This window comes from Rousettus aegyptiacus, unplaced genomic scaffold, assembly GCF_014176215.1.
Source record: "Rousettus aegyptiacus isolate mRouAeg1 unplaced genomic scaffold, mRouAeg1.p scaffold_m13_p_14, whole genome shotgun sequence".
Taxonomy (NCBI): domain Eukaryota; kingdom Metazoa; phylum Chordata; class Mammalia; order Chiroptera; family Pteropodidae; genus Rousettus; species Rousettus aegyptiacus.
This window is the reverse complement of record NW_023416289.1, coordinates 3370190-3509220: the sequence shown is the minus strand read 5'-3', so window position 1 is coordinate 3509220 and position 139031 is coordinate 3370190. Positions and strand designations below refer to the sequence as shown.

The window sequence follows — 139031 nt, the reverse complement described above, 5'->3', positions numbered from 1 at the left end:
ATCCTCGATAGTCCAGGGCTCCTCAGACTTTCATGTGCTGGGGATCTTTTAAAATACAGATTCCGTCCGCAGGCCGGGGAAGGGCCTGAGAGTGGGTGACCCACGCTGCCCTCTGTGACGCCAGGGTTGCTGGTGCCTGGGTAGCAAGACGAGATGTACGGAGGGTGAAGATAAGCAAACTCTGCCGGCCGCTCTGCTGATGGAGATGGAGAGAGCCCTGAGCCGGGGCCACCTGAGAGGGCTCGTTGGCGGAGGTGGAGGCGAATCTGAGGGGCCGAGAGAGCCCTCTGGAGCCAACTGCCAGCCACACACCTGGCACAGAGTAGGTGCCCAAGACACTCCAGCCACTGTGCCCATGGCTGGGAGGGTCTGGTCTCACAGAGCGGGAAGGGGGCTTGCCCCTAAAGGCAAGGCTGCAGAGAGGCTCTGGAGGCAGGGGGCGGGATGGAGGGGGACCCTGGAGGTGTCCGGCAGGGCCTCCACCTTTCTGAGCCTGTCTCCTCACCCGCAAAATGGGGAGCATTGCATCGCCTGACTCTGTAGATACAGTGAAGGGTCAGGAGATCATTCGCACAAGAGCTGCAGAACCCAGCGCCTGGCTCAGCTCGCAGCGGGCGCTCAATAAAGCGCTCTCTGGGGGCGGGGCGGGGGACGGCAGTCCCAGGGGGCACCCCACCGGCGGCCTGGGACGCGGCTGAGAGCAGGACGCCAGCGCGCCCCACCCCCGCTCCCCACCCCGAGGCCTCCTCTGAGCCTGCGCTGCGCTTTGAAGTCCCAGATGGGCCGGGAGGAAAGAGGATCCCCGCGCCCAGCCCCCAGCCAGCACCTGGATAAACACGCGCCGCCAGCCCCGCCGCCAGCCCCGGACCCGCGGCCTGGCGGCAGGGACGGCCAGGCGGCCGGAGCGCCCGCCGCGGCTCACTTCAAAGCGCCCGCGGCCGCCGGCGGGAGGGGCCCTAATCAGGCCCGGCTGCCGCCGCCCCGCCATCTGCTCCGCGTTAGAGCGCGCCCCAGTGGGGGCTGGGGTGGCGCGGACCGAATGGCACTGTCACAGCCTGGGCGAGCTGCGAGCCTGGCAGTCATCTGCCCCAGCTAATTCCATTACATCACCACTTCATTAATTCAGCCATTAATTCAGCAAGCAGTTACTGAGTGCCTGCTGCGTGCCAAGCACGGTGCCCGGCAAGGGAGACGGTTTTTTCCCCCATTCATCTGCTTAACGAATATTTATTGAACTCCTACTCTACGTGAAAGGCCCCTGGGGCTGCAGTGGTGGCATTCATTCATTCATTCATTTATGCGTTCATCCATCCGTTACACAATGTTCGAGCACCCACAGCAGGGTGCGCTCCGTCCCCAGCTCCGTCCCTCTCCGCCCCGTTCCCGGCCACATCCCGGCCGCTTGCCGCTCACGGCTCCCGCCTGCTCGGACTCTCGCTCGCCTCCTCTCCCACCCCTGTGCTCTGGCACTGGTGCTCTCTGCCCGGAATGCCCTCTCCTGCCCTGGACAGACTCCTCCCCACCCTACAAGAGCCCGACGCGAAAGCCGCCTCCTCTGTGAAGCCCTCCGCACCTCTGGCCGTCCTCGTCCTAAGCCCACGGTCACTTCCCTCCCACTAGAGAACACGCAGCCTTGAATGACAGTGATATATTCCCTTGCCTGGTCTGTGCGACCCCCGCGGACTGACAGCTCCAAGCTGGGCCCTGCCGGCCACCCGCTGTGTGGCTCTGCTACCTCTCTGTGCCTCGATGTTCTCATCCACAATCAACGAAGGACAAGATCCCCCTCTCAGGGTTGTGGAACAAACACAAGGCCAGGTTCATGCCCCTTCCTCCAGGAAGCCCTCCCGGCCTCCTGAGAACAGGCTTCCTCTCCCTCTGCTGAGTTCTTGCCAGTCTGACTCAGCCCATTGGCCACTGGCACCCAGCTGCTCCCGGCTGCTTGGGGTCTGCCAGGGCGGCACCCTGGGCCCCGTGCTCCGGCGAGCAGGAAGCCGGCCCTGTGTCTCTTCTCCCCCCCGCGGCACCTGGCACATTACTCAGCAGGTCCTTGCTCTGCCCAGTGGGGAGCCTCGACCGGGTAGGCCACTCACACACTGGGCTATAACCTCCAAGGGTGCCAGGGGGAAGCTGAGAACAGGAGAGTCACCCGTGGGAGGAGAGGTGTGGGCACAGCTGCCTACCCATGCCACCCTGTGGGCCACCGAGAGCCCAGAACCTGAGGATAACCAGGCCTTTGGCTGTGAGAGCCACCGAGGACGCCTCAGGTCCCCCCAGAGCTGTGAAGGGGCAGCCCCGGGGACCGAGGCTGCGATGACTGTCCAGGAGGCCAGCAGGCCGGAGCGGCCAAGGTTGTCAGAGAATCAAAGGGGCCGGTTACCCGGAGACACTGGCAGACAGACAGACGGACAGACGGAAAAGCCCTGACCTTGGGGGTCGTCGTCCTCCTTGGGCTGTTGGGTCCTCTCAGCCTTCCTGCCAGCTCACAGTCTCTGTCTCCGACATGGCTGCCATGCCTCTCTCAGCCCACTGGTCACCTGTGGGGAAGTGGGAAGGAATTCAGAAGATGAGGTGCTCAGAAATGTCCCAAGCACAGGGCCTGCAGATAGTAAATGGGCGGGGGGTGTTCATGGGGCGTGGGGCATGATACTTGTCTTTAAGCCATAGACTTGTGACAAAAGACCTGGGTTCAGGCCCTGACTCAGCCACTCACTAGCTGGGGGAGGTACAGGGGTCCCCTGGGAAGATCAGTGGGGGGATAGGGAAGGTGCCCCTAAGCTGTCCCACAAAGCAGAGCGCATGGCTTCCCACCACGCGCCCAAGCACACGGTGCGTTCTCGGCCCCCGGGCAAAGCCGCATTCTGGCGAGTCGGTTCCCATGTCAAATGAAGCCGAGCTTCGTGCTGGGCCCTCTCCTGCCATTGGGCTCTCGGCGGGTGCTGCCGTCTCGGGTCAGCATCCCTAAGAGAGGCCCCTGAGGAGGGATCGGCAGCATGTGATGTGCTCCCAGGGGAGACTGGGAGGGGAGGCACGAGGGAGCAGCGGGGAGCAGGGCGAGGCAGGGCAGGACCAAGCAAGGTGTGACCTCGGGCAAAGCCCCCGCAGAGGGCAGCGCCAACTGGACCCCGTGGAGAGCTCTGTGGGGGCAAAGGAGCTTTCACATCCCTGTGCCCTTGGGGGGGGCGTTAACTCCCAGGCAGCTCGGACTCTCTGCAGTGTAGACAAGGAGAGCTGCACTCCCCCTAGGAGTCCCCCAAAGAAGAGTCAGGTGTGGGTCCTCGACGGCACCCATAAGTGAGGCCCAGAAATGACGAGGGACCCAGAGGGTGGCCCGCCAGCCCAAGGGCTCCTCCGGCAGGCGTGAAGCGCTCCCCCGCCCCTCAGTGCAGGCCCGCGACGTCTGACACACGCGAGGCTGGCGGCCAGGGCCCCTGCCTGCCGTCTGCTGACCAGGGGTCCCTGGCACCCGTGGCCTGAGCGGATGGCTCATCAAGGTATGACCTGGCCGAGTTACTGAGAGAGGGTCAGGACCAGCCAGGGCTGGAGAGTCGGAGAGCGCCCCCAAATCCGGCCCTGCCGTGCGCCAGCGGTGCGCCCTGGGGCGAGTTGTTCCACCTCCCTGAGCCTCTAAGAAGGACTGAGCATGCGTGATGACCACGCGCTGAGCCGATGGTGAACCGCTGGGCGTCCTGGGTCCCGCACGCCACCTCCCTCAGGTGGTGGGGCCTGGCCGACCTCACCAAACGGCCTCCCGTCTCGAATTCCGTCCACATCACCAATGGGGGGGTGGGGGGAACCAGAACAAACTACTTCCACGAACCCTCATGCTAATAAGCAAATTCTCGATGTTGATTTTGATCACATTTGAAGGTGCAGACTTCTAATGAGGACCCTTCCTCTGTTTCTTAACCATCCCTGGCGTAGGTTGCACACGGTGCAGTTCTGGGTGGTACCGTGATTAAACCACAGCACGAACGGCACCGTGGCTGCCCCCAAACCTGGCCGTGCTCCGCCGGCTCCCCCGGCTCCCCCGGCTCCCCGGAGCCCTGAGCCCAGCGGTGCGGACGCCCGATTCAGGCGGTTCCGATGCTAACCTCCGCCTCCGGGGCGTGGAGCTCTCTCGTGCACACACATGCATCGCACGATTCATAGCGGAGCGTTTTGAAGGTGATCATACAGGCAACAAAGCAAGCACTTAGCCCCATGCCTGGTGCTCGCCAAACTCGGGGAGCGGGACTGTTATTTTGGTTTGGCCTCCAGCCTTTTTCTGCCCAAGCACCAGCTTTGGAGATCTTATAGGCTAAGGACCCTCCCCGGCCCCCAGCTCCCACCCACCGCGCCTCTGCTCCCATAGAGACTGCCCGCCCCCCAATGCCAGTCTCTTGCCCTGGGGAGAGAAAGAGTTGGATCACGATGTCCCTTCTCTCAGGGTTCAAAGCCACCGCTAGCCCCCACGTGGCCGGCTGGATTTGTTTCTTATCTTTAATTTTTTTTTGATCGAGCAGACGCCCTCTGGTTACTTTCACTACATCTTACAGCATCTTTGGAGCGGGCAACAAAAGCATTCTTTTTGGAGCGGCGGGGGGCCAGGGCAGAGCCACTTCAAAGGGAATGCAAAGCGGCAACAATGTCCCTGTCATTGTCCCCCCCTGTGTATCTGGCCCCCATTGTCCCGAGGCCGCCCTGAAAAGAAAGTCACAAAGGCCACCGTTCAAAGTGGGCACCACATGCTCCCTCAGAAGGCCAGCCTTTGCTCTGCTCTGTTCCTCTCATCCTCACACACACAGGTTTCCAGCCAGGGGAGGGGAGCCGGCCTTGAAGTGGGCTGTTTCTCTCTGTCCTCCTCTCTCTCTCTCTCTCTCTCTCATTTTCTCTCTCTCTCTCTCTCTCTCTCTCTCTCTCTTTTTCTCTCTCTCTCTCTTTTTCTCTCTCTCTCTCTCTCTCTCTCTCTCTCTCTCTCTCTCTCTCTCATTTTCTCTCTCTCTCTCTCTCTCATGTGTGTGTGTATCCTCCTAACCCAAATTCATGATTATATTATCAAGCAGCCCCCTAATTAGCAACCACCCCCCTACTTCCTCTATAGAATGAGGGAGATTCATCTCGGGCTGCACGTGGGTACAGGAGACGTTCTCGTGGGGTGGAAGCCTGGGTAGAACTGTTTTCCCCTCTGAGTGGGTGAGGGAAAGGGGCAAATCCCACTCCTGACACCCAGGAGTCTGAGACCTGCTGCTGAGCTAAACGAAAATTTAGACATCGATTATCCAACCTTGATGTTATAGAAGAAGAAACTGAGACCCAGAGATGGGAAGCGATTTCTCCATGATTACCCTCATCCGAGGCAGAGGGAAACTGTGGCTCAGAGAGGTAAAGTAACCTGCCCAGAGTCACACAGCTGGTTAGTAGCGGAGTCATAGACATACTATGCGCAGAGTCTCAGGGAGGGGGCTGGGATCAGGTCCTTTGGGAGACAACAGAGAGTGGGTGTGGGGGTCAAGTCAGTGGGTCTGGGTTGGAAGACTGAGTGATGTCTTCACACTGAGCTCAGAAGGCCCAGGGGAGGGGAGCGAGCAGGCAGACCTCACCCCCGGACGGCTCAGGGACCACAGGAAAGGTAGGAGACGCTTGTGTGGAAGCAGCCCGGCCATGTGGCAATTGTGGAGTCCCTAGAGTCAGCCAGCTCTTCTGCCTGAGCAGTGCGACCTTGGGCATCCACCTGCAGCTGGGGACCGTGGTGTCCTCCTGGTGGGAAAATGGCCTCAGGCTGTGCCCAGCCCACAGCAGATCCTCAAGAAGTGGCACAGCTGTCGCGGTTTTGTAAAAGCCAAGAAAACGGGGCAGGGCAGTGAGATCTATTTGAGGCCTGAGTATCAGCCCTGGGGGAGCCAGGGGACAGTTAGGGGGCCGCTGGGTGGAGGGCAAGACTCAGAGGCTGGGAGCAGGGGAGCGGGGGGAGGCGGGCAGGAAGTAACGAATGACAGCAAAGCCGGGGCTGGGCAGACCTGGCCTTGAACCTGGCTTTACGGACTATTCCAGCAAGAATCCAGCCCCACAGGAGAGACGGGACATGGTTGAGAGGCCTGCCTCGCGGCCAAGGGCTCCGGGCCGGCCTCCCAGGGCCTGGATGCCGGGCCTAGCTCTGCCCACGGCTTGCCCCTCCCCGAGGCTCAGTTCCCCCTGTGAAATGAAGGGGATGATCTAGCTTTATTTGAGGGGAGCAGTGGGGGCGGGGGGGACTTGCTCCTCTGTTCCAAAGAAGGGCGGACAAGGGTGAGGGAGGGCCTGCCCAGGGAACAGGGCTCCGGGCCCCCGCCCACAGCCACAACTAGCACAGCCCCTCTAAGCTGGGACAGACTGAACCCCACTTAAGGCTATCTCGGAACACAAGTGAGGTGGCTTTTAAAGAACAAGCTTGAAAAACTGTCACGGACTTGACTGAGCATCAGCCAAGTGTCAGACTTTGATGAAGATGAATGCGAGCTAGGCCCTGCCCTCAAGCGGCTTAGAGTCTGGTGGGTGACAAATACAGGAAATGGGGTGACAGAGCCTTATCCGTGGCTGAGAAAAACCGGGGGCAGAGACCCAAACTTCAGGGAGTCTCAGCGTGTACTGAGCTGATATCTGTCTCTCTCTGCCTCACACGCGCGCGCGCACACACACACACACACACACACACAGAGCCTGACGGAATCCCTCAGACGCCATCAGCCGCAGAGCTCACATCCATCCACCTGCTTGTGGTGGGAACCTGCAGAACGGGCTGCTTCCTCGTACAGAAAAGGAAAAGCCCATACTTGGCACGAACCGAGGTCACTTCTCCGGAACGCTGACCAAGTTCTCCAGGCCAAAAATAAAACCAAAAAAAGTATTAAAACCAGTTGATATTTATCGAGCTCGTACAAGAGACTTTCTATTTATCACCATTTTGCCCTCACATCAACCCTGCAAAACCCGGACAGGTGTTAACAGCCACGTTACAGATAAGAACCCAGACACGTTGCAGATAAGGACCCAGATGGAAACCGCCGCCCGGGCCTGGAGGAGCCACAGAGGCCGCAGTACCCCCCGGGCGGCCTTGCTCTCAGGCCGAGCTCCTCACCACCGCACATCATGCCGTCTGGCCAAGGACAGCTTCCTGCAGCCGACAGGACACTGTTTGTTAATTTCTTAAGAGGTACGCAGGAGAAAAACGGGGACCCCCCCATGGGCTTCTCGCACCTTCGCTCCCCGGCAATGCCACCTCTCTGTCAAGGCGCCCGGGCTCTGCCTAATCTCATTCCCCAAGACAAATCAGCCTAATGAAATCTCCTCTTTCCATAAATTAAAGCGTAGAGGAAACAGCTGAGTGTAAACAGAGTCGTAGAGTCGCCTGTTTAGACACCATTGACTTTCAAATCAGCTTGCTCCTGCAGCCTGGCTGGCAGAAAGAGAGTCAAAATGCAAATGTAGCATAAACGACTCTATAATAAATGCTCATTCAACATTTATTCTTTCTCAAATTGTCTCTTAAAGCCCTTTCATGCTAATGTCTAGAAGATGTGACATTAGAAAAATTGCTTTGACATGCTAAGGGGCTCCAAGATTAACAAAAAAAAAGAAAGGACAAGATAAAGCTTTCGGAAGACCTATTTCAGAGGAATTATCCCTGCCTTTGAAAGTGTTCCAAGGTTGCTGCACATTTCGGCTTGTTGGCATACATGTAAATGAAGTGCTACAAAAGTCCTCGGCTCAGTTCCACTTGAATAAAAGCTCCCAGCCGCTGGCACGGTGACAGGAAGAGAGGCCAGACTTCAGGATGAACACCTAGGAGGGGTGGCGGGGGGGGGGGGGGCAGGCTCCAGCCCAAGCCGCGGATAAGAATGTCAGGGTCCAGCACGGTTGCCGTGGCCAGCTCCGGACCACCACGTTCGTTCGAGAGGCAGCATCTGCACCTTTTATCAAACGCGTCCGTTAGCCGACCCGCACACGCCTGACTGCTGGCCAAGACGACCGCCCTTGCCTCTCCCCTGCGCGTGAGCTTGGGCGCGGTGTCTGACTTTCCTGGGCCTTTTACATGGAGATAACAGGAGAGGCCACTTACGGAGGAGTCGGTGGCACAGCTCGAGGAGCGCGCTCAGTGAAGTGTCTGACACTCAGGGCGCGAGAAATTGCCTCTGGTTGATGTCGCTATCAGAACTTGGTCTCTTAAAGCCCTGCCAAGCCACAGTTGGAGGCAGGAGGAAGAAGGAAGGGGGAAAATGGGGACGTCCCCGATGAAGTTGCCAAGACCCAGAGCGTCTCAGCGATGGCTGGCTGGCCCAGGGTCCCCCAGCTGCACAGAGCGACAGGATCAGGACCAAGCCTGCTTCGTGACCCATCTCGCTGCCTCTCTCCACGCCCAGCTTGGGCTCTTACTCCCCGAGCAGCCCTCACACTTGCCACGCTTCATCTCTTAAAGCTGAGTCACACTGTCATCTGTACGGTTCCATCAAAAGGTCAGATTTTGAATTCCAGGACACCACGTTTCACAGCAAACTGGACGTGCGGGACATCCTCCTTAACCAGTAGAGTGTCTTAGAGCTTCCTAGAGAGGAGGGAAGGGACATTTACTGAGCGTCTGCTGCAGGCTGAGTTATGTCGCCAAAATTCATGTGCTGAGGTCTTAACTCCGAGCACTTCAAAACGTGACTGTATTTGGAGATGGGGCTCTTCAAAGAGGTGAGAGAGTAAAACCGAGGTCATCAGGGTGGGCTTGGATCCAGCATAACAATGTCCCTAGAAGAGGAGGAGATGTGAACACAGACGTGCCCCGAGGGCAAGCCCGTGAGGACACGGGGAAAGACGGCTGTCCTACCCGCAAGCCGAGGAGACGCCTCAGGAAGAACCGGCCCTGCCGACGCCTTGACCTCGGACTTCCAGCCTCCAGAACTGCGAGAGAATAAATTTCTATTGTTTCAGCCCATGGTCCTATCAACCCGAGCAAACTAATAATAGCGTCTTCTACATCTTTTTTTTGTTTGTTTTTTACGCCTACAGCACCTGGTCTTCCTAGGTGGTCTCCCATCCAAGTACTAACCAGGCCTGACCCGGCTTAGCTCCTGAGATCCGACGAGATCGGGCGCGTCCAGGGTGGCGCGGCCACAGACAATAATAGTATCTTCTAAACAGGTGGGTGACGGCCCATCGATGTCGATATTGTCTCATTTCAAATATGTCCCCATTAGTCAGGGTGGACAAACGGCTCTAATCATCCTAAAAGTTTAGTGGTTGACCACAGTAGAAGTCGATTTCCTGCTCACGCAGCGGCCCGATGGGAGCGTGGCGGGTGGGCTCCGCAGGGCAGCGCTGGTGGGGACGGGGGCCAGGCGCCTTCCATCTTTGCTGACAGGTGGAGACCACACCTGGGCGGGTTGCGTGGGGGCAGCCTGGAGCTGAGACAAGGATTCCAAACAGAGAGTTCCTTTGGGGGACGACGCCAGGAAGCACCGTGGGGGGCTGGGCGTGGGAGGCAGAGCAGGGAGGAAGCCCACCCTGGGCACCCGTGAGCAGGCGCCACTGTGGGCGCCGGGGCTCCCTCTGCCGCGGACGGCAGAGAGCACGCCTCCAGCACCCTGTCGGTCACCGGCCGGAGTCTGATCCGGGGGGTGGGCCCCCTGCGCGTTCACCACACAAGGCCCCGCAGCTAGAGGAAGCTTCCAGAAAGAGCCGCGGATGTTGCAGTCGGAAGCCACGGGGTCTGCTGGACAGGAGCAGGGTAGAGGGTTTGGAGCATAGCGCTACGCGGTGGAGGGAGGCCCGGGCTTCCGTGCCCCCCACGGGCTCACCCAGCTCTGTGACCGCCGCCAGCACCCCCTAAAACAAAGGCCCAGGAGAACGTCGTGTGTGTGGCAGCTTCGCCACGCTCCTGAGGTCCTCGCAAGGTGGAGGGAGGGGCCCCTTCGCCTTCCCACCCACTCAGCACCAGGACCGAGGCCCAGCCTCGCCCACCTCGGGGTGCTGAAGTGGGCCCTTCTGGAAAAGAAGGAAGAAGGAAGCTCGTGGCCCGCTCTAAGCAACGTGGGCCTCTCGACGGCATGAGAGGGGCCCGCCCCCCGTCAGCAGCCGGAAGGGAAGCCCTGCCTGTCCTACCTAAGGCCCCGGAGGGCGTCCCGTGGCTCGTCTCGGTCCTCTCTGCTTCGCTGACTGGGACTGCGTCAGAAGAGACAGGACCTGCGGCTTCCCGTGACTTCCCACGGCCAGCTTCCAGAACAGGGCAGATCGGGGGGAGGACACCTGCTCTTCTGATCGTGAGTCAGAGGCGGGGGCTCTATGTCAGGGAGGCTACAGAGGACGGATTTTCAGAACCAGACGGCCGGCGCATGCCTTTCAGCCCTGGCTCCCGAGAAAAACGTGACCAGCCGAACCCCGACGTTCCTGACGGGAGGGTGCCGGGGACGGAGGCCACGGCGTGAGGGGAGGGCCGAGGAGAGAGCGGTACGTTCCCAGCCACGCAGGCTGACGCCCGGCCAGGCGCCCTGTCCAGGTGCCCACGGGGAAACCGCACCACACCCTACTCCAAAGTCGCCCCTCCCGGGACTTGCATGTTCCGACCCTTGGCCCACTTTCTACGGGGTCGTCTCCCTTCCTTTCCTGTGGGTGGTGTGGATGGAGATGTCTTTCCGTCACATGCATACAAATATCTCCTCCCAGTTTGGTCCGTGGCGCCCTTTGTCACAGGGGAGGCCGCTCGCCCCGGCCCGGCGAACACCTCTGGTCCCTCGGCTCTCCCGTGGGGCCGTGTGAACTCGCGGGCTCCTCTCCGGGGCTCCCGTCACTGCTCTGGGGGCCCACGGCCAGGCTCCAGGTTCCTCCACGTGCTGCCGGAAACGCGGCTGCCCGGAGAACCAGCCTTCGAAGCGAGTCCTCGCCGCCGACAAACACGCCAGGAGCGTTTTCTACCTCCAAGACGTCTGAGCGTCCACGATGCTCGGACAGGTGTCCTTCTGCGGGATCCGCCCAAACCTGTGACTCAGCAAGGACTCTGTCGACAGGAGGCCAGGAAGGCCTCTTCCAGGGAAATCAATCCATTGCCGGCATCTGCCAAGCACCCAGGGGCCAGGCCTGGGCTCTGTCCCCCGGGGCCTGGGGACACGACCTCACCCTGAAAAGCCTCGGTCTGACTGGGAGAGAGAAGACGACGCAGCGGTTAAGGCCTTGGCCTCCGACTCGGACTTACCACCACGTCACCGGGGACTAATTCCCTCACCTCTGCGAGCCTCGGCCCCCTGTGTAAACTGGGGTCATAATGGCTTTCGCCCCACAGCGTCGTTCTCGGGGTAAACCGAGATAATACCTGTAGCGCAATGCACAGCACACGGAAGTGTCGTGCAAACTTTTTCCTGCTTCTGTTGAGACCTCAGGGCCCCGCAAGAGGCCACCGGAAGTAACAAAAGCGAATTCTGCAGAGTTAGGCTTGGGGAAGGGCGGGTAGGGAGGGGACGAAGCGTGGTAGAAGTGGCCGAGAGGGTGTCAATATTTATCCACTCCTGACCTAGGGGAGAAGCCGAACCCCGTTAGCTGCCCTCAGCCTCCCTCTCCGCCGTTCCTGCAGGCGGCTCAGCTCTGGCCCCGAACGTGCACACGTAGTCATAAAAAAAAAAAAAAAAACCCTGAAGTCGACAGGACTGTCCACCTTCAAAGGCAACTTGGGGACCACGCTCGTGACTCCAGTGTGCGTGCGAGGGGCCTCGCTCCTCACCCCAATGGCTCATCACAGTTTCCTCCAGCCGCGTAGCGCGTACGCCCTGCGGTGAGGCCGAGCAGAGGCAAGGTTCTCCAACTCGCTTCGTTTCCAGCACCTGCCCCGCCTCTTAGCCCTCCTGGGAATCATCTCGTCTTCATGTTTTAGTAGAAGAAACAAAGATTCAGAGAGGTTAAGTGACTGAGCGAAGGCCACGGAGCAGGCTGGAGGCAGGGCCAGGCCTCCTGACTCTCCGCCCGGGTGTCCTGCCACAGAATCCGGCACCTCCCCTGCCACTGGCCCGACACCTCCCGTCGGAGCTTTCGCCCTCCAGGGCCCGGACCCGATTCCGAGGCCGGGGCCTGCGCAGCGGCCGTGAGCGCCCGCCCATCCCACCGCCAACCCCGCTCATGCATAGTTTATGAGGCCGGTCTCCCTTCCTCGCAAACGGCGTCATTAATATGCTCCCCGGCTGTGCGGGATAGCACCCCGCAAGAGCAGGCTGCTTTCTGAATATTTTATCATTCTTCATTCCTTCTCCCCAAACCCAATATATATTTACACAGCCTACCTCCCGCAGAAGAACTATATTGTTTTCTCTCAGTGCCTGAGAACTTAGATTCAGAATTACGCATAAGTAACAAAATATATGCCTCGCCATTGATGTTGAAAGCGAAAACCAATCATTTATCAAGCTGTGAGGGAAGCAAAGAGGAAGATTTGCATATGGTAAAAAAAGAAAAAGAAGAAGAAAAAGAAGAAATCAGACCCCATCCCATGGAGGGACAGAATGAGAGGAGGTCGGACAGACAGATCTCCTCTTTCTCAACAGGGGACCTCAGAGTTCCCCGGCCATCCTTCCCAAACTGGGCAGATCTCAGCAGGGGCCAGAGCCAAGAGCTGTTTTCTCAGCAAGGTCAAAAATTTCCTACTTAGAGATCCAAGCCAGAGAGACCAGAGTTCTTCCAAAGTTTTACAGTGCCATTTTTATTGTGAAATATTTGTTACGAGGAGGATTGGAACATTTGTGTGGCCTTTTTGTTTCCTCGTGCATGGAAAGGCAGAGAGGGTGACCCCGTTTCACAAATGAGGGGAGACAGACCGAGAGAGAGCAACGTACTGGCGAGTAGGTAAAAGGGGAAATCAAGAAAGGAGGGAGGGAGGGAGGAAGAGAGGAAGGAAAGAAGGAAGGAAGGAGGGAGGGAGGGAGGGAGGGAAGGAAAAAAGGAAGGAAGGAAAAAGGATAGAAGGGAGGAAGCTATTTAACAGTTGGTTCCGAAGTCCCTTTACAAGAGAAAATGTCATTTAGAAAACACGTCTTGCTGGAGCACTCTGCGTGTGAGGGTGGGGCCTGGACCCGCATGTCTGGGCGATGATGGACTACATCTCTCTGCGTGGCCACGTGGAGGGGGTGAGGAGGGAGCTGAGGAAGACATGCGGCCTGCGCGGTGGGAGCCCACACAGGAAGGTTCTGGGTGAACAGCCTCCAAGGGGTGCCGGCTAAGGGGCTTTGCCGGGTAAGGACGACGGACGCTGATTTTAACTTGTCAGCTTCTGTGACGTAACCTTCCCCGTTCTACCACCGCTGACCGGCACAGATGTGTATGAACGGCATTCGGGGGGATGTAGGGAAAGAGCCCGGGTCCACCGTGGGGCCCGCATGGGGCCGAGAAAGGACACGGAGGAGAGAGGCGCCTGACAGGGGAGCTCGGGGAGCGGGGAGTCAGAGCCAGACGGGACGCGGAAGCGTCGGCACCTGGATGGACATCCGCAGAAAGCTCAGGGTTGGCCACCGCCCCCACCCCCAAGGTGTGACTACAGGATCTGTTTGGTGAATGTGTGGCAGACGGGGCGCCCTCGCAGTGGCACACGCGTTAACGGAGACAAGCCCGCAGAGTCTCTTCCCGAAGGAACTTTCAGGTTACGCTTTACGAACGGGGGGGCGAGCACAAGGCCCGGTGGCATCGTGTACGTGAGGGGACGTGGCCGAGGACCCAGAGCTGGTGAGTGGAGTGAGAACAGAAACAGCCTCCGCACCCTCGCCTGCCGTCACCCGCTCGGAGGAAGCGAGCCTTCCGCCTCGGCCTCCCCGGCCCCGGCCAGGTGCAGCCTCCGCCCCTCACAGCCTTCTGCGTCTAAAGGGCGAATCCACGGGGACGTGGTCAGGACGCCCGCACTCCAGGGCCGGCTCTGCGGCCAGTCTGCCTCTCAGAGAACCACGAGATTCCCGCCTCTGTCCACCGCGAAGCGACCCTGGCCTCTCCGACCTGCCGACCTCTCCCCCGTGGCCCTTGTCGGTCTGTGGTTTGAGTGACTGTTGTAACGGCTGGCGAGAGCCCCTGGCCAATGTCCCATCTCCCCCAGAGCGCTGAGCGCGCGGATCTCAGTCCTTCCCGTTCTCTCTGCCAGCGCTGGCCGGAGAACACGCCGGGGCCCACCCATTTTCTCTCTGGGGCCCGTGGGGACAGACGGCGGGCGGCCGCAGACCCACCACCAAGTGGATGAGTGGGAAACACTACACGCGGTCGTCCTCATCACTGAAGATCACAAAAATCACCACAGGGCCCTTTATTAAGCACTTAGTTTGTACCAGGCTATAGGCATCCTCATTAGGGCCCCACAGCGAGAATTAAGTTAATGATGGCAGATATCATCGTTTAGCCCTATTTTATGAAGGAAGAAGAGACTCGGAGAGGTTGACCAGTTGCCCAAGGTCACGTAACTGGCCAGAGCTGGGATTTATAGCCCAGATCTCTGAGCTCTTCAACTCATTGAGTTAGAAACACTCCCGGGGTCTTCCCCAGGCAGGGTTGAAATCGACATGCGTTGGGCTCCCTTGGCCTGAAGTTTTGTCCCTTTACAAAAGATAGAGTCTCTGTCACTTCTCCGGGGCAAATGCCACGCAAGAGGGGTCCAGAGGGAAGGGAAGATTTGTGGATAAAGTGGAAGGAGGAGCAGGAGGGAGCAGGTCCCAGGAGTGTGGCGAGGTCGCTGGCTGAGCTGGCTTCCTGGTTTCTGTAGCCTGGGGCCAGCTCAAAGAAGCCAGTACGAGGAGGAGGAGGAGGCGGCAGCGGCTGGCAGCAGCAGCGGTGGAGCGTGCCTGCCACCTCAGATGGCCTGTGAGTCCCAGGACGTGGGGGCCCCCTTTACACATGGCTGAGTTATCCAGGCAAGGAGGTCTATGATGTTGGGGTTTCACGCCCCTTAGGTGGACCAGAAGAGAAAAGGATCTCGTTCTGCCTGCTTATCTCCTAACCTGATAAGCTCGGGATTAGCAGATCAAAGGGGATTTGAGGAAAGACAGTGGCTTCGAAGAACAGTGTGGGCTCCATCCTTCAGGATCAAATGAGCTTAAGTCATTGATAAGTAAATGGCATTTTGAATTCCTCTAATTGGGCACGCAGGTCACACCCCAGCCTGGCTGTCCACCTGGGCAGAGTCATGGAGCTAGAAAGGGCCGTGGCGGGGACCCCAGCAGTGGCCACAAGGAGGGTCCCAGGGAGCACCCCGGACAGGGGAAGGGGTCCCGAGCTGCCCCCTTCAACGCGCCCAAGAGTTAAAGGCATGTGCTCTGGGGCCGGCAGCTCCCGGCACGGTCACCAACAAGCTCAGTGACCAGGTGGTCCCCTGCCCTGCCCGCACCTCCACCTCTTCAGCAGGAAAGATTAAGGACCACCCCGTGTGGAGGGAGGCGCCACTCGGCCCAGAGCCCAGGCGGCGGGGCGCAGAGTGGGCGCGAGGCCGGGGTTCGAGCCGCTCCTCCCTGATCGCGACCCCTCCTTGCTCGGCACCCCAGCTTCTCTCCTTGAGAGGGTCCGCGTGGGGCGAAAGAGCCCCTGGGAGTGGGGCACCTGGTGAGCGCCTGCCCGGTGGCCGCCTTCACAGCCTCGCGCCTCGTCCCTGACGGCGCCCGTCAGTCCCGGACCCGACCCTTGCCCTTCTCCTCGGCTCTGCGCCACGTTTCCTAGACTTTTTGCAACCTGGCGTCTGGGTTGGTTTGGCCAACAGGAGGCACTGCCGAGTCAGGGGAGGGAAAAGCCGCGGATGTCTCCCCGCGCCCCCAGCTCCGTGTTTCCTGCAGAGTCCCCAACGGCAACCGTGCTGGTCTCTGGCCCCGCCCCCTCTGGGCGGCCCCCTCCCAGGCTCTGTGACAGACCCCCTCCTTCCTGCTGTCACTAGGCGCCCTGCTGTCCTGCCTGTCTCCGGTGGCTTCTCAGACCCTCACCTCTCTCTGGCATCAATTCCCTCTACTGCACTCTCTCTTGTCGAAAGACCCGGAGAGAGTTCTGGCAGGCAGAGCCCTCAGTCGCCGGGTAGCCTTTCTCACTCCTCCGGGCGGGCGGTGACAATCCAGGGCTGCTCTCAGCCGGCCGGAGACACTTCCGGCGAAAGCCCTGCCCGGGGCTCAGATTGCTCCCTACGCGAGGGGCTGCAAGCTGGCCGCACCCAGTCTGCCAAATGGGGCAGAGGCCTCGCGCGCTGGCCGCGGGCGGCCAGGCCCATCTGCTCACCCGGCTCCTTCATATCCATGACAACTCGTGGTCCTGTGGACAGAGGGGCCGACAGAGGCCAAGGGAAGGGAGACGACAGAAGGAGCCCTGGAATGCGGCCAGCACACTAGGCAGGGACGGCCCCCGGGGGACCGCGGACCTCGGGAAAGAGCCCTCCTCTCCCTGGGCCTCAGTTTCTCTGACAAATGAACAGCTTGAAAGAAATGACCTCCACGGTTCCTTCCACGTCCACATTCTGTAGCTTCTGCTTATTCCTCAGAAGCAGAGAACAGAGGAAAAATACCTCCGAGCCGTGGACTTGGCTCTTAGCCTAAAGGAGTCACCGGGTCAGCCCTCGAAGTTTGCAGAGTGATCCTGGGGGTCGGATGGGCTGGGGCCAGCATCCCAGCTCTGCCAAAACACCCCATGTGACCTCAAGCTAGCCTCTCTGCTCTCTGAGCCTCGACTATCCCAGGTGAAAAATGAGGCCCATAGCCATACCTACCCACCCCCTCAAAGGGTCGTGTGAATTTTTAAAAAGATGGCATGCAAAAAAAAAACGCCCAGCACGGGGCGGGTGCTCCGTAAACGCCGGCCACACTGCGGCTGGCGCTCAGCCGAGAGCGAGGCAGGGAAGGGCGGAGCGTGGACACTCGACAGGAAAAGATGTTAATCACCTAAAATTTGCTGACAATCTACCCTGCAACGGTCACAGCTTCTCGCGCCAGAGTCTCCAAAACATGCTCGTCCCCAGTCCCTGGGTTCAGCCCGAGCCAACACCTAAATAGGGAGGGAGTGGGCTCCCCCCGCCCCCATCCCGGGAGGCGGCCACGCAGGTGGCGCAGACGGCCAGCTGCTGCTGTTGGCTGCACAACAGACGGCCTGGAGCGACAAGAACCCCCCTCGCCCCCGGCACAGGCTTGGCTCAGGCCAGGGCCCCCAGTGCTGGGCACAGATCATGTTAACATTGCTTATGGCCACCCAGCGAGGGAGGGGCCCTTGGGTGACAGGGTGGCTTCTTTCAAGCCCCCAGCTCGCTCGCAGCTCTGGCTAAAAATAACCCCTCCGAGGGAGCCCCGCGCTGCTGGCATGGCTGGACCATGCATAAAACATGGGCCGGTCGGGTTTCTTGCCCTGAATGGCTTCATTCAGAGCACGAGGGGTGAAAGGGTTAGGGGAGGGATCGCTTGGCTTCTGGGAGGGGCCGAGCAGCCCCGGCTCCGCCTGGGCCCCCAGCCGCCCCCTCCGCTCTGTGCCCGGCACCCCGATCCCCACGGCAGCCCACACACAGGGCGCCCAGGTGCAGCTCCCTGCTCCCAGGGTCCTCCAAGGCCTTCTTCTAGACCCCCCTTCATGGAGAAGGAAGAACTGCCCTGGTGGGACCCAGACGGCCCTGGGTTTGAATCCTGCTTCTCCCCACACTCCAGTTGCGCCCAAGTGTTTGTGGGTGCCTCACCTCACAGGTGATGACATGCACTCAGAGAGGTTGAGTGATTTGCACAGACACACACAGCCAGCTGCCTGACTCTGAGTCATCTATTGCTGCCTCTCGGTCACGGTCCAAGGACAGAGGGGTACGAGGGAATGAGTCGTGGAGGGGAGGCTTCCCTGAGCGCCACGATCCCCAAGAGAGACAGAACCAGGGCCTTCCCTCAAACACGGACCCCACCCTTCTTCCTCCCTCTCCGTTTCTCCCTCTCTCCTTTCTTTACTTTCTTCATTCACTCAACAAACATTTCCTTATATTTTCTTAATAATAAAAACATATGCTCATAAAAAAAAAAACTTGAAGTTTCCAGAAAACTAGAGTTAAAAGAATAAAAAATTCTCATAATCTCCCCGTTCCAGTTAACTATCGATCTATAACAAACCACCCCCAGTTCCTGGCAGAGAACAACCCATTAACCCTGCTCGCAGATTCTGTGAGCCAGAAACTTGGACAAGGCACAGTGGGGTTGGCTTTTCTCTGCTCCATGCTGTCGGAAGCCTCAGCAAGGAAGAGTAGACAGCTGGGGACAGAATCATCTAGAACCTTCTTACCTAGAGGCTCAGGGCTCCAGGAGAGAAGATTCTAGCAAGTGAAGGGAAACTCCACGGCCTTTTATGACCTAGGCTTGGAAGCTACTCTGTATCACTTCCACCACAGGCTGCGGTCAAAGCCATCGCTGGCCCACCCAGATTCCACAGGGAGAAGCCAGACATTCCTCTTCGCACTGAGAGCAAGGTCGAAGGAGTCGCAGCCACCCTCACTCCGAGACACCAAACACTAACGTCCCCACACATTCACGTCCCTCTGGGCAATTCGTTTTACGCTGATGAGTTAACACTACACAAACGATTTCGTAATCTAATTTTTTTTTCAATTGAACATTAGATTCGAAGCGTGTTCCCTTATCATGAAAGATTCTTCATCCTATAATAATGTTCCAGGCTCTCAAACAAATACGTGTTCACGGTCAAACATTTTTTCATCATGAAAAGTCTGAAAAAGAAGAACTGAAAACCACCGCTCTCACACCGACTACGCACACGCTTCCGTCTGAGTCCGTTTGGGCTGCTGGACCCCACCGACCAGGCGGCTTATAAACAATGTACATTTATTTACTGCTCACAGCTCCGGAGGCCGGAAGTCCCAGATGAAGGAGCCGGCGGTCACCGTCTAGCGAAGACCCGCTTCCTGGTTCACCGCCAGTGCCTTGGCACTGGGTCCTCACTTGGCGGAAGGGACAAGGGATCCCTCTGGGGGCCCCGTTTACGAGGGCACTGATTCCATTCATGAGGGCTCCACCCTGGTGACTTAAGCACCTCCAAAGGCCCCGCCTCCTAATGCCGTCCCCTTCGGGGGTTAGGGCGGCAATATATGAGTTTTGCGAGTATATATTCAGACCACAGCAAGTTTTAATCTTGATTTTTTTTTTCCCCACTTGACATAATAAGACAACCAAGTTCCTACATCATCTTCTTCAGCATCAACTTTCATTCCGTGGCAAGAGTGGCTAGAATTGACTTGAGCGATCTCCACTGATGGGTCCTCAACTTCGGACTGCTATCAAGAGCGACGTCGACCTTTCGGCCCTGTGTGACGGGGACATGCAGTCTCCTCACCAGCCCCGTGAGTCCCACTTTACAGCTATTCGTAATAATAAGACGGACGAGGAAACTGAGGTCAGTAACTCACGCCACAGCTAGTAGGAACTGGCAGAACTTGGACCCAAATCTGGGTCTGGCTCCAAAACCAGGTCTAAAACCACTGCACCGATCCACTGAGGACATGGGGACGGGCTTTGCTAGGGAGGGACCAGCCCTGAGTGGGGGGGGGGGAGAGGGTGAGAGCCCCCCAACCCTGCAGGGCTGGGGGAGGGGGGCAGCAGCAGACCCACCTCCTAGGGACGTGCCTTGACCTTGGGCCTCTGGAGAGAGGCCGTGTGGGTTCATGGCGGATCGCGTCCAGACAGAATTTTCTTGGCCTTTGGTGGGTTTTAGATGGGGAAAAAGAGAGTCAGGTGCAGGTGAAGAATCTATCGTAGACCCAGTTCGAACGTCGCGTTCGCTCGTGCCGCGTATCAGCCCACCGCACTGCAAGCCCCACCAGGTCAGGGGCCACACCTGCTCTGCTCCGCGGTGCGAGCCTGGAAGGGCCTGGCAGCTGGCCCTGGAGATGGCTGACTTTCAGGCGACAGCTAAAGCTGAAAGAACACACCCATGCCTACTCCATCCTCTTAGACGGCAGATTTCCGTGTGACGTCGTTTCGTTCATCGTAGTTTTGTCATAACGTCAACGAGGTGTCCTCTAGGTCACCTAGCCGCAGTTGCAAGAAGCTGACCACTACACTACGTGAGGGTTTACTGTTTTAACCCACTTACCCCTCGCTCGTAGAGTAGCCATTATGGTTGTCATCCCCTCGTGGCTCAACAAGGCCGTCACGTGCCCAAAGTTCACGGGTCGCCAAGGTGAGGCACAGCAACAGAATCGGGGAGGCGTGGCTGGCTTTCGAGCTACACGCAGAGCCACCGGACTCAGCGGCCCCCCCCCATGCTGAGCCCGCCCCCAGCAGGCAGACCTCAGCTCAGGGTTCCATGCCCCGTGGGCAGAAACCCCAGGGCCACCCAGTTCCAGCCAGGGACCGAAGTCAGGTGACCGACAGTTTTGACGACACAACTGTGGGGCCAGGGCCGTCGACCCGCCGGGAAAGGCGTCAGCCCACACGTGGGTCGGGCCCTTCTTGTTTGCTTTGTATCTGGTTCCCGCCCAGCGGCCCCTGCCAGGGGCTGCCGGGGCTGCACTTTTTCGATCTAATGGTTAAAGCTCTTAGAAGCATTATTCTCTGCTTTGCTTGGCAGTGCCGCAGAACATACCTCTGATGCGGCAGGTAACCGGAGAGGGTCTCGGTTACAGCAATTTGCTGAACACGGGGTTTTGCGCACAGAAACGCATTACCGCACTTGGGGGTGTCACTCAGGGACATCGCCAGCCGCGGTGATGGGGTGGGGGTGGGGGGCTGCAGAAGGAGGCCTGCGTGGGGGAGGGAGGAGCCCGAAGTCCTCAGCAAGGCGGACCTTGGGACTCACCCCAACGGTCGCACAGCCCGGGCCCTGGCTGTGTGACCTCGTGAAGGACGATGAACCTCTCTGAGCCTCGATTTGCAAAATGAACAAAATCGGAGGATTTGCCTCTGGAGGCTCCTGCGAAACCCGGGCTGGGTTTGGGTCACGGCTGTGTCCTCCAGGGCAGCAGGGGGCAGTGCCCGGCGCACAGTAGGGACTCAGCAGGCATTCGTTGCGTACACTCGACTTGCCCACGGCGGTCGCCCCAGGGCTTCGAACAGTACGTGGCCTGTAGTAGGTGCTAAGAGCGTATTTGTGAATTGGCTTAATTGGCCACAGCCGTGCCCCATGCGGAGCCGCGCACACGGCACGCAGTGCTTTCTCAGAAAGTGTTTTTTTGGATGAGTGAACGGGAAGCATTTGGCACAGGGCGCAGGAGACGGTGCTTGGTTCGCGTTAGCCGCTGCTCTCTGCGCGTCCGGCAGCTAAATGGCCGCGTCTTTCCCTGACACCAGCCCTCTCGTTCCCTGATGCGAGCCGGGTGTGCGACCAATTCGATTAAACGCTGACGCTAACTGCCCAGAGTTAGCCTCCGACGCCACAGATTCAGGGCTCAGTCCCACAAGACCGTCCTCGCTGCAGATCCCAGCCGCAAACGGGGTCCCCAGGTGACCCGCACTTGTGCTCCAGCAACTACAAACTCAGAGAGACCCACAACTCCCTCCTGAGGGTCTGTGAGACCCAGGAAAGGCTTTTTTTTTTTTTTCTTTTTTGCAATTACTGGTTTATTACAAAGGATAGAACCCAGGAACAGCCAGATAGGGCAAGGCGTGGGGGCAGGGGACACAGAGCTTCCCTGCCCTCACGGGGGGGGGGGGGCGCTACCCCCCAGCATCTCAATGTGCTCACCAACCCCAAACCTCTCCGAATGTCTTAGTTCAGGAGTTTTTATAACCGAACCTCCAGCCTTCCTCTGCAGAGATCAGCTGTCAGCTGAAAGTTCCCGCCTCTAATCTCTCTGGTGACCCCCATCCTGAAACTTTCTGAAGTCCCACCCTGAGTCATCCCGTTAGCATAAACTCAGGTGTGGGGAAAAGAGTGAGCTCGTTAGAAACAGCGAAAGACACTCCTATCACTCGAGAATAATATGAGAGTTTGGGGGCTCTATGCCAGCAACCAGGGACAAAGGCCAAATATATAGTCTTTATTATACGGCAATTTGCTACCCGCGTCACCGTCCTGGACCCTGGGGACTTGGCGGTGCACACCCCCTGCTAGGGGCTGTAGCCGACTTCCTCCAGCTCACAGGCCGTCAGCTTTGATCCTCGGTTCCCAGCCTCGCCACAGAGCTACGCATCGCTGGCAAGTCTTTGCCGAGGTCTTACTGCACCCAGCCCAGCGCTGGGGCTGAGAGAGGGACTAGACAGAGATGTGGTCCCTGCCGCCCGTGGGCTGGACCGACACGCAGGAGGAGGAGGACTCAGGAATTGACGGGCGCAGGTGGTGACAGCGCCGGGACTCTCAGAGGCACGGGGCGACCCCGGCCCACACCCGCCCTGCCGCTCAGACCCGGGGCGCTGCAGCCCCGCACGGGCGGAGCCCCAGCGGTGGGGGCCGCTCTCCAGAGAACCCCGGGGCTGTCAGCATCTCGTCACAGCCTGACAAACCCCTGGCAGCCCTGCGGAGAGCCCAGAGCAGACGTGGCCGGCCCAGGTCATCACCAGGCTGCTGGTGGCTGGGACGTATGAAAACACCCGTCTTTAAAAGCCAGACTCACTCAGATACGTGAGCAAGGTACCAGGGGTGGGGCTCAATGGAGGGGACAGCAAACACGGGGCCCCATTTCCTCCTATTATGTCCCAAGGAATTGTATACTCACTGGTCGGGCAAAACCACCTGTCCCAGGTGAGCTATTAGCTATCTCTCTTCCAACCTGCAACACAGAGATGGGAGACAGTGGGCGGTTTGCATGAGTTCAATACCCATATGATGCACATCCACTTAATTTGCCACCCAGTGGGAGAACTTGTCGCTGCAAAACCAGGGAGGAGGAGGAAGCGACTCATAGCTTGTAAGCACCTGCTGGGCACTTTTACATACTCCGCGTCCTTTAAACCTCACCTAACCTTGTTAGAACATAAGATTCGCCCTTCAGTATCAGCTGCTGCTGGCCCATAATCGTGTACTTCTCCGAGAATGCCTTTCGTCTGTGAATAAACAAAATGTAACTCAATGAATTCGAAGATCTAACGGACTTTATTAAACGACCCAGGGACCAGGCAGCATCTCGTGTAACAAGCAGAGAGATACTCCGAGGGGTTACCCAAGATGGAAAGCTTTTATAGAAAGGCAGGTGGGACAAGGAAGTCATCGGCAAGGGGAAAACGAAGGTTCCTTGGAGGAAAGTAAGAGTTCGCGAGCCGGATGGGCTCCTTATGGACTGAGCTGTGGCTTATGGGCTGAGCTGTGGCGTTTTTATTGGCTGGGCTTGTTGCTGGGCAAGAAGAAAATCTTCCTTTCCCCTGCGGGAGTTGTAAAGTACTTGCCCTTCCTGTTTGGGGGTGTGACGTATGTCTCTCCCTGTCTTCCAGATGGGGTCTGTGACTAAACTAACTGACACTGCAGTTGACTTCCGCGTCCCGTTCGGGGTGATTGGCGATGACGAGGGACAGAGCAGGAGAGCGCCTCCTCCAGGCCTTCCCGGCTCCAGTCGTAGTTGAGGTTTCCTTTACTGATTTTTGCAAGTTGAAAGGGGCTGCCTTACCCAAGGTTACACACCCTCCCCACGGGAGACCACGTCCAAGGACAGGTTAGCGCCAAAGCATCAGGCCCAGCAACTTTGCCTCAATTCAACATATTCGGAAGGGCTGTCCCAAGTCCAGCACTCCCCATAGGGTCAGCTGAGGCCTCTGATGCAGCTGCATTGTGCCCCAACTTCCCTACCCAACCCTGCTTTTCACAGTCCCTCACAGGTATCAATCCCGAGAGCAGTCCTCAATGAACCACCGGTGTGCAAATCTCCGCTCAAAGTCTGTTTCTCTGGAAACCAACCTGCAACAGAGGTGGTCCAAGGGCAGACACTCTAAATTGGGATTTGAGAGCCAGCTCACCCCACCGGCCAGCTAGCAACAAGGGCCCCATCGCTGGGGGCTCCTGGCATGTGGAAGCAGAACAATTATAAAAGACTCACAAGGGATGAGCTGAAAGAGGAAAAGGCGGGGGGTCGCGCTGGTTGATACATTATCTCAGGCACTGAGAGAGACTGTGGCTGGCTATTGTTGAGTGCTATAAATGCCCCGGAGAAAGACAATCAAAGGCCGATGGTAAGTAATCGCCAACTCAAGGCGAAGGCCAAGACTCTCGTCTCCTGCAGCAAGAAGGCGTGAGAAGCTCAGGCTTGAGCCCAGACTTATAAAAATAGCAGCGCTCCAAAGAAAGTGGAATTCTCAACCTCGACCAATCTACTTACACCAAAATTAGCATTCTGGTTGGGAGGGAGCGGGACCCTGGCACTTGGGGTGGGGTCGATGGGCTCAAGAACTTCGAAACTCTAGACCCTCTTGAATCCTTTGGCCTTAAGGGAGTGGCCCCTTCTCCCTCTTAAAGGCCACTGCCTCCCCCTGCTTAAAGGTGGTGCGGGGGCCTCTACCTTATAAGGTAGCATGTGCCCCCTGAGGATTCACCCCTACCTATCCCCCTGGCTACCAACCAGTAACAAGGGTCAAGTCACAGCCTGGCCAGGGTGCTGGGGCTGCAGAGGAAGAGAACGGGACTGTGCCCTGAAGGAGCAGGGCGTCTCGTCACCTGCGCTGGCAGGAACTGGGAAACTGTAATGGGACTGGATCCTGGAGGTTCTCCTCTGAGGAGGACAGACTATAACGTTAGGCAAAGGCAAGAGTATCGCTTTGGGAGCACTCTCCCATGACCGGGTTTAATACCCCGGGAAGGACCTTGGAAGATGGTTCCAGACCCAGGGGGCATCCGAGCCAAGCAAATGCTCCAGGACCAAAATGGCAGTGCCCAGGACGGGAGGCATGAGGGAAAACAGTGGCTCACGCGGCTACGCAGCCAGAGCGGATCGGGCCGAGCCCTAAACACACACGTAGGAGTTCAAGGTCCCAGTCAACCCTGGGCCTTCCCAGGAGCTGTCGTCCCTGGTCCGGGGACGTCACGCAGACACACTGGAGACTCTCCACAGAGAAGAGTAAGCTCTAAACTGCGCAAAATGCGGCCCCATCTGGCCCAGGTTGTACATTTTTCTGGACCTGATGTCCTGTAATAAAGCAACGAAATAACATACCCTATCAACATAATGAAGCACTTTTGGCCCTGTAGTCAGGCCAAGCCGGGTTCATATTTAGGCTCCTCCATCAACTATCTAACTGGCTTTGAGCAAGACAATGACCTGTCTGAGCCTCGGTTTCCTCATCAGTAAACTGCGGGGACAACAGGCCTTCCTGTGGGGTGGCTGGGACAGGGAGGTCACCCACGCAGGGGCGTCACCCACGCAGCGTACACAGCGCAGGGCCCTCCATAGATGCTGGCCTCCAAATAACCGGGGAGGAGCCTCCCGGAGCCCCCCGCCAGGTGCCCTTCCCTGGAAAAATTCACCCTGCCTTGAGAATTAGTGAGGAAAGTAGCCCTTTCTAGGAAGTCCCCAAATTCCTCACTCGTCAAACAGGATAAAAGAGTTCCTTAATTGGTACCATAAAGACTTTTCCACGGAGAAGGAAATAGAACTTCTAAATTAAAGGCAGATTTCTCTGCAGGGGGGTGTGGGGGGGGGCAGCTGGTCTGGAGTCCGAGCCCAGCTGCTGAGCCATTTTCCAGGAGGGAGGCCCGGGCGGAGGGAGCGGTGTCTGGGGAGTATGTGCACCCCGCCCAAATGTGCCTGAGTGTCCTCGGTTTGTTATCTGATGAGCACCCCCCGTATCTCCAGCTACAGCTTGGCCTGGCTGGTTCGTTGTGATGCAGCCCCAGGGAGCGAGACTGGACAGTCCACTCCAGCGGGCAGGCAGAGCTCTGCCTCAGAGAGCTGTGACCCCAGCTGAGCGGATCCAGGCCCACCGGGGCATCTGGTGGAGGAGGGCCATCAGCTTTCAAGGTGGGTTCCCCTTGGGAGTGGGAGACTCGTGGGGAGGTCTCCTGGTGCACAGTGTGGCTCCCTGAATGACCTACGGCCTTAGAAAGGACTGGAAGCCAAAGCTAAATGCAGATTCAGGAACCTCAGGAGCCCAGGGCTAATTGAGCATTGTTGTTCACTTACCGTGTGTTCTACATCGTTTGTCAAGAGCATTTAAGAGGGCCACAACCGTGTCCCGGGGCCTGGAGACTCAGCAGTGACATAATCTGGCCCCCTAGAGGTTTCACTGAAGTGACACCTGAAGCCTGACTTGCAGGCAGGCTGCCGCGAAATGGTCTCCTGAACCCCTCCCCTCCCAGGCCACCTCTACCCCTGGGCACGTCAGATGGCCACGGCTGAGGGGAGGTTAGGCCCCCAGCAGCCAAAGCCAGGCAGATCTCCAACCAGACCCCAGCCTCGCAGAGTGGAAAGGCTGGGTCAACAGTCCACCCTCGGCCCCTACTAAAATCACTGACGCAGGCAAGGATTATCAACTGATGTGTTCAAATCGTTACGCGAACAGCGCTCAGTGCATAACTGGACATCTGGATTGTACGAAGACCCCACAGATGTCCTTCTGGTCCAGGAGAAAGAAACAGCACTGGAGGGGTCAGGCCGTCCCCGCCCTGGTCCAAAAATCAGTCTCGCACGACCGACAGTGAGACAAACAGAAATCGTATCTCCTAGGTTACAGTTTGAAGCTCTCAGCATCTCCCACGATATGCTCCAGCCAAAACAGTATCACCTGAGTCCATTAAACTTCGGATTCGACTTCCGGTTCACAGACGGTACAGGGGATAAAGGAGTAGCTAAATGGTGACAAAAGGAAGCAACCACCCTGATCCAGACGGGAGGACCGTCTTCCAGATGACAGGCCCCCTCGCTTCAACCAGCCGCGATCAAGGGCCCTGTGCTAGACGAAAAGTGACTAAGGAGACGTGTGCCCAGAGGCGCTGCAAGGTCCTGCACAGGATTCTGCTTTGGACAAATTGGCTAAAATACATCGCTAAGACGACCGTTCCCCTCACTAAATATGGACTTGGGACATAATTACAAAATAATTATTTATTTTGCTAAGTGGGATAATATCATTTTAGAGTGCTAGGAAATCCTCTTATTGTTTAAAGATATACACTTGGATACCAGAATAACACCAGAATGTTCACAGTTGCTTGCTCTAGGCAGAATTCCAAGACAGCCCCCAAGATTTCCAACCCCCGGTGTGGTGATTAGGTTATATTACTTGGCAAAGGTGCAGCGATTTTGCAGATGCCCCTTCCTAACCAGCTGACTTTAAATTCATCCAAGGGGAGATGACCCTGGGCAATTTATGGTTAAAAGAGGGGCTGGAGGTCAGAGAAGGAGGAAGTCAGAGAGATTTGAAACAGCAGCGGATGTAAACCTGTTGGCCTTGAGGAATCAAACTGCCATGCTGTGAAGAGAGCCACATAGCAGGGGACAGAAAGTGATCTCCGGGAGCTGAGGACTTCAGTCCTGCAACCACAAGGAACTGAACTTCGCCAACAATTCTATAAACGTAGTAGGAGACCCAGGGGTTCAGATGAGACCTCAGCCCTGGACAACGCCTTGATTTCAGCCTGGTGAGACCCTGAGCAGGGCACCCTATATCCTGTACCTGGATACCTGACCCATAGAAACTGCGAGATAATAGATTTATCTTGTTTTGAGCCACTAAATTTAGGGCAAATTATGATTAAAAACTAATATACTTCTTTATTCATAATAGCAAAAAGCCAAAACACCCCAAATATCCACCAAGCAGAGAATGGATAAACCAAAGTGGTACCTTCACAAAATGGAATAACCCTCAGGAATGCGAAGGCATTCCTGGGTGACAGCCTGGGTGAATCTCAGACGTATGATGTTGAGCAAAAGAAGCCAAACCAAAAAATGCTGTGAGTCTGTTTATATTCCATAATTTCATTTATGTAATATTTAAGAGCAGGCAAAAACGGTCTATGGCCATAGAAATCAGACCTGGTCGCCTGCGTGTGGGAGCAGAGAGAATTCACTGGAAAGAAGCATAAACTTTCTAGGATGATGAAAATGTTTCATATCTTCATTGGAGTATAAGTTACATGAATTTTACTCATTTGTGAAAACTCATCAAACGGTATGCTTAAGATCTATACATTTCACTGTACGTTACTTATCCCTCAATTTAAAACTAATAATTCTACCCCAGGTATTTGGAGACTGGCAGATGGTCGTTTCTTCCTGCGTTTGGGAGCACGAGTGCGATGGGCGGAGGGTTACACTCACATCTCAATACACTCACACTCACACATATCCATGCACATGTGTGTGCGCGCACACACACACACACACGCAGATGGCGGCATTCCAGGCCGAGAAAGACTCCCCTTTGGCCTTTTCCTCGTTTAATGTGGAGAAGGCAGCTGCCTCCCAGCTCCCAGGTCACGGCTCTGTGTGTCCGCCTGTCAAGATAAGAAGCCCAAGGCAGATGCTGCTAATTACCTGGCCTTTCAAGTGGTCCCCCAGCCTCGCATCTGGCTCCATCTCCAACATCCAGCTTGAGCCAATAAAAGCCAAATAAAATCACAAAGAGCTAATTTGGTGGTCGAGGCTCTGACAGACTGCGCATGAGGAGGTGTAGGGACAAGACAAAAACGTGGCTGGGAGCACGGGGCAGGAGAGGGGCCCGCTGACCCTCGGCCTCCACGTCGGGCAGAGCAGAAACGGCGAGGAGGCGCCCCTCTCCTCGCAGAAACCTGCGCCTGCTCCGGCCGAGGCTGGAGCCAGGCTCGGATGCACATCTGCAGCTTGGACTTCTTCTACCGAGTGCCCAGGAGAGGGGCGCCACCTTCCACGCCAGCCGGCGGCCGGAGCCATCCTGGGAATTTCATGCTAGACCCGCACGTGTGGAAATAACAACGCAAACCCCGGGGCTCAAGTGGCCCAGTTTCTCGTGGGAACCGGCTTGTGGGAGCACAGGTCCCTAACCCCGGAGTTGCTGGGGCAGGGGTGGGGGAGGTGGAGACCCATCCCAGGAACCGCCTGGCACTAGGTAGAGCTCACAGTCACCTAGCACTTGAGGGACTTTTGCAAAGGCCTCGCCCCACGGCCTTGTCACTTTGTCTGAAGCTCCACCTCCGAAGAGAGGCACGTCTCTGAGCTGCAAAGCTCTCGGGTCTGCCTTATGGAACGGTACACTTAAGATCTATGTGAGCGGGGGCGTGGGGGCTGTCACAGCTCAAGTCCCACGTCTTAGAGGGTGACATTCTTAAGCCTTGCATCTCGGAGGAGAGAGGCGGTAGGTGGAGACCGATCTACGAGATCGCTAGGTGTTGGGCCTCGGTTTCCCCACCTGTAAAATGAAACCATTGAACTGGATGGCCTCTCAGGTGACAGCGAAAAGTCTGCCCCGACCCCCCGCTCCTTATCGCGCCCCGCGACCGGAGCTGGCAGCCCGGCGGCCCCGCCAGCCTGACGCAGCCAGCTGGCGCGTTTGGTTTGGCCCGCACAGTGTTGGAGGATAATTAAGCCAACATTTAAACATGGACAGACTTCACATTTTTCGAATGCCAAATGTGCTGCTTCTTTTGGGACGTGGGAAGCGCTGAGGCCGCTGGGCCCGCGTTCCCACAGGGCGACAGCCGTTCCACGCGGAGGCCGGCCGCCCCGCTCAGCAGGACACGCGCGGTCCGCTTTGCTGCAGTCCCCGCCGCTCCCCACGGTCCCCCCCCCCCCCGTTCACGTGCCCGTCTCCTTTATGTGCCCCACCCTTGCAGAAATCAGAGCCGGCGAGCCTGTCCTGTGGGGGCCCGGCTGGCAGCCCCTCGCGGACCTGCAGACGCGTGAGCGCTGGCCCCACGCTGCTCACGGGTTCCTGAGCGCTGTTCAGCTCCCTCTTGGGAAGGCAGGATAGAGCTGGGGAAGCAGGATGCTGGGAGCCCTTTGAAGGCGATGCTGTGGGATTATTTTGCTAAACATGAAAACCCAAAGGCAGCAGGGCCCTGATGTGTTTTTGCAAATTCCAGCAAATTAAAAAAATGTGTGTGCAGAATTCAATTGCGGGCCAGGGCCTGGCTTTCATAAAAGAATAAATTGTTGGCCAAGACAAAGCAGCAGATTAACTTCTACGGAATATGTTTCTCTCTGGGATGTGACTCCCACAAGCGGGCTCCTCGTGTCTGTGACGAGAGACACCGCTTCGACCTTTATCTGCAGCCAGCGGAGCCGCCGAGGCCAGCGGAGAGCCTGTAGTAGGACTTTAAATGGCTCGGCAGCAAATGTCAAAATTGTTTGATCTGCTTTTAGAAAATCACCTTTCAAGGCATGGGAAGACACTTGACACTTTGCAAAGGGATTAGAAACTTTTCAGCTGACTTGGGAAAAGAGCCCAGGCAGATCTGATTCCCATGGATGCAGGAAGGGGATTCCAGGGGTGCCCAGGGCCGGTAAGCCTGAAGCCAGTGGCTTCACTTTAAAGGGAAGAGCCAGCTCCCGGCGTGGCCTCTGCTGCCAGCCACTGTCCTTGGCATCTGGGCTGACCCCCGAGGGCTTTCCTTTCCCCAGGGAGAGGAGGTGGCTACAGTCAGGGCTAATATTCAAGGTAACAACCGGCAAACGGTGGCCACCAGCAGACAGCCTGGCCCACCAGCTGGTCTGCGGGCCGTGCACAGACACGCGGAACTCCGGACAGGGCCTCGGCCGGCTGGGCCAGAAGGATGAAAGCAGATCAGTCAACGCAGGTGACTTGAGGTCGAGAGGGGGTGTGCAACTGTCACCACGGCCCGGCTCTTCTTCCTCTAGGTCTCTCACACTGTCCTTCCCTGTCATACCCTCTGTCCCTGCACAGCCCTGGACCTGCAGCGACAACTACTTACGTTACTTTCCACGTGGTCCCCTTCCTCTTCCCTCCTCCCAGTCCACCTGGCACAAGGCCACCGGCTGGATCATCCTAAAACGTTCGGCTGCTCTCACACTCCCTGTCACCTACGAGACAAAAATCTTGGCATTCAAATTTCCAAACTCTTTCCCTAATAATCGTGACTATTTATTATGGCTCTTATTCTAGCATTTCAATCATGTACTCAATGGCTTATATAGTTTAACTAATTTAACACAACCTCTTTCCTATTGACCTCATTTTACAGCCGAGGAAATTGAGGCTTAAGGAGATCAATTGGCTTACCCAAGGTCACAGAGCTAGTAAGCGGGACTCAAACTTGGATCTCTCTGACCCAAAACCATGCACAGAATCGTCAGACCATACACATGCTCCCTCTTCTCATAAAACATTACCAGAAAAACCCAGTCTTCTAAAACCATGGCAAAGATGGGTGAGATCTAACACAGGCTATAAGCACACACTGCCAGCAAACCATCCACAATGAGTGGGTCCGCGTTAGAACAGGAAATGATGCTTTTAAAATGTAGGCTATAATAGTAGGATTCCAGGCACAGTAACTATGAGATCAGAGAGTTACTCCAAGGAAAAAAGATCTTTCTGGCATCACATCAAGGGCCTCACGTCAGGTCAGCCTCTTTCAAAAAGCCACCCTCACTGTCGGAAGCCAGTAGGAAAGAATCTAGGACAGGAAATTAGGGATGTGTGTTGCATCCCTGTTTCTATACCTAAATTAGTAATATGATATTGAGCAAACTCCTGGGGCCCAGTTTCCTTATATTTTAAAATAAGCATTATAGCGGTGGCCACTTTACTAGTCAGGATAGGCCAGGTTATGCTGCAGTGACAAGCAAGCCCAAAATCTGGTGGTTTTCAACAACAAAGTTTTATGTTGGTTACACGTCACATGTACAATGAAGGTCAGCAAAGCACTGTGCTCTTTTAGAATCATTCTTCAGGCATCCAAGGCCACAGAGGCTTCCCATTCTATAACCTATAGCCGGCATCTCAAGATAAGCCTTCCAAGTTCTCTGCAGCAAGGGAGGGCCAGAGGGTGAACACCAGCAATAAAATGCTTCAGCTCATGTCACATGACACTTCTATCAACATCTCCTTGGCCAAAACTGCCTAACTTTACAGAGTTATAGAATCATAATCCTGTCTACCCAGAAGCAGATAAGTAGATTTGAGGGCTTCTGGTCAAAATGGCGGAGTAGGTGTCTCACAACCACATCAAAATTACGACTAAACTACAGAACAAGCATCATCGAGAATCTCCTGAAATAAAGCTAACAGAAGTCCTACAGCTGGGGACACACACAAGAAGACACCTTGAGACTAGCAGGAGGGGCAGAAACACGGAACAAGCTGGTCCCACACCCACGTGTGGCTGTTGAAAATCAGGAAGGATGTCTCGGCTGTGGGGGTCCCCCCAGAGAAGCGAGGGGTCCCAGCCCCACACCAGGCTTTCCAGCCTAGGGTTCCCATGCTGGGAAAAGACATCTCCACAACATTTGGCTGGGAAAGACTGTGGCTGGTGAGTCGGAGGGCAGCTAGAACGCCTCTGAACAGGCCGCATGCGAACTTACAGCCGACAGACTCGGTCGCTCTGAGCTCCAGTGCTGGGCCACAACTGGAAAGGCACCAGGGACACACAGGGAGGAACGGAGTTGTCTGGCTTCAAGGCGAGGGCTAGAGGGGCAGCTTTCTCCCAGACAGAAGTGTTGGCAGAGGTCACTGTTCTGTTGGTGAGCCCTCCCTCCTGCTGGCTCACCGATGCAGGTGCCTACCATATCTGAGTCTCCACTCACCTGGCTGAGGCTGGTCGCCCCGCCCCTAATTCCCTGAGACCCCGCCCCTCTGAACTTGCAGGGTCTACCCAAGCCACTTCCCATGGTTTTTCCATTCAAATGCCGTGTCTTGGCTCATGCTGTGGACTTTCCTAAAACCTCTTAAAGGGATCTAAAAAACAAAGCAAATGAAACAAACTCATAGATACAGAAAACATTTTGATGGCTGCCAGATGGGAGGGAGGTTGGGGGGATGAAAAAGGAGGAAGAATTAAAAAGTACAAATTGGTAGTTACAAAATAGTTATGAGGATACGAAGTATAATATAATGAACATAGTGAATAGTATTGTAATAACTATGTATGGTGTCAAATGGGTACTAGATTTATCAAGGTGATCACTTTCTAAGTAATACAAAAGTCTAATCACTATGTTGTACACCTGATACTAATATAATACTGTATGCAACTGTTATTAGAAAAATAAATTAGTAAAGACTCAAAAACCTTTTTTTAAAAAAGTAGATTTGAATGAAAATTAGTCATACCCACCACACCTACCTCTCAGGTTGCTATCAGCATCTAATGAGCTTCCAAGGAAAGCCGATTGATGAATCAGCCGAAGCCACAATTCTGATGTCTAAATAGACACAAGTTCTCATCCTCATTCCAGGAAGCTGCATGTGACCTTGGAAAAATTACTAAACCCCTCGATTTCAATTTCCTCATCTGTAAAATGGGGCTATTAAAACCTAGCTCATTGAGCTATTGTGAAAATGAGATAAGATCATGCATGAAGTACTGTGAGCGTGGCGCTTAGTAGGGCCTCAATCAATGGTTGTTGGTATAGATGAAACAAGGTTGGCCCATGAGTTGATCGTTTTTGAGACTGGTTGATAAATTCATGAGAGTTCATTTAAAAACCCTACTGAATTGTTCACTTTGAAACGGTTGGTTCGTGCTATGTGACTTTCACACACACGCATGCGCACACAAAGCACCTGAAGGACAGATTTTGCCATTCTCGATTTACTGATGAGAGATCTCGTGTAACTTGTTCGAGGCCACCCAGGCCACGGTCCGCCTCAGCCTGAGGGGAGGTGACAGTAAACTCAGGAGGATGGAGGAGAGGTGAGACACCATTTGCAGACTCCATATGGAATTTATAGGACTGGTAGGTTTGGGGTTTTTGTTTTCTTTTTCTTTTTCTTTTTTTAAGATTTTCCAGGGGCACACATGTATTTCTTGTGCAGGTGCCAAAGCATCGAATGAATTCCGTAAACCCAACCATAAACCCCAGCGATGGCTCCCGCGGGAGCCGGCAGGCCACCAGCATGAGGGATTCCACACACTGTGGTAAGGTCACCACTGGCCACACCCACACCCCACCACCCACATCTCCCTCGGGTTACTGTCACTGCGGGGGCCGTAAAGTCAGCATTTTACAGCATGCCCTATTTTTTCCCCTTAATCGGCCACTGCCCCTGAATTTTTGCTGTTTGTGACAAATGTTTTAAGAGATTTAAAGCTTTCGTATGCATTGCCATATTTCTATTTTTACGTCTTTTAAAGGCATGGTTGAAATATTCTAAAAAATAGACTAGGAAAATGAAATTCAATAAACTTCCCTCCAGATCTACCACGTTGGTTTCGTCCATATTTATTTTTATTGAACCATTTGAAAGTAACCTTCAGACTGTATGATAGCAATGCCTCAGCGTGCATTGTCATAAAATAAGGATATTTTCCACAATACCATTATCTCGCCTAACAAAATCAACACGAGTTCCCTAATATCATCTGATTATCAGTTCACATTCACATCCTCATTTGTTCTAAAAACATCTTTTAACGTTGTTTAAACTAAGACCCAATCAAAGGCCACACCTTGGCATGTGGCTATTATGTCATTTGGGCCACTTTTAGTCAAGAATAATCCCCTCCATCTTATTTTTGTTTAATTTCAAAATCATTTCAGGCAATTTTGTCTGCCTCAATGACTTTATGATGTTGTCATAAATTTTTAAGTTTGTCTCTGGTGCTAAGTGAAATGCCCCAGACAAATCTGGTCAAAATGAATATTTTCAGTGACAACTTTGGTTGCACACAGTGGTGATTTCTTTCTTTTTTCTTTTTTTTAACGCCTTTCTAAAACTTATTTCAAGGACTGTTATCGGCAACCTAATTTTGCATCTTAAACTGTAAATGCATTTAAATCCAACACTGCTTACTTTATGTATTTAGCAATGTTTCTCACATTTTTATTGCATGTTGACTTTGTATTAAAGCAGTTTTTATAAAGAAAAACAAAACTGCCAACGGTGGCAAAGGCATGAACAATTTTTTTTATTGGCTATTCCTGAAAACAGCATTACGATTTTAAGTGTTATCTTAAGATTGGAATGTGAAATAAAGGAGGTGAGAAAGCGCCCCACCTGTCTGAGCCTCAGTTTCCTCATCTGGAGAAGGAACGGCCGCTCGCACCCCCTTCGCGGGGCTGTTGGGAGGACGCAGGGGGCCAATACGTGTGAAGGTCTTAGCAGAGCGCCTGGCACGCAGTTAACGGCAGTGACATGGTTCAAATGACCCAGGTACACGTTAACTTAAATTTCACAGGGAAAGATCTCAACCGAGACGTGCAAACAGCCCAAACCTCACAAGGAAAAAAGTCAAAACCAGAGAGCCAAGGCGAGAACGGCCATCGGAGTGGCGTGGGCCCTCCTGGCCCTCGTCTGCTCTCTGAATCAGAGACGTGGAGAATCCCGTTAGAAGGACACAGGGTGGCGGGAGAATAGAGGCTAGTCTGAGAGCATTCAGTGACGTTAGGCATCCTTATGACCTAACACAGGGGTCTGCGCACTTGCAAGCCAAATCTGGCCCACCCTTGTGTTTGTAAATAAAGTTTTATTAGAACACAGCCATGCTCATTCATCTGCATATGGCCTGTGGCTGCTTTAGAGCTACATGAGCGGAGTTGAGTGGTTGTAGCAGATAACCCACAAAGCCAAAAATGTTGACTTTCTCACTCTTTGTGGAAAGTTTGCCAACTCCTGACCTAGGACCCCATGATCCCGCTCCTGGAAGAAGTCCTCCCGCCGGTCCAAGAGGGAAGCTCATTGCTGCCAATCTCTGGGAGATCAAAAAATAAATTTAGGCAGCGCACCCTGCAGAACATGGTTAAAAGCAAGGGACCAGATGCACGTACATCAGCACGGTGGTTCTCAAAATCGCTGGACTGAGTGAGAGTAAATGGAGTGAGAAATAGATTAATAAAAGTAGTTGACGCTTTTCAAGTATTTAGCAAATGCCAGGCAGTGTTCTGAGTGTTTCTTAAGTGTTACCTCGTTTAATCTTCCAGACAACTCTATGAAGCAGGAGCGCCTTTACCACCCCGTTTCGCAGGCGGAGACGTTGAGGCACCGAACGGCTACGCGACTGCCGGCAAGCGGCGGAGCGGGGGCTTTGAACTCGGGCGGTTTGGGCCCGGAGTCTGTGCTCTGGACCGCCAGCCACACTGTCCAGAACACAGGACGTCCCTATGTCTTAACATCGCGTACATCAGAACGGTACGTTTATGTTACATGTCTTTTACCACGATGGAAAAAAAAAAAAAGAAACACACATCCACATGGCGAAGCAACACTGTGTGTTTAAGGATATTTACGCAACGCATCGGAAGGCTGCGTCCGTGCTGGTGGACGGGGCGAGGGATGCAAGTCGGGGGGCGGGTGGGGGAAGGGTGTGAAACGCAGACGAACGATAACGACCTGCTACGAACTGAGCGGGGGGACACGCCTCACTCAACGGGGGGGACACGCCTCACTCGGCGCCCCTCCGATCCATCACTTTTTTTTTGAGCTTTAAAATTTTTAACGAGAATTCTAGCACTCCACGTCCAGCGCGGGGGTCCAGTCGGAGGCTGTGGCTGACGCTGCCAGCCGCCCCCGTCCCCCACCCTTCCCGCCCCCTCCTGCAGCTCAGCGGCTCCGCGGGCCGCCCCGGCAGCCGCCGGCGGTGCGGGACGAGGGGCTGGCGCGGCGTGCGTGGCGGGGCTCCGCGGCTGGCTGCCTTATCGCGCCGGACAGACGGACGGCGTGGGGCCTGACGCCCGCCCTCCCCGTGGCCGCAGCGGGACAGCTGGCTTTTTTTTTTTTTTTTTTCCTGGCCATCTTTGAGCTCGAGATCAGACACAGGGAAAGATTAAAACAAATATGAATTTAATCAAGGGATTCTGCTGTCCTGGGGTGGAAACAGGAGCCCGCTGACATAAAGAGAGGCTGGAGCGCTGGGGAGCCGGGGCGGAATCAAAGCCCTTGCTTACCACTAACCGCTCAGATGATCCATATCATAACAACAAAAAAGAAAAACAATTATTTATTCTTTTTGATCTTGCAGCTCAGCAGCAACTCGCTTTTTGAAGAGAGCAAGGTCAAAACCAAGTTATTGTTTTTCCCTGAAACTTTGACAGGGACTCCGAGTTCTTCCGTGCGACCTACTTAGATGAGAGAGCTGGGGAAGCGAGCGATGGCCAGTGCTTGGCGCCGCGGGCTGGGCTCGCTTCCTCGTCCTGCCCTCCCTCCCCTCACTTCCCGTTCAGGACCCGGAGAAGACGTCAAGGGGGTGGAGGGGCACAAAGGCCGGCGCGTGGGGTGCGGCGCTAAAGGCCGGAGATACAGCCGGGAACAAAGCAGACGCGGCCCCTGCTCAAGCCATTCACCTGTCGCAGAAGAGACGCGATGAAGTGACCGATTACAATTCAGGGGATCTGTGTACACAAGGGTTCACGGGGAAACAGGTCCTGGGAGCGCAGGCCAGAGATCCAGAGTCCCCGCTCTGTGGAAAAGGCATGAGAGCCAGCCCTGGAGGAGGAGTCGGGCTGTCGAGGAGGAGGAGGAGGAGGAGGAGGAGGAGGAGGAGGAGGAGGAGGAGGAGGAGGGGAAAGTTCTGGGGGGCAGAGGGAACAGCGGGCGCTGAGGCCTGCAGGTGGCATGGCCGGTCCAAGTTGCTGAAGGCAGTTCTGGTCGGTGGGCGTCCAGGGCCGTTAAGGAAACTGGAGGGTGGACGTGACCGGCTCCTGCAGGGCCTTCTTAGGCCCCGGCTTGGAGTGCGGACTTCCTTTTCATGGCGATGGGGAGCCACGGGCGGGCTTTTCAGCAGTGAACAACGCGGCCGAGTTTCGCGGGAAGGAGGAATCGTGGGGAGGTGGGACTGGAGGTGGGAGACGATGCTGGCGAGGACCAGAAAGTCGTCAGGGGAGGCGGAGAGAAGTGGAGAGCTTCGGGGAGGATGCGCAGAGCGCCGGATCGAGACCCTGCATGGCCGAGGTGGGCGGGAGGGCAGTGCCCGTCTTCCCGGCCTGAGACCGGCCACAACGGAGAGAAGACATGCCGGCCACGGAGTGCGGGAGGGGTGAGAAGTCACATCTTGAGTTTGGAGGGCCAGGCGGAGCCACCCAGTCAGATGCAGGGGCGTGGAGAGGGGGGCAGACAGGCCGATTTGGGAGGACGAGACACCCGCAGACCTCGCTGTGGATGTTTGTGTTCTTCGAAACGCTGGTGAGCCCCTAACGCAGCGTCCAACTCTGCCGCGGCGTCGGCAGCTCATCAGGGAAGTGGTCCCAGGAAGCCCCCGCAGCGGCGCGGGGAGGCAAGGCCGGGGGAGGAGACAGCCAACCCTTCGCAGGTGGACGTCTCAGTGGACATGTTGCTTACACCCGCCCAGCACCCATTCAACTCCCGCTGTTGACAGCACCCTGCTTTTCTCTAGGGAAGATGCTAAGTTGTTTTAATCGTCCCGATTCCTCTCCCCGCACTCCACATCCAAACCCTTCACGGTTTATCTCACTCGAGAAGCAAACCTCCCGTCCCCACCTCTCGAATCTGAGCATAGTCCTGTGACTCGCTTTGGACAACAGAATGAGGCAGAAGCGATGGTGTGTCCAGTCTGAGCCTGGGCCTTGCAACGGCGTCGCTGTTTCTTGTCTTGTGACTTTGCCATCACCATAATGAGGACATTCTGGACCGGTCAGCTGGTCCCGGGAGGAAACAGATAGAGGATGGGAGCCGAGCAGTCTTAGCTAACTGCCTCAGACAAGCTCGGCCTGGAGCAGAGCCTTCAGCCAAACCACAGATATGCAAGCACTAAACACTTCCTGTCGCAGGCTTCCAGGTTCTGTGGCTGTTCCAATAAAGAGACCCATCCGGACACCTACTCTCAGCCCACGTGGTTCAGGCGGAGCTGACCCCAGCCCCTAGGTCCAGAAAGGACATGTCCCAGTCAGTACACGCTGCACCCTGCCACACTGGCCTTAGTAAATATTTCGCAAACTGGCATGTGATCCAAGCCAGACCAACGAGCCCCAACCCTGGGCCGTTTCCTGGAACTCCTGGGAAAGGGGTATTCGCTTCCCACAGGAGTCGCGTAGGTGGCAGGACGCCAGCCAGTTGCTGTGGGCAGCCATCTTGCCACTGCGAGGGAAGTGATTTTTGGAGAACGAAGCCGTCGTGTTCTGGTGAGCTAGCTCTCCTCCCACCACAAAAAAAAAAAAAAAAGAGAGAGAGAGAGAGAAAGCCCTGATTTGTAGTGTTTGCCAATTTCCATGATAGAAATACTCCCACCACGGCCAATTTTATGCTACCAGTGATTTAGCAACACAGCTCACAAGTCCTGAATGTTTTACGACTGGCCCCAGCACACCCCGGAAATGGAAGCTACACCACAGGAAACAGAGGCAAAAGATGGAGCAATAGACAGCATCCTGGTGATAGAATCCGTGCCCCTAGATCTAGCCATGCCTGAAGCCCATCGGACTTTACTCTTATGTGAGCCAACAACTTCTTTTCATCTTTTTTACATTTTATTTGTTTATCTTATCTCCCCAGAGGGCATCCCTCTAGGGAAAAGCCACTGGACCCTGGGGAGCTGGCCAAGCACTTAGAGAAGATAACACACATGCACGTGCATACACACACACAAACACACCATGCTCCTCCATGCCTCCGTGCCTTGAGACATAATAATAAATCATTAAAAATAATAACATGGGCAAAGCATCATTTATTGAGCACCAACTCTGTGCCAGGCACTTTACAGAAAAATTCTGCCAATAATCTTCACATGGACCTTGCAAGATAAGATATACATCATTTGGTCCGCTTTTCAGATGAGCAAACTGAGGCACAGAGAAGTTACAGGACCTGCTTTATGGTCAGAACAAGAACGCTGGTCCAACTGGCGCCAGAGCCTGTGACTCACCCGCCTCCTTCTAGGGCCTCCCTCACCTTAGCCACCAGCCAGTTCTTCTGCCCAGAACATTTCTCGCCTCTTCCCCAACTGGTGATCTCTGACTCATCTTTCAAACACCTAAGTAATTTGCCCAAGATCATCAGGACAGAGCAGAGCAGAGCTGGGGCATGACCTCTGGTCTTTAGCCTGCCCAATTTCCTTCTTTTACACTTTGCCAATTACTTTTAAAGAATGGAGTTTCTGGTTCATATAATTTCCCAGAAAACGCTGAGGAACACAGAACGAAAAATGTTGCTTGAGTCTGCATGGCCGAAACGCTCATTGACGAGCATTCGTTTAAGTCATGGGCCTCCAAGTCACTGAGCGAAGCCAACTCTGGCCCAGGGTGGATTCTGCTGGCGGTCAAGTCCTCACGATAGACAGTGGAGACATGGTTAGCCACCTTTGGTTCATGCTGGTGTGCTGGATTCTAGTGGACTCTGTACCTTCCTACGGAAATGGCCTCTTCTTCCACAGGCCCAGCCCCCGAAAGTTGTGCCACGAGCCTCTCAGGTACGGCAGCCCTGACCGCCTCCCTCTCCTTTACTCTTTCCCTCTGCCCTGGGCGAACACACGCACACACAGATCAAGTCAGTCGCTGAAGCTGGCCGCTGCAACTCCATCAGCCTCGGGACCCCCGTTTGCGAGTTACAGGAAACTCAGCTCAAATTCGTCATCTCGGGTACCTGAGGCGTCCGAGGGTACGTCTGATTCGGCGACTTCGATGCTGGTGTCAGGACTGGGTCTCACTCTCTCCATCTGCCGCTCCTCTTCCCTCTGCGTGACCCCATTCTGCCTCCTGGGGGCCCCTGAAGCTCCTGGCGCACTTCTTCTCAGCCACAAGTCCACCAGAAAACAGAGTTCCCTGTCTCTGACTCACCCTTCAAAAACAGTGGGCTGGCTACTTTTGAGGGACGACAAACTCTTATTGGCCCAAATCGGGATGCAAGGCCATCCTTGAACCATTTGCTTAGGTCGAGGGATGGATATTGGGTTAGTTCAGGCCAGGATCCCATGCCATGCCCTCGCTCTGGGTGTGAGGTCAGTCCCACCTGAGCCATATAGACTGAGTTTGGGGGAGGGGTGGTTTCCCCGAGGAAAATGAGGACGTTCTTACCGGAAGAAGTGAAAGTGGATGCCGAACATAAAAACAGCAAATTCCCATGATATGTCTTTCCCTTCTAAGCCGCCATCCAACTCTAGGCTGCCGTTACTTCTCACCTGGTCTTCTAACCAGCTCCCCGTCTTAACCATGCTCTCCACAGCTCTGAGCCTTTCGACTTCTACTCAAAAAGGAAAAATCGAAATGAACAAAGAACGCAAACAGTTCAATGTCTCCTTAGGGTCCAGCCCATTAAACCCAAGGTCCTCGGCCTGAAATTAAAGACCTTCCCTGCTCCGACCCCGAGAGCCTTCCAGCCTCACAGCTTCCAGGTTCCCCCGCCGCACTCGCCTGACCTTGAGGCCAAACCACACTAGCTGCCCTTCTTCTCATACCCCGGATGCCTTCTCTCCTCCGAGCCCTCAGCTCATGCCGGGCCCCTCGCCCGGAACGCGCCCCTGCTCCCCTCTCCACTCTGCCAAGACTCCGAAACCAAGCCCGGCTCCAGAGCCGCCAGCACCAGGAAGGCTCACACTCTGCTGAACCCATGGCAACTCCGATTCTCTCTCTCAGCCTCCCGTCACCTGGTCCTCCTGAGTGTCCCCTTCACGGTGCGGCTGCCCTGTTAAAGAGGCCGTGTGCCCCTGCGCGTGAGGGCGCCGTGAGCAGGAGAGCAGGCCTCGGAGGTAGTCAAGCCAGCGATGCCGTGCATGCAACTCTTGCAATTGCAAGAAGCCCAGCCGGTTCGGCCATTAGCACCACCGGATTCGGGGCGTAGCTCCCTCTCCCTCTCTCTTCTCCCTCTCTCCCTCTCCCTCTCTCTCTCCCTTTCTCTCCCTCTCCCTCTCTCTCTCCCTCTCTCTCCCCCTCTCTCTCTCTCCCTCTCTCTCTCTCTCCTCTCTCTCTCTCCTTCTCTCTCTCTCCCTTCTCTCTCTCCCCCCCACCCCGCCCCCCACTTCACGCCTTACTTCCACTTTTCTCCACACGATGACCTCCCCCCCCCCCCACTGTCACTCCCTCATGCAGCTGGAGAAGCTGCCCCCGGCGCCGCCAGCTTACATCATCCTTAGGTCTCAGGATCTCAGAGGATGGAAAAGCATCTCCTCTAACAGTTCTGGCACCAAAATTCTGGGGAGGACTCTGGCCTGTTTGGGGTCATACGGCCTTCTATGAGTCGATCAATCAATACCGCCTGAGGAATAAGTTTCTCTGATGGGCCAGGCCTGGGTCACATGGCCAATGAAAGGCTCTACCCCACCTGTAGAATTACGTGGAAGAGCTGCTCCCCCCACCCCCAGGAGAGACGGGCCTGTCGCCAGAAGACAAGGAGGAGAAACAGGCGCTCACTTGCCCAGCGCCCCCGCGACCCCGAGCATGAGGACCGGCTCGCAAAGTGGGTTATCGACTCCCTCGATGTTGCCAGCACCTTAGTTGAAGAGACAGAGATGGGGACATCGAGGACATCAAGTCACATCTGTTGGGTACCAGTGCGCCGGGCATCATTTAAGTGCTTTACACGTGTTAACTCGGTTATTCCTCATGACAACCCCATGTGCTAAGAACTATTATTAGTCCCGTTTTGGGGATAAATGAGGCACAAAAAGGTTAGGTCCTCAGCTGAGAAGCTGAAGACTCTGGATTCGGACCTCGGGAGTGTGGCCCCAGAGCCTGCACCCCCCCCCCGCCGTCCCCCACTGTGTGATGCTGTGCACAAGGAGGTCTGGGTGGTGCTGGGTGTGCACCTTGCACACAGGAGCGCGGCAGAAATATGCCCCCGCGTGGCGAAACGTCTAATCTGCCCCAAATTCTCCTTCATTAAGGGCCCAAGGGCCCAGCGGGCAGCTTCTGCCTGGCTCTGCCCTGAGGAAGTGTGATGTGACACCCCACCCTCATCACCTTGCCACCCCCATCCCGTCCAGCTGGCTTCAACCCCCTCAGCCACTGGGGTTCTGCGCCCCGTGACACCCTCGGCTCCTCGATCAGTGACAGGTGCAGCAGAGACAGAGGCACCAGACGTGTCCGGAGGCTGCGGAAGACAAGAGGCCACAGACACCCTGGGGCCAAGAACAGGAACCAGAGCCCCAGACCAGGACATTGCTGGAGAGGGACGGGAAGGAGACAGAGAGAGAGAGAGAGAGAGAGAGAGAGAGAGAGAGAGAGCGAGCGCGCGCGCAAAGGCAGGAAGCAGCAGAACGAGATGGGCCACCTCCCTCGCCCTTCCCGCAGGCACTCACCTGTCACCACGGCCAACTCTCTCCCCTCCGGGGCTGAGGACGAGATGGGGAGATGAGAAGACCTTTCCAAACAGGCAGGTAGAAGGTGAGCAGCTACCTTCCTCTCATTTCCCTTCTCCTCAAGTCTCCGATGCAGGGAAGGGCCTCGCAGGTGCGGTGGGTGAAGACCCGCCTGCAGGAGGAAGCCCCTCACTAGGCCCCACCCGGGCCATTCACCTGATGCTCGAAAGGCCCCAATAATATCTCTCAGCCAAGGCTCCAGGAGCCAAAGCCCACGGCCACTGCGTCCTGCAAAGTGTCCAGGGAAGCAGACAGGTGCATGGGGGACGGGCGCAGAGCATGCCAGACCCTGCCCACCTTTCCCCATGGGACATGACTCTTCTTGCCCCCCACAAGACCGCCATTGTCTGGGGATTCCTGCTTCCTCCAGCGAAATGTGGGCTTGAGGTTTTGCTTCGCCCGTAACCAGCTGTGCGGCTTCGGTTAACCCCTCCTGGGACATCAGTCTGCCAACTCTACAGTGAGGGGTTGTTTTGGGGGTGACGCCGTGTGGCTCTGTCACTCTCTTGGTCTTCATCAACCTTCAGAGCCAACGGTGCCCTCACAAGGATGCTCCTCGGCATCCCCCAACTGCCCGCCCTGCCCCTCCCCTGGAAGGGCCCTACACTGTCTAGCTTTGCACTTCCTGCCCGCCCGCCTCTCAAACCTTAGCTGTCCCGTTCCCAAGGCCTTGCCGTGTAGCTAGCCAACCACTCACACAAACCAGGGTGACCGGAGGGGAGAAGGGAGGGGACACAGGAGGCCAGGGCAGCCTGGAGCACCGCCCCTGCTGGAGAACCCGGCAGCACTGGACGGGCCTGGCCTTTTGGCTCATGGTGGGGACTCGCCACCACCGTGAATGCCAGGGAGAGAGCTATAGCCACCCCTCTGAATCCCCCAGAATGGGGCTGATCTCTAAAGAAAAAGAGAGCGTGTGGGGTTGGAATGGCAGGTCAAAAAACCCCTCCCCAGCTAACGAGAGACAGATCCTGAAAGCTTAAAGAAGGACGAGCGGGAAAGGAGGACGCACCGGGGCACGTTCGCCGCCTTGGAGGGGAAGGCGAGGGGATGGCGGGGCGTCGGCCGCCGGTGAGGGCGCGCGCGGCCCCTCATGCCGGAGCGACCACGCATCGCACGCGTGCAGCCTGCGCCAAACGCCAGCCGCCGGGCGCAGCGTCCCCATCCCGGTCGCGAACACCAAAGGCGCCCTTCCAGAGAAGAGAAAGGAGGCAGCCTCCTCATTAATAGCGCTGGCGGCAAGGTAAGGCCGCCCGCCCGCGCCCGCGCGCCCTCGCCCGTAATTATGCCAGCGAGGCTTTCATCCCCGCGCGCGCGCGCACGGAAAGTTTATTGTTGTATTCCGGCCTTTTTTCAGTCTCCTCCGCCTTTTATGCAAGGGGAAGGGTGCTGAGGGGTCAGAGCATCCTCCCCCAGCTCCTCTCCCTGCTTCAGTCCTTTTAGAAAAACACCCAAAGCCATAATTTGTCTTAGAATTTCTTTTGAAACAGCTACAAGAAAGACTAACGACTGCTCTTTTCCCTCTGTTTCTGATTCCAGCCATGCCTTTATCTGGCTTTCATTAGAGCCTCGGCCGCGCCTTTTGTGGGAGCGACTTGAGGGAGCCTCGGCAGTTTCCAGCCTCTGTGATGTCGCTGAAGATTAAAAAGCAGCTTTGAAGCCGCACCAGTTCTCTGTGTGCCCCCTCGGTACAGGACCTCAGAGAGACCCAAGCCATCTGGCAAACCTGACATAAAGACAAACTAAAGTGATTGAAACAGTCTCTTCAAAGCCACAATGGCAGATTTGTTGATTTGGGCGTTATCTTTCATGCGAGGCCCTCAGAAGTCACCAGAACACCTAGGTAATCTCAGGCAGGTCTGACTGGAGTGGATGGAGCCTTCTAGGCCACGGCTCAGTGTGGAGAGGGGCCTTGGTCGTACCCGGCGGGGCTCAGGGATGGACGGAAGGCCGCTGAAGACGGGGCCCGGGGAAACTCGGCAACTGGACCCAGCGCCAGGCCCTGGCGAAGGCTGACGGCGAGGCCAGCTCATCCCGGCTCCGGCCCGGTGTCCCACCTGGGCAGGAGCGCCTGCCACGGGCCAGACGGAGTCGGGAGGGGAAGCTGCTGCGAGTCCGCCCTGAGCAGGAGGGAGTGGCGGGACATGAAAGGCCGCTGCGCTAATTGCAACCGACAGCCCATTAGTAACGCCCTGGCGGCTTCCATATCAGAACCTGCTTCTCACAGCTCCCGGCTGGGCAAGGCCTGGGCAGATGGCCGTCTGCCGGGGCTCAAGGGAGGGTCACCCTTGGCCGACTGAGCCCGGGACAAGTAGAGGTCTGGGAGAAATAGAACCAGAGGCAGCTCTGACTCAGTCCTGCGTTAACGCCCGCCTGACGCCCACGCAGCCTGGAGCCTGGCCCTCTCCGGTGCTCAGCGCGCCCGCCTGCAAAGGAGAAGGGGTCTAGGCTCATGGGCAGACTGCGGGGCAGCAGTGACCAGAGATCAAGGCCCAGGTCACCATCGGCCTGGAGGAGGTGCCACCAGAGCCAGCAGGATGGCTAAGCAGACCCCCCACACGCACTGCGTTTCGGTCCAGGAGTTCGGGGACGCCACCCCCCACACCCAGGGCAGAGGCGACATCAGACCAAGCATTCTCTCAGTGCCTCAGTTGTCCTAGTGGTAAAATTGGGGAGTTGGAGTGCAATATTCAGGTGCCGGGAAAAATTGTATTTCATGAACAGTCCTGAGGGGGCCCAGGTGGGATCAAGGGGTCCCCACCTCCCTCCAAACGAGCTTCTCTGCTTGCATCTGCCTTACTCATTGGGCTTCAGGCAAAACCTCCAGGCTCGTTTGAAGGTTCTGCTGATTAAAACACGTACGATTTCATAGCCGCAGGTTCAGGGGGGTCTCTGCTCCTTCCTCCGACCTCCCTGAATCTGTGATACCAACCGGACCTGATGAGCTCCACTAAGAGATCATTTCATTCTACCCAGCTTTAGTGAGACAATGAACTCACAAGTGTGACCACCGGTCAGCCACCAAGAACCCACGGAACACCTGCTCTGCACTCCCGTTCAGGAGAACGCAACGCCCACTTGTCCCCCTAAAGATATCTAAGGGGTGTCGCACTCATGGAGGACACGATAAGTTGCCTTCCGCTTTCTAAGTCGGAGACAGAGGGCCACTAGTCATAGGCCTGAGGGACAGCTCATCCACTTCCACCTTCCTGTGCTTCTGCTCTCTGGCCAGAAGCAGGACCAAGGGCCCAGCTCCGCCTGACCTGGCTCTTCAGAGGGCCCGGAGAGGAAATGTCATCACAGCTGGCCCCCAACCACGCTTCCTTCCTCCTACAAGGACAGCTGGCCCCAGCGCCGGGCCGGGAGGCTCCCAGCAGAGCTTTCCTGGCCTCTTGGCAGCATGAGATTAGGCTTTTATCTGTGTGCCCTCCCAAAGGGAGGGGGGCAGTCGGTCCCGGAGAGGCAGAGCAGCAGAAGGCCGCACGTGGGAGCGGGCAGCTGCCCACCGGCCCCTGAAAGGAATCTTCCAGGTGGACAATTTGTCCCTCCTTTCCTAACCATGCCTCCCCATCTTCTCTGTCTGGTGAACTCCTACTCATCCTTCAAAACCCATCTCCGATGTCGCTCCTTCTTCAAAGCTTTTCTGAGCTTCCGTCTCCCCCAGTTCACGTGCCATGTCACACGCACCTGTCTTGGGTAGCCGTGAAATTAAACGGCAATAATTTTTCCAGGAAGAGGGCACGTGTTTGGAAATCAAAAGACCACAGTTCAAATCCCAGCTACCTTATTCACCAGCTATGAGGACTCGGACAGGTCACCTTGCTTCTCTGAGCCCACATCTCCTCATCTGCAAAGCAGAGAAACTAAAACAACCTTGGGTTTTTCCGAGGATCAAATAAAGTAACACACCTGAGCCTAAAATTATGTCTGATGTATAGATGCGCTCAAGAGACGTGAACTTCATTCCTTCCCTAGGAGCGTGTGAGTTTCTCAAGGGAAAGAATTCACTCATTCACTCATTTATTCATTTAACTAATATCACTGAGCTTCTGTCGAGAAGCAAGCCCTGAGCCAGAAGCCAGGTCCTACAGCAGGCCACAAGGCAGACACGGTCCGGGTGCCCCTACATGTCCCAGCTGGCCGTCCTCACCCGTGTATCTCCAGCACCGGCTTTGGCTGACATTGTCCCCACCCTTCCCAGGTGGGGCAGGGCTACAGAGTCCAGGCTGAACATTGCCTGCCCCCCCCCACCAGGATTGTCTACAGGCCTCTCTCCTGCATGAGGCCTCCTCTGTCGGCAGAGCCTTGTCTGAGCACTCTGGGAGGACGGTGTGAAGAGATGCCATCATCTCTGGGGATGACACACATATACAGTTCTCAGTCTTGAGAATTCCCAGTCCAATGGGACGGTCACGTTTTCTGGATTAGAGGAACTTCTAGTCTGAGAGCGGCTAGCAGAGTCACTTTTTCCCTGATACTTAATTTGATGGGAAAGACATAGTTACCCCGATTGTGGAATTCCCAGTCTCATGGAAGAGACACGAGGCTCCTGATCTTGGCCCAGTCTCTCACTGACGAGGGTGCCTCCTCTGACGGGAGAGGCAGTCTGTGCCCACAGATAGCTTGAGAGTCAGATAAAACAACAAACACATGTGGAAAAACGAGATCAATCCAGAGTCCCTTTGAAAAGCCAGCTGTGCAGTGCCTCTGTTTGTGGACGCAGAAGTGATATTTCTAGCTCTGTAGATACACCATCCTCATCCACAGGGCCGGACGCACATGACCCAGAACCGTCCACCTCACAAACAACCAGCCGGGCTCCCTCGCCAGAGAATGCAAGCCAGAGCTGGCCGGAGGCCCCCGTCGCTGGCATCCAGTGCCAGCCTTGCCAGAGGAGGCTTTCTCACGATCGGGGACATCTGGGCTGGCCCAGCTCCCAGAGGCCACCGACATGAAACGCGAGGGCCCCGGCGGAAACACCATCTGCACATCATAAGGCAGCTCGGTGGTTCCCAGAGGCTGCCTCCAGCTGTGGCAGGGATGCCCGGAAAAGCAGAGGAAGACGCCAAGCCGGGACGGGGGGAGAGGGAAGGACGGCCGAGAGGGTAGAGCCGGGCCGGAGCTCTTCCACTGAGCGCCTTACGCCCTGGAAACTAAAGTCACCTGGTTTGCCTCCACGTCATTGTCCCGGTGGTGAAACAGGCCCAGGTTATGCCTATTCCAGAAGGCGACTTGGTCACTTGAGCAGGATGCAGTAGTGGTTATGCACGCGGGTTCTAAAGTCATGCTGCCTGGGGTCACATCCTGGGTCCACTCCTTTGGCGAGTGGGTAGACTTCACCAAGCCTGTTTTCAGACCTGTACAGTGGAGATGATCAGAATCACATCCCATGCCTTGGGGTTGCCGTAAGAATTAAAAGAAGTAGTATATGGTTTGAGCTGTACACTTAAGATTTGTGCACTTGTTACACTTCGATAGAACTTCATCGTAAAAGAGTTAATATGCGTCCTGCGCCTGATGGAAAGAAGTACCCAGTCAGTTTTGACTCTTATCATTACCTCCCTATCAGACACTCTCCTGAAGCTCTTAGAGCAGGCACCTGTAGGGTCTGGAGCCGACGAGGCTATTTCATTGGCCACCCTTCCCAAGGCCCCGCCTCCCCCAACACACACACACCATGGCCACAGCTGATTGGACAAAGGGTACCGTGGCCCAAGGAATGCTCATCCATTGATGGTTGAACTGAGTGTGGACTGCAGATTGATGATCATTTTGGAAGGGGAAGAAGCAAAGGAAGGAGGCAGAGAGGAGGAGAAAGAGACAGAAAGCTGAGAGCCACAGAGGTGAAGGAGGCGCGAGGTCCCTGAGAGACAGAAGGAGGTGATTTTGGGTCCCCATGTGAGTTCCCAGTAGAGAAGACTGTACCATAGATCCTGGGAGGCTGTGAGTCCTGCCAAGAAGCACGACACACGTACACACGTGCACGTACCACAGGGCACACGGCACCATCCTGCACACGCTGATGCATTCCTTTTTATTCTTTCCTTACGATTCCCCACCCACATCCGAAAAACTTCCAGCACGGTGAATCCCCAGCGAGACTAATGTTGTCGTCTGGGTGCAGAAGCTAAGAGACCCAGAGATGAATAGTTCTGGGCAACGGGATTTCTGGAGCGGGTAGGGAGAGAAGATGGGAGACGGCCAGCTGTAGGAGGAAAGAATACAGGTGCACAGAGGGATCTCATGGGGGGCTTCGTGAAGTGTCTGAACTGCGGCGTGTGATCCTTGCAGCGAAACTGCATTAAAATCACTCGTCACCCCTCGGTCCTACTCACCACCATGTCGGCACCATTCTCGCAGGGTTTTGCCCTTCGTGGCTGGCAAGACAGCTGCCAACAGCATCACCCCTTAACCACAGTCAACGAGAGGATGCCTAGTCTTGGTGTGGGCTCCCCCAGAAGCAGACCCCGAGACAAGGATTTGAGTATGATGATTTATTGGGACGCCATCACAGGAAATGCTGGTAGGAGACTAGGGAAATGAGCCAGGGAAGGGAATGCAGCCAACGAAGGGTGTGTTATCTCTGTGGGCGTCCAGAGCCTAATCTCACAGGGGAGCTGTGAGAGATAGGGTGGAGGAGGTGTTGAAAGACCAGACGGATCCAGCCGTGTAAAGTGTGGGAACAGCGTTCCAGAAAAAGGGAACAGTGTGAACGAAGGCTCTGCGTGGCAGAAGAGAGCAGCCTGTTCGGGGGACTAAAACCAGGCAAATCAGGTCTGCAGTGTAATGAGTAAAAGTGGACTACCGCGCAAGGTTGGGTCAGCGAGGAGGGCCTGGGGCCAGGTCACACGGAACCTTGTGGGCCCGGGACGAGGGCTCAGGTTTTGCGCGTGTGAAGGGGGCCGCCGAAGGGTTGCGAACAGGACGACGACATGATCTCAGCTCGCCTGTGTTTGGAAGGTCCCTCTGGCTGTCGCAGGGAGAGCGGACTGAGAGCAGGCGAGCGGAAGCTAGGCTGTACAGCAGCTCTCGCTAAGTCGGTGTCGAGGGCACGTAGATGAGGAGGCTGTTTCCTCCCGACGGGGGCATCTGGGAAAGCTCTGAGGAGGGGATCTTAAGCCCAGGGAAAGCCGAATGGGCAGGAATGAGGGAGAAGGCTGCCTTCCCCACTCCAAACTTTCTCCTCCCGAATAAAGGGGAAAACTTCTGTTTTTCCTTTTGCTGTCTCAGAAACTGGAAAGAGATGGCCGTCCATCCATCGGTGCCTTCGCGCACACCTACAGCAGAGTCGAACAGCAGTCACAGTAAACCATCAGCAGCAAATAACTCAGCGGCGTTGTAAAATTTGGCACGAATAGATCTGGCTGAGCCTCACAAATTTTCTCCCGGGGCTGACGACGTCAGCAATTCCAGCCTGATCCCCACTGGCCTCCGAAAGACAAGGTCATGAGAGAGAGAGAGGCAGAAAAACCTGGTTACACCGCCCCGGGCAAACGGGCACATCGGCCGCTGGGGTGAGCGGGTCAAGCGTCAGACGAGCCAGTGAGAATGTGGCTGGTAAGAAAGAGCCGCCGGGCCCGCTCTTCGTCAGTGACCAGCCCCACGAAGGACAAGAGTCCGCATCTTGCGAAACGCGGCGTGTGCGTTAAACACCGGACGTTTCTGTCCGGCTAGTTTTGCCCGCCAGGCGGGTTTGCGAGGTGACACATCTCAGGGCTCCGACCTCCTCAAAGCAGCCACTAGTCCTTCCCCTTGGTCACGTCCTCCTCTCATGACGTCCTCGCAAGGGTGGTCCCCTCAAGGGAGGCAGAGCAACTGCGTTGAGAAACAGTTTTGTTTTGATTCCTGCTTCTTGCTTTGCCTGCCCAGCACCCATTCTCCAATCTTGCAGTGACAGCACCCTAATTTTTCTTGAGGATCTCAACTTAGGCAACATGATTGAAGTGGCACCAGCCAGGGGTTCTATGGCCATGCCACCCTGAATGTGTCCGATCCCGTCTGATTTTGGAAGCTAAGCAGGGCTGGGCCTGGTTAGTACTTAGATGGGAGACCACCTAGGAAGACCAGGTGCTGTAGGCATAAAAAATGACAAATAAGGGTAAGGGATTGTAAGCTAACCAGGTGCTTGCAATCTATGAGGTCAACCAAGAGTTGCCTTGTCTAAAAAAAAAAAAAAAAAAAAAAGGAGGCTATACAGGAAATCGATAGAGGAAATCAATGAAACTAAAAGCTGCTTCTTTGAAAAGATAATAAAAATCAATAAGCCTCTAGCCAGGCTAAGAAAAAAAGAGAGAGGTCACAAATTACTAATATGAGAAATGAAAGTTGAGACATCACTAGAAAATGCATGAAAGGATAATAAAGGAATATTACGAATATTACTCTGTGCCCACGAATTTGATAACCTAGATGAAACGGACCAAGTCCTTAAAAGATACAACTAGCCAAACTCACACTAGAAATAGACCCTCTGAATAGGCTTAAATCTATTAAAGAAATTGAATCAATAATTAATAACCTTTCAAAACAGAAGGCACCAGGCCAGTAGGTTCACTGGCAGAATCTATGAAATGGTTAAAGAAGAAATCATACCGATTTTCTACAACCTGTTTCAGAGAATGAAAACAGAGGAAACACTTTCTAACTCGTTCTATGAGGCCAACATTACCCCAGTACTAACAAGACAACAGCGTTACGAGAAAAGGAAACTACAGACCAATATTTCTCATGAACGCAGATATAAAAGTCCTAAACAAAATATAGCAAATAGAATCTAGTAATGTATGAAAGAATTATACACCATGAGCAAGTGGGATTTATCCCAGGCAGGCAAAGTGGGTTCAGCATTCACAATCGATTAACGTAATCCATCACACCAGCAGATTAAAAAAAAAAAAATCACATAATCATGTCAATAGTTGCAGAAAAAAACATTTGACGAGATCCGACACCCAGTCATGATTTTTAAAAATCTCTCGATAAACTAGGAACAGAGAGGAACTTCCTCATCTTGGTAAAGAAGATCCACAAAAAACGTACAGCGAACACCAGACGTAATGGTGAGAAACGTGACGCTTTCCTCCTAAGGTCAAGCACAAAGCAAAGATGTCCCTTCTTGCCACTGCTTTTCAACACTACTAGCCAATGCGATAAGACAAGAAAGGGAAATACACGTTAGGAAGGAAGAAATAACACGCTTCGTTCACAGACTACATGATTGTCTATGTAGAAAATCTGAAAGAATCAATAAAAAAAAAAAAGAAAATGGGGAACCAATAAATGATTATAGCAAGGTTGCAGGATACAGGTTACTATAGAGAAGCCAATTGGTTTCCTGTACGCTAGCAATGGATTACCGGGACAGATTCCTGTCAACCTAGGAAGTTCTGCTTCTAGAGCACCCAGCGTAAGACTCATCCTCCAGGTCGATGTGACTCCCTCAAGGGGAGAGGCTTTGCTTGAACCCCCAGGCTGGCTCAGAGTGCTATCGTAATAGCACCCTGTTGCTTTCCTTCAAAACAGTGTTTGCAACCGCAAGTAAATAATTATCCGTGCGATTTCCTGTTTAGTGTGCCTCTCTCTCACCAGACTGCAAGCTCCACGAGGAGAGGACCACATCTGTCTTGCTTCCCCTAGGTTCCAGCACCAAGCACAGCGCCTGGCACGGCACTGGGCAGTCAACAAAATCAGATGAAGGAAGGAAAGAAGGGAGACCAGGAGGAAGGGAAGGAAGGACGGGGGTCCAGGTGTTGTCTCTTTGCAACTAGATCGAGGGCCCCAGGTTTATCTTTGCCACAGCAGAATCTGAGTCCAAATGACTTTTGGCCTTGTCAGCAGTGGGCACTGTGGCTTCGACTCGCAGCCCACCCTCCAGCAAGCAGCTCCAAGGCCCCGAGGGCAGACGCAGCTCAGGATCCCCACGTGGACGGCTGCCATCTGCTGCCTCTCTTTTGTTCACTCAGAGGCAGGCGGCGAAGGCAGCTCCGCCTGCAATCCTGAGCAACCCTGGAGGCTTTACTGTCGACAGCCTGTCACAGCGGATCACCTCGGGCCACTGCATCCCCAAAGAGCTGCCCACTGAACCATCCCCGCCCCCCCCCCGGGGCCCCTCCCAGCAATACTAACAGGCTGGTGCCAGGTTGGCCTGTCTGTGCTGCCAATCTGGGGCACCTACGACAGCTGCTGGGGGCCTGGGCTTGAGAAATGTCATTTCCTGCCTCTGCCTCCAGTGACAGAGGGCAGGGTGCCCCCAGAGTACCCGGGAGAATGGTCTCTTTCCCACTCCCTTTCTGTTTTCCCACACTTGGACAAGAAGACTCTTCACTCTTCACTTCCCTGAGCCTCATGCCAACCAGAACCTGCACGGGGCTGGTTCTGCCCACTCCTCAGAGGGAAAAACTGAGGATTAGACAAAAGAAGAGAAGAGAAGTGAGTAGCCCAGGGACAGCTGGCCTTGGGAGTGCCTCACCCGGCCTTGCTGCTGCAGGAGGGGGCTTGGAGGAACACAGCAGGGCAGAGGTGAGCGTCTCAAAACCCTGGACGTTCACAGCTTTTTACCTGTCTGGACCATGGGCTCAGCTCCCCGTAAGCCTCTTTCATCTGTCGGCTGTAAGAGGATACCTGTAAAGCATCCTCACTGGCTCTCCCAGCACTGCCCCAAACAGGGAAGGCCAGACTCTACCCCCAGGGTCTGGTGTCCAGGACAATAGCTGTGTCCCACAGCCTTTTTTCATGGGAGCACTGAGGTCTGGAGGCCCAGCTGTGCTGGCAGCCTGGCACGCTTAAGAGTCATGAGTTCGCTAAGGGCCTGGCCTGCCCTGGCCTCAGGCGCCCTGGGCAACAAGTCCTCTGCTGAGAGGTCTGGGCCTAGGAGAACTGGGCAGAGGCCATTTCCTGGGAATGCCACACCCCCCAGTGGCCAGCCTTCCTCAGTACCTCTCTCCTCCTCCTCCTCAGACTCTCTCTGGAGGCTGCCAGTCACCTCCTGTCCCCAACCAAAAAACCCTCAGGAGAGGAAGGTGAGAAGGAATCATCATCGCAGAACAGTAATAATTATGCATCCATTCATCCAACAAACATTTCTCGAGGGACTGCGCTGAGCCCAGCTCTGTGCCTTGGCTGAAGGCTGCCCTGTTTCTTGTATGTGGGCCTCTCCAACATGGCAGCTTGGGTCACCAAAGCATGCAAGCGAGAAGGTAACAGAGTTGGCTAGCAAGATAGAAGTCACAATCCTATGTGACTGAATCGCAGAAGTGACATCTCATCACCTTTGCCATATTCCGTTGGTCAGAAGCCAGTCTCTAGGCCACTCCGCAGTCGGAGGACATGGATATCAGGGGGCGGGAACCTTTAGAGGTCATTTGAGAGTCTGACTGACACAGCATGATTCGGTTCAACGAGTATTTTCTGGTGCCTTGCACGTGCCAGGCACTGTCCTGGAGCTGGAAATAAAAAATTAGATGAGTCGAGGTTTCTCTCTCCCAGCAACTTTTTCTGAGGTATTCCCTGCTTCATGCTGTTACTCACTTTCCACGGCTATGAACACTTTGGGACCTATATAGGATCTCTGCTGAAGGGAAGAGGAAAATCACTCAGGCCATAGGGGGAATGTGTCAACTGAACCCTTTTCCTCCAACCCAGAGGGAAGAGAGTGAGCTAGCTTAGAGGGGCATTTGCACAGTAGTGGTCACCGCTCTGGGTGCTGTGGATACCACGGGGTAGAGGCCAGACCCCGCCCTGGGGGCGCACACTGCAGAACGGGGAGCACACGGGTAAACTCATAGGTGCAGCCTGGGTGAGGCTGCCGCGCTGGAGCCCCGCCCCTCAGGGAGATTGGCACAGCGGTTCTAAAGCAAAAAGAGTTACAGCCGAGAGCCGGAAAGCTGAAACCGAGCTTTTCTCTATACCTGGAGGCCTTTACATATCAGCACATACGATTTTTTTTTTTTTTTTTAAGATCAGAATCCCTCAGTTACCAATATGCTGGGTTTGCTGGATCTGTTTAAAGGAGGACAGAAGCAAGGGAAAGTGGGCTAGAAGGGAGGAGTCAGAGAAAGGAGAAGAGTGAGAAAAAGAAAAGGGAAGGAGGGAGGCTAAAAGGAGGAAGGAGGGAGGAAGGGGAGAAAGAGACGGGAAGAAGAGGGGAGACGCAGGAGAGAGGACGCGGAGGAAGGAAGGAGAGACTCAGAGCAGTGGACCCCGCCCCGGCCACGCCCCCGGCCACGCCCCCGGCCCGGGCTCCGCCCCCGGCCCGCAGGAAGCAGTGCCACCTCCAGCCGCCAGGGGCCGCCATGCGCAGACGGCCCCACCCTGCGCGCGCGGCGGACCCTCTCTCCCGCCGCCGCGCCCGCAGCTCGCCGACCCGCCGCCGCTCTCGGGCTCCGGCCGGGTCTCGCGCGCGGGCTTCTCGTGAAGGGTCTCGCGCCGTCCGGCGCGCGCCGCCCACCTGCCTCGCGGCGCGGGGTCTCGCGGGCCCCGCTCCCGCCCTCCGCTCGCCTGGCCCGGACCGGAAGCGGCGCCGCACGGCCTGGGCCTGGCGCGGGGGGCGGGCACCGGGGCCCGGTCGGACATGGGCAAGAAGCACAAGAAGCACAAGTCGGACAAACACCTCTACGAGGGTGAGGAGTGGGCCGCGGTGGGCGCCGCGAGCCCGCGGCAGCTCCGTGGGCTTTTCGCGCCTTCGACTCCAGCCTCGAGCGCCCGAGGCGGGCCGTGGGCCGCACGTCCCAGGGCAGGCCCGGACCCGCGAAGTGGGCGCGGACCCCCGGGCAGGGACGGCGTTGGAACACGGGGCGCCGGGTCTCGGGCGGGTCTTGGGTAGGGAGGTGCGAGACCGCCCCGAGAGTTCGGGGACCCCACGGGGCACCCCCTCGGCCAGTGCCCGTCATTCAACAGGTGTTTCGTGGGGTGCCCACTGCATGCCCGACGCCACCCGGGGCGTCCTCCGCCTCTCTCCGCCCAGCGGTCACTCCGCGTCGTGGACGCCGCCCCGAAAGCCCCTCCTTTAATCGAGCCTCTTTCCTTTTCTTTAAGAGTTTGTAGAGAAGCCTTTGAAGCTGGTCCTCAAAGTGGGAGGGAACGAAGTCACCGAGCTCTCCACCGGCAGCTCGGGACACGACTCCAGCCTCTTCGACGACAAAAACGATCATGACAAACACAAGGACAGAAAGCGGAAAAAGAGAAAGAAAGGCGAGAAGCAGGTTCCAGGGGAAGAAAAGGGGAGAAAACGGAGACGAGTGAAGGTAAAGGGAGTTGCAGTTGCTCCGGCCGCGCAGGTGGGCCCGGTTCCCACGTGCTGGCCGGCAGAAATCCGACCTGTTTTGAGGAGAGCAGGGCCGAATACAAGAAACAGGAATCACCTGTGAGTGTCAGCAGCTCTGTTCAGTTATCCTCGCAGCTGTAGTCAAAGTACCAGGCGAGGGAGCAGCTGGTCCCCATTGTCAGGAGCTGCTTCAGAGAGAGCTTTTCCACCTGGGAAAGGCTTAAGCCGCGTTCAGAAAAGCCTCCATGTTGGGGGTTTGTCAGAAATACGAATTTCAAAAGCAAATGGGATCTATTGAGGTTCAGTTTTTTGTTCTGAAATAATTGCTATAACGAGCAACTTCCATCCTTTGAAACAAAGTTTGAGTCCGTGGAACAGAAAACTCGCCCAGAGACCTTTAAGGGATGTGATACCACTAATAGAAATAAGCATTTTCTTAACCACTGGCAGTTAATAGAGGAAAAATAAGCAGCTGCCATCTCAGTTTGCAAGTTGGGCAAAATAGTAATAATTAGCTGTACTCCCAGGGGCGATCACATGCATACCAGGAATTATCCTAGACTCCTTCGCACTTCCAAATTTCAGCCCATCACCAGTGACTCATTAAAGGAATTACTGTATCCTGAAAGTAGATTTCCACAGCTTAGTTTTATAATTTTTCTTAACGTTTATATACATAACAGAAGTGTTCTATTCCATGTGATTAAATGCATCGGTAAGTCATTAAATCTTAGAGATTTTGGAATTTCTTAAATCAATTCCTCTCTGCATCAGTTTTTATTGTTAGACTGTGACAACATAATAGAACTGTCTGATGTTTCCCTTTCTCAAGTTTTAAAACCCATCTATACATAGGATATTTTAAAAGAAATTCTAGTACAGAAGGGAACCAGCTGGAGGTAAAAAAGTTTTCCTTCCCCCAGACCCTCTTGCAGTCTCTTTCTCCAGAGTAACCAGTTGTTTTTTTATTAGTAGTGAAGTAATTAGTGAACATAGTTTTAAAAAGTCGAAGGTACTACGAAGCTTTTAACGCGAATTACTTCTCGTTTTAGTTTTCTCTCGGGATAGTTATCTCCATTTCTAAGTGTACGTTTGTATTGCCGTTTACCGATACATCAGTTTACATCTTTTACTGGCGTTATGTTAGAGAAGATGAGAATTTAAATTAGCAATCTAACAGTGCTCCACACCCCCGCTTTCCCTTCCTCCATTCTCCCAGAATAGGTACATTACAATTGTTGGATAAATTAATATTTGATGTCACTGAAGACACACAGTATACAAATACAGATCTAGTCTTGATGAATCGTTTTCATCTGTTTGGTTATTGTGTACTGGTTTTTTCTAAACTGACACATTTGTAAAACCCATCTTATTTCAGTTTTTCTCATGGTCAGACGCTTGCCCTTATTCTGAGACACCATTCTCATAGCCCTCTTTCTTCAGCTAGTCTAGATTAATTGTCCAGGCCTTTGGGGACTCTCCTTTGCCTGCTCCCTGGAACCCATGTCTTACTCTTGATTTACTTCCATGTTCTGGTGGGGTCTTAACTCTAAGAGCTACCTGAGAAACCATTCATAGAAGGTAGATTTTTTAAGTTCTTATGTGTTGAAAATCTTCATGCCCCCTCAATATAGTTCTCACATGGTCGGATGGTTTGGCTGAGTATGGAATTCCAGATTGAAAACTGTTTTCTACCACCATCTTGAAAGTATTGCTCAGTTGTCTTCTGTCTTCCAGCTTTACTGTTGAGAAGTCTGTTGCCGTTCTGATTCTTAGTCCTGTGTATATGATCAGCATTTGCTCTCTCGAAATTTTTAGTATCGTCCCCTTTGTCTTCAGTGCTTTGTTTTGCAACAAATAATCTTGCTTTCAGTTCTGAGATGTTTGCCTGAAGTTTTTCTGTGATAATGTCCTTCCCTTTATAGTCTCTTCTTTCTGAAACCCCTGCCATTTAGATGTTGGACTCCAGGACGGATCCTCTTTAATTTTCTTGTGTTTCTTCTCTCTCATTTCTTTTTTGTGTTCTTCCTTCAAGGAGCATTCCTGAACTTTATCGTTTGGTTCTTCTATTGAATTTTATTTCGGATTTTGTATTTTGAATTTCCAAAAACCCTTTCTTGTTCTCTAATTGTCCTTGTTTTAATAGCATCTTGTTCTTGTTTTTACATGCATTATCTTTTATTTCTCTGAAGATATTATTAATTTATAGGTTTTGGGGGGGGGGTTGTTTTACTTTTGTTCCCTGTATTGTCTGTATTTCACTTCAAGTTCTTCAATTTATTTATTTGGTCTCTTATGTTAAAAGCATCCTTTAGTTATCTTTAAACAAATAGTAGTTTATGTATATTTACACGTGCAGCACAAAAAGACTGGTTAAATGCTTTGTGCCTAGACAAAGTTTGTCAGTTGGTGGACTTCACTGTACAGTCACTAAACAGACCCGATCATTTGGGTGAGGATCCCCCAAGTGGCCATACCCTCCAGGATCCTTTCTCTGGACTCTTCAGTTTCCCCAGAGGAAAACCCTTGTGGGGAGAAGTCTGCTCTGCCGGTGTTTGGGGAGCCATCCAGAGGAAGGAGGCTGGAGGTCTGGTCCTACCACCCCATGCTCGGCTCTCAGTCCAGCACGGCTCCTCACCTCTGCCTGGGCCCAGGTCTGGAGGCTCGTTCCCTCTGTTTCCGAGTTCTGAGCTTTTCCGGGGTCTGGGGTTTGCACTTCTCCCATAGGCGTCTGCCTCTGCATGCAGGAGCTAGCTCGCTTTCTCTGATCTACAGACTCCTTCACTTGCCTTTCATCTCCCAGGTGTGTTGACACGTTCCATCCACTGTTGTCTTCTCGGTCCTCTTCGTTCCTGCCACCGCCTTGTTTAACCGGAGGCTGAGATAACAACCCTCTTTAACCACCTCTGGTTTTAGTTCTGGCAGTTATGCCGTAACACCAGCCGATATATTCATTTCTTATTTTCTCAGTTGTTTTTCTTAACTATGTCGTATTCAGTTATATTGATATACCATATTTTATGTAGTAATAGTTTTCAGTGTTACAGATGATGATGCACTGAGCCTCACTATACACATGTCTTTTATCTTTTTATGCGGGTGTCTTCAGGATAGGTTCTTGGAAGTCTCCCCTTCAGTTCCAGCCACTCTGCCCTTTCTTGACTGTGGCTCTAAATATCATTAGCCACCATTATGGTTTGATTCCATTGCAAATAAAGATGCTTTTGCATCCACAGTCTCATTGGGACATAATCCTCTGCACAGTAGGACATTTAGGTGGGTGGTTTCTATTTTATAAAAGGTAAAGTGGAAACTCAGAAGATTGAAGTGAATTTGCTAAGGGTCCCACTTCCTGGGGACTTGGAGCGAGGGATCATGGGACATTTCCAGAATCTCTGTAGAGGCTGTTTGGGTCATTCCTTTTTTTTTTAACCAGAATAATGAGAAGGTAAACCATATAATTTTTCAAAGGTGTCTTAATTAAGTGTTTTTTTCCTTTTGAGTAGGCAGTCCCTGATTATTTAGCTTAGAATGCCCCGGCAGACAGGATCGATGGGATTTCTCTCTGTGGAGCAGTGAGCGCTGAGAGGGCAGCAGGCCTTGGTTTTAATGAGACAGACCGGAAGCTGGGCGCCTCCCCTGTGAAGTGTGTTGGCTTTTTTATTAAACGTTTGATTGCTGAGCGTATGGCAAAGAATTCGTGTGCTGGATAACTCTTATATAACATTGCCCTTTCCCGAAGATTCAGCGTCACATGTTTTCAAGTCATTTATTCCCACATTATTCAAAAAAAGTAACTGCTCATGAAAAACATGCTCATAATACTCGATGTAGTAGTATAGGCGCAAGAGGACAATTAAGTAAAACTAAGGTGCGAGAGGTACAGTTCTGTGGGCCATTACATTGACAGCATGGCGATTTATAAAAATTACAGAAATGTTTCTAAAGTCATTTGAAGCAAAATAACGCAATCATGTCTATATACACCCCCCTTATGATTACTGAAAAACTGCATGTCAACCTTACAGATGATGTACACATACGTTACATGCTGGGTTCTGTGCTTTGTGCATGTTACCTCAGTTTATACCTTACCGTAACCCTACTAGACTGGTATTATCTCCCTCTTCCTTTAAAAATTTCGGTAAAATATACATAGCATAAAATTTACCGTCTTCACCATTTTTAAGTGTGCACATTGTTGTACAGCCAATTTCCAGAACTTCATATGCATTAAGCAAGTCCCCATTTCCCCCTTCCCCCGCTCCTAGTAGCCACCTTTCTGTTTCTACCTTTATGAGTTCGAGTGCTGTAGACATATAGGTGGAAACATACAGGATTCATCTTTTTGTGACTGGCTTGTTTCACTTGGCATAGGTCCTCAAGGTTCACCCATGTCGTGGCATGTGTTAGAATTATGTTGCATTGTATACATGTACCATATTTCGTTTATCCATCCATCGATGGATATTTGGTTTGCTTCTACGTTTTTGCTGTTATAAATAATGCCGCTATGAACGTGGGTGTACAGTAGCTCTTAAAAGACTCTGCTTTCAGTTCTTTTGGACGTATAACCAGAAGTAGATTGCCGTATCATATTATCTTCTCTTTTGTAAATGAGAAAACTAATACTCGGGGATGTTTAGTTAGCTTGGTTAACGTCACACAGTGAGTGCCAGAACAAGAACTCAGATCCTGCCCTTCGTCGGTCTTTAGTCTGAAGAGTTTTTAAAATGGACATCAGCCTCCATCCCCTTCACAGTGCACGGCAGCGCCCTAACGAGGCAGAGTCGTAGTTCCCATGCTCCTGAGATTCCTCAGAGCGGGGAGAATCACAGAAGACTCTCTTCGGGAAGTAGCGTTCGAGCTGGTCTCCAGAAATCAGAATACAATGCCGTCCTTCTACAGCTTCCGTCAACATGGAGTCAGCTGTGTGCTCTAACCTATCGTATTTTCATATTCTATAATTAAATGTAAAGGGTAACATATATATAAAGCCGGGAGCAAAGTAGCTACCTGGGCTACTGCAGGTATTTCAAAGATAATCAGACAACTCCATTTGCATTTGTATGCTACCTTGAGAAGCTGATCCCTGAGTAGAAAGCTACACTCCTGCATGGAGACTTGGAGGTGAGGAAGCTCGCTCACCAGGTAGAGAATCAAGAACAATAGCACGAAGGTGGGCAAATGCGAGGCTGTGTATAGGGGACATAAACTAGCTTGCTTTTAAGCACAGAACCCTGAAGAGTATAAGATAAGATCTGAAAGGCAGCTGGGATGTCAGTAGGGAGTTTGAACTTTAAAGTGTAGGTCACGGGGAGTCAGAAACTTTCTGAGTGGGAGATAAAGGTTGAATTTTCGCATTGTTCATCTGTGAAGTGTTTCGCCAATACTGAAGAGGGAGGACTCGGTGTAAGGAGACCTGCGTAGAAAGCTTGTCATTGGAACAGCTCAAACGAGGGTAAATTCCTCTACCGAGGCTCAGACCTGTTCTTCGGAAAGCCTCATCTCAAACCCCAATCCGTCCGAACAGCTTTTCAAATCATTTTCAGATTTAGTTGCTCAAAGAAGTTAGGCTCATCCCGTTACTCGGGATTTTATCAGAATAAAATTTTTTTGTTAAATCATAAGCATTAACCTATATTGGATATTTATAAAGTTGAGGTTAGGTACAACTTTTAACGAACACATGGAACTGGTCATATACAATAAATTCTAGTAAGCACTGTACTAGGACTGAAGGAAATACATACTCATAAAAGCTAACGCTTGACTTTATGCTAGGCACTGTCGAAATGTTTTATGTATGCTGTTTTAATCTTTACAAGTAGCTCTGTGGAATAGGTACTATTATTATCTCATTCCTGAGCTAACTGAGGCAGAGAATGATACAGCGTATAACTACAGAGGAGAAATGAATGACTAGTCATTAAGCAAAGTGGGAATTACGGCAGAACACATTGTTTGCTATGACATCTGCCACACCCCGGGTCTCAGCTGGTTTGGCTTATCTGGGCTGACAGAAAACCCTCCCCCTTCTTTCCCATTCTGCTGTTCCCTGCAGAGGGGGCCCCCTTCATCACAGAAGACCTTCCCAGAAAGGACTGAGGGCATGCAAGTGGTGTTGCTCCTCAGATCGGAGGGCTGTTTATTCATCTATTTATTCAAACGATATTTAGCAGATACCCATTGTGTGTCACTCTGTGCAAGACTCACGTGATGAAGATAAGTAAAACACAGTTCTGACCTACAGGAGCTGAGGGGTGGGGAATGAGCCTGGAGAACGACTAAATTTTGTGGCCTGGTGAATTCTGGTAGAGGTCTGAGTAAAGTGTAAGGGAGTTCCCAGGAAAAGGCGTCTCGTTCTGCCTTGGGGAGCAGGGAAAGCCTCAGGGGTAGCAGCTAGATTCTGCGGCAGAGGCTGTTTTCACCCTAGGGCTGAAAACGAGGCGTAGCTTCAAGTAATAAAACTGATTTCTTCAATTGAATTCTAAAATAACTCATTAAAGCGAAGTTTTGAAATTGTTTTATACACTGGAGGCATTATTCAAAGATGCATATTTTTTCAAATGTGTGTAATTTTTAAAACAGTTTAAATTTCCGGAAGTGGCCACCGAAGGACAGTGCTTATTGCTAAGGACTTCAGCGGTCGCTTCACGTGCTTCCCTGTTCCTGTTTCGTTCCGCCTCCTACAGAGCTGAATAAGACGTGGGCCGCCGGCCCCGAGGAACTGCAGAGAAAGGCAGATGGGTGTGTGATAGGGTGCAGTGCACGTTTTACTATGAGCAAAGATTCGCTTCCAGAGTGTTACTCAGAAATTAACTCACTGCTGAGTCACGGATAAGTTAGAATCTAGTCTGTTACAGAAATAGCCGCTCCTCCGCCCCGCCTCAGACCTTTGTGCACGCTGGGTATTTTCTCTGCGCGGAGTGCTGTTCCCACCCCCCACCTCCACCCCCAGCCTGGCCGAGTTCTCGGGTCCGGCTCGGGTGGTGCTTCCTTTGGAAGCCGTCCCGCGCTCCTCCAGCCTAACCAGACTCCACAGCTTCTGCCTCATTGGAATCTGCGTGCGCGTGCTTTAACGAGTCGTTCGACGTCTGTCTCTGCCGTTAACACAGTCGCTTCCCGAGGGCAGTGCTGCGAGTGTGCCTGAGGTCACCGGCGTGTGCCTGATCAGCAGGACCTCACTCACTGGATGCGCGTTGGCCGCGTGCGGGTCTGCACTGGAACGCCACGTACATTCTCTTACTTAGTCCTCAAAGCAGTCTTCTGAGGGCCATATTGTGTCCATTTTCAAGATGCTAATGTTAGTTTCCCCCACATTCCACAGTTTGTCCATGGTCTCATAGCTAATAAGTGGCAATGCCAGAATTTGAACCCATTTTATAAACTAGCTATAAACCCTTATTCCTTGGCTACCTGAAGTTAATGGCTCAGTATTTTTGTGTAGTTTTCTATCCGTAATTAGCAAAATACACTGTCGACTAGAATTGTGTTAACTTTTGGTTTTATGCATCTGTTACTTAAGTGACATTCGAAGTAGGATTCTGAATCATAAAGGGAATCAGAAGGCGGGGATCAGAAATTTAGGTGGCGCGCACTGTAGAGATCAACGCCGCTTGTTCTGCAGGCGGAACAGACTAAAACTGGGCCATGTTCTGGTAAACTAGAAGCAGGGTCCCCACGTGCCTGGCCTGGCACCAGCATGTTACGATATCTCGTTTCGGGGAGTGTCCAAGGACATGTTTTTATATTCTTTTTCTCTTTCGGACTCTAGCCTGGAAGGCTTTGTTTTCTCACCACACTTAATAGTAAAGCGGCTCCTGTAGACCCGCTCACCAGGTGAGTTACCAGGTAGGAGTAGCTCAGAGACCTTTCCTTTGGCACCTCTTCAACTTTTCTGTTTCATTACTTCATTTCACCATCTCGTTGATTCTGCAAGGTAGTAAAATCAACCGTGAAATCTCTATCTTGCAGGTGATAGAGGCCTGGTGAGAATAAACGAGTTGCCTAAGGGAGGTCACAGAGCATGTTAGGGATGAAGTTCTAGAACTCAAGCTTCTATACCAGGGGTCCCCAACCCCCCAGGCCACAGACCAGTACCGGTCCAGGCCTGTTAGGAACGGGCCGCACAGCAGGAGGTGAGCGGTGGGTGAGTGAGTAAAGCTTCATCTGTATCTGCAGCCGCTCCCCAGCACCAGCATCTCCGCCTCAGATCATCAGGCATTAAATTGGCATGGGAGCACCAGTCCCTGGCACCAGAAAGGTTGGGGACCGCTGCTCTAGACCATGGGTCATTGAACTGTGGGCCAGCGCCACCTGATTTTGTATGTTTACTCGGTCCGCAGCCACGCCCCCTCATTTACGTATCGGTCCGTGGCTGTTTTCACGCTGGAACAGCAAAGGGTAATAGTCGTGACACCTTACGGACCACAGAGCCTAGCTATAGACCCCCTGGCCGTTTCCAGAAGTGTGCTGGCGCCTGCCCGAGACTCCGGGCACGTAGGCCCTGGTTCTTTGGACCGCGAGCGAGCTTGTTGCCCTGAAGGCTGTCCTCGCTCCGCAACTCCATTCCACAGGAAGGGACCTGCGTCTCGGGGTCTTTTTCCATTGAACAGATGGTCTAAACCTGCAAGATTTCATGCCAGTTTTTCAGGGCAAAAGACATAAAACTTTTCAAAGTCAGAAATTAACTTCTAAACTATGTCATGAAGCCATATAAAACAGTAATCCACAGTAACAGACCAAATGCGTGGCGAGTACGGTTAATGGCGGTGTTGTCTGGAGGCTGGAGACCCATCGCGTGTTCTGTATCAGCTGCCTGGACCCTGAGAACAGAGTGTGAAGCTCTGTATTTGTGATGCTCCAGGTGCGATCCCTGCACCAGCAACACGGCGTGGCCCAGGAGGGTGTTGACAAAGCAGTTGCATGGGCTCTACCCTAGACCTGCTGGGTCGGTAATTCTAGGGACGAGGCCTTGACCTTAGTCTTTTAACAAGACTTTCACATGACTCTGATGAACACTGAACCTTGACAACCATAATGAGAACTCACAATTTGCGTTTCTAGCAATTTCCCAGATAACACTGATGCTGGCGGTTTGGGGACCACACTTAGAGTCAAACAGTTGCTCTAGACACTAGAATAAGAAATTATGACGTGGGCCAAGAAAAGCATTTCTTGAGTTGCTAAGATCCTATTGAGAATCTTGATTCTCAAGAGCTTAAAATAGGCATTTTTAGATAGTTTTACTTCAAATTGTAATTTTTAAAAAGGCAAATTGCAGAGAATAATAAAACTACCACCTCAATACCAACCCTCCAGCTTTAGCAGATCTCAGCATTTTGCTTTTTGCTTATTTTTTGTTTTTAAGACATTACAGAATAGACAAAGGAAGCCTTCCGGGTAGATTCCAGTCCTCACGCTCTTCCTCTAGCGAGCTGCCATCATGAGTTTGTGCATCACACACATACTTGTTTTTGTAATTTTACTTCAGCATACATGTGTAAGAAATACACACATTTTCGGACTTTACATAACTGATCTTGTAACAGACAATTCTCAGCTTTTTTTTTCTCTAGAAACTGTGGATGTTGTCCATGTTGATACCATGTAACTTTATTTTATCTGCTATGTAATTAAGGCATAATTTATTAATCCATTTTCTTTGGTAGGCATTGGATTGTTCGTGGTTTTTTAGTATTTCACAGAGTGCTGCAGGAAATATTCTGGCCACGTTGTCATGTGAGCAGTTGGTCCTTGAACATCTTGGATGAGGGGCACTGGCTCCCCTTGCAGTCAGAAATCCATGTGTAACTTTTGAATCCCCAGAAACTTAAGTTGTCCCTTGGTATCCCCAGGCACTGGTTCCAGGACGCCCGTGGACGCCACCGTCCAAGGGAGCTCCAGTCCCCTTGACAAAACGGCACGGGTCAGTGCACAGTAGGCCCCCCCCACCTGCCGACTCCCAATTGTGAATCAAAAGCATCACTGGTGTTTATTGAAAAAATGCTCATAAGCGGGCCCACGCAGTTCGTACCCTTGTGGTTCAAGGTTAGCTGCGCTGTATGGGAAGAAGTTTCTCCGGGCGTGTGTCTGCAGCAGGGCAGCTGGGGAGTGGGGCGAAGGCGCCCCCTGCCTCACTGGACATGGCAGTTGTCTCGCCCACCTGCCAGGTGTAAGAGCCTGTTTCTGTACATTGGCATCAAACCTGACTCTCATATGCTTCACTGTTTGCTAATCAGAGCCATGTGAAATGTCTTCTAGTTTTTAAATTTATAATTCCCAGAGTTCTAGGGCACTTGAGCTAGTTTTCGTTTCTTGACATTTTGGGTTTCTTTGGGAAATTATTTGTGATATCCTATACTCTTTTCTATTGGGTTATTTGCCTTATGTAAGTTTGTAGATGTTCTTTATGTAATCTTTGCTAATACTTCATGAGTTATTTGTGTTTCCAGTACTTTATCTCAGTCAATAGCTAGTCTCTTAACTTTGCTTATGGGTAAGAAAATCTTTTCCTACTCTTGGATCATAAAGAGTCTTTTATCTGAATTTAAAGGTTCGCTTTGTACATTTTAGTCTTTAATATATCTGGAATTTACGTTAGTGTGTGGTACGAGGCAGAGATCTGACTTCATTGGCTTTTTTCATGTAGATAACTAATTGCCCAGCACTGCTACCCTCTTGTCTGATTGGTAATGAGGCCACCTCTGTGATGTACCAAGACGTTTCTGTGTCCTCGGGTCCACTGCTGGGCTCAGTAATCTGTTCTCTTGGTCTGTTCGCTACCCCTAATTCAGACCCACGGTGTATTACTGTCACTTCGTACCAATACTTTAATAAGACACATCTTATTGTAACATTTTTTTAAAATTGTTCTGTTCTCAATTCGCTCTTAAAGATAAATTATGCGGGGCTTGCCACACTCTGTAAAAAATCCAATCTTGCAATTTTGACCGGCATTACCTTTTTTTTTTCATTTCGTTTTATAGACTGCTATGGAAAGAATTAACTGCCGTTCGATTCATGAACATGGTATATTTCCTTTATTCAGGTCTTCCGCAATGGCCTTTCAGTATTGTTTCATAATTTTTCCGAAGGGTATCGAATATCTTTTGTTAGACTTGTTCCTGGGTATGTTGTCTTGCTTTTATGAATAGTATTTTCTGATTGGTTGTTTCTGGCATATACATCAAAGCACTTCCCCCCAGCCTTAATGAACGTGTTATTTTTTTCTCTTCCAGTAGATGGCAGTAAAATGCATTAAAAGTTTATTATTGAGAATCAATTTTCAATGGTGTCTGATTTCTTACCACTGAATTTAAAATTATTTATTTCAAAGATATTCTGAAATATTTTAAAATCATCTCCCTCTGGTCCATACAGGAGGATAAAAAGAAGCGCGATCGGGACCGTGTGGAAAACGAGGCAGAAAAAGACCTCCCGTGCCAGGCCCCCGCGGGATTAGACTTGCCTCCTGAGAAGCCTCTCGCAGGCTCTTTAGCCAAACAAGAAGGTTGGGATAACTGAATTACCCGTCCTGAATGAGGAGGCTGAAAGTATTTTAAACTTTTAAACATAGCCAGAGAAAGTGACTGGGTTTTTTAGCTTTTAAGTTAAAGTTTAAAAGCTTTTTAATTGAAATATTTTTGTTTTCTTATTTCTGTCACTACATAAGAGCTTTAAATTAGCTTCAGTTTTAAATTGATATTCTCATACTTTAAGATATTTGTAGGAAATATGGAATTTCTGTGTGAGATATTTAATAATGGATAAGGGATAAGTCATAGAAAGAAAATAGGCTAAAGACTGCTCTCTAGAATCTTTTTTTAAACACACTTTTACTTTCTTCTTTAGAAGTAGAACAGACACCCCTTCAAGAAGCTTTGAATCAATTGATGAGACAATTACAGAGGTAAATGTTTTTTCCATTTTTATAACAGAAATTGAAATGAGAAATATAGGATCCAAACCACTTCTCTATTTTTTGATTAGTTAAAGCCACATTTTGTGGCCTAAATCCAAATGTACTTGATTTTAAAGTGGATGATAAATATTTTGCCTGGCAGTAGAAGCACTCCAAGAGGCTGACTTTTAGATGTTCTCGTTTGATTTGTTTTAACTGGCAACTTGAGGAGTGTTACATAACAGTCTTTAAATGGCAGATTTCTTTTTCATTTTAAGTAACTTCTGATGTTAAAGCTTTAAGCCAGAAATAAACAATAGAGATATTTCCACTCTGCTGATAGATGAAAATACCATTTGTGTATTTGTGCAGTGCTTATGCTGTGAAAATTCAACAAGTCTGGAGAAGAGACAAAATACTATAAACAGGGTTTGTGACCCTCTTAAATGTAGAAATTTGTGCTAATATTTTTAATACCTAGATTAAGTTCTTAAAAGGGAAAAAAGTAACTCAGGCTTTATGAAAATATTTATTTTGATACCTCTCTTTACTCAGAATTTGAATTTTTGGCTCAAAGACATTTACATTATTTGCAGAGGATTCATGGGTACAGGGCGTGTGTTCTAATAATGAACTTTCTTCTCGCTGTGTTAGACTCACATGTCAACCCTAGAACACGTCATAAATAATTTTTAAGATAAAACATCTAATGAATCTGTATTCAACACCTATTCATCATTACAGTTAAGATCAGAAGTCAGTGGCCTCTTCGTTTACAGAGTAGTTGAGAAAATTACTTCTAAAGTCTTTACACTTGAATAAATAATTCATTACCCATCCAGAAGAGTGGACACTAACTATTAGACATTTCAACTCAATTAGAATGTATGACTATAGAGTGTCTTGGCTGTCTTTATTTCTAGAAACATAAGACCGGAATGTAGATTAAAGACATCACCTTAAAAGAAATTTACTTAAAAAGGTCTCTCTTAGTCCAGGGATGTTCACATTGCTCAGAACATTTTGGGAATTAGAGTGCATAGCTGCTTTTTTTTTTTTTTTTTTTTTGAATAGCCTTAGTGATTGGGTGATTCTTCATCTTTGAGGTTCAGTGCTAATGCTGAAAAAGAGAGTAATTGATCAAGTTTAGTGATACTATTTGTGGTCAGACCAAGTGGGACTCAAAATGACTCAACTCATTTTAGGGCATGCAGATAATTTGCTCTGCAGAGGTCCTGCAGAGATAATCAGTATTGTTATTCATAGTTATTCATAGTAACCACTATGGCTAGCATGCATTTGGATAGGTACATTCCAGACTGGATGTTTTTGCTTATTCTCATTGTTTTTTAGTTTCACTGCTTAGGCATCCTGCTGGGAAGAACAAAGGCAGATTCATATAGACCTGAGTTCAGATTCCTACTCTATCTTTTTTCAGACTTATGACCTAAAACAAATGGTTTGACCTCTCAGCCTTTGTATCCTTATCCCTAAGTGAGGGTCCCGCCACCTGGAGGCTTTTGTGCAGGTTAGCTATAAACTGATGTTGGGTACCTACCACTGGGCCTTGCACATGGTAAATACATTTTAAAAGTTGTTTAAACCATTTTTTATTGCTGCGATTATGTGGAGTAAGAAAACATTGGTATGCCAAATTTCTAGAGGAAAAACATCAATCCGATGACCTCTTTAATAGAACAGTGATTCCCAACCCTGTCAGTACTAGAAATACCAATGGCAAGAGCTCAGGTGCAGTACCAGTACTCAGCCCTAGAAATACCGGTGCCTGGACCCACCCTCCTTCCCCAAGGGATTCTGATGTTGTGGGTCGCAAGTAAGCCTTCCCCCACTGCACTGGAACTGTCCCAAAGCTCCTCCAACGAGTCTCATGCACAGTCGGAGTTGAGGACCTGCGACAGAAAGCAGTGTTCTCAGGTTTGGGGCTCTTCAGAGGGCCTTTTCGATGTCAGTTTTTTGAGCACCCCCTTCTGTACACACACGATAGAAGTCATATCTATTCAAAAAATGTATATACTCACGTGGGTGCAGTAATCGTGTGGCCCACCAAGAGCCCCAAGCCTATAGTTAGAAACCCATATAGACGATTGCACATGTGCATTTAGTTATTATTTCTGCCTTTTTCCCTAGAGTTGACAAAAATACATAATAGTAATCAGCCAAAGGCCAGGATATTAGCCAGTTAGGCTAGTTTTGTTTTGTTTTGTTTTTCCTTATGTGGGAGGTGCTACTAATGAATTAGGCTGCATATTTTAAAAGATTCTGTCTTAAGAGAGTACAGTTAGTTGGTAAAGCATCTTAACCTTCTTACTAAGAAGTTATTAGTCTTTCAAGTTATTCCTTCAATTTTCAGTGAAAAGTATGATAGCATACTACAGATTCTTTCTACATCTGAAGGGTTTCCTCTGACTTCTGCTCCTAGACCAAAAGATTTGTTTGTAGTAAAAATAAAACTGCCTTGTTCATATCTTCACAGAAAAGACCCAAGTGCTTTCTTTTCATTTCCTGTGACTGATTTCATTGCTCCCGGCTACTCCATGATCATTAAACACCCGATGGATTTCAGTACCATGAAGGAAAAGATCAAGAACAATGACTACCAGTCCATCGAGGAGCTGAAGGTGACTCTAGTTCTAATCCATGTTGTGTTTGGACAAACGAGAGCTGTGGCACAAAGTGACATCTTCACCCATTCAAGAGGCAGACTTGTGGGTCCGAGGCACAGAGTCGTGGTGGAGATCTGCACGTCTGCACCCAGTCTTTCTGACTGAGCCTTTGTTTTGCTAAGAATTAGTTTCTTTTAATATCCAAAATCTTTGTGTTTTTCTGTCTTAGAAAACATATCTGAGCTTAGGGGTAGTAAGCCAGATGAAATAAGCCATCTGATATCTTTTATTATTTTTTGTGTTTTAGTAAAATTTTGAATCTTATACATTCTAACATATATTTTCCCAGCCTTTAAAATGAATTCAAATTATTTTCAATTTCAGATCAATATAAGTAAAATTGACTTTTTGATGAAATTGAATTTATATTTCTAGACATTTTAAGGTATGCCTTTTTTCTAAAAGAGAATAAATGGCTCGTCCAGAAATACCGAACAGAAGTTTAATTACATTTTCCAGCTTGATGCACACCACTTGCTCCTCGAGTTCACTTCAGCTGTATTTGTTGAGCGTATTTCCTTCGACTTTAAGAAGAAGGAAATTAAAAACTGGAAAGTAAGGAACCTATAAGCTGTCAAGGTGATGTAGGTACAGAGGTGTTGTAGGTACCAAAGTGATGACTAATGTTACAGTCAAAGTTATCTCTATCTTTAAATAGTCTTATTATATGTTGATTACAGAGGTGATACTTTCATTTTAATCTTTCCCCCAAAAAAGAACATGTTTTTTGAATTTGCTTTGTACTAAACCACCACAAACTTAGGTAGTTTAGATAATATTTGTTTTTCCTTTATCTTTTCTGCCTGAACGTTGTAGTGCTCTCCTGACCTGAGGGCTAGACCCGTCAGCTACAAAGACACAGCAAGACAGGAAACGCTGTCTTCACTCAGTCTGTTGTTTTCATCCACATGTCAATCAGCTGAGGTTTATGAACAACACCAACATTTAATTTTACTGTCATTTTGAATGTATAGATAATATTCTACTTACTCTGAAAAACCTGAATTACATTCTCATGTATTCACACAAATGGAAACTTTTACCAGCGTTTCATCTGGTGAAAATTAGGCTAGAACTGTTTATTTCAGCATATTTCTGACCTTATTATTGCTTAATGGAAAAATCTTAGCAGTTTTGTTTTTTCTTTTTGTGAAGTTTTCCTCTGATCTCTTATGATGACAAGAGAGAGTAGAAGTGTGCCTCCTAAGTATTTTTAAGCAAATGGTTCAGGTTTATCATAATTGAAATGAATGGGTATTTTTGACTCTGGAGTTTTCTACATTACTACGTTTTTTTTTTTTCAGTAGCTCAAAGTAATATTTATTAGCTTTTCCAGCTCATTAGGCTGTTCAAGTTTTTAATTACATGAAAAGTATGCAGAAAGGTCATTCAGCTTTTCAGATGGCCAAGTGCCACTACACAGAAGTCCAGTAAAGCCTAGCATGTGACAGTTAAGATGCCTAGAATCTGCAGATTGCCAGCAGATCAGGCCCGCGATCACTGGGATAATCTGGCACTCTCTTGCCAGTTACAAATCCAGTGGTCGTTTGGCATTAGTCATCTTCTGTCTCCCTTCACTTGCCTCTCTTTTCCCCAAATATGTATTTCGTAATGGGATGGAAGCTTTTCGAAGTGTCCGTACCAAGTGTACTTACCTAACCTTTGGGTTGCCACGAATGAGCCTTTAGGGGGACCAGGAACCTGCTAAAATCACATGAAAAATGTGCTCAGCGGTGTGTGCGGCGCGCGTGCATGCACACTTGAAGAAAGTGGGCGCATAGCTCTCCTCACGTTCTGAGAGGCCAGGACCTCGCAGAGTCCTGCCTGGCGGGAGACTTGGCCAGGGGCTGAGGACCCACGCGCCTTTCACCGCTTCGGTGCCCGGCTTAGCGTGGCCCTTGACGGGTGCTTTTAAATCGCGCCCCGTCTGCTTCTGCTTGTTCCGTTTACGTCTTCTCAGCCGTCACCACAAATCATCAAATAGCGGGGTTTGAATGTTTTGATTTGGAGACGTTTTTGTGGGGGAGTCAAATTCTTTTTTTGTTTGGTTTTTATCATTTTAACTTAGGCCTTGGAATAATCACTCTCACATTTATACAATGTAGAAATTACTCAACCATGAAAATATGCTGTGGGATTGCATTCTCCAGCACATGTGTGTACTTTGAAATTTAAACCAAAGTACAGTTTTGATCATTCGGCTACTCCATTTACACTTTTTAACTCTTCGAGGGTGTGTGGTTTCTTTCACACTGGCATGATGTTTTAGCATTCTGTAAGTTATGTTTAGCTTACGATAGCTCCTAAACACATAAAAGAAAATTAGTGTAAACATTTTAACATTTTTGCTCAATTAATTTAGATTTTATAGGAAATATTGTAATTTAGCACCATTCCCAGTTTTCAGTCTGGATCTGAAATAAAATATTTAATTCATAAATGGAAACTTAAGATGTTAGTTTTAAAGCTAAGTAAAATTTTTTAGTTAGATGAACTACTCAGATAAGATTATTCTGTTAAAAATAAGATAAAAGTATTTTCTTCTAATTTTTTTTTGTGTGTGCAATAAGATGATACTGAAGAAACCAATTTAAATATTTCATTTTAGTATCAAGTCTATATATGGTTACTATAAAATGTTTAAGAATTTGGAAAAGAGTATAGTAGAATATTTAAATTAATTTAGCAATATCTGTGAGGCTTAAACTAATGAATTGCTATTAATGTGTAGTAGACAGTGAGGAAGAGAGTGTAGGGGGTTTCGTGGTTAATTTTTCGAGGACCTGTAGGGTTTCAAATGAGGGCCGGAGGGTAGTGTCGTGTTTTAATGCCTTTCCCCCTTCGTGTCATCTCTTCAGGATAACTTCAAACTCATGTGCACCAATGCCATGATTTACAACAAACCAGAGACCATTTATCACAAAGCTGCAAAGAAGCTGTTGCACTCAGGGATGAAAATTCTCAGCCAGGTAAAGTAAATTCTTTGTCATAAATAATAGTTATGAAATGTATATCTGTTTTTTGATCCTAGTGATACAGGTCCATTCAGTACTGGTTTTATTGTATAGGCAGATCATATTAAAGTTAACTTAATATAGAGAAGAAAAAGGAAGATTCTCATGTGGAAGCAATGTGAATAAACGTTGGCCTTCACTTGTTGCTTAGAGGCTCTTGAGTCGATACTCACCAGAGAGACTTATATTTGCTGTGATAGAAACGTCAGCCTGAATTTAGGGTAAAATGGCTTCGATGACTTGTGGACCCTGTGAGAGGGAAGTTCTCTTGCCCTTCGTAGGGATGGACTCTAATGTTCTGGTGAAGCATGGGAAATCCTAGTAGAAAGAAACAGCTACTCAAATGAGCGGCACCGGGGGACCGTCTCAAGGCCCCTCCCCACGGGAGGGACAAGCAGTGGTGCGTCGTAAGGCATTCGAGGCGGGAGGGACGTGTGCAGGGGCACAGACGCGTCTGCTGTGCGGGAGCTTAAACACGGCAGCATTCCAGAAAGCTGCTGTAGGTCGTGGCAGAAGAGCGTGCGTGAGTGTCATCTCAAAGTGAGGACTGACGACAGACCTTGAAAGGTAAGTCGAGGATCACTGGGCATCTCCCAGTGAGGAGCACTCCCAGGATTAGGCACATCTTCGGGGGTTTTACACACAGCTCTGAGTAGGATGGGACGTTAACCGAGACAATCCTGGCTCCCCTTCACAGCGGGAAGTCCGAAGACTGAGTTCCGGTGTTAGCTGTTCCCACGCACTGTGGACCTCAGGCGAGACAGTAAGCACTCCGAGCTGCCATGTCGTCCTCTGGGAGAGAAGGTTTCTTCTGTCCTCCCTGAGGCTGTGCTCCAGCCATGTGCTGATGGCAGATCAGACCTCGCGTAGGGAGGAGAGTATGAAAAAGACGACCGAGATAGGGGAGGGATCTTGCAAAGAAGGGATGAGTGAGCGTAAGACACGAAGATGGAGAAAGAAATCAGTGCAGCGCTGGAGCGCGCACTCGGGAGCTACAGGGTAGGCGGGATGAGTCCTGTGTAGACGCGCGTGGTCTCCAGCCTTTGTGGCGATCATCTGCATCAGTTCGGCATCTAAGTAAGTGCGGACGTGTGCGTGTCTGTGCTTGGCTCTGAAAGCTTCTTGGATCCACTTAACTGGAGAAGGAAAAACATTTGGATCGACGCTTGTTCTTACACTCTTCGTATTTAGACAGCATCAGTCCCCACCCTTTCCTAAGGACTCAGGAATCTGAGATGGAAGCCAGTTACCCGTCTTCGCAAACTGGCAGAGGAAAGGGGACTGTGACATATTCATCCTGCTCAGGGTAGACAGACTCAATACAGAGCAAGCTGTATTCTGGGTTCAAAATCCCGTGGGCGCTTCTTGTTGTGTTTGAAGGGAAAGCGCTTCCAGCAAATGCTTTAAATATTCCAAACTAAGTACCTTAAATTTCTAGAAGACAGTTTAATGTGCAGATGTAACATATTCATAGGAAATTCATCAACTTCCGTTTACCACTGTTGTCCCTTTAACTGATGAAGTTAGGGGAACGAGTGAAAGAGTCCAGTCTCCCTAGAATTTTACTGGGGGCGGGCTGGTTGGCAGCACAGAAAATAAACTTTCTTCTCTACGTTCCCTCTTCTCTGTTATCTTCCTTTTTTCAGATCTCTTCCTGTCGAGGAGCCCTGCCCATCCTGCGTTAGAGCTTCCTGTTGCCTGGTCTCTCCACCCTGGGCGGGAGGGGTCCTTACAGCAGTGACTTTCAAATGTTTAAATTTAGACCTTCTGCATTACCTCCTGCAACAGCAGTGCTCCCGAGAGAGCCGAGCACACCCTTCCCTGAATGGTGTCTTTTAAAAGATAACTGTTTTTGAATGTTCAGTATAAAGATTGTAGAGCAGTCTTTTTCATCTTGTTCAGTGACACAAGTGGTGGCCATTAGTAGACATGTTATACAAAATGGGCATAATGTTAGACTAACTCTTTTGATCTCCTAAATAAATACAAGGATGCACTATGGTACAAACAAAATAGGACACAGGCTGTTCGTAGCACAGTGGCTTCGGAATGAGGCTCGTGAAGGTTCAGGTCCCGGCTCTGCCTTTTTGATGCCGTGTGACCTCGGGAAGATGAGGCGGTGGTGCCCGCCTCAGTGACCGGTGCGGGTATGTGGGGAGCACTCGGGTGTTAGCTGCTGTTGATGACGGATCGGGCCCTTTAAGTCATTTAACATTGTAAAACCGAAGATTGATAAATAATGTGCTGATTTGGAGACATTTTAATTACCAAAAAAGAAAAAGGTATTGCTTTCAGAGGAAAATAAATGAAGTTCATCTTTTTCTTCTTGTGTCGGAATTTAGAAACTATCTCTAATTATTTTAATTTTGTGCATGCTGTTTTTTTTTTTTTTTAAAGTTTTTAATGTAGGTTCTGCTTTATAAAACTCTAACGTGGAAATAAAAAGATACTGAGAACTTCAGGGTCTGAGCCCATTGCCCTAACCAACATTTCTTGAGCAGCTACAGTGTGCCAGCCCATCTCACTTCCTAGAGCGGGAGGGGGGCAAGGGGTGGCCGAGGTGGCATTCGCAGTGGGACTCGACCAAGAAACAGTTGCAGAAATAATGACACGAATGTTTTAGAGTTTATATTAAAATAAGACATTTTTTAAAAAATCATATTGGCAGATTTTTTTTCAAATGGTACTGTTTGGCCAAGAAACTTTCAGACAGTAATGTATAAGTTGATACAACTTTTCTGGAAAGCAGTTTGGCAGTAAATATCAAAGTCCCTAAAAATACTCATTGCCTTTGACCTACCTGTTTCCATTTCTAGGAATTTATCCTAAAGAGATTTATGTGCAATAGTGTTTGTGAGACTGATATTTGTAGTAGTGGAAACTTGGAAATAATCGAAATGTCCAATAGTAGGTTGGTTGTTAGTTAAATCAGGGCACACGCATAGAATGGAATACTATACAGTTATTAAAAACATTTTAAAGAATGTTTAATGATAGGAATGCTTGTAGTTTATTAACTGGAAAAAATGCTCGTAACCAAATATGCAGTATAATTCCGATTTGTTCATATGTATTATGCTTAGAAAAATACCGGGACGATAAACCTGTTAACACTATTCCTCCTGAGATAATACATTAATAAGGTTTTATTTCTCTGCTCACACCTTTGTCTGCAACAAAATGTTACTACTTTAATAGCTTTGAGAAGAAAGTTCAGTAAAAATCAGGGTGCGTGCTCTGGGGGCTCCTGCAGCTGCACCACCGACACGGCTGTGCCGAGAAAGGGCCTGGTCTTGGTCGCAGTTCTGTGGCCTTACGTGAGCCACTTAGCACCTCGGGCCACGCCGTTCTCATCTGAGTGACCTCTGGTCCTTTCTGGTTGTAGCTCCTGTTCTGCAGAGTCTCCCCCGCCGCTGCTGTGCAGCCCTCAGGAGCCAGCAGCCCTCCCGCGCTCTGTGCGGTGACAGCTCTCGGAGCTCAGAGGCAGACTTGTCACTGTGAACGAGTCTGCCTCCAGAGCCGCAGGCCCCCACCACACCGAAAGTCCCCGAGTGCAGCTCAGTGCAGCGGGAAATTAAACTCCTGCTCCACAAAAGAGAAACAGGGTTCTTTGGTTAGAAGAACCACTTCATGCTCTGGGCGCAGCCGTACCGGCAGCGGCCTCGTGTGCTCCTGAGGCACCTTGTCACACAGATGCCAGTCATCAGCGAGTGGCCTAGGCTACCAGAATGTGAGGGACTTCACGGCGTTCGCCTGCTCTAGGTTTTCAAATGCCTGATAATTCTTAAATATTTCGAAAGATAAGCCATTCTGTTAAATATAAAATTTTAACGTATACTATTAAACCAAGTCTTACTTTTTAAATTTAGTATTGCAAAGAATTGTCTTTATTCATACTTTCTTTTTTATGAACTTTTTGATGATGCAATAGTTACAAAGCATTCTCTTACGTAGGAAATGAAGTCATCTGAATTGAAGGAAGAGGTTTATTGTCCTGGTCCCTAAATATAATCCTCTTGGCATAAGTACATTTAATTTTTTCTTCCCTAGTTAAAGAAGGGTAAGCGCAAGCTCCTGTGAGAACAAAAATGAATTACTTTAGAAATTAATGACAGAAGTACAACCAGAATATCCTTGAATGTTTTTAGGAGAGAATTCAGAGCCTCAAGCAGAGCATAGACTTCATGGCAGACTTGCAGAAAAGTCGAAAGCAGAGGGACAAAGCCGACGCCCCGCAGAGCGGAGAGGACAGCGGCGGCTGGCCCGCGGACAGGGAGGACGCCGGCGCGGCCGAGGTGCAGGCCTTCCGGAGGCCCACCAAGGACGACAAAAAGTAAAGACCCTGGGACGCGAAGGTCAAGCTGTCTCTTTCAAGCTAGTAAGGGGGGAAGACGCCGCTTCGGAGCCGGCATCGGGAGGACCAGGCCCCGGTCAGCCCGTCGTGGTTTGGGGCGTCGAAGTCCATTTCAGGGACGTGATACCCTCTTCTCATGTAAAGCACCGTGTGGAACCGTCCAAAAATAGTTCAGAAAACAGTTCTGAATGTGTATTCGTATGAAAGTACTTTTGGAACCAGTAAATTATCTTTAGGGACTCATTGTCAGTGAGTTTATTTAAAAAGAGCTATTTGCACAGGGAAATATGCGTATTCATTACCATGGAGTTGAAACAGTAGTTAAGCCTCAGCATAGTTAAAGCGACTTCCAAAACAGATGGGCTGTCGCTGAGCTCCGCGTGCTCCCCGCTGGACGTCAGCTGGCAGAAGCAGTGGCTTGCGCTGGCCCTGCCCCGCAGCAGCTGGCGCAGCTGGGTGTGGGCGTGGGTGCCCCCACCACCACCACACCACGACCGCCGGCCCCGGTGCCAGCTCCTGCCGCCAGCCGCGCAAGAGGGTTTTAGTCACTAGCATTTGCGATTCCACTGTCATAAGGCAAATTGACGAGTTTTTGTTCTAAGATTTATACATTTTAAATTTATTTTAAATTTAAATTTTAAAAATCACACTTTAAAAATAATCGTGTTCTTCCCCCTTGAAGATATATTTGTGGTAGAATTCATTTTTGTGAATGTACTAAGAAAAATGTTGCGGGCAGACAACCCTGGACGCCACCGGAGGGCCCGGCACGCACGTCCGGTCTGCCTTGCTTTGCCATCTGCGTCGTTCGGGGCCCCTGCCAGGCATTAAGGGACAAAGTTTACTTGGTGACAGGCGCATGGTTCCACCGTAGTTGTAGTCATGTTTGGAATCCATTTTAATGTTTTCATCTTATCTTTTTTTTCTTTACTTAGTATTAATGTGTGTTTTCAGGAAAGACAAAGAAATGCTTGAAGATAAACTGAGGAGCAGTAACCTGGAAAGGGAGCAGGAGCAGCTCGATCGCATCGTGAAGGAGTCTGGCGGGAAGCTGACCAGGCGGCTGGCTAACAGTCAGGTGACGGGGCTCTTTCTTCCCACGGCCTCCTGATTCGGGTTGTCCGAACTTTCAGTTTTTACATTGCTTGTGTACTTTTTATCCGCATCTGCCATAGCGGTCTTCAGCACAGCACGCAGAGAAGAATTAATAATGTATTTATTTGTAAATTATATAATTAATCTTTTATCTATTACTGGATTTTTTTTTTTTAGTGAAGTTAATGTTTTCTGAACTTGGAAAATGAACCCCACATACTTTAAGTTTCCAAGAAAATACGAGCTGCTCTTCTGAAGTCATATTTTTCAGGACATTGGTTTTAAAACCAAATGGATTGATACACGACTTTGGGCAGGTCACCCCTCTCCTTGGTCTTTGGTTCCCTCCATCCTAAATGGAGTAGGCAGACCTAGATGGTCTTCAGGACCCACACAACTCTGTAAAATTCTGAGGTTTTCCTAACCGTTTTTGTTAGCCCATCAGCACCTGTATTTATGGACATAGGTGTGAAGGTCAGCGTCTAAGTGTAATGTCTAAGTGTGATAGCCACCTATGGTAGCTTGAGTCAGCTAAAGTAAGGCTTCCTGGTGCAGCGTGTACATGTGTTATGTGTGTGCGTGTATGTGTGCGTATACGTATAAAGCTGTTCATGCCAGGCGAATACTTTGGGTCACTGCAGTGTGAATTCGAAAGAAGAAAACCGGACGGAACGACAACGCTGGGCCTTCTCCACCCTGTGGATCCTGTCGTAGGAGGTGGGTTCACAGAGTTAGACCCGCGCACGAACTGACTTGCTTTGGGGTGAAGAGCAATACCTCGCGTTAGCGTTTTAAAGCAACAAGTCTGATTATTGGTAAATCCGATATTTATAAAGAACTTGGCTAGACGTTGTGTATTTCACGTTAACGGCTAGCCTTACTTTTCTTGATCCTAAGATAGGTACTAATTATATGGATCAAGTTTTCCTTAAAATACAGAATCCTTAGAATATCAGACCCACCATTAACAAAGCCAAAAGGTCGAGCAGTAATTTTTAGTCCTGGTTTTAGGAGAGTGGTATGTGTACTGTTATTTCTAGAGGTATATCAGAACCCTCAGACGGTGACATCATATGCTTAACTGATTTTTAATTTCAGCGAATGATATGAATATGTATGCCACGTAATACCTTGATGATAATGGAATGACATCCACTTGACAACATTATGTCTTTCACGATGATTGGTAGAAAGTTTGTAAAGGTTGGGAATCACCATTTTAGAACTTGAGTCATATTTTTATTTTCTCAGATGATATTTTAATGGAGATAATATTGGCAGTATTTAGAGATTTTATGTAAGTTTGAGGTAGGAACTTTTTTCATTCGTCTAGGGGGGAAACATCACGTAATAAACAGATGCAGGAATGTTAACTTATAAGTACCCATTGTCATGTCGCCATAGTGAGAGAGAATTGGGGACACAAAAATAAATAATGGCAGGATTCCTGTACTTCAGGAGATGGTGTCCAGCATTTATTACTCGCTGTGGGCAAGGCACTGTCCGAGGAGCCGGGTGTGGAGCCAGGGACACGCCCTCCGCTTGTGCTGCAGGGTGGAGAGGGAAGGGCACAGAGTCACGTAGGAAGGTGGCAGCTCGCCTTCCGCGGATCAGTACGACAGCGGAAAATGCAGCTGTGACGCTGTTACAGAAGGTGCCCACCTAGTGTCTCGGGACCAGGGAAGGCTTCCTTAGCAGGATGGCGTTCAGGTCGACCCGGAAAGGTGAGTGAGGGATGAGGGAATCGCGGGTAAGAAGGCCGTGAAGCAGGGAAGAGCTCGATGCGTTTGAAGGCCACGAGGGTGGGCGAGCCCGTTAATGTCCTCCAGAACTGCATTCCACTCTCGAAATGCTGGAGGAGTTCCTTAGAAGAAGAGGAACTGGAGCTGTGCTTTCAGAGCGAAAACCCATTTTTTGCTTTTTTGTGAACTACTCATAGTACAAATTTACATGGGCTTGAGCCAGAGAAAATGCCGCAGGGCTGGACGCATTGCTCCCTCTCGTAGGGCTGTGGTGAAACTTCGTGGTAGGAGTGTGGCTGACGTGACTCAGACACCGCTCCCGATCTGCCCCTTCCTTCGTACCGGGGAGGGTCTGGTCTCTGCCCTTGGTCGGCAGCCCCTGTAGGCGCACGTGGCCAAATTGGACTCAGGTCCCCGCGGAGGCCAGGCAGTTCACAGGTCTAAGGCGGAAGGCGCCCTGTTCACGTCTCAGTCGTGGGCGGAAGAGCCAGTGCTCATCAGGACGCCAGACCCCAGACTGCTTACTGGGAAGGGGAGGAGATGTGACTTAGATGTTTGTGGTTTCTCACGAGCGCTTTGTCACACCGCTCGCCGCGGCAGCAGCCCCCATGCCACGGGGTCCCGGCACAAAACTGGGCTCCGATTCAGGGGACAGACCGCCGTTTCTGTGGGACGCTGCTAGAGCGGCCCTGCTTTCTCCTGGCACCGTCCTGCTCGGTTCACGTCCCCCAGTGTCGTCACGGGTCCGTGCCCGGTTCACAGAGAGCACGTCCCGAAGGGCTGTCCTCACTGCGGAGAGCGCGCCTCTCAGATAGTAACGGATCGCAAATGCGAGTTCTTGGTGCCTTTAATCGGGTTTTTTCCCCTTACTCAGTGCTTCACCAGCATTTTCTACGGCTCTGCTTCCATGGCGTTAAAAGGTCCAACTTTTAAATCTTTTCTTTTTAAGCAAAATGTAACATGATTATAAAGAAGTCCAGGAAGCAGTAGCGTGGAATAAAAAGGACCAGGTTTGGGTCCCGGCCACGTGCCTGTCTTTCTGAGCTCAGAGATTTCATGTTGAGAGCGGGTCCAGTCAGGGCTAGCCCACCTCGGCGCGTAGACGGCGTGAAGCCGGGTGTGTGCCCGCGGCCACTCGGCTCACCACCGCGTGCGCCCGGTCCTGTGTTTCAGAACCCGGCTACTGCCCGGTGAGGCTGGGCATGACGACCGGAAGGCTGCAGTCCGGAGTGAACACGCTGCAGGGCTTCAAGGAGGACAAGAGGAACAAAGTGACTCCAGGTGAGGCGCCCGGGGGTCCTCGTGGTCTCCCCATCTCCCAGGGAGCGACGGGAGAGAAGCCATTGCCACCTACTGTTTTCTTCACTAACTCTGGGCGGTGTTTTTGCAAGTTGAATTAGGTTCTTTATTAAGAAGAAACTGAAAGATGGGGCTTTAGCATTCAAAACGAGTTTCATTCTCATCTTCCCTCTCTCCCCCTTCATGGGGAAAAAGTTCACTGGAGTCGTGACTTGACAGGCGCCTGGGGGAGGAAGTCTGCGTCAGACTGCATGCCGGGCGGTGGGGCGGCGCCCCCCGGGCACAGCGCTGCCCGGCGCACGGGACGCCGAAGGGCATCGCGTGTCGTTGTCGCCAACAGTGTTATACCTGAACTACGGGCCCTACAGCTCTTACGCGCCGCATTACGACTCCACGTTTGCCAACATCAGCAAGGACGACTCTGACTTAATCTACTCGACCTATGGCGAAGACCCTGACCTTCCGAGCGATTTCAGGTGAGTCACCAGTTCGTCAGTGATACCACGTGCCACGTTTTTCTAAAATATCAGTGTGCGTATGTGTATCCGAGGGTGGGGTCCAAACTCGAGGTGTGACTTTGAGAGTCTCAGCATGTGTTAGTCAGGAGGTGAATCAGATCACCTTGAGGAGGAAGTGGATTGGAGGAGCAGGGGACCCCACAGACTGAGCCCAAGGTTGCGGGGGCGGGGGGACCTTCATCTCCGAGATCTTATGTTTCTTTAACTTTCCCCAGAAATATTTCATTTCACTGTATTCTTGGTACTGTTTCCTTCTCTCATGAAGATAAACTTCTCACTGGTAAATATGTAAAAACAGTGTTGTACCAAGGTAGAACATTTTACATCGTAGTGTATAAATTAAGGGCATCTAATAAAAACAGTTGGCCACGACAGGAAGATTAAGCCAGTGGAGAATGTTTACACCGAAATGACTTTGCCCACTCTCTCTCTCTCAGCATCCATGAGTTTTTAGCCACGTGCCAAGATTACCCATATGTCATGGCAGATAGTTTGCTGGATGTTTTAACCAAAGGAGGGCATTCTAGAACCCTGCAAGAGTCAGAGACGGTAAGACTGCTTCTAAAAAAAAAAACAGGGCAACTTCTTATTGGCCCTCGAGCATTAGTCATCGGGTGTTATGAAACCATGGGATTCACCAGCATGACAGCTGGAGTCCACCCCCTGAAAAGACAGCCCAGCCCGGGCGGAGACCATGGGTGGAGGACAGTGACCGGAAACAAGTCGTGCGGGCACCGGGCTCTGTGCAGGCCAGAGGATTGTCACTATCTCCTAATCTTGGGAAAATAGGAATCAGAAATGGGGTTTGCAGCTCAGGATTCAGCTGGCGGTCTGTATCCAACAGGAAGGGCAAGCCTCGCTCCCCGGCTCGAAACCAAGCGGAGTCAAAGGACAGAGAACGTCCTTTTCTTTGTCATCCAGCGACACCAGTGGTGCCTCAGGGAAGGCGACGCGGCCCCACTGCTGTCCCCGCACGTGCCTGCGCTCGCTCCCAGGGTCTGTGGGGCGTGGCTCAGAGTCCGGAGCAAGTTAGAGACTTGGCTCAGGGATCAGAACCGAAAAACGCGCCTTCTGATGGGAAAGAGCTGAACTCCAGGATGTCCTTGCAGTCCTGGCCAGAGGAGCCCTGTCTCTCTTGAGTCATAACTTCCTGGTGGCTGTGAGCATAGCCGCCTTGTCCCCTGCCCTCCGTACCTGTGGGGGCCGGGATTCAGGGGACCTGTCAGCAAAGTTGAGTCAGCACCTAAGGTGGAAAGAGCTGCTGTCTTAGCACAAGAATTGCTTTCTTCACGTGACCTAAAAATATTGTTTCACATTAATTCAAAAATATTTTTACTATACCCTTCCCATCACTTAATCTGAGTTAATTTAATTGTCTTAAACTAAAACTGAACAGCTTTAATCTGATTGATATGGCAGTATATTTCAAATTGAGTTTCTGTGCCCTTTGATTTAGCAGTTCTCAGAATTTATCCTAGAAATGAGAAAAGTGATATATAGAAATTTGGACTGTTAAATCATGATTCATCCTTTCAAAAAAAGATACCAACGTGTGCATAACATTTGTTTACGTGTATGCATTATCTCTGAAGGCTGCTTTCACGGTCTCTTAACATTTGAATATTCATAGTAATTGTCTACTGGGAACGTTGTACTCCTGTTTACCTGTTGTTGAAAACAGACTCCATTTATTTTGGTAATTATGCCATTTGCCAAATACCACATGTAGCTTTTTGACGAGGCATAGGATTATCCACCTTGAAGTCACTAGTAGTAGATGTTCTTGACTCACAAGATAATCTCAAAATGCTTGTAATTATTTCTAATTCATTTTGGGTTTTAAAAACTTCCAATAATCCATATTTTTATTTCTTTTTCTTGCCACGAAACTTGCTGTATTTTTATTTGCTTGATAATTGCCTTTTTCTATATCTTTGAATAAAAAATGTCTTTTTATCCTTACAGCCATCACCTGAAGATGAAGGCCAGACTAGGACACTTGACACAGCAAAAGAAATAGAGGTAATTTTTTTTTTTCCTGAAAGCATTTAAATGGAGAATAAGCTAAAAGACCTGAATGATACAGCTTTATTTAAAAAAAAAAACTACTTGAGTACTTCCTGAGATGCAGGGACTGGTTTTGCCTGTGGGGTGCGTAGCTGTAGGTCACGGGGCATGCAGACGGGGGCGTGAACCAGGCAGCGCAAAGGGATAGGAGGCGTGTGGGGACGCAGGTCGCAGAGCTCCGCTTTGGGCGACGGAGGGGACCCTCACGGAGGGGCTGCTGGGAGGACACAGAGCCGTCCTCCCAGTCCTAAAGTAGGCAGGACTACACGTGCCATGGCCTAGGGCTGACAGAGTGCCCGCAAAGTGGGTGACCGCGGGTACCTAGGGAACAGGACCAAATGTTAAGTCTTATTGCAGTGCCAAGAAGTTGTGATTTTATCCCAGAAAATGGGACCTTATGCTAAAATGTATAGGAGAGAGAGACTGGAGAGGAAGGACGAGTGAAAAGCTATGGGACTTGTCTGTGCACAAAAAAAAAGACCAGCGTTACAATATGAAGAGGAACACAGCAGAGCTGGAATGGACAGGACCTGGTACGAGAGGTAGCGGGAGTCCAGGAGAAGGAGCAGGGCTTTGGCAAGGAGAGAAGTTGCATTCGGCTGCAGGTGTGCAGGAGTCGTTAGGGGGCCGCGTGGGAGCTGTACACCTGGAGCTCCAAGGTCCGGGCTGTGGCATGTGGGTCTGGAAGCTGTCAGGTGAAGCCAGACGTTCATTTTCATCGTTAAAGCGAATGAGATTGTCTAGAGAGAACACACGGTCTGGGAAGCGTTGAGGGACAGAACCTTAAAGTGGGAAATCGTGGGAGGAGGATACACAGGAAGGACTTAAGCAGTGGCAGGTGCTAGAGACAGGTGAGTGCCATTTGTAAACAGAGCCGTTTCAGTAAAAGGGTAGAGAGGAAAGGTGGGCGCTCCAGCGAGTTAGGGTCTGAGGGATGAAAGGGTCACCTGGAGGTGAGGTGTGGTAAAGGTGGGAGGGGCGGTGATGTTTACGGGCCAGGGGACCAGGTTATTTCCTAGGGGGGAGGGGCCAGCAAGGGAGCGGGCGGAAGTGAAGGACGGAAGGCTGAGGGCCCGGCACAGCGGCGTGGGCTTCCCCGCCACGGTGTGGCCGCGCGGCGGGAGGAGGCAGGGTCCAGCCCGACGGAGCTGGGAGTGCACCGTGCCGGGGTGCAGGCGGAACCGGCAGCTTTCGGGGAGCTGCCATCTGTGCCCATCTCTTCCTAAAAAGCAGGGTTGAGGTTATGGAAACTCTGAGTCTTGTGATTCCAAAAATAAAACTCCACCCTTTTTCAGATTTTGTTCCTCCTATGTAATACTGACAGCCTGGCTTTGGGCCTGGAGGAGACCCAGGAAGTAGCCTATGTACAAGACCTACTAAGGGACACAAGTGACTGGGCGGGGGCTGACATGGCCCAGAGGCTCGGCAGCACGAGACCTGGTCACCAGGCTCTCGTCCCTTTCATCTTTAGAGTTGTTGCCTCGTGAAACAGATGATGTTGATTACGTTAGACACGTCCTAGATTACAGAGAACTGTGGATTTATGGACACTTTTTTTGCCAGGATTTGGGAATGGCGTTTCTAAAAGTATTCTGGGAGGACGTTTTCACTAAGCGTCAGACTTAAAACCCCAAAGTAAATAGGGAGGATAACTCGGCCTGTAAACACAAGCCATCTCACTGGTTGCTCGTGCGGCCACGGTCAGGGTTTAGCAGGTGGAGATCATCCTGGGCCCTTTTCGTAAGCAGGTGACAGAAGCAGAGCCAGCGGGGCAGCTGGACTCCCGGGCTCGGGACCGGCTCACGGCCCTGGAAGCGGTAGCAAACTTCGGTGCTCCGGCTGAGGTTTTCGACTCTGAAGGTGAGTGTCTCCAGAAGACTTGATGGAACCCCTCACTGCATGACACAGGCACTCAGGGCAGTGTCGCATGGGCGCAGGTCAGCCATTCCCCATGCGAAAACCTGAGCGGGCTGCCCTTCAGGGCACGGTTAAGCACCTCGGTGGCATTGATGTCACATGAGGCAGTTACTCCTTTGAGGAGACTGACCAGTAAACAGCAAAGCCTCGGTTTACCGCCCCGATTCTGCCTCGGTCACGTCATGTTCTTCAGTGTGTGCTTTGTCTCGCCGCAGAAGCCGAAATGTTCCAGAAGAAGCTCGACGAGACCACCAGGCTGCTCAGGGAGCTCCAGGAGGCGCAGAACGAGCGGCTGAGCACCAGGCCCCCGCCCAACACAATCTGCCTGCTGGGGCCGTCGTACAGGGAGCTGCATCTCGGTGCGTGGTGGCCGCGCCCCACGGCGGTCCCGGAGTGGGGCCGCTGTTAAGTAGTCTTCTGATTTCATACCTAGAACTGTTTTTCTTCCCCCCTTTCTAGCTGAACAAGTGACCAGTAATCTCAAAGAGCTGGCCCAGCAAGTAACTCCAGGAGACGTCGTAAGCATGTATGGAGTTCGAAAAGCGATGGGGATTTCCATCCCCTCCCCCATCGCAGGAGGCAGCCTGGTAGACTTAACAGAAGGTACGAGCCCTTTGTCTCTGGGGGGTGGGGGCTCTGGGGGACAGGACGTCAGTCCTCGCCCTTCAGGTAACGTGCGTTAATGTGTAAGTTTAGGTCCACACATTTGCACCTAGTCTTTAACCTGGCTGTGGCTGTTCCGGAGGGCCTGTCACGGGGAGTTCTGCTGGGCGCCACCTTTACCTTCACGTTTTGTTTTTTTCACTTAAAGGGGAAAAAATGCTTAATGCAATGGTATTTCTTTCAGATTTTGAAGTACCTCAAAAGACTGATGCTGCTGAGTGTGGACCTCATGGGATTTGAAGCTCACTGGTATTTGAGTATATATTGTGTATATATTTTTTTCATGCTTAACTTGGAAATGCTTTTCAGGAGATATTAAATATTTGTAAATTGTGTTTTTAATTAAACTTTGGAACAATTACTTTCAACGTTCCAGAAACTGGACTTCTGTTACGTAATAAAGCTGAACCTGGGACTATGAGCTAGATTGTGCATATCAGCTAAGTTACCCCTTAACCTTTCCCTGGACTGAATCAGAAGTGATAAAAGCTCATAGCCATCCGTTAAAGGAAGCAGGTTCTCCAAATAACTGAAAAACCCCTTAGTTTTTCCACATTTGCCACAGTCCCCATTAAAAAATTAGCCCCAAATAGTTCCTAACTTACCAGATTTGATGACGATCTATTCAAAAAGTAGCGCTTGTGAGGGAGGAACGTGGCTTTGACCTGGAGCCTTCCCGAGAGCAGCGATAAGGCTGCCGCCTCCCACAGGAGTCAGCTAAGCTGGAGGTCTGCGTTAGCTAAGTTCCTGAAGGCCAGCGGAGGCGTTTAAAGTCCAGACACTTTAAAAAACGTGCAGGTTTTCCAAACTGTTAATTTAATATGTGAAAAGCTAAACAAAGTAGAAACGCTGGTACTTTGTAAAAGTAAAATATAACATTTTGAAACCGACGCTAGAGAGCTATAAATATTCAGCACACAGAATGACCCCTGGCCGTTCGCAGGCCCCTCCTCCGAGCCCGCTGCTGGGCACCCTCCCGTGATCACGGCCTCCCGTCAGGAAGCGTCTTAGTAGGTGAACCGGACAACCAAAGCCACGGTTTCCCTAGAGGCAGTGACACCAGCTTCGTAGAAACGTAAGTGAATTCTTGACCACAGAGAGGGTCAGTGTTAGAAAAAATACATGTCTTATCATAAAACAAAATGGCACCTGTGAAGAAATGACTTGGTTGCTAGAAGACAATCATAAAAAAATAACTGCACGTGGCCTTTATGGTCAGTTTAGAGTCCGGACGCCGAAAACGAGAAACGGACGCTGGCATCTGAGCACAGTGTTTGATGGGAGATGAAGTACGTGAGCGGTGACCAGTTCACCCTTAAACTCCCACTGGGATTTTCATCGCTAGGAATGAAAAAAGACTCGAATCCTGCAAGGGTGGGAATCTGCCCAACACAGAGGCGCCCGCCACGTGCCTGGCTTCCCAGGGTGGCCCCAAGTGTGCGTGGAGCCCAGGACCACGTGAAGAGTCGGTGTGAAAACGGCAGTTAAGTGAGGCCTGTTTCCCTTACCAGTGTTTCTGCCATAAAATTTGTTCATACAGCAAGTTCTCAGAATTCATTCATACTGTTCCAGTTAGACGCAACCCATCAGAGGTGCCGGTTGCCGCCAGCTCTCCCAGCCCCTTAGCATAGAATAAGCCCCACAGCAAGACGGCGCACGTGAACAGCGGGGTCGGCATCAGGCCCCGCCCCGCCGGCCCCTCACCCCAGCCCCCCAGTCTCCCCATCTGAAGCTTCCCACGCTCAGGACTGTGTCATTTCAGGGGGCTCGTGGACAACTTCTAGCTAAGGACCCCTCCTGCTTAGTGACACTCGCCTGTTAGAAGCCTGGGGAGGATCAGCGCGCGGTTGGGCAGTTTGGGCCTTCCCCTCCTCAGAACCCAGGCTCACATCTCCGGATTTTTCCAGAGTCGAAGCCGGGGGACGCCACCTCACAGACCTGGCTTTGCACTCGCCGTGATGCATTCTGTGCAGCCCAGTGACGCCTCAGCGTGTGCGCGAGGGCCGGCCTCCCGGGCAGGGACCTGTGCACGCGCTCCGCTGAGCACGCCCGTCTGGTTCGGAAGCTCTGCAGCTAGCTATGAAGACTGGAGAGTAGGGGAGCAGGACGAGAGGCCACCTAAGTCCCTTCCGCACGCCATTCCTTCCTTCCCAGAGTGGAAGTGACGCGGGGTCAGAGTGCAGGGGCGGCCTCGAGGACGCACGCGGAGCCAGAGGGGGGCTGGGCTGGTGGCGGCTGCGCCTCCCTTCCTGCGCTTTTCCCTCAGGGAGCCCCGCCTCGGAGTGCGGGCCCCAGGGCGTCCGAGTCCGAGCTCCGTCCCCACGCCGTGGCCCTGCGTGCGTGCCAGTGGCTAAAAAGGCAAAGACACTGGAGAGAAGAGACTCGTCTAGTGTCTTAAACTAAAAAGGACAAAACCTCCATCAATAACGCGTCCGTTTAAAACAACATGCCAGCGATGGCGAGCAGTAACTAGTGTCCACGCCGGTTTCTTTCCCCCCGCTGTCAGAAACCTTCTCTAGCTTTGGAACCCGTCCCGACTCCGTTCACCAGAACGCCCGTGAGAACGACGCCGGCTCCCTTAGCTGGTCCACTGGGGCCGACAACTTGTCTCAGTCCTGCACCTCGGAAAGACAGGTCTCGCATGTGCAGCTCACGGCCCCCGAGGGCTGTTGGGTCACACTCCAAGACCACGGCGCCCAGGGGGCCAGGGCCCGAAATGCCAAGTGCGCCCTTCCCTGCCGTGCGGAGCCTGCGGCACGGGGTTCTGGGGGCCCAGGCGTGGGTGGACTCCGGTCACCTCGACCCAGAGTCCAATGCACGCGTCCAAGAATCCTCACACCCGAGGAAGCCACTGTCAGGAGGTGGCGGTGGCCAAAGCCTGGGCTGCCTCCGTGGCTGGCGTGGGGCCGTCTTCCCACCGGCTTCCGGCACATTCTGCCACACCAGCAGCCTCAGTTCAGCCCCAGCCCCTGAAACTTGCCAGCGTCTGTGCAGACAAAGTAGGTCCTCAGTTCACCTTTGCCCTTGACATTGATCAGCCCGCGGCACTCGCAGGAATAACCCAGTCCCCGGAGAATGGTGCACGTCTCCTCCGTCACCTGAAACGACAGGAGGCCACAGTCTCAGAAGCCGAGGCGAGCCGTGGGGCAGGCCCCGGCGGAGGTCGCCAGCGAGCCAGGTGCACACTTGGTGGCCCTTGGGGGCACGCGGTGGCTGGACGGCCCCTTGCCCCTGGGAAGCCCTGTCCTCCGTGGTCACGGTGTCCCCAGGTGGGCCCTCACCTGGATTTTCCCGAGCTCTCCAGTGCTCTCCATCCTGCTGGCGACGTTGACCGTGTTCCCCCAGATGTCGTACTGAGGCTTCCGCGCCCCGATCACGCCCGCGATCACGGGCCCGTGGTTTATGCCTGGGGACGACGTTCGCGGTTGGCAGGGCACAGGGGCGAAGCCTCGGGCCCCTGCCCCGGGGGAGGCCAGCGACCCACCCGCGGCCACAGGAAGCCCTGACGGCAGCCAAAGGGGCGTCTGGGGCAGGCCTCCCGAGGTCGGAGGCCACGCCTGGGGTGCGGAAAGGCTTCCCCCCAGTTCTCGGACTCTGCAGTGCTCCAGACGTCTGGGTGGCCTTCCCAGCGGAGGGCAAACGGCTTTGAGCGCTGACCCCTTCGGCGAGCAGTGACCACGTGAGCTAGTAACTTGGGTTTTTGTTCTCAGTGTAGTCGGCTCACCGGTTTATAGCTAGTGATTTTGGGTTCTCCATTTTCTTAAAACTGAAAGCTAACTCCCTGTGACATGCAAGGAAATAATGGCCCAAATCGCTGGGGTCCTACGACGGTCAGAGAGGGATCTCTAGAACTTTCCCAACGGCAAAAGCAGCCAGACCGAGCGCGGAGCCGGCGGCCGGGAGCGGGCGGAACCTGCCCCTCGCTCACCGACGCGGAGGCGGAAGGAGTTGAAGGAGTGCCTGTTGATGCCGTCCAGCTTGCTCATGAGGGCCGCGCTGAAGTCCACCGCGATGCCCACGTGGGCGTGCCGCCGCTCCAGGTCCTGCGGGACAGGGCGCTGCGCACGGGGCCGCGGAGGCCACAGCCCGTCCTGCCTCGGCTGGGGCTGGGACCCACGGGATGGCCCGGGGGTGCCCACCGAGGTGACCGGTCTGGGGGCAGCTGTGTTGAATCTTGCCCCGCGGGGATGGGACATGGGGCCACCAGACGGGCTGCGCACCTGGTTCTCGTGCCCTGAGGGGACGCTGAGCCCGGCGGCCGCCATGTAGGTGCTGCCGATGGTCTTGATCTTCTCCACGCTGCTGAACTTGGGCTTGAGCAGCAGCTGCGGGACACACGGGGGCGGGGGCGTCACGTGTCACTGCGGCCAGGCCTGCCGCAGCTCCCGAGACCCTGGGGGCCCCCAACTTCTGATGCAGACGCCCTGCCCCCGGGGTCGCTGAGCTCCCACCTGGGCGCACGGGGCTTCTCCCCCTGCCCGTCTTCCCCGACACCCCCCTCCCTCGTCCCTTCCACTCTAGGCTGGTCTCGTGCTGGCTAAACTCGTGGCTCTGCGGCCGCCCGCTGCTTGTCTCCGCCTCCCGGTCTAGCGCAGACGAGGCGGGGCTCCCAGACGGGTGGCCAGCGTGGCTGGGACTCGGGCTGCCCTACAGGGACCCCAGTCTCGTCGTGGCCACCCGCCTGTCAGGGAAGACGGCCACAAGGCACTGGTGGACAGAGCAACGAAGAGGGCACGTCGGGACATTTTACGACTCGTGCAGAGTTGACGCCCCCTGCGCGGGAGCCGTGGCGCGGGGCATCAGGCGTGGGGCTGGGCAGGACCTCGTCGAAGTCGGCGATGATCTCGTTGAGCAGGCGCAGGCACTCCAGGCCCTCCTTGTTGACGTCGCACTCCGTGTAGAAGACCTTGAAGTCCGGCACGGACGCAAACATGACGGAGACACAGTCGTAGGACTGATGGTACCAGTCCTGGGGGGAGGGGAGACGGGGCCTGTGGTCACCCGCCCGGCCTCCGGGGTGGGAGGCGCGGTGCGGGGGGGTGGGCCCTGGTCCACGGCCCGGCCGTTTGAAAACAGGAGATTCAGAATCCATCGGTCTGGGAGGGGCTGGGGGGGTCAGGGGGCCTTTCACTCTTCGGTGCCCTAGTCCTGAGGCCGAGAACCCCCGGGGGAGAAGCAGCCGTCAGGAGCCCGCTGCCCGCTCACAGGCCTGTCCTTGGCCGTGACGCTGCCGCACGGGACCAGCGGAAACACGTGTGTTCATCGGTTACAAATGCCCGACGCCGACGGGCGCAGCCGGCCTGCCAGGCAGGCGGCAGTGGCCCCGGCTCACAGACGGGAAACCGAGGCCCAGGGAAGCGCGGCTCGCGTCGCCCGGGTCGCTGGACCTTCCGCGCCCCCCCGCGAGCGGCCGACCACCACACCTCATTCAACTTGTCGCCAATGAAGTGGGCAGCCACGTGGGCCGGCAGGACGTTCTCCAGGAGGAGGCGGTTCACGTTCTCCATGGTCTCGAACTCCTCGTGCTCCTTCTTGAACTTGTTCTTCCACAGACAGTCCAGGCGGCAGTAGTAATCGATCTGCAGGCGCGGCGGCGTGAGGGTCGCCCCGGGGCTGGGGCGCACGCGTGGTCCCGCCCAAACTCAGCAGCCTCGACACCCCGGTCCGCCGCGGGGCCGGGTGCCGCCCGGGCCCCGAGGGAAGGCGACCCAGGGAGACAGGACGCCCTGCTGTCTTCTGTGCGGCTCCCCGAGGCAGCCGGGCCCCGCCCCGCTCCCGCTCCACGTGGGGAACAGGGCGCTGCCCTGGGCCCGGGTGTGGGGGGCCCTCCCCGCCTCACCTGCCTGGAGAGCATGATGAGCGTGGTGTAGAACAGAACCAGGTAGAAGCAGATCATGGTCTTCAGGTCCCTCCACGAGCAGACCGAGGGGCTGTGGGACACGAGGGGGTGGGCTGGGGCTCGCTCCCATCCCCCACGCTCGCGGCGCAACCCAGGGAAGCACCACCGAGACGGGGGCCCCCGCTGCCCCCAGCGCTCACGTCCTCGCGTGCAGGGCACACGAGACGACCCCAGGTCGTAAAGATAAGGGGGTGTCGCGCGGAGGTTGGCTGGGAAGTGGGGGAGGCCTCGCTGAGGTGACAGCCAAGCTCGCACGTGAATGACGAGGACAGCCGTGGCAGAGTGAAGGAACAGCACCCGGCAGCCGCGGGCCCGGCGGGGGCGGCCAGGCTCCTGGCCGGGGCCAGGGCTGGGAGGCCGGCAGGAGTTTGCAGGTACAGGCCGGACCCCCAGGAGTGGCTGTGTTCGGGGCACCCACAGCCCAGCCCCTTAGTTCCAGGGGAGCCCAGCCCCTCAATCCATGTGGGGCTCCAAGCCCCAGAGCCCCACACACACCAACCCTTCGCATGCCACAGGGTCACCCGCCTGTCAGGACCAGGCCAGAGACAACTGTTCTCTCCAGAACTCGGGTCAGGACACTGCTAAAGCAGGGGGCTGGGCTGGAGCTGAAGCCTCCCCTTCCCCACCCCTGGCCCAGCCTGAAGACAGGACCACCAGGCAGCCTCCGTGAGACCAAGGGTTTCCCCCCGAGGACCTGCCCCCGAGTCGCTGTCAGCGCTGAAGCTGCAGACCGGGAGGGGCACCCGTCACCCCCTCCCGTAAAGTGGCCAGCACGCCGCCCACCCGCAGCCGCACGGTCCAGCAGGGCCGCGAGCCCGAAGCCCCCGGCCGTGGAAGGACCGCGACGGGCCACGGTCAGGACGGGCCGCGGGGCCCCACCTGAGGGTGTCGGTGCCGTTGGTGAGGTTGCCCGGGCTGTCACAGCAGTGCCACCGCGAGCACAGGGAGACGCTGAAGAGCACCAGGTAGGCCACCAAGGCCACGGTCAGCAACACGACCTTCAGCTCCAGGCTCATTCGCAGGAAGACAGAACAGGCGACGAAGGCCAGGACGCAGCTGCAGGTGTAATACTGCGGGGACGGGGCGCGGTCACCCCGCCGTCCCCGAGAGCCGCCGCCTGGGCCGGGGTCCCCGGAGGGAGGGGCGCACTGCGAGGACGGGGCGCGGTCACCCCGCCTGCTCAGCCGGCGTCCTCACCGGAGAAATGGAGGTCCCGACAGGCCTGCTGCAGAGTGAGCAGCTGGGACACTCAGGCCAGCACAGGGTGTCCCCCACGCCTGGGCCAAGTGAGTCCCCGACCAAGGCCAAAGCAGGCTCTGTGGGCCCTGCTCCCCGCCCCCCTCCTGGGAGAGGCCAGGCTCTGCCCTTCCACACTGGGGGCTCAGGCCCTAGGAATCGGTGGCGGCCATGTGAGGCCCGGCGCACGCACCTGGAGGAGCTCGCACGGGGTCCCGTCCCCACCGCGGAGGGCGCTCGGGCTGCTCTCGTTCCCAGCAGGGGGCCCCAGGGCTGGCGAAGGCAACAGTGGCTGCGGAGAAGACGGGTCCTGTGAGGGGGCCCAGGGACCCCGGGACCTGCCAGGGCCCAGCGGGCGGGCTGAGCTGAAGGGGCCTGCGTCACGCGGCTCCTGCCAGGCCCAGCTGTGGCCCACTCCCCACGGAGCCATCGGCTTCACAGTGGGAAGGGTGCAGCAGACAGACGCCACCCCAGACAGAGCACGAGGCTGCCACGGAGCGGGGCGAATGAGCCCCGTCTCCCCGGGGGATGCTGAGGGAGGCAGTCCCAGAGCCCGGAGTGGGGGGACGTGGAGGAGGGGAGCCCCTGGCTCTAGGAGACTGACGAGGACTGCGCTGCCCGAGCCTCGAGCGTGAGTACAGCCCGAGAGACAGGCCCAAGTGTCCTCCCAGCAGGTACCCAGGACGGTTTGTCTCCAGAGAGGAAACTGAGTCTCGGAGAGGCCGAGCAGGGCCTCCTCAGGGGGCTGAGAAGAAAGGATGGGTGTCGAGGACACTGTGGGGCTGGCCTTGGGAGCCCTCTGGGGGCCGCGAGCCCGCATCTGAGGAATGACAGGTGAGCTGCTCCCAGGGCCGGCTGGGGTCTCTGGGGGGGGGGGGGGTGCTGGGGGAGTTAGCCAGCTGCAGGTTTTAGGCGGCAAGCTAAGAGGAGGCTAGATCTGGAGGTTCCCAGCGTCAAAGACCCCCCCCCAGAAGCGTGCCTGGTGTGGGGGCCTTGCCAGGACCCACCCCTGTCCCCCGGAACCCACCAGGTTGACGATGGCGATGGTGAGCAGGCTGCCGACGGTCAGGATGGCCAGGGACAGCCGCAGCAGGGGGTGCGTCTCCACCCTCTCGGAGATGGACCGGGGCGTCCCCCGGGCGGGGCAGCACCTCTGTGGAAGCGCAGAGGCGGGTCACCCAGCGCCGGCCCCGAGCCAGGAGCGGAGCCCGCTGGTGGCCGCGGCCGCCCACAGCCCAGGGGCCCGCAGACCACAGAGAAGGGTGGGCGCTGTGCCCAGCACAGGAAGGAGGGACACTCCCACCCTTGGGGCTGGGGACAGCCATGGCAGCCGCTTGGGGACAGGAGCAGGCCTGGGAAAGCAGAACCCTCGGGAGACGCCGGGGGAGCACTCAGTGACCGTCCTCAGGGCCTGAAGGGGAGGGGCTTAGACGGGCAAAGCTCGGCAGGGAGGGTCCCCAGGGCAGGGGGCTCGCACCCCCACAGCCCCGACCCCCGGGGGGCCGCACAGCGCCCAGTCGGGGTGCCCCCACTCACCAGGAGCTCGTCAGCAAAGCACAGGCCCAGGACCAAGCCCAGCACACAGGCCACCAGCCCAAAGGACACCCCCAGGGCCGCCGTCCTGGAGAGGAGGGGGAAAACCTGAGTCCTGGGGGAACACCTGAGTCCTGGGGGAACACCTGAGTCCTGGGGGAACACCTGAGTCCTGGGGGAACACCTGCTCGGGGCTAAGCCACACAGCGCCCCCCACCCTCCCAGCACCCCAACGCCCCGGCGCGCGTCAGGTTCTGCCCGCTCCCGCACCGCGACTCCACCCTGGGCAGGGGGCCTTCGGTCCAGCTGCCTCGCCGCCGCCACCGGGGCCCGAGACCAACGTCGCGCCCGCCTTTCTGGGCGAGGCACGGGCGAGGTGAGGGGCCACCCCCAGGCTGACCCCCGGGGTGCGACCGTCCGGCCCACCCCCGTCTGACCTGGGCATCAGCAGCACGTGGACGAGCAGGATGCAGAGGAAGACGAGGCTGGCGCAGGCGAAGTAGTGCCGGGCCCGGGGGATGGGCGCCAGGCGGTACTGCGGGCGGCACGGACCGTGAGGGGCGCCCAGAGCGCCAGCCCCCCCGCCCCTCGGCCCCCCTGGCTCAGGTCAGTCGCCTCAAACCCAAATCTCACATCCGCCCTCGAGTTCCCGGTGACGTGACGTCGTCACCATCCCCGTCGTGAACGAATGACTCGCTCGTTCCCACTTTGCCCCTCTGTTGAGAGGCGATGCCTTCCCCTCCCCTACACGCCAGGTCTCCCACTTTATTGCCAAGGTGCCCCAAAGCCCAGGGGCCGAGTCCGCAGACAGGAGCCCTGAGCTCCGGGGGCTGCTGCCGCCGGGGCTGCGGAGGGCATGTCCCCACCCCACGCGGGGCAGTGAGGCCGGGCCTGAGTCCCAAGCAGCCAGCCGGGGACCCCGTGCTGCCTGCCTAGCTCGGCACCTGCTCCGGGCCCAAAGCGCACACGAGCAAGCCAGGTCCTGAGGCCCCGGGTCCCACGCCCGCGGGGGGCCCGCCAGGGGGGCTTCCTGGTGACCACATCTGCCTCCGGACCCCAGGCCGCCCACCCAGGGAACCCCCCACTCAGCAGCCCCAGCTGGAGGATGCCCCTCGTCCTGGAGGACGAGGCGGGAGGGAGGCCCCAGCACCAGGGTGCTCAGACGGGACACCTGAGGCCCAGACGCGCCGAGACCTCGGTCCGCGGCACAGGGGACGGCGCCCAGCCCGGCCGGGCGAGGGTCACACGACATCCCGCGTGGGCCTAGGACGCTGCCTGCACCGGGCTGGCACTCCGTAACCATGGCAACGGCGAGGCGACCACTGACACAAAGCACGGCCCGTCAGGGCCCGTCCACGCCGGCGCTAGGTCCGGGCTCGTCCCCGAGGATGAGGCTGACGCTGTCAGCCTGAGACCGTGCCAGCCCTTGTCAGCTGAGGCGCTGGCTTCTGAAGGGACCACAGTCTCCCAAACTCACACGGGCGGCAGGAAAGGAGCCTCGTCATGGGGCGAGGCCGGAAGATGGAGCCCCCGCCCCACCTGGCAGCCGGCTGGGGCCAGGCCCCCGCACCTCCCCACGCAGCCGGCGTGGGGCTGCCCTGGGTCCCCCACCCCACCCCAGGCCTTGGGGCCCACACCCCTGTAACAGCTCAGGGCCCTCACCTCTCGCTCAAAGCCCTTCTCCAGGAAGATGGACCCAAAAGTGTAAAAGTCGTCAGACTTGGAGCAGCAGGGCCTGCGGGGTGGCGGGCAGTGAGACGGGGGTCGTGGGGGAGGGGGGCGTCAGGGGCCCGGATACAGCTGGAGCTGGGCCCCCGGGGGGGCCTCGAGGGCACGAGGCGGGCCTGGCCAGCCGAGGGGCGGGGCGGGGCGAGGCTGGGGGCTCACCTGGCAGAGCTGAGGCCCTCGATGGCCGACAGCATCTCGTCGTCATACGAGTCATCTTCGGACCGCCCCTTTGGGGATGCGCTTCTGGAATCGGACACCCCCAGATGGATCGCCCATGGGCCACGTCCAGACACCCCCAAATGCGTTGCCCACGGGCCCACGCCCCCTTGGCAGAGGCAGTGTGTGGACAGGATGACTCGCCAAGTGGGGCTCCCAGGGGCCCGCGGGAGGCCAAGGGCCCTGTGTGAGATGGTGGACAGATGGGGGTCCCTCTGAGGCCCAGCATCGCCCCGCCGGCCAGCAGCCGGGCAAGAAACGGGGGGCGGAGCCCCAGCCCCGGTCCAGGGCCCTTCCTCTAGGCCCACAGTGCCCCTCAGACCAGCCCCGCTAGCCCCAAAGATCCCGCTGCCAGGCAGGCACACGACAAGTACTTGACCGTTGTGAAATTCTGGTTCCTACACTGACCCATGCCACGGCAAGCTCTGTGGTCAGCGCAGGGCCTCACGGCTGCCCTCCTTGGCACAGGCTGGTCAGGGCAGCCTGCCTGGAAGAGGTGACTGGGGCAGGGTGTGGCCAGGAAGGCCGCAGCTTTGACAGGACAGAGGACAGTGCGCCTACCTGTCAGGGGTCCGGTGGCGCCGCAGGGGGATGGCCTAGAGGGGAGAAGAAAAGGTCATCGCTGTCCAGAACGAGAGGGTGCTGGACGCTGCCCCAGCTGCAGGCTTCCAGACCCGGACCGAACCCAGTCTGGGGGACGCGGAGGACGGGGCCATCGCAGACCCCGGGAGCGGGCCCCACACGCCTGCACGCCCCCCGCACCTCCCAGGACGGAGGGACGGGGCCAGCCGGCAGGGTGGGTCCGCACCCCGCAGGCCCCGCCCCCGCAGGCCCCGCCCGCCGGGCCCCACCTTGGGCCGCCGGCCGGGGGGCACGGGCGTTCCGCCGCTGCTCAGGCTCTCGCGGTGGCTGAGGTGGGCGAAGGGCCGAGCGGCGCCCCAGGACTCGAGGTAGCGGGTCATGCGCACGGACGCCCGCATCTTCAGGGTCGCCTCCCCCCTGGGCTTGGGGAGGTGCTGCACCGGCGGCGGCGGCTGCTGGCTCTGCGGGGGGACACAGACATGGTCCCACCCCTGCCCCGGCGGTCCCCATCTGGCCCCAGGGGCAACGGCAGCGCCCGGGGACGGGCCGAAGCCCAGGGCGCGCGGCGGCCCCAGCGTGCGCCCCGTCCCGCTCGGGAGGGAGCCGGTCACGCACAGCTGTGCTCGGCCCCTCACCCCGCCCCCGCCTCCCCAGGGGCAGAGTGGGTCCGGGCCCTAAGCCCCAAGGCCCCACTAGCCCGGCGAGGCACCTCGGACCCAGACACTGTCCCTGGAGCCTGGACTCTGACCGGCCCCTCCCTGGGAAGGCACCCTGGGGGGGCGGCAGCCAAGGGAGCCCAGGCATCCTACCCTCCCACACGTGGCCGGCACATGTCCTTCCGGTGGGGAGCAGAGGGGGGAAGAGGGGTGCTGGCCGGCAACCCGGAGAGACGTCCCACCGAGGAGCGGTGCCCCCTCCTCACACCCAGGGCACCATCTTAGGGAGTCTCACTCCTGTGGCCCCCAAAACACTTCGCGGGCCCATCACGTGCCACGGCCTGCTGCGGCCATGCCAAGGACGCAGAGGCTCAGCCAGACCCGGACTGAGCCCAGCACAGCCCCTCGTCCCCCCGAGTCCTGTCCCATCCCCGTAACGATGCCTGGGCCCTACTCCGGGTGGGAGACTGAGCAGGACCAGAAAAGGGGGGAGGAGAAGGACCAGAAACAAGCCTGGGCCACCCTGAGGCCTGTGGAACCCCTTCCCCCCAACATTACTGCCCTCCGGGACTCCCCGTCTCCAGGGTCCCCGCGCACACCCACGTGGACCAGCCGTGGCCACAGACACTGGCCGAGCCTCCGTGACAGTCCAGGGTCTGAGAAGGCACTGTGCCCTGCGGTGGGGGGAGGTCGAAGGTCGGTCCCCCCTCCCCTGTCAGCAACCCTGCCTGCTCAGTACCCCGCCGGCTCAAGCCCAAGGTCGCTGGCACTTCTGTCACAGGACAGGGGAGCCGGACGCCCGGGCTCCCTGAGATGTGTGCTAAAGATCCATCCTGTCTCAGTTAAAGCACACCTGTTCAGAAGCGGGCCCCCCAAATCGTCACTGCCCACAAGGGACCCCCCATACGTCACAACTGACGTGAGTCAGAGCCTGCGGAAGCTGGGAAGAGACCCCCGTGTCCACCCAGGAGGTCCACTGAGCACCCCGGGGCGGCAGGTGCAGTCACAGAGAAGCGAGCACCCTCTGCGCACACACGGGGGTGGCCTCCGAGGTACGTGTGCAGGTGCAGGCGCCCCGTGTCGCCCGGGCTCTGGGAGGCGGGGATGGCAGTGGCCAGGGTCCTGCAGTGGGAAGAGCCTGGCAGGGGAGGGACGGGCGGAGTGCGGGGCTGGGGGGACGTGTACTCGGGAGGAAGGGAGGAAGGGGGCCGGGGTGGCCAGGGACCCGCGCTGCGGGGTACGGGGTGAGGGCTGGGCTGCATTCCGAGGAGGTGGGGGGCAGCCCCAGATGCTAACTCAGGGCCCCGGCGGACATCAGCAGGATGAGGACCGGGGTGACCTGGGAGGGGGCCGGAGACGGGAGTGCGGATGCTGGGGGAGGCTCGCGGGCTGCCCGCGGCTCCCTGGAGACTGGCCGCCGGGCCAGGCCTGAGGACAGCCGAGGCCTGAGAGGGGGCTGGAAGGGCCTGCCACGGCTGACATTCCTGAGCGAGCCCCGAGGGTGACTCACCAGCAGCCACAGGACAAGCTGCCTCCCGCGGCTGGGAGAATGTCCTATGTGGGCGCAGGGCAGGCTGGGAGCAGCCCAGCGCCCCCGACCACCACCCCGGGGTCCTCGTGGGGAGGAGGAGACATCCGCCAGGCAGGCCGACGCCACAGGTCCAAGTCCGGCCTCGGGGGCCCGGCGCCCCTGCCCGCTCTCCCCGCATGGGCCTTCCCGGGGGTGTGCGCCCTGCCCGTCCCCCCCCCCGCCCCCCGCCGCGTCTGAGCCCTCGCACCCGGGGGTCGATGACCAGGTACGTGCGGATGTTCATCTCCTTCAGGTAGGAGTCGCGCTGCTGGCCATGCCCGTCCTCCACCTCGTACGCCTTGTCCAGGTGGCTCAGCGTCGCCTCCGTGATGTGCACTCGGCTGGGGGGGCCGGCGGGGGGAGTGGCTCACGTCAGGCGGAGCAGCAGCGCCCACCGCGGTGGGGCCGGAGCCCCCGCCGCGCAGTCGCGGGTCCCATCTGACCTGCCCCGCCGCCCGCAGTCGGGCCCTGGCCTCTGACCCCGCCGCGCCGCGGCCGAGCCGCACTCACCCAGGGACGCCGGCCGCCTCCATCCTGTTGGCGAGGGACACGTCATGGGACCACACATCGTACTGCCACTTGCGCAGGCCGATGACACCGCACAGCACGTTCCCGGAGTGGATGCCCACACGCATGCTGATGTCCACGCCCGTGGCCTCCCGCACCTGCCTGGGGCACGGCCGTCTGGTCACTGCAGGCGCCCCGACCCCGGGACGGGCTGGAGGCCCCAGGAGGGGGGAGGGGGCAGAGCCGGGGCGTGGGCGAGGGTGCAGCAGCAGGGCAGGCCCGGCTCACAGGAGCGGGGACATTCTCAGCCCGGCAGCGTGGGCTCCCTCACAGGAGCCGAGCGCCCCGTCCCTGGGCGTGTGCAAATGAGCGCGGCCCGTCCCAAGCTCAAAGGCTGGGAGGGTAAGGAATTCCCGTGTCATTAGTCACTGCGGCTCATGGAGAAGGCCCTAAGTTCTGTTGCCGGGTGTCTCCCCAGCCTGGCACCCCGGATGGGTTTGAGAAGACTGTGGGGGTCTGTAGAGGGGGCTCGGGCATCAGCCCAAACCCAGCAGAGACAAAGAACAGAGGGACCAGGCTTAGGAAACCCTGGGGTCCTGACACCAGTCAACGCAAGCAGCCCAAGCCGAGATTCCCCAGCAGGGCACCCTGGACACGAGCAGAGCCTCTGGGTCCCCTTAGTAAGAGGGTGTGGGCTCAGGGAGCGGCCAGTGCAACTATCCACCAACAGGCCTAGGAAGGGACAGAGCCCGCCGCGGTCACAGCCAGGTGGAGGGGCCGGCACGACCTCCACGCACACGGGCCAGGGCCAGCTGGGACCCGGGCCCCAACCCTGTCCACTGTTTCTGCCGTCTCGGGTGAGAGTCCAGGAGGAAGGATGTGCTAGACCTGGGCTTACACCAGGAGCTGTGGCCTCAGGCAGCCCAGCGAGCCCCGCTGGCCGGAACCCTGGCCGGTGGGGCCCAGCCCACGAGTATGGGGGCTGCCCGCAGAGCACAGGGGCTGGGCTCCAGACGGCCTCGCGGGGAGGGCGTGCCGGTGGGAAGGAGCCCTAGGAAGCTGGGGGTCTCCCTGCAGCTCCGAGGGCCAGTCCCCCCGACTCTAGGGTCTTCACAGGCAACAGGAAGCACATGAAGCCTCGGAATCAGCCCCCAGGTCTGTGAGTGCCTCCTGCTGCCGCCGAGACTCTGTGCTTGGAGGAGGGGAGCCCAGCTGCCCCGCTCCTGTCCCCCAGCTCTGAGCCTCTGACGCGCTCTGGGCCTCGCAGTCCCAGTGCGGGGGGCACAGACAGCTGAGTGCACCAGGCCAGCCACCCTCGCCTCGAAACTCAGTTTCCTCATCTGCGAAACGGGGACGCGGCGCGCCCCGCCACGCCCGCCGCAGGGCCAGGCCCCTGCGCCCAGGCCCGTCCGGGGCACCTACTTGATGGCCTCGCAGATGTCCAGCCCCATCTTCACGCAGTTGCGGGCGTGGGTGGGCAGGGACACGGGCAGGCCCGACACGCAGTAGTAGCAGTCGCCCAGGATCTTGATCCGCATGCACTCGTTGGCCTGCGGGACGAGGAGCGGGCCGGTCAGCCCCCACGCGCCCCGGGGGGGCCCGGGCCGGGGCCTTCCCCCTGGGGTCCCAGCCACCGGGAGCTGCTTCCGGAGCTGACAGGGGAGAGGGGGCTCTCCAGGAGGAAGTCCAAGCACCAGCGAGAAAGCCAGCAGCGGCGGCCCCCCGAGGGGCCCCGACACCCTGGCCCCCTGCCCCACACGAGGCCCGACCTCTGGGAGCTCCCACCTGCTGAGGCTAGGCAGGCCCTCTGAGTCCCTCAGGCCGCACGACCAGGGGTTACGGAGGTGGGGGACAGTTCTCCAGAACGCGCGGGCTGGTGGTGCCCAACTATAGTTTGGTTACCCCCTGTGCTGGGAAGCTCCCCCCCTGCAACGGAGCCCACTCCCGAGAGGCAGCCCCTCCTTAAGCTGAGCAGCTGACCAGGAAACCGTCTTCCCAGCGTGGGGCCTAGAGCGCAGGTTCTAAGCCACCGAGTCCCCCCACGCGAGGTCACTGGCGGGCTCCTCAAGACTCTCGGGTGTGGGCACAGTACTGTCAGATAAGCGTTCCACACGACTCACAGGTGCAGCCAGGACAGAGAGCCACTGCCTTAGACCACACTCAGTGACCACCGCTTCCGGGAAGCCTGCCTGGACGGCCGGGTCTGGGCTAGGTGGCCCCAGTCCTGCCCCCGGCATCCCTCACCAACCACGCGGCACTGGGCCAGGAGCGACTGGAGGGCAGGCCCGAGCGCAGGGCTGCCACTCTGTGGGGCTGGGGCCATCACGTATGGTAATGAATAGCAGAGGCCCCGCCCCCTAGCACCCCACCATCACCCCCCCACCCCCTCCGGCCCTCCTGCTGGGGGCCTCACTGGAAGACACGGCGTGAGATCCCAGCTCGGCCCGGCTGCTGCCCGCTGCCTGGACACACCCCTTGGCCAGGGCCCTCCCGGGCCTGGCACCTGCTGTGCTCCCCAGGATCCCGGGTCGGGTGCACTGCCCACCTCAGCCCTCGAGTCCTTCCGTGACTGACCCTGTGACCCTGTCCCCTCCGCGCTGAGCCGCTGCCACCCCACGGGCGCAAGGAGTCTGCTTTCTACTCCGGGCTTCTGCGCGGGCCGGTCCCCCTCCCCGCACACGCTCCCTTCCCTCGTCAAGCTTAACGTGCACGCGATTCACCCAGGAGGCTGTCAGAGACACAGTCTGACGGGCGCCGGGCATTCTGCAGTCCTTCCTAGCCCCCGGTGTGGCCAAGGCTGCTGGCTGTGAGCAGTGAGGACGGAGCCCCCTCTTCCTCCAGGAAGCCTTCCGAGACGGCTCTGAGCTCCCGAGACCCTGGTGTGTCCTACCAAGTCTCCTTTCCAGCCTCACACTCGAGGGGACAGAGTTCTAGGAGCCTCAGCCACCACTCGACCTCCAGCCCTACGCCGGGGACCTCGGAAATGGTTGCTGACTGAAGGCGAAAATTCAGCCGAGGCCTCGCTGTGGCCATCTCGGCACAGGGCCGGGCCCAGGACAGCCACCGCCCGGGGGATGCCGTGGGCAGCGACGTGGCTGCGTGGGCGGAGGGGCGGGCAGCTCGCTCACCTTCGCGATCTGGTCGAACTTGCCGAAGAGCTCATTGAGCATCACCACCAGCTCTTTGGGGGAGCAGTCGCTGGCCAGCCGCGTGAAGCCCACGATGTCCGCGTAGAGGATGCTGGGGGTGGTGGGGGGCAGCGGGAGGGTCAGAGCCGGGGGCTGCAGGAGCGCGGGGACCATGCGGAGCCCCGGCCCCTCCTGCTGCTCCTCGGCCTCCGTGGGGGTGGGCGAGAACAGCACCCCAGCCGTAGACAGGTGCAGTGCCGGCGGCTTCGCGTCACAGCAAAGCCCAGAGCGCGAGGGGCCTTCGGACCCCAGACCCATCGCTGCCGACAACCGCAAGCCCTGGCGCCTTGTGTCTGGGTTTTCACCTTTGCACAGACTTCAGGACTAAATTCCCTGGCAAGACGCAACTCCACGCTCCCTCGAGCCAAGAGGCACAGCCTGCCCGCTACCCCGTGGGACTCGTGTTCCACAGGTGAGCAAACCAAACGAGGCTCAGCAGCTCAGGCCGCCTGGGAAGCCAGAGCTGCACCTGCGCGGCTGCGAGCTCTGGCCCGTCCACGGCCCAGACAGAGGCGGCAGGGCCAGCCGCGGACGTGACGCTCAGCCTCCAGGCGGAGGACCAGGTGACACGCGCTCAAGCTGGTGCGAGCAGGCAAGATCCCGCAGCCCTTCCAGTCAGGCTAAGACAAGTGTCGGGACCGGCGGTCACCAAGCCCTGGAGGCCTCCGCCTCCTCTGGGGGCCTCTGCCCCTTTGGGACTCATCAGAAAGGCCCCTTCCTTCCCGACAGCCATGTTTGTGCATTTTACCACTCTAGGGGCTACTGCACCTCCCCCAACACCTCCCTGGTGGATCTCGCCCTCTGGGAAAACAAATGGGGAGACCGGCCCAGCGAGGAGCCTGGATTTCCCTCTCACCGACCCCTACGTGGGCTGGGGCTGGGCCTCCAGACGGGAGGGCAGGGGGGCCGCCCGCCCAGGCTCCCCGGGACACGCCGCGCACACAGACCCAGCCAGCCGCCCACCTGACATTCTGGTGCCGCTTGACGTAGAGGCTGTGGAAGTTGTTGTCGGGCAGGTAGCGGCGGTCCCCACGCTCCTTGAGCCGCTCGATGATGGTCAGCTTCATGCCCATGGAGATGTGGGCCGGCAGCACCGACAGGAGCAGGTTCTCCTGGGCAGCGGGGGACGGGCAGGGCGGCGTCAGGCCTCCGGCCTGGCCTGTTGGCTCTGCCGGCCACCACCGCAGCCCAGCACGCACCCTCCCGCGTCCCCGGCCGCCCCTGGGGTGAGGCCTGCATGGGTGCCGGCCATGCACCCCGAGCACACGCCGCTTAGCGAGTCCGGCGTCCACAGAGAAAGGGTGCGGAGTGTGGGGCCTGGGGGGAGGGCAGGGCCCGGCTGCGGCCCCGCGGAGGCGACGCCCCACCTGCCGGTGTCCCCCGGGGGTGGACACCCCACCTGCCGGCGCCCCCGGGGTGACACCCCACACCCCACCTGCTGCCGCTTCTCGACGCGCAGCTTCCTGCGGATCTGGATGCACTTGACCGCGTAGGTGAAGAGCTCGCGGGACGCGTCCTGCATCTGGTGCTTGTGGAAGGCGCCCATGAGGTTCCCGCACAGGAAGACGGCGGCGTTGGCCAGCAGCTGCGGGTGGGCGGGGCAGGCTCAGCGCTGACGGTGGGCGGTGCTCCCCCCCGCCCCCGCCTGCTTCCTGACCTCCACCCCACGCAGGCTGCACCCTCCCTGGGGCCAACAGGGAAACTGAGGCCCAGGCAGGAGCCGGCCGCCTAGAAAGTTGCTGTGACCGCAGAGCCAGGGTTCAGTGGCATTGCCTGGTCCCCAGGGCTCGGACCCCAAAGACCGGGGAAGGCAGCCGTGCAGCACCCCACAAAGCCCAGAGTCCTAGGCGAGCACCAGTCACAAGCAGCACAGTATTTCCGGGGCTGCCCAGAGCTCCGGCCTCTGGCCCCTGGAGCAGAGACCAGGCCCAGTCAGGAGGAATGCACGCCCCGGTCAGCACTAAGAATAAACCTCACCCACTCAACAGAAAGACGCGAGACAGAGTGCCGGGCACACCCCCAGCCCTGAGGACGGGGCTCTGTGCGTGAAGCCTCGGGGCGAGGGGAGGGGCCGAGCCTCTGGGGCACCGAAGGCCGGGATCGCAAAGGCCACCGGCTGCCCGCCCAGGGCTCTAGCTTCACGTGGGGCCGTGGGGCCGTCCGTCTGCACACACAGCTCCGACGCCTCGGGACGAACTCGGCCCCACGGACCTGGCTGCCCTCGGCCACACCGCACCCCCGCCCGGAGGCCTGGGCCACCGCCGCGTGCCCCTCACCTGCAGCCCCATCCGGGTGCTGGGCTTGGAGAAGACGCCCGTCAGGGTGCCCAGCACCAGCAGGTGGGAGGCGCTGGAGACGACGCCCGCGGCCACGGCCCCCCGCGTGCTGAAGGGCAGGAGCGTGTACACCACGAAGACCACGAACAGGAAGAAGGGCAGCTGGGGGCGAAGGCGGCGGGGCTCGGGACGGGGCTCGGGGCTTGCCCTGCCCCCGACCCCCCCACCAGGCTGAGCTGTGGCAGGCCCGCAGCCTCTCATCTCCCCAGGGGCGGCCGCACCCTGAATCCCGAATCCTGAGACCCCGCAGCCAGTCCCGGCCGCCCTCTGCCCTCAGGAAGCGCCGCCCCCCAAAAGCAGACTGGGGCCGTCCTGAGTCGCAGACCCACGGCCACGGCATGGGAAGGAGCCGTGCCCCACACACCACATGCAGGCCCCGTCCCCAGGGGGGCCTGATGCCCAGAGAGGGCGCGGCCGGCTGGCGGCATCCGGCCCCCGGGCACACGGGGGTTACCTGCTCCCACGCGCAGGCTGCGTTCGTCCATGAGTCGAACACCAGCACGTAGCCCAGCGTCACGAGGCAGGCCCAGGTGAGCAGCGCGGCGGCCGAGAGCCAGCGACGGACGAGGCACTCGATGTACACCAGCACGTAGAGGGCCACGAACACGACGAGCGTCACGAGCGCCGTCCCCAGCACAGCCTTGTGTCTGGAGGGATCCTGGGCAAGGGACACACATCCCGAGATGCCGCCGGCTTTCCTCGGGGCGTTGCCGCCCCCTCCAGGAAGCCTGCCAGGTTAGCCGGTCCAGGCCGCGCCCACGCGGTTGCTGTCCGCGCTCCCTTTCTCCCCTGCAGGCTTGCTGCGTGCTGTCTCTGCTGGGGCTGCCTGCACCGACCCCTCTCCCCGTCTCCTGCAGGCCCCTACGCATCCTCCACAGCCCGGCCCTGCAATGCTCAGTCCCCCCCAGCCCCCCTCGGGCCAGCCCGGGCTCCCGGGGTGCGCAGTGCACCCCAGCAGGGTCCGGCACAGATGCAGGAGAGCAAAGCTGTGGAAAGTCTCCTGCAGGAGAGGCCACTGACCCCGACTCAGAACAGAGGTTTATAAGAACGGGGAGCAAAGGTGACCTCGACGGGGAAAGTTGGAGCAAAGGTACAGGGGTGTGACACCAGGGGGCTTGCAGGGAAGGCGGCTCACAGCCGGGACAGCGTCTAGCGTCCGCGGGGGCCCCCTAACCTGCATGAGCGGAGAGGTTGATCTGGGGGCCCGCGCACAGTAGGTGCTCAGTAACTGTATGCTGAATGCCAAAACAAACGTCCTGGGCTTTATGTCCAGAGACAAGGCAGCCCTGGCCCTGCACCTGCTGCTTCCCAGCCACTCGCACCGTCCCCTGTCAACGCCCTGAGGCTTTCTGTCCCGTTCAGGAGCCACTGGCCACACGTGGTCAGTCAAAACTAAATGCGCATTAACTGAAATTAGAAACCAGCTCCTCAGCCGTACCAGCCACCTCTCAAGTGCTACGGCCGTGCAAGGCCAGGTCGGAGATGACATCAGTGGAGTCCGCCTGGGGCACTGTCCTGACGTGCAAGGCCAGGTCGGAGGTGACATCCGTGGAGTCCGCCTGGGGCACTGTCCTGACGGAGACACCCAGGCCACGGCCGGGCTCCCTGCGGGGCGCTGCCCTGACGGGGACGCCCAGGCCACGGCCGGGCTCCCTGCGGGGCAGCTGGGGTGGACTCGTGACACCTGCCACGGCACGGGCAGGCTGGGCAGCGAAACGTGGGCCATGCCCCGCCCCGGCCTTCCGCAGAACCGAAGCTCCTCGTGGAGACCAGTGAGGCTGGCCGTATCCACGTAACACCTAAAACCACCCCAGCCTTCAAAATTCAATTAAAATTATAAACCTGTCCCCCACCAGCGTAGCTCTTTACAGACGTGGAAACTCGGGCTCAGGGAAGAAACCGACGCGCCCGCCAGACGCCTCGCCGAGACCCGGACCCCGGAGAAGCCCGTGCTGCCCTCACTCACCCCGGAGCCGAAGGCGATGGCGGCGAGGGCGGTGCAGGCGGCCACGGCCACCAGCAGGAGCGTGCGCAGCAGCGGCCCGTGCTGGCTGGTGAGGCGGTACTTCTCGTAGAGCACGTCGTGGCCCGGGCCCTCCTCGCCCTCGTTGAGGAAGTAGCGTCCCTTGGCCGGCATGCTCCCGCCTTGGCACGGCTGCCCGGCAGTCCACTCAGGAGGCCCCGCGGCCCGGGGAGCCTCTGACCGCCGACGCCCTCCCCGCCGGGCCTAGGCCTCCGGCCTCCGCGAGCCGGCCGGGCGGGGCTGGGGAGGGCAATGCGGGGCCGCCTGCTCCACGGCCGGGCCCGGTCACCACAGGGCTGGCACCTTCCTCCGCGTCCAGGCCGGGCTGGCCAGACCCCCACGCTCCTCAGCTCTGCGGAGACACAACGCAGGCCCGGGTCTGACGCGGACAGGCTGAGCCGGGGAGGGCTGGCATCGGGGGACGGCGGGGCTGGGCCGCGCAGACCCGGGTCTGACTTATCGGCCTCAACCTGAACCTCGCTTCTCGGTCCCGAGGTCCCCCGTGTTTCCCGGAACTGCACCGTCAGGTACAGTGGCCACAGGCCACCTGCGGCTCTTTAAAAATGACATTTAAGTTGATTAAAATGAAATCAAAAGTTCGGTGCCTCTGCCACCTTCTGAGTGCTCGACAGCAACACACGCCCAGTGGCTATGATACCAGGCGTCCAGAAACTTCTACCAGACAGCACCGCTCCAGAGCTCTGACTGCGTGACTGTCACACGCGGGTCTCGGACCCGCCTCGATGGGTTCGTGTGTGGTGTGAGGCAGGGACCGAGCGTCACCTCCTTTCTCTGGGTGACCCTCTCCTGAGCCCGGCAGCGGTTACTAAAACGACCACCCTTTCCTCAAGAATGTCAGCGGAGGCCCCTTTGTCACGAGTCAGCCGAGCCGTCCATGGAGTGTCTGCAGACTCACTGCCGCTCCAACGGGCCTTGTGTGAAGAGCTCACTCAGTGGGGGCTCTCAGGCCCCCACGCACGCTCAGCCGGGGGACCCCCCACCCCGGCACCTGCGTTAAGCTTCCTCATACGACTGCATTCTTTAAAAAGGGCCTGCTGACAAGAATTTAAGACGTTTGCAAGCCGCACTTCGCAGAAAAGGAAACTGAACCTCAGAGAGGAAATACAGTGGACCTTTCACGACGAATTTGGGAGAGGGCCCCAGGCTCACGATGCTCGGCCCGGGTGGGGCCCCTTGTCCCCAGCACCACTTGTCTGCTCATTCCCTTGTTCCAAAACGGCTTGGTGATCACGCCCACGGCACACCAGGCCCACTGCATCCCCTCCGTGCTGGGCTGGCTCTCCCCCCAGGGGCTCCCAGTCCCCAAAGAGAGAAAGCTCCCCCCCGACTGTGCAATCCCTAGACACAGCCACTAGGGCTCGAGACAGCTGCCACACTCCCTGCAGGACCCTGGACTGGGAGTCCGGTTCCTGGTGTCCTCCGGGCCTGCCTCGGGGACTAGACCCGGGACTGGGCACGTGGCCGAGGACGGGGAGGGGGCAGCAAGATGGGGGAGGGATCGGGCAGTCACAAAGGGCACCACGGGCCACTGCGGGCGCTGGGAAGCAAAGGCGTCCACAGCTCCCAAAGGCGGCGGAGCCGGGCGGAGCTCCTGAGGGCCTGCGGCCGTGACAGCCTGCGGCCACCTCAGATCCAGCGGCCACCTCAGCCACTGGTTTCTCCAAGAGCTCCTGTCCTACAAACCCCAGAATCAAAATGGAAACCCCACACATTTGGAGGTGCAGGGGGCCTGCCTCCTTCTCGCCCTCCAGGTCCGGGCAGGGACCCGCAAGCCTTGGTAGCTGTTTAACCTGGGCGACCCTGCAGGCCTCGGGCTGCCAAAGTGCTTAGACAAGCTGCAGATCTGACTGCTACATGAAACATCAATTTTTAAACGCTGGCAGCTAATTTAAAAATTCAAGTGGTACAGTCCATGAGTTTATAACCTCCGAAGTAACTGGTCTTTATCCCATGAGAGGCATTTTTCACGTACTAACCACAGACGCCCACGCCTGGGCTGAAGGGTGTGTCACGCAGGATACGGCCCCTGCCCTGAGAAGCCCCCAATCCAAGGCACCCCTAAAACCGCTGTAGCAATCACAGCAGCGGCGGCGCTGTCACTCTGGGGGCCCACACGCGACCACTGTCATTTCACAACCCGCCAAGGCCATTTCACAGATGCCGGGCTGAGCCCGGAGAGGCGCAGTGCCTTGCCGGAGACTGCCCAGCTGGAGCCGGGTGGAAGAAGGGCCGGGACTCAGGCCCCGGTCTGCCAGCTGCCCAGCCAGCTCCTCTCGGCCCTGCCCAGCCTCGCTGTCCTGCTGCGGCTCCCCGGCCAAGCTCCTCCCGTCCCTCTGGCCTGGCGCCAAAGCTGGTGCACCCAGGGACAGCCAGGCTGGGAAACCACAAACACCAAGGGCCCCGACGACTCCCTGCAGCTGCTCCACCCCCAAGGCAAACGCACACATGCTCACTCACTCACACACACACGCACGCACCCCCAGAGCAACCTGCCCTTCCGGGCGCACAAGGCCCGGCTGGGCCAGGCACACAGAGAGGCCCGTCGCGGTCCGTGGGAATCCAGGCCTGGTAAACACCCCTCTCAGAGATCTAATTAGGCCGCTTCCCCGGCAACGGCAGGAGGCAGACAATGTGGAGCTCCGGGCACAGGCGCTTGGGCCCACCCCACGGCCCGGCCAGCTCCCGGGGCACGCGGAGCCTTGCAAGGCAGGGCTGGAGGAATGCGCTGATCGCCCCCCGAGAGACTGCCCGGGACACCCCCCTGCCACCCCCTGCCCATCAGGTACCCCCGCAGGCCAGCTCTTCTCCGGGGGCAAGCCCCACAATGAGACCCAGAGGCCTCCCCCTGCCAAGCCCCCCACCCCCCGTGCAACTGCCAGTCACTGCCGGTCACTGACCCGGCTGGCAGCAGAGAGGGCCCCTCTGAGGCCCTGGAGGAAGGAACCCCCCCCACAAAGGACCCCGCGGCCTCGGCTTGCACAGCTTGGTGACGGGGGCCTCATCGCCTCTCAGGGCGGTCCCCTCTGCCACCGGCTCTCCTTCCTGGTGTCATTCCTGCCTCAGTCCCTGCCAAGCCCCCTGCCCCCGGCCCTCCCACACCCCCACCCCGCTCGGCCCCACCGAAGTCCGGAGATGCCAGGGCGGGCCCTGGGGAGAGTCGAGGCCTCTTTGCCGGGAGGGGCTGTAGTCTCGGGGTCCCACTGGCATCTCACGACTCGGCGGTGGGGGTGAGGGCAGGAGGCGGCCCCACTTTAGCGAGGAGGGGTCCCCCCAGGCATCTGCACTTGTCCTCTCCCCACTCCCCGTCACCCTCCGTCCCTGGTTCGGGGGCCACGTGACCCAGGTCTGGCTCACAAGCCATCTCTCCCACACCCCAGTGCCCGGTTTAAGGATGGACATGTGACCAAAATCGCCACTGCGAGAATCCTCTCCAGGACGTCTGCTGACCCACGGGAAAGGGGTACTCTTCGCTGGTGGCCTCGAAGTCACCTGAGCCACCACGAGGAGGCAGCCCACCTGAGGATGATGCCAGTATGCAGAACTGGGGAGCGAAAGAGGCCTGGAAACACCCCCCACCCCGGCCCCTTGACCCGGCTCTGCCTGAAGCTCAAACCACCTCCAGGCGCCTGAGTCGCACGGGACAAGCAGGACAAGCAGAAGAGCCCCTTTCAGCTGAAGCCAGTTGGCGCTTCGAGGTCCACCCTGGGCCTAAATGCAGGAAGCCCTCACGGCCCCTCGATGGGTCAGGGGTGAGGGTCCCACGTAGGTCAGCGGTGAGAGTGGCCCCTGCAGGTACAGCCAGTCCTAAGACTTCCTCTGGAAGGGGGCTGGGCCGGGAAGCGGACCCCCCTCCCGCAACTCTGTCACTGTGTCCCCAACTCCACGGCTCTGGCCCGGCCGGGCTGGGGGCCGGGCGCCCCACGTCCTCTCTCGAGGCCTCCAGAGACTCCTTCCAGGGGGAGGAGTGAGGGGCCTCAGGGGCACACTTAGGTAGAAGTAGGTACCAGGGGCGACAACCTCCCCTGCACCCCACAAGAGATCCTGTGGGCCCTGAGCCCCCCACAGCCCCAGGGCCTGTGCGGGCGGGCGGAAGTTGCCATAAACTGTTGAGTGCTCACTGCACACCAGGTGCTGTGGGTTCTTTAAATCCACACACCTGCCCACAGGTGAGTACAGCTACCGCTTCCGTTGCACGGACCCGCTAAGGCACAGCGAGGTTCCGCCATTTCCCTGAGGTCACACCGCTCGTGAAGGAGACTGCGACGTGACACGGGCCTCGCCGTCCGCCTCCCGTCCTGTCACCCGCAGCCACCCTCACGGTGCCCACAGCCAGGGAGCCCAGAACAGCTCACAGGTCAGCCCCGTCCTGCCCTTCCCCCTGAAGACCCAGGACGGAGGGCGGCGGGGGCGCAAAGCGGACCCCACCCAGGTCCCTCCGTCTGCCTTGCAGCGAGGCCAGGCAGGCCTCTCTCACCGGCAGGGTCCAGGAAGCCCTCGGAGCTGCCCCCACAGCCCCGCCGCCTGCTCCCTCCCCACGAACGAGGCGGGACTGTCCGTGGTCTCACCGAGGCCACCACAGGGCTGCGGCCTCCTCCGCCAGAGCACGGCCTCACACTGCGACGGCGGCGGGCCTGGGCCTCGGGGCCCCTCGGAAGCCCTTCCCCGGCGGAACGGGCTGGTCTGCAGCACCCCGGCCCTCCCACACCCCCTGGGGAGTCCTAGCCCACCCCCAGCTCTCGCAGTCACAGACGGGGCACCCACTTCCTCACCACGCGGCGCTGGCAGGAACCCCAGCCTGGCTTCCTCCGGCCCAGCCCCGGCAGGCCCGGAGCTGCACAGGTCCTGGGGCCCTGGTGGCCTCAGAAAGAGGAAGTGGAGGCCTTGGGACGAGGGGCGGGCAGGCAGGCCTGAGAAGCCCTACTCAGTCCCCCGTCCGGGTCCCTGTGCCCACCTGGGCCAGCAGAGTGCTGCAGCCACAACACCACGAGCACGGGCTCGCCCCCCCCTCGGCCACCCCAGCGCTCCGGCACGGGTAGATTTTCCCTTTGCTGAGCGAGTCTCACATTAAGGCCACCTCCCTCTGGAGCCTCAGAGCTCTGAGAAGGACGCCCAGCGGCTGCTCTGCCCAGCACGGGCCGGGAAACCTCGTGGGGCCAAGGGATGCCAGGCTCACTGGCCTGCGAGCCCCCTCCCTCCGCCAACACCAGCCTCCCCGTCCCCCAGAGCCCGCAGCCCTCCCCAATGAGACCCCCAGCCCGGGGGCGCCCCACCACACTCCTGTCAAAAGTGCCAGCACCGGCCTCACCAAATTGCAGTGGCAGGATGTGCGTGGTGCCCGGCAGCTGGGCCTTGGCTACCGCGTGTGTTGGGCTGGGCAGGTGGACAGACAGACAGATGGGTAAACCAAGCAGGTGGAATCCCAAGGCAGGCAGAAAGGTGGGGGGAAAGCAAACTGGGGGGCTCTGCTGAGAGAGGAGGGCAGGAGATGCAAGCAGACAGAGTCTCCCTGAGAACAGGAAGCACCTGCTGCGTGGCACCTGTCTCCAGGTGAGCTGAGCCTGGGAGGGACGAGGCCCAGTTCAACCCCAGCTCCTCTGCCACTCGGCCACACTAGCAACAGAGTCGCCTCACACGCTGGGCCTCATGTTCCTCATCAGTGAACGGGCCCCGACACCCAAGCTCGGGGCAGAGTGAGGCACAGGTCGCCACGGCAAACAAGCCAAGTCTGCCCGGACGAAAGGGCCAATGAGCCCGCAGGAGGGCTCGGGTGCCCGGCCGAGGAGACACACCCACGGGCTCCACGCTGCAGAGACAGGAGCATGAAGGGCCAGGGCCCCCAAGGCCCTGCCGCTCCACCTCCTCGCCCCCAGGGGACCGCCTGCAAAGCCACCACACGGGCAAAAGCAATGGTCTGAGCGGCGCTGCTCCCCAAACACCCCAGGGCTGCCGACCCCAGCCCCCAGGGACCTGAGTTCCAGTCCCGACACCGCCACCAAGCCGCTCTGCGAACCTGGACGAGCCCCTTGCCTGATCTAGGCCTCGGTTTCCCCTCTTGCAAAGGCGTAGTGAGGTCAGACCTAAGGTCTGAAAAGCTGAAGGGGACAACCTGGAGCTCGCCACCTGGCCCCCGAGGGCTAATTCTGCAGGGAGGGAGGGAGGGAGGGAGGGGGTGTTCCTAGTACCTGAAACTCTCCCTCTGCATCAAGCGTTTCCCTAGGCAGGACCTCCTTTAACATTTACCCCATTTCCCCCTCGCCCCCAAGGCTCCCGCTGCCAGGGCTAATAAGTCCAGCCGGATACACCCACGCCATTTCTGACGGCGGTGCGTGACTGCCTGGGCAGACGGCGTCCACTGCCTCGCCGTGAGAGTCGCGCATTTGCTCCTCCCACGGGCATGCACGAGCGCCTCCTGTGTGCCAGGTGCCCAAAGGAAGCTGCTCCAGGCACAAGCTCCCGGAAGGCACGGACCTGCGCCCAGGTGTTCGCAAGGGCCCTGCACACAGTGGGAGCTTAACTAACCAATCAGGCGCCTCTACTAGAAAGAACGCCAGCATCTCCCCGCGCTTTTGTCTGAAATTGCACCATTCGTTCCGCGAAGTGTGGCCCTCGCTCCCTAGGCGCCCCTCCCGAGATGGAAGCACTTGCACGCCCACGTTGATCACACTTCTGGACCGTGTCCCCTTGATAAGGAAAGACCGGAAAGGGGAAGTCCAGCGGGACTTCGGGGACCTCACACGATGCTGGTCCTGCCCAGGGCTGCAGGACGGTAGGCTCCCCACGGCCCAGCCAGACTGCGGGGCCGACGGTAACGGCCAGGCACGGAGAGGGCTGCTGAGAGGGGAGGAGAGACCCATTTCACAGACCCGCAGGCATCAGATGTAGCGAGAGTAACTGCCGCACTGGCCAGGGCGGGAAGGCTGGACGCTCAGGTCTTAACTCCTGCATTGCCGGCAGCCTGTTTAGAGAGGCCAGAGGAAGGAGAGCAAGCAGGAGTCACAATCTATACCAGGGTGACCGCCAGAGAGGGCAAGAAACCCTCTCGGAAGAATTGTAATGCTGTCGTGGGTAAGTCTTTTCCCACTTGACACAAAACCTAAAAGCCGGAATGAAAAGGCTGATCAATTCAATCACATTTTAAAACGTTTTCTGCACAGTAAGAACTATCGAAAGTAAAATCAAAAGGTGAGAGATTAGGAAAACGTTTGCAACTCTTAACACGAGGGGTTCCTCTCCCGCATATATAAAGAGCTCCTATAAATCAAAAAGAAAAAAGACCCGAAATACGGGCAAAGGGTATGAAGAGAAAGGTCCCGGAAAGGCAATACGAAAGCTGACCTCACCCATAACAAGAGAAACAAATTAGAACTACTAGGGAACCTATATGATTTTATTAACCAATGTCGCAACTCCAATAAATTCAATTAAAGCTTTTTTAAACTATGGAAAAGCATTTTTACACATCCAGCTGGCAAAGACCAAAGCCTTTCATGAGGCTGTGTGGGCCAGGCTGGCCGACATCGGCACTCACATTCACCCCTAGCAGGCGTGACTCGGCGCAACCCCTGGGGAAGGCCATTCAGTCTCGGGCAACAGTCACTCACGTACCTGCATGCCTTCGACCTAGCAAATCCACTCCAAGTAATCTCTCCCACAAGCACTTTCGCCTGTGTGAAATGACATGTGTGGATTATTCACCGTGACGTTATTCGTAATAGCAAAAGACTGAAAACGATGTGCCTGTCAGTCAGCGGCTAGTGAAATCACTCATGCCGCGTCCTCACAATGGAATACTATGCAGCTGTCAAAAAGGTGCCGCAGTGGAAACTTGCTGTCACAGGGTATCCTGTGAAAGATCCACACGCCTGGGATGGGTGACGGAACCCAGACACGGGAAAACCGAAACTGGTGCCTTGGCGGAGGGCACGAATCACTGCTTTTCAGTTTCCAGTGTCATGATACAGCTTGTGCGATTTTTTAAAAAGTTTTTAATAGGGAAAAAAGACCTGCTGTATACATAGTATCTACGATTAACAAGTATTATATACTTAAAATTTTTTCCAAGAGGATAGATTTTATGTGTTCTTAAAAATAATGACGAGTGTTGGAGAGAACTTTGGGAGATGATGGATGGGTTTCTGGCATTGATCGTGGTGATGGATACAGACTTATCTCCAAACTTATTAAGCTGTATACATTAAATATGCACAGGTTTTGCATGTCGATCATATCTCAACAAAGCGATTTCTAAAGAAAGTAAAAAATAAAGACACTCGCGGAAATATTCAAAGGGCAACATAAGGCAATGGGTCGAGCGGCACTGAGTCTGATGTCAACATGGAGAGGCACGCTCCAGGCCTGTTCGGTGATGGGTGAATACATAAAAAACACATCAAAATCTTTTCTAAGAGGAAGAAAATAACGAATCTCGAGCCCATGACGTCTGACCCCGAGGACGTGGACGGGATTTAATGGGGGTGGCACAGGCCGAGCGCTGAGGCCGCACCTGGCGCGAAGGACCCAGGTGGACCCGGAACACGGCCCGTCCCCTCCGCCCCGCCCCCGTCAGGGGCCACAGCGCTGGGGGTGGCCTGGCCTCTGGGGGAGGGGACGGCAGTGCTCCGGCACCTCGGAACTGCTTTCCGGGGCCACGAGCAGCACCACGGGCGGACACCCCACGTGGTGTCCAGCGGGGCCTTGAGGGAGGGGCTGCCCAGCCACCTGGCATGAGGCGGAGGTGGGAATGTCAGCCCAAGCCACAGAGAGCTCCCTGCTGGGCACCTGGTCCCCACCCCAAGCCCTCGAGGCCTGTTGACGGGAGAGAAAGCTCGATGCCCAGCCCTCAGGACACACTGCAACCTCTGAACCCAACAAAGAAACACAGACAGCGGAAGCCAGCCAGGCTGGCGTCCCCGGCCGTCCTCCTCCGAGAACCTCTGTGCCGGCAGCACCTGCTGGGAGCTGTGGGGCCAGGCCGTCCATCCTGAGTCCCCAGGGTGGGGGCGGGGTGCTCTCACTCTACTCCCAGCCAGGAGGACGGACTCCTGGATCCTGACCAACCCGACCGAAGCCACCAGGCCGGGGAGCAGTAGAGCGGGGACCCGACCCCAGACCTGCCCCCCTCCAAGGCCCAGGCTCTTCTTAGGCTCATGTCTGCACTGCCTGAGGCGTGCTCTGTCTGACAGCCACACACACACAGCCACACGGTTTCTGGTCACAGGCGGTACAAGCCAACATTCTCCTCCTCCTCCTCTAAAGATTCCCTGTGCATGTGAGGAAATCAAGGCTCTGAGAAGTCCTGCAGGAAAGAAACCTGATTTAAACACAGCCATTTCCCAGGCTTTTTGGTTCATGGGATTCTCTTTGCATTGAATCCCCAGTGAACGGCCTCTGGGAAATACGAACCTCAGAGTTTCTAAGGGTCAGTTGGAGTTTCTCGGCCAAGGCGGCTTCCCGGCAACTGTGGCCGAGAGAGGCCACGGTCCACCCCTATTCTGACAGCCCAGGGAGCTCCCCCAGGCCGGAGCTCCCAATCCCCCACATCCACCGGACCCAGGGCTGGGCGGGTGCACCACGTGAGGACGAGCCCATGTACCTGCTGCGGGCCAGGGGACCCGCCCTGAGCTTGGCCTCCAGGTCGGGGTGAGGGGCAGACAGTGGGGACAGCCCCGCCCTCAGGCAGTTTTCAGTTAGGGAGCCAGTCTGCCCTGGGGAAGGGCAAGCAAGCAAGAGCTCCAAATACCCACCAGGAAAAGAGCCCCTGCTGCACTTCCTGCCTCTCTCACGCAGTGCAGGGAAGTAGCCCACCTGCCTCAGTCTCCTCGCCTGCCATGGGTAAGACAGTACAGGGCCGAGAGCCCTGAGCTGACTCTCAGGAGACCCAAGTCTCAGCTCTGCCCCTCACCCTCTCTGGGCCTGACTGCTTCGGGGACAGGAAAGGCCTCCAGTGGGAGGTCGCTTCCCACTCAGACGAGCCGAGAAGGCAGCCAGAGGCCAGCGGGAAAGGCTCCCTGACCCAGAACTCGACAGGCTGTCCACATTGCCCAGCGAGGCATCGCTGTGTGAAGCCACCGCCTGGCCCCAAGGCCTCGATTTGGCTCCTGCTGCGCTGACCACCCGCAGTGCCCAGCCCAAACCCAGCAGCGAGACCCCACCTCCCTGTGCCTTCCTGAGTGAGGCCACGGCGGGGGGAGGGGGTGTGGGTGTGCGAGGGACGGGGCTGCGTGGTGGAGGCCGGCGCGGGCCCCCGGACGCCCTTCTGCAGGGGGAAGCAGCCCCTGCCGACGAGACCCCCACGCCACGGCCCAGCCTCCCGAGCTGCGCCAGCCGGGGACTGGCAGGCCTCCCCCGCCGCGGGGCGCAGGGCCCAGGGCCCAGCCCCCACCCGGGCCCCCCGCCCCTCACTTCCACGAACTCTCACCCTCCGAGCCAGGCCCCGGCTGGGCACGGAAGTGCCGTGACGTGGTCTCAGTCTGCGGCATCCCCAAGTTCCCCAAACCCAAGGCCCCCCCAGGACGGTCCACCAGGTCTCCCTGCACCTGTCCGGGGCCCAGGGAATACTAAACCCTGTCCTGCTCACCCCTTGGCCAAAAAACTCCTCCGCGGCTGCTGAGGCCTTCTTCATGGCCGTGTGATTTGACTTATTTCGGTTCCCCAAACAAGCCCCACCCCTTGGTCTCCAGGCTCTGGCAGCCTCAGAGCACTGCCTACCCTCCTACCCTCTGCCTGGGGAACTCCTGCTCGCCCTGCGGAGCCAGGCTCAGCGGCCACCTCCTCCAGGAGGGCGGCCTGATTTCGTCCCGATCTGGACGCAGAGCCCCCTCCGCGTCCCAAGTGTCTGCCCGCACTTCTCACCACAGCACAGGGCACCTGGCCTGTCGCTCACTCTCCAAGGCTGACGTCTGGCCGTGCCCTGCCCAGCTTCCAGGGTCGGACACTGCCTGGCACATGGGGACACACGAACCCCGGACTCCACAGATTGGGCCACACACGGCACCGGACTGACAGTCAGGGGCTGGGCCCCAGCCCCGGGGTCCCTAGTCCTGTCTGCACGAGCTCTGGCCGGTCACCTGCCTCTCTGGACTCGGTTTCTCACCGGAGCGACGGGGATGAAGATGGTCCCCGCTCCCCAGCCTGTCCTGGCAGTGAAGTGACCTTTTGGCTATAGAAACTCTGCGTGTAGACAGAGGCAGACCTACTGGCCGGCTCCTGCCACGGGCCCGGGGCCAGCGAGAGACACCAGGACAAGAAAACACAGGCGGGGTCCCTCCCAGCGGTGCGGGGGGGGGGAGAGGTGGGGGAGCCACAGGGGACGGGGCGGGGGAGGAGACCCGTAATAAATGAGCTGCATGAGGAAAAGAAAGGCCAGGTGGCCACGGTGTGGCCTCGGGCTGGGCCGTGGGGGGACGTGGGGCCTCGGCCTGGGCCATGGGGGTTCGGCGGGACACCCGGGGGTTGGGAGCACAGGCCCTGAGGCCAACAGGCATGAATTCGGCCCCTCACCAGGGGCGCTATGTGACCCGGGGCACGTTCCGTACCCTCTCTGGGCCTTGGCTTCCTCACAGAATGGACCAGTAAGGCTACCTAAGGCTCAGAGCTTCGGTACCTAAGGCTCAGTGCAAGGACCTGGGTCACCCCAGCAGGCTCCAGACACGACGGGTGGGCAGCAGGAGACACCCTGACATCAACGGGCACGGAGGGGCGGGGCACACTTCAAGTCCCGGGGTCTCGGTCTCATTTCCTGTCACCTCCAGCTCTTTTCTATTCCCTTGCTCCCCCGCCCCAGACCCCAGCCTGGCGCTAGGGCACCCTCTCCTCCTCCCCTGGAAAACTGAGCACTGGCTCCTGGGAGTCTGGCTGTTTCAAAAGAGGCTGCTTGCCCATTAGCCCCAGACCCCATCAAAGCGACACCTCCCCCAGACTTCAAAGGGCTCCTCCTCCCCTAGCCGGAGGGAGGGGTGGACGAGGGAGACAGGCAGACAGGTGTGGGAGGCCAGGAGCAGGGAAGGGCAGACAGGGAGGCCCCAGGCCCGGCATGGCAGACCGCTCCATGCGAGGTGGGGCCAGCCTGTCCTCGCGGAGATGAGGGCTGAGGCCTGGAGGACAGGACTGGCCCCCAGCGCATGCTTCCCGCCCCCCAACCCCCACACCGAGTGAGACCAGGGAAATGTACATCCATCACAGCCCCAACCAGGAAAACTCACGCTGGCTCGGAGCCTGCGGAACACTCTGGGCCTCAGTTTCCCCATCTGCGCAGAGAGCGGCTGCACCCAGGACGTTGCGCCTGAGGCGGTGAGACCGAGCCACTGCGACATGCCAGGCCAGACCGAGGCAGAGAGCAGGGTCTGGACCTCAGAAGACAGAGACCCCCCCCCCCCATCAGCATATGCTGGGTCCCGACAGGGGGGTCGGGCCACCCTGCATGCACCCGCTGGGGGCCTCGTGCTCCCCAAAAGCCAGGCCTGCCACACTGCCAACTGCAAGCGCCACCTCCCTGGGTCATGGGCGTTCCTGCTCCGTCAGCGCCAGCCAGGCCCAGGAGGAGGCAGGGGGCGGTGGGCCGAGGGGGCCAGAAACGCGGCTGAGGCCTGGGGTGCCTGCGACAGAGACCGCGGTCACCTCCTTTGCCCCCGGGCACAGTCGCGGGTGGTTCCTTCTGCTGGTCAGCGTTGGGGGGGGGGCGGCGTGGAGAGGAGGTGCTCCTGGTGTACCCCAGCCCCGGCTCTGCACAGAGCTGAGGACGGGGAGGCTGCCAGGTGGATGCCTCAGCACCAGACACACTTGAGTCCTCTCGTCTCCTGAGCCGAGGGCCCCTGACGCGGGGGCCCTCACGTGGGGGACACCAGCCCGGAGGAGCTGTGAGGCGCGAGCCTGGCCCAGAGTGCCTGGGAGGCCGTGAGACGGAGGCCTGGGGGGGCCGGGATCTAACAGGAGGGGTCCTGACACGCCCCAGACAGGGGAGACTGGCCAGGTGTGTGTGTCGGGGGAACCCCGGAACCCCACGGGCCTCTTCTCCAGGCCCAAGGTCAGCCGTCCTACCCACCCCAAAACGGGTCCTCTCAGAGTCTCCCCAGCACACCACCCACCACCTGGTCAGTGCTCAGAAAATGCCCGTGAAGGACACCTGTCAAAGAGGTAAGCAGAGGACCGGAGAAAAACCGGCCCCCGGTGTCGCGGGGAGAAGGGTCACCTGCAGAGGCTGAGCCCGCCGCCAGCCCAAGGCTCACCGCTGGGCCAGCCCGATGCCTGGAGGGCCCCCGGGGCGGGGGTGGGGCACGTGGGAACGGGGACGGCAGGGGTAGAAGCCCCGTCTGTCGCCCAGCAGGTCTGAGTCCGAGATTGGGCAACGTCGTGACGTAGCCACTTGTGCAACTCATGGGCTGCGGCAGGTCGAGCCGGATGCTGCTGGCATGTCCGCCCTCCCGCCCGAGCCAGGACGGGCAGAGCCCCGCGTGCAGCCACGTGATGGCGAAGGCGACAACCACCGCCAGGAAGTGTGCGTCCCCACTTGACCCGAGGACCACCTGACACACTGGGAACCATGAGCGACCCATTTCACAGATGCAAGAAACTGGCTCGGTCCTAGGTCGCTCCTCACGCTGCTAGGAGGCGGCGGAGTGGGCCTGGACCCGGGCCGCCACCTGAGCACCATCCGGCTCTGCCAGGAGGCAGGGGGCTGGACCCGATGACCTCCAGAAGACCCCCGCTTCTCAGCTGCTGCTCAGATCCAGTGGTCTCAGTCACCGAGCCAAACTAAGTCCCAGCTCTTGGCTACGTGGGTCTTTTTAAGAATAAAGTAAACACCCAAAAGGTCCCGAGGCCCGACCCCACAGAAGGCCAGACATGGCCCGCTCCAGTGGGACCCGCTCTGCCCGCTCCCTCCCTCGGAGGCTCTGACACTTCCCCAGGGGGCTGAGCGCCGCCCTCCGCCTGGCCAAGCCTGAGGGGAAGGACCTGGGACCCTCCGCCTCCAGGACGGCAGTGAGGGAGGAACAGGGCGGACCCTCCCAGCGGAGGCAGGACTGGAGTGCCCGTCCAGAACACAGGGCCCACTCGGCCCCAGCCGCCCTGCAGCGGGTGTGGACGAGGGGCCGGGCCCAGGGCGGGGGCTCCCTCGGAGGAATCCGGTTCCCCACGCTCCAGTGAGGGCCCCCACTCAGCCTCGCCCCTGCCCCGCCCGGCCACCAAGCAGACAGGCGGTGCTCCAGGAGGGGTGGCATGTGCGAGCGGACGTCCAGGTGACCAGCTCGCTGTGTGACCGGGCACTGAGTGGGGCCGGATGACACCGGCCACGCAGGGCGGTGGGGGAGGAGGGGGCGGGTTGAACCAATAGTCACAGGCCGCCCCGTCCCCAAAGGACGCCAAATCGGACTTCTGCGGAGCACCTCCGGCCTGTTCGGAGGCCCATGGGCACCTGTCCCACCGACGCGCCCCCTCCCCAGGCCCACTCCTGGCACAGAGGCCCCGCGAGATCCCCCCTCACCCCGAACCCCCGGAAAATGGCCTCCAGTAAACAGCCGCTCCTCCATAAACTGCCGCCGGCGACTTCCCCGTCGAAGCTCACACCTCCCCTTCCCAGGGCCAAGTGTCCGGGTGCATCCCGGGCCTCCCCTCCCCCACACCCGCACCTCAGGAAAACCCCAGGAAGCCCGGGCCCAAGTGGAGGTGGGCAGAACCGAAGGCCTCAGAAAGGCCTCCGGGGAGGGGCCCCGGCGCCCACACTTCCTGCAGGGCCAAGCACTTCACACTTCCCCTCAGGCCTCCTCGCTTCTCTCCTCGGCATCTTCTCTAACCTTGTCCGAGGCAAAAAAACACACTCATCAAGTCACAGATTCAAGGTCCCATGTCACGTACAGGCTTTTTGGTCCTGTACACATTAAACACGTTAGAATAAATCCCTATCACGTTTTAAACCTGTCCATCCACAGCCAGGCTAAAACCACCTCAGGGCCCCCCGGGGAGCAGCACCCCCACTCCGAGAAAGGCTGGGCTTGTCGCCAGTCACATCGCCGCCCCTGTGTGGCCGAGGCTACTAGTGAGAGCCCATGGTCACATGGCCACTCCGGGCAGAGCCCGCCCATACTCCGGCCGCCCGTCTAGGCCCTGGGGGCCGGGGGCCTGTCACTTGGAGGCCCACCCGGCCCTCTGCTTTCCTCCCCCTCCCACCTCCCCCAAGGGCTGGCCAGGGAGGAAGCCCCCCACCCCTGCTCTGTGCCGGCGACCCTGAACCCCGTGTGCTGACAAGGAAGACAGGCTCCTGCTCCTCCCTGTGTCCGGGTGCACGTGCTCGATAAGCATACAAAAGGATCTGGAAGGAACCACTCCCAGCGGCACGTGGCGTCCCCGGGCCTCGGGGTGGGAGGGACAGGGAGCCTAGTCCGTTTTCCCGCGGCAGCTTGGTTTTCCTGTCTCTTGGCATCACTTCCAGAGTTTGGGTTGTTTATTTATTTTTTTTAACCTAATAAAATAAATTCGATCGCCCTTCCCTCACTGATTCTTACTGTCGCTGAGAAAAATAAAGTGCACTTGTACACGTGAAATCACAGCCTAGGACAAGGACGCGGGCGCAAGTCCACGGTTCACAGAATTCCAGGAGAAACGGGCCAAGCGAACTGCACCGTGGAAAAAACGGCACCTTCCTGCCAGGCTGCGGAAGGCCGGTGACAAGCTGTCTCTGGTCCTTTACCCAGGAGCCGTCCCGCCCGGCCGTCTGCCCAGGAGGCCCTCAGAGCCTCCCTCACGCCCAGTGCAGACCCCGTCCACCCTCTCCCAGGCCAGGGCCGCCCGGCGGCGGACGCTGTCCGGCGGTCCCCTTAGGCCCGGGCTGTGAGCACAGATGGCCCCTCCCCACACCCCCCTTTACCTGGCTCTCCTCCAGGGCCCCTGGGCGGCTGGGCCAGGGTCCGAGGCGGCGTGGAGGTGGCCCGGGCCTCGCCTGCCCCTCCTGGGCCAGCATCCAGGCTCACACATGTGAAGGCCCCTTCCACCGGCTGCCTAATGAGAGTGAGTCACATCTGGAACCCACAACTTCCTGCTCTGGCCGTGCGGGCGGGCAGAACCGCGAACGCTGAACCTCGCTCAGCGCCCCTCGGGGTGCGGGGGGCCCCTCTCCCAGCCTCGGCGGAGGCCTCGACAGGATGGGGATGCGGGGGGGATGTGGGGGGATGTCGGGGGGCTGTCAGGCCGCGCGCCTGTCTCCAATGACTTCACGGAAACTGGAAGCTTTGAGCTGGAACAATTTTCAAAAAGTACAAAATGAAACGAGCACCAGAATCCTCCGTGAGAAGCCCCGAGACGGCGGCTGGAGGCAGAGAGAAAAGGCACGGAGTGAGCAGCTTGAGCACTCGGAGGCGAGGGCAGCCCGGCTCGGCGCCTCGCCCTGAGCCTCGGGCCCCCACCTCTGAGAGGCCTGCCGCACCCCCCGTCCACAGCTGCCCCATGCTGGGGCCAGGCCGAACGGCCGGAGCCCCCGGAAGACCCCTGCAGCCCTGCGCCCCGGCTCCCCTCTGCTTTGCCAGGCCTCAGTTTCCCCACTGGGATCACGGGGAGCTCAGTGTGAGGCTGCAGCAGACTGGCGAGGGCAGGGAAGCAGGGAGCAGAGCCCTCCTCCCAGGAGGACGGAAGGGGTCCTCACGGGGCCCTCTGAGCCCGGACGTGGGGTCCTGGGGACGTTTTCTACCTTTTATCCTGACGGTAAACCCTGCCATTTGCTAGCAAAGTGCAGAATGGAGCCCAAGGTACCCAGCTAACACCTCCTGCCCGCCCCAGGCCTCCCTTCCAGAATTCTCCTCAGGGGAGGCAGTGGTCAGATGCTTCCCTGCTGACTGGCTTCACCCCCAGCCCCCCCTCACGCCGACCATCGGTCCCAGCAGGCAGGCCAACACGATCGGCGTGTGGACACCGTGTGCTGGCCTCATGCTCGGCCTCGTCTCATGCCCCGTGATGGGGGTCCTATCGTCCCTCTTTTATGAAGGTCGGAGCGGCCAGTCAACTGCCCAAGCACACACAGCTAAGACAAGACTGAGTCTGGATTCAAACTCAGGGCTGTCTGACTCTGTCCTGTGCCCTCAGCCACACACACCACGGCCCTCCTGGGAGCAAGAAAGGCTCCCCGGGGAGCAGGCTGCTCCGACTGGCACACCACCCTCCTCGGCAGCGTGCCCCGCCCCGTCTCCGAGCCCTGGGACTCGCTGCTCCCAAACCTGCCGGACCAACTCTCCCTCAGCATCAGACAGGGAAGACTGGTTTCTGCTCGCTCGCTGTCCGAGCACGGCCTCTCCCCAGCAGGCAGGACCCCTCCCGGTTGCTGGGAACGAAAATGTGACCTGGATGCAGCACTGTCGTCCGGGCTCCCAGGTTAGGACGTGGCCACCCGATGGCCCGGCACAGAGACCCCAGACGATCATCCCTGAAGGCCAGATACATCGTTCGCGGCTCAGGGGAGAGACGTCGTCCCCCTGGGGAGGGTCCGGGGCCTCCCTGAAGGAGGGGACCCCAGATGGGGGTGTCTCAGGCCGGGAAGAAGGCCCGGCCCATTTCTGTCTGGAGCGTGGGAGTCACAGGCTGCAGAGTGTGGCAAGGCCACGAAACGGTGGGCAGAAAGGAACTGCGTCGGGAACACGGCGGACGGGCTCGTCGGGCGGCCAAGTGACAGACAGGACAAATAACGCATGCGCCAAGCCAACAGCCTGACCCCACTCGGCGAAGCCAGAGGCCGCGCCACCACCCCCCCCCCCCCCCCCGGGAAGAAGCCCCGAGGCCTCGGCGCGCGGTGAACCCGGGGAGCTTTCTGGGCAGGGGCGTGAGCTGGGAATCAGCTCTCTGTACGCCCGGCGCCTCTTCCTCTTCCCGCAGGGAGAGTCAGGGTCTCACCACACCCCGAGAGAGGGGTCTGAGCCATCGGGCTGGCAACTCACCCCCAGGCCAGCCCCGGATCCCAGTGAGACGAAGAGGCCCCCCACCGAGCGACCTCGGCAGCCCATCTGCGAGTGAGGACCATGTCACCCAGCCCTCGGCAGGCTGCGGGGCACGTGGCAAGGCGCACGGGGCGTGCGCGGTCAAAGCCGGCAGGCAGGGGAGGCCGGGCGGAGGGCGGCATCTCCGTGCCGAACACTCGCTCCGGCCTCGGCTGCATGGCTGCCCCGGGCAAAGACCCTCGATGGCTCCTCTGTGCTTGAGCAGAGCCGAGCCTGGGCTCCGCCCCTGGCCCCCGCGGGCGGCCCGACTCATCTCTCCACCCTTGATGTCCCTGACCTGCCACCCAGCTGCCTCTTGTCCACGCCTGGGGCTCAGGCCTTTCTGCCACCCAGAATGGCCAACATGCCGCTCATCCTGCCAAGACGAGGACAAACGCCGCCTCTTCCAGGAAGCCTTCTCCAGTCCGCACCCAGCACCTCCTCTGGGCCGCAACGCCCCGGGTACACTCTGGTGACAGCTTCCTATTCTTACGGGGAACCGACCCTCTGGGGTGGGCTCGACCCTCTGGGGTGGGCTCGTTCGTGACCAGTGTCCGCTGAGGACTGGGCATGTGACTCAAAGTGGTCCAATGAGATTCAATCCTGGGACTTGGGCGGATGGGAGGGGGCGGCTCTCATCCCCCCAGGCGAGGAGGGCGTGAGCAGGAGCTGCAGGCACCATCCCTGACCTTGTGCGGCAGCCTCCACGACCCTGGGGCCAGGGTCCACGCCCTCATACCGTACCCTGCCATACTACCTAGACGACCAACGAGATATTGCAGAAGCATGGCGTGTGACTTCAGGGTTCATGAAAGACATCAAGGCTCCCCCCCACCCGCTCCCTCTGGATCCCTCGGCCGGGGGAAGCCAGCTGCCCCGGGTGAGGGCATTCTCGCAGCCCTAGGTCCCTGCCAAGAGCCAGCACCAGCCAGCCGTCCCCGACACCGGGCCACCTTGGAAGTGGTCCCCAGCCCCAGCCAGGATGGGACAGAGCCTGCTCCGGCGTGAGTGAGGGTCCCCGCTCCTCCTCCATCGGACCCGCCCCACCCCAGCGCCAGGCACTCAAACGCCTGGGTGACGGTTCTGCCGAACTGCTCTGTGCCAGACCCCCCCCTCCCCCAGTGAGAACACAGGAGCAGAGCTCACCAGGCGGGCCCTGCCTCGTGGGCCGACTGATTTCTCACAGTGGGGGTGGGGTGACATTCCAAGGCCCTGACGCACCTTGGCCCCTCTGCCTTCCCCTCCTCCCGCTGTCAGCTCTGGGTGTGCTGGGGCCCCTTCCCCACCCAGGCTGGGCCCAGGCGGAGGTGCCCGGCTCACCCCTCCTCTTAACAGGCAGGAAACTGGGGTTCCAGAGCAGAGGGGGCTCATGGGGCCATCGGTTACAAGTCAGAGGATGGAACGAGGGCCTTCGGGCTCCTGATCATCAGTAGCAGGGCTGAGGGGTGACGGGGTGAGCCTCAAAGCCACACCAAACACACGCGAGCTGAGTAAACAGCATCTTCGCTAACAGCCCCGGCTCCGCCCAGCTACTGGCCGGCCCTCTGCCGGATTGGAATCCACGGGGCTGCTGCTTGTCCCCGTTCCCAGCCAGAGGGCGGGATGAACGACCCTACGACCCTACGCCGTGTGGGTGCCGCGGCCCGCGGGGGGGAGGGGGCAGGGGGCTGGCTCCCATGACCCCCGCGGGCCCAGCCCCTGCCCAGCCTGGGCCGCAGGGCCGTGGAGCAGCAAAGGGGCAGCCGGGGTCAGACGGCGTGTTGAGTAAGCGCGGAGAATCCTAAAAGAGCAGATGTGGGAGCGAAGGCTCTGCCAACCCGCGGTCCTTTTTTCCTTTGAAAAACCTGGCAGCTGGGTGACATCGGCGGACGCCGGTCCTTGCCCACGCCCAGCCCGAGGTGAAGCACGAGGGGAGGGAGGAAGCCCACGCCGCTCCCTACCGGCTCCGAGGGGGGGAGGCCCCACCGCGCAACCGGCGGCCCCGGGGCTTGCGGGAAGTTCCGCCTCGCAGACGTGCGTGTGTACAGAGATATACACATGTATGTAAATATATGTATTTTTTTTTTTGCATTCAAGGAAACCTGGAAGAACGTACTCCAAATCTTAGGCATGATCAGGAATTCGGCGGTTTTAATTTCTTATCATTCTTTATATCTGTTCTCTAATTTTAACCAGCGAAATACACTACTACGTAACTGAAGGGTAACGGGTAAACGCGAGAAAGGACAGAGGCCTGAGACAAAGTCCTCTGCCCAACCTCAAACTCGGCAGCACCACAACCGGGCGAGAACGGAGTGTTTGTGACACTCAGAACCACTCCTCCCTTAGAGCCACTGAACGCCAATGGCCGCGTGCACGACGAAGAGCCGCGAGCAGACAGCGCGAGCACCCCGCAGACGCGAGCACCCCGCAGACGAGAGCACCCCCACCTCTGACCCGCTCTTGTGCGAGAAAAAAAAATCAAAGCTGAGTTAGAGCGAGGCTGCCGATTACAGCCTCTAACACGCAGGAGGTTCAGGGGGCCAGGAACCCGGGATACACCACAGGCAGCTCATCACAGGGGAAGGGACCCCGCCCCCCAAAACAAGCAGGGAACGACGACGGAGAGGACCGTCCAGCCCCCCACAGATGGAGGGACACCCGGGAAATCTATGAAGCACTCGCACCGTGTGGACCGCATTTGGAGCTTTTCAAAAAGAAATCTAAAAATATGTAGAGCTAGGGGTATCAAACCACTGGAAACGCAAAGGCTAAAGGGCCAGGTAGATCTTAAGGAGCATCGGTAAGTGTTAGAGGCGGTGATAACGCTGTGGGTGTGTTCTCCCTGTGCCTTCCCCTCCTAGGAAAAGATCCTACATCCGAAACAGGGGAAGTGATCAGGGCCTGGAGGGAGAAGGTGGGGGGTTCAGGTCTGCCAGGGGCGGGGCGGGGGGGGGACCCCGCCCCTGAAGGATGGATGGAGGACGCGGGTTGGTAATGCTCCGGTCTTCCTCCGTGTGTCCAAGTTGTCCACAGTGAGACTCTGAAACACTGAAATCCGGCCTCTGTGTTTTCATTTGAGTCTCCAGCAACCAAGGGGTCATTTTTAGGTCCCTTCTCACAGTTGAGGAATGTGTGGCCCCAAGAGGCCACTCCCCCCAGGGTCTCAGAGCTGGTAAAACACAGACCCGGCCTCAAGCCCATTCCCCACTGCGATGGGGTGGGGATGGGGGCAGGGGGCAGGGCGCTCCCCACCCCTCCCCCACCATTCGCAGCCTGAACACCCAGCACGACTCGACTCTCAAAGGCAACCCCAGGCCCCCCCCACCACTTACCAGCACGGAGCAGGGGCCACCTCCTCCTCCGACACCTCCCCCACAGGAGCTTAAAGGCTCAGGGTGCCAGCCTTGGGCTGGCATCGTAACCCCTCTCCTGGCAGAGCCCTCTGGGGGAGCCCCTCCCCTTCTCATCCTCTGACCGCAAGCCTGAGTCCACTCTGCGGGCCCCACGGAGCTGAGACGTGGCCCCATCTTAATCTTCCCCACTGACTACCTGGTGCAGGGCTCTAATGCGAAAATACTGACAGCACCCTAAACGACCGTCACAGGGGACAGCGAGAGTCAACCAGGCTCCCCGCATACCAAATGCTGGGGTGAGCCCGGCGTCTGAGAACCCCCACAGCTCCACGCGCGAAGCCCGGCACACAGGCGACAATTAGGGAAGTGGCCGTGCTCAGCACTTTTTGTCACGTTTTTAAAAACGCCATCTGGCAGCCGGGGGCCCATATGTTAACGGTTACTTCAAAGAGTACGGACTCTGGGATTTTCTCTCTGCATTGCTTGTTTTCTGATTTTTCAATAATGTGAGTCATTTCTATAATTGACACAAAATTAAAGCCATTTAAAAATTAAGAAATGAGCTTTCTCCACCCCCCCAGGAATGTGGCTTGGAGGCCCGGCCCAGGAGGCAGACGCTGCCTGGCTGTGGGGCCTCTGTCGGTCGCACTGCCTCTCTGAGCCTCAGTTTCCCGATCTGTCACGCACCAGAGTCACCGAGCTGAGCTCCTCCCAGGACCCTCACTGTGCCTGTTCCCTGCTCTGCGAGACGAGGACCGTGAGGCGCAGCGACGAGGCCAGGCGAGCCCCGTCTGGCCGGCCTCGCCCGCTCCCCGCTGCTCCCCGCCGCCTGCACCCACTGGCTTTCCCTGTCCCCGCCGGACACCCGCTGACCCTGCACCCAGGCTGGTGGGGAGCCGGGGCTATCACAGCCGAACATGGGGTGAAGCAGTCCTCACGGCCGTGTGTGCAGAGCTCCACCTGCCCAAGGCTGCCGTGCCAGCCCCCCAATCCTGAGCACCCTCCGAGAAGGGGGTATATCCCCCCTTTAAAGAGGAAGAAACAGAGACTGAGGGGAGAAAACCACTCACCTCCATACACCGAACCCACAGGAAGACTGCAGCCCAGCCCCGCCCCCCAGACCCTCCCCATAGGGCGGGCAACAGGCACCCCGCACCCCTTCCAAGAGCCAGGCGCACTGCTTAGGGCTACAGGCGGGACAGAGGGAGGACTGAGGAGGGAACAGGACACAGCAGGCTGGGGCCACAATGCTCTGACCCCTCATCCTCCCCTGCAGCCCTCCCCCCCCCCCCGCCACACACACGCACATGCACACGGCTCAAGCACAACCCAGTAACGGGGTGCAATGCAGCGCCCTCTGGACGGAGGAGCTGGCGGGGGAGGGGAGAACGAACGGGGCATCGTGGGGGAGGGGAAGAACCCAAGCCTTGGGGCCTGGCACCCGGGGATCAGGGATGCGATGGCACTTCCCCAGGACAGTAAACATGGAGCCCCCAGAGGACAGATGGGACACGGACGAGTGAGGCCGGCTGGGCGGGAGGGCCCCGGGGCGCACCGGGGCCCGAGTCCTCCGTGGAGAGCACTGAGAACGCAGCAGCAGCTGCCACACTGGAATGTGGCCTTCTGAGTCCGCAAGGAAACTAGAAATCCGGGCCTTAGGGACACCCTCCCGGTTTCGGACACCGCCGGCAATTAACCCGAAGTTACTTTTCAGCAGTCCACCTATCGGTGCTCTGGACTCACTGCTGTGTGGCCTTAAGCAAACCCCTTAACCTCTCGGGACTTCACATGTACCATCTGTGAAGTGGAAATAGTTACACACGTCACTGTGACAATGAGATACACTTCGCCGGCAGGAATGAAGATAAACAGCAAAAGTAACAACAGCAGCTGATGTTCTAAGTCACAGGGACCAACGTCATTCCATTCATACCATTAGATGGGCATCGTCCCGGAGTTTCGTATTTTGAAATAATTTCGAACTTTCAGAAAAGTACAGTACTTTTCATCCGGATTGGCCTATTTGCACCATTTTGCCTCACTTTATTATCTGTCCATAGATTTGCTTCTCTTTAACATTTGAGTGGGGTGCTTATACGGTAACCCGTAAATACTTCGGTGCGTATTTCCCCAAAAACGAGGGCCCGTGGTAATAGGTATCGGGTCATCTGATATTGATACAATACTTTACTCCACAGTCCATACCCAGTCTCATCAACTGTCCCGATAATGTCCTTCGGACACTGTTTTTCAGCCCAAGTTCACAAACTGCACATCTCTGGTCTCCTTTAACCTGGAACCGTTCTTCGGCCTTTGAGATAGGTATTTTCATTGTCTCCATTTTATACACGAGAGAACCCCAAGCGCGGAGAGGCTGAGGAAGCACTGCGCCACAGTCACAGAGCCAGGAAATGCTGAGCTGGGACTCAGCCCAAGGGGTCCCCTCCAGAGCCTGTGCTCCTGTCCCCCAGACCTCAGAGCTTGCAAATAACAGCCTTTGTCATTTAATAACCGAAAACCAGCTCCCTCTGCAAACAGCTGGCCTGCTGCTCCCAGGCGCTCACTCGGCAGGTGGTCCCTCACTGGAGGGGTGACCCCCAGCGCACCCACTGGCTGGGCTGGGCTTCCTGCCGGCTCTCCACGTCTAGCAATGGCGCTGACCCGGTGTTCGCCACCCCACCCTGCAGGGCCCCCAGGAGCCCCCTCTACGGGGGCAGAGGACAGTGCAGAGCTGGGAACTCTCTGCAGCTTCTGCCTTTCTTTGCCCCTCTTAAAGTGACTGTCGAGGCCCAAATGCCCACATCCAAACAGCAGAGGAAGACACATGCCCCGAATCCAGAGCCTGATGTGGGAAGGGCCCCCAGGCCGTGTCCCTGGCCCGAGCCACCAGCGCTGAGACTCCTGACGTCAGCTGTCCAAGAGGGGGCTGGGCTCATCCTAAGACACACATGGGGATGCACTGGAGGGATGGGTTTAGAGGCGGCGGCAGAGCAGGGGGTTGGGCGGGGGGAGGGACCGGCGCTCCCAGGGCAGGGAGCAGAGAGGAGGGGCCTGCCGGCTGATCCCACAAACGCAGACTCCACAGCGAGGACCCCAAAGGATGTGGCGTCCACGCGCCTCCAGGCCCACAGCCCCCACCAGGCCAGGCACGTCGGCCTGGGAAGCCCCTCTCTTTGGGCCCCAGACGGGGGTGGCTCGGGGTCTAGATACCGCCACTGACCTTGCCGCCATCGCCCTTGGCCTGGTGCCCCTGAGAAAGGCCAGCATCACCCTGGCCACTGGACACCCGCTGACCAAACCCACTGGATAGCCCTCCAGCAGAGGGAAGCGACCCGCCCGAACAGAAGCCCTTCCGCCTGGGTTCTGGGCTGTTCTGCTGGGTTTTGAAGCTAATTTGCACTGAAACCTTGGCCGCCCTATCAAATTCAGACGTTTACACTGGCCGCCTGACGCCGCCTGCAAACCCAACTCCAAGTTTCAGAAGCAGAACTGCTCTTGAAACTTTTCTAAAACAAAGAAAGAGTAAAGCTTTGCTTTTCTTCCTGATTCCAGACAATTTTGAAAATACCCAAAGCGTGAATAAATAAGAACACGATCCACCTGATTTACCTCCCAAAACACGCCAGTGAAGACCCCTCCCCATTCGTCCTTCTCCGGTGCCCAGTGTACAGACTGGGCTGCCACTGTGTGAGCTTCTCTACCGGGGTGTTTGGGGTCAAAGTGCAACCACTTTGTCTCCGCTCCTAGTCAGTGGGCTCAGCGGGGCAGAGACCACATCTGACTCCGCAGGCCTCTCGAGGCCCCCTTGCTGGAGTCAACATAAGCCACTACCCCCCTCAGCAATCCTGTTCGGTGGGAAGGGGTCGGGGAGGTGGGGCCAGCAGCAAAGCCCCAGAGCAGCCCAGGGGGACAGGGCAGGAACTGGAGGGCGGGAGAGGGGGCAGGGAGGGAGGAGGCAGTGTGTGTTGCCCTCAGGGGGGTATTTCACAGGCCCACTTGAGACTCTGCCTGCTGGGTGGGGTCAGCCTCCTGATGTACACTCAAATGGACCCTTCCAGAACCACGGGAAGGCCAGGAAGCCAGGCCCCAGGCCCAGCTCCGGGTCTAACGTGCTATGAGACCTCTGATGACCTCGGTTCCCCCACTTATCGCTGGGCTGACAACCCCAGCCCAACTCATCACAGGATCTAACCAACACTCTAAGGGAATGGCTTTGTAAGCCACCTGGCCTCAGAGGCCGAAAGGGCCCCACCTCCCCCGCCCATCTCCACGAAAGGCCCGAGGGCTGAGAGAAGAGGACCCCCGGCATCTAGGGATCCCGAGCATCAGCGCCGGAGGGGGGGCTCCAGAAGGCACCCTGCGGACCCAGCCTGCCGCCCGTGAGGCTACCCAGCTCTGCTCCCCAGGCTCAGCCGGCCGCTCTGCATGGCCTCCTCACCATCCCTGCGGCCAGAGCCCTACCCCAGGTCCACAGTGGACAAGATGCCCCTGTCCGGTGAGGGCGCCTGCCCAGTGAAAGCTGCGGCTGCCCACCGGAGCCCCCGGCCGCACGCCCGGACCCTGCAGACCTCTGCTCAACGACACTCCCAACTGGGTTTCGGCCCTGAACCGGGGGCCAGTCCAGATGCCACCAGCTCAGGGCCGCCAGCCGCACCCCCGGACCCTGCAGACCTCTCTGCTAAACGAAGCTCCCGACCGAGTTTCAGCCCCGAACCGGAGGCCAGTCCAGACGCCACCGAGAGCGGGGACCCAAGGAATAAACGTGAGGGGACACCCCAGGCCACACGTCCCGGCCCCAAAGAGGCCTGGTTACCAGCTCTGCCCGTCACCTTCAGATGAGCGTTAGGTGTGGGGCCCCTCCCAGCGGGGGTCCAAGCCGGGGCCTGAAGCCTTGCCCCTCGCTCATCTGTGCACACCCCCCCTTACCTAGTGAGGGGTCCTGCTCACTGCCGGCCGTGACCGCACCGCTTCAGGCCCCAAGCCTCGGTCTGGCCCTCGCTGAGCCTCTCCCCTCGAGGTGTTTTTACTTTAAACAGACCAGTTTATCCTCGAACCAGCAGAACCAGCACGGGTTAGAGGCAGCCAGCCCCACAGGGCAGAAAATTCCCGTGTAACTTTTGACTTCCTCCAAACCTAGCTACAGTCTTCTCCAGCATCTGCGGGCTGGGGGGGAGGGGGAGGTGGGGGGGAAGGGGTGGGGCCGGTCGGGCCCCCCTCCCCCATTCCCAAATCGGGGATGCTCACTGCCTGACATAAACCGGCATGGAACAGGCATGGAACGATGCACACAGGGGGCCCTGCACATCCCCCACCCCCAGCGTCAGGGATCAAGACCACTGGTTTCCAGCTGCGATGGGTTCACCAGGAGGCGGCAAACGCGGGGCGGGGGGGGGGGGGGGGGGGGACTGTGTATTTATTGAAAAAAATCCTCCTATAACTGGACGCAAGCAGCTCAAACCCATCCTGCTGAAGGGGGGGTGGGGCGCCTCTCCTAAACCGACTGTCCGGGGTCCCAACAGAGTGGCGGGGGGGGGGGGGGGGGGGGTGCTGGGCCCAGGGCCGCCCAGGGCCGTGTCCCTCTTCTAGGTCGCAGCCTTGTCATCAGAGAGTGGGGTTGAGCCCCATTCCCGCCCGCTGGGGCCTAACTGGGCCGGGATCCCCACAGTGGCTTATGAGGGGAGCAGGGCTGGGGTAGAGTGCGTCTGAGACCCACCCCAGACGTCAGCAGAAGCAGCGGAGGGGGCGGGGCTGGGGTCCCAGGGGGCCCACATGCCGCCACTGCCCCCTCAGAGCCTGGGACCGAGGGAGGGGGGGTCGGCCAGCCGCCTGGCCCCACAGCCGGCCCTCCACCCAGGGGGGCCTGGCGGCGCAGAACAAAAAGCCCGCAGGCCCCCCAGCGGACACCCCCGCCCCGCGGCGGACACCTCCTCCGGACACCCCTCCAGCGGACGCCCCCCGGCGGACCCCCCACCCCCGGCGGACACCCCCAGGCCGGCCGGCGCCCCGCAGCGCGGGCCGAGGACCCACCCGGCCCCGCCGCCGCCGCGCTCACCTGCTGCGTCCGCTCGGCTCGGCCGCCGCCCGCGTGTGTCCGCAGCGCCGGCCGCGGGCGGGACCCGGGCAGGACCGGGCGGGGGCGGCGGCGCGGCCACAGGCGCCCCCCGCTGGCGGTGCGGCCCGCGGCGGGAGGCGAGGCCCGGGGCGCCGCGCAGGCCGGGCCCCCAACCCAGCGCCGCGCGCCCCCCGCCCCGCGCCGTCCTCACCGGGAAGGTCCGAGCGCGCAGAAATGCCGCGTGGCGCCCGCATCCGCGCGCCGGGGCGCGGCCGGGCGCCCGCAGCCCCCGCGCAGGCCGCGCAACCTGGTCCAGCGATCCTGCGTCCTCACGGTCCGGCACGTGTCCGGACGTGCCAGGTGCTGCCCCACCCGAGGGAAACACTTTCTAGCAAACTCTTTCAGCTGTTTCTGCTCCAGATCCTGCCCCTCCCCCTCCAGGAATGCGCGTTTCTAGAAGGATCCAAAATCTGCAAGCGAACGCCCTCCTGCCAAGACGAGGGAAGCTTAGGAAGAAGGTTCTCTCACTCAGGCCCTAAATCCCTGGAGGGGTTCTGAGGGGCGCCCCCACCCCCTACATGGGGGCGTCTGCGTTTACCAACCCCTCAGTGCCGGCGACAGGGAGACAAAACCCACCCCAGACACTGGGTGTGGTAACCTCCTCCTGACCCCGCTCGCTGCCACCCACAGCCCAGGGTGAGGCCACAGAGTTGGCAGCAAAAAATACCTGTCCTGCTTCCCGGCACCCCGGCTGGGTGAACGAGAAATCACTCCTCGGGCAGGCTGGAAGGGCCGAAGGAGACCCACGGACAGGCAACCGAGCCCAGGGGCCGGTAACTCAGAGACCCTCATCGTAGTCTCTCCCTTCCCACTTATCCCGAGCCCCTCGTGCCCACGCTGGACCGAGGCTCCCACTTTGCTGAGCGGGATCACGTGGGCAGCTGTTAAGCTGGTTTCTCAGGTTCCTCCATGGAGGCCCCAGGTGGTCCTTATGACAAGCAGGAGGGAGAAACTGGTAGGAGCCCGGAGCCAGGGACCACAGCTTACCCGAGAGGGAAGAGCCCCTGGGTGTGTCACGGCCTTGACCCCACAGTGGAACCCAGCCCAGAGGCCACCGACTCTGGGACTGCTGAGGAATCAGGAGGTGGGGTGCCAGAAGGTGACCCGACTTCTGTTCCAAATGGTGCGAGGCAGGGGCCCAGCGGGTCGTCAGCAGTTGGCCCTCCCTGAGGCCCCAAGAGTGCCGTGACTTCCTGCCCTGTATATGTGTGTCCCTGGGCAACTCTGTGACCCACTCTCCTGACACCAGACCGGAAAACAGAGCTGCAGAAAGTGAGTTCAACACGAGGCTTGCCTCACTGCTCACCGGCCAAGACAGCTCCGCCGTCTGTGGTCATCTCGGTGGCATGGCCCCGCTGCACGCTCAGGGGCTCTCAAACCGCAGCAGCCAACATCAGCACAACCTGGAGGCCTGGTGGACGCGCACTGCCCGGCCCCGCCCCGATCCGATTCAGCAGGGCTGGCACCAACCCCCAGAGTTCTACCTCCTCCCCAACTCCCAGGTGACGCCAATGCTGCCGGCCCTCAGGCCGGCCTGGGCATCAAGGCTCTAAGACACGCTTCCCAAATATGGTTGGAGACCCACTCCCAGAGAACCCCGCCCTGGGCCCCGGGTCTGAAGAGGTGTTAGGGAAAACCCAGGTGAGCTGAGTGACAGGAATGGCACTTGATGTCGGAAAGGAATGGCTTCTCCCGGACACAGTGTCGGGTGAATTGGCCGCCACTTGGGGGGAAAAAACCGTTCGACACTAAACAGTAACCGACAGAGTAAATATAAAGACCTCTGTGTTTGAAAACAAAACTTATGCAAGGAACTACCTTCGTAACTTTGCTGCGGAGCATTCTGCAGAGATCAAGTCCACGTCGCACGGCTGCAGTGAAAAGTCGAGCGTGACTCAGGAGGGGGAGGGGTGTGCCCATGTCCACAGCTAGTGTTTGCGATTTTAATTGCCCGCTGTTGAAAAAAATAGGTAGATAAAACCCAGAGAACGTTGGCCTGGAGAGTCCCCGCTCAGCTGCCCCAGGGGCGGCGTCCACCAGGGCCGGGCCTGTGGCTGCAGAACAGTCCGCGTGCGCCGCCTGAACGAGGCCCTCACATCCTACACCCGTCTCCCCGGCGACCCGACTGCGCGTCAGAAAACTGGCCGGAGGTGGTGGCCTGGCCCCATCGTCTGCTCTTGCCGCCGCCTCGAACCCACCAAACGGCCGTGACGGGACTGTGCTCAGTAAGAATGGAGAGAGAGAGAGAGGAAGGGACCGCGGGACGGACCGGGGAGACGGAAGGCAGGTGTCTGGGTGGCGCTGACTTGGCAGACACAGGACCCTGAACCCCAGGCTGGCAGTTGGGAACACTAAGAATCGACCCCGATTGTACTGGGTGAGCAGCCAAGGCGGGCAGAGCGGA

The 139031-nt window shown here is 56.7% G+C and overlaps 3 protein-coding genes and 2 pseudogenes across 11 annotated transcripts; 2 read left to right on the top strand and 3 right to left on the bottom strand.

The window, feature by feature from the left end:
- Nucleotides 1-9003: 9003 nt before the first annotated feature.
- LOC118611720 lies at nucleotides 9004-9122 on the bottom strand (annotated as a pseudogene).
- Nucleotides 9123-39571: 30449 nt separating this feature from the next.
- Nucleotides 39572-43794, bottom strand: LOC118611327. Of its 2 annotated transcripts, XM_036231261.1 has the most exons (3): nucleotides 43156-43794; nucleotides 40937-41102; nucleotides 39572-40700 (listed from the first exon to the last, which is right to left on the bottom strand). In XM_036231261.1, the coding sequence occupies exons 1-3, from the start codon at nucleotides 43730-43732 to the stop codon at nucleotides 40553-40555; spliced, it is 891 nt and encodes a 296-aa protein (XP_036087154.1). In that variant the 5' UTR covers nucleotides 43733-43794; the 3' UTR covers nucleotides 39572-40552. The 2 variants fall into 2 exon arrangements, 1 of the variants encoding a protein (XP_036087154.1); XR_004954186.1 differs by lacking the exon at nucleotides 43156-43794 and adding an exon at nucleotides 41981-42634 and having other exon boundaries at nucleotides 39572-41102.
- Nucleotides 43795-51172: 7378 nt separating this feature from the next.
- Nucleotides 51173-51291, top strand: LOC118611884 (annotated as a pseudogene).
- Nucleotides 51292-55569: 4278 nt separating this feature from the next.
- On the top strand, nucleotides 55570-88155 carry BRD7 (bromodomain containing 7). Of its 2 annotated transcripts, none has more exons than XM_016147601.2 (17): nucleotides 55570-55829; nucleotides 56245-56453; nucleotides 67862-67991; nucleotides 68333-68390; nucleotides 70876-71020; nucleotides 73924-74034; nucleotides 78228-78412; nucleotides 79388-79511; nucleotides 80170-80245; nucleotides 82444-82551; nucleotides 82910-83045; nucleotides 83525-83636; nucleotides 85053-85109; nucleotides 86903-87014; nucleotides 87287-87430; nucleotides 87531-87674; nucleotides 87919-88155. In XM_016147601.2, the coding sequence occupies exons 1-17, from the start codon at nucleotides 55781-55783 to the stop codon at nucleotides 87972-87974; spliced, it is 1956 nt and encodes a 651-aa protein (XP_016003087.2). In that variant the 5' UTR covers nucleotides 55570-55780; the 3' UTR covers nucleotides 87975-88155. The 2 variants fall into 2 exon arrangements, with proteins under 2 accessions (XP_016003087.2, XP_016003086.2); XM_016147600.2 differs by having other exon boundaries at nucleotides 55781-55829; nucleotides 86900-87014.
- Nucleotides 88156-88527: 372 nt separating this feature from the next.
- ADCY7 (adenylate cyclase 7) lies at nucleotides 88528-136654 on the bottom strand. Of its 7 annotated transcripts, XM_036231258.1 has the most exons (27): nucleotides 119806-119866; nucleotides 118822-118933; nucleotides 109152-109560; nucleotides 107640-107843; nucleotides 107126-107287; nucleotides 106285-106434; nucleotides 105813-105961; nucleotides 104790-104901; nucleotides 103084-103211; nucleotides 101665-101823; nucleotides 101363-101495; nucleotides 99198-99389; nucleotides 98908-98942; nucleotides 98290-98373; nucleotides 98065-98137; nucleotides 96840-96937; nucleotides 96406-96490; nucleotides 95897-96022; nucleotides 95063-95161; nucleotides 94513-94703; nucleotides 93574-93664; nucleotides 93158-93313; nucleotides 92557-92703; nucleotides 91955-92059; nucleotides 91663-91777; nucleotides 91016-91140; nucleotides 88528-90832 (listed from the first exon to the last, which is right to left on the bottom strand). In XM_036231258.1, the coding sequence occupies exons 3-27, from the start codon at nucleotides 109320-109322 to the stop codon at nucleotides 90686-90688; spliced, it is 3237 nt and encodes a 1078-aa protein (XP_036087151.1). In that variant the 5' UTR covers nucleotides 109323-109560; nucleotides 118822-118933; nucleotides 119806-119866; the 3' UTR covers nucleotides 88528-90685. The 7 variants fall into 7 exon arrangements, 6 of the variants coding, with proteins under 6 accessions (XP_036087151.1, XP_036087152.1, XP_016003081.2 ...); XM_036231259.1 differs by lacking the exons at nucleotides 118822-118933; nucleotides 119806-119866 and adding an exon at nucleotides 136568-136654; XM_016147595.2 differs by lacking the exons at nucleotides 118822-118933; nucleotides 119806-119866 and adding an exon at nucleotides 125089-125272.
- Between the last annotated feature and the right edge of the window lie 2377 nt (nucleotides 136655-139031).

Excerpts from the sequence above, each read along its gene's own strand:
- ADCY7 (XM_036231259.1), bottom strand. The coding sequence starts at position 109,322 with ATGCCGGCCAAGGGACGCTACTTCCTCAACGAGGGCGAGGAGGGCCCG. Across the intron at positions 99,390-101,362 it reads ACCTGGTCATCGACCCCCGG|AGCCAGCAGCCGCCGCCGCC; the intron begins GTGCGAGGGCTC and ends GTCCCCCCGCAG. Across the intron at positions 94,704-95,062 it reads CCCCGTGCGAGCTCCTCCAG|TATTACACCTGCAGCTGCGT; the intron begins GTGCGTGCGCCG and ends CCGTCCCCGCAG.
- BRD7 (XM_016147600.2), top strand. The coding sequence starts at position 55,781 with ATGGGCAAGAAGCACAAGAAGCACAAGTCGGACAAACACCTCTACGAG. Across the intron at positions 74,035-78,227 it reads GGATGAAAATTCTCAGCCAG|GAGAGAATTCAGAGCCTCAA; the intron begins GTAAAGTAAATT and ends GAATGTTTTTAG. Across the intron at positions 83,637-85,052 it reads CCCTGCAAGAGTCAGAGACG|CCATCACCTGAAGATGAAGG; the intron begins GTAAGACTGCTT and ends TTATCCTTACAG.
- LOC118611327 (XM_036231261.1), bottom strand. The coding sequence starts at position 43,732 with ATGAAGACCAAGAGAGTGACAGAGCCACACGGCGTCACCCCCAAAACA. Across the intron at positions 41,103-43,155 it reads AGAGTTGGCCGTGGTGACAG|AAGTCGAAAGGCTCAGAGCT; the intron begins GTGAGTGCCTGC and ends CTTTTTGAGTAG. Across the intron at positions 40,701-40,936 it reads ATCCACTTTCACTTCTTCCG|GGTGAGTCAGAGACAGGGAA; the intron begins GTAAGAACGTCC and ends CTGTTTTTGAAG.